This window comes from Cyclopterus lumpus, chromosome 21, assembly GCF_009769545.1.
Source record: "Cyclopterus lumpus isolate fCycLum1 chromosome 21, fCycLum1.pri, whole genome shotgun sequence".
NCBI lineage: Eukaryota > Metazoa > Chordata > Actinopteri > Perciformes > Cyclopteridae > Cyclopterus > Cyclopterus lumpus.
This window is the reverse complement of record NC_046986.1, coordinates 8,615,456-8,755,359: the sequence shown is the minus strand read 5'-3', so window position 1 is coordinate 8,755,359 and position 139,904 is coordinate 8,615,456. Positions and strand designations below refer to the sequence as shown.

Genomic DNA, 139,904 nt, shown 5'->3' with positions numbered 1-139,904 from the left:
ATCTATTCAGTCACTCGGGAAAAGAGCAATAAAACAACATTAGTGTGACCTGTTAAATACTTGACACGACGTATCAGTTCAAAAATGGCCTTAAACAGCTTCCTAATACAATAAAAAAAATTTAAAAACCTCATAGTACACATTTGCTTTCACCAGAGATGGTTCTGTCTCCAGCAGCCTGCGTAGAGGACGCACCTTGAGATCAGGCCTTGCATCCGAAATGCATTTTTGCTTGGTGAGAAACGGGGTCACCGCGAGATGAGTGATTAGCTGGCTGACATTGTTCTCTCCAAATGTCACACCGTCAACCGGAAAGCGTTGACAACTGCTGCAGCTTTAAAAAAGTGGCTCATTTACTCAGTTGTATCTGTGGTTTGAAGTTGTTTATGTAATAAATGACATGTTCTTGGGATGCGTCGTGATCGGACACGCAAGACATTCAAGGGAAATGTGAGTTTACTTCACCATTTGTGTGTTTCATTACCCATTTACAAACAACATATAAACTCTTAGTTCAAATATGATATAAATAGTTGGAACTTATGAGACCTGGACTGTGTCCTAGATTAAGTTGCATCGATGTATAATCCCCCGTTTTAGGTTTAGAGCTCAGAACAGATTTTAAATGGCCGCTCACACTGACTTACATCTCGCAGTGTGTAAATTGGCATTTTCCCTTCTACAAACATTTTCCATCCGTTAGCCCAAATACTGGCCTCAAAGAGGGCAGGGAACTCATTCCCTTGGCCTAAGCCTAGCACAGACCCTCCCTCCCTTCCTCCCTCCCTAGCTTCTTTCCTGGAAGTGGAAAAAAATGGCCAGAACAGAGCAGGGGTGGGAGAGAGGGGAGGGGAAGGTGACAAAAGTGGATGGAGAGAAAAAGAGAGCAAAAGGAGAGGGGAAATGAGTAACACGGAAGAGAACCGACAAACAAACACGACCGGCGCTTGAGGAAAAAAGAGATGACGCGAGAGAAAGGTTGATGTTTAGAGGTTTTAACGGTGCAAGGTGGGATAGTTAAGGGTCAGGTGACAGAAAACAAAAGGGAACATGTTTTGTCCCAGCAGTGTGACGACAGGGTGCACAGGGGAGGGGAGGCTGGGGGGGGGGGGGGGGCGTCTTCATAGCACGTTATGTTCTCCGCATGACGTTTTAACTGCGAGCAGATGTGGCTCTGCCCAGAACTTGACTTATTTCCTGTCTTTATTTAGAGTCTCTCTTTCTCTCACATTCTCTGTGTTTTCTGACTCTCTCCTTTTCTTTCCCTGTGTCTTTGTTCCTTTCGTTTCTTCTCGGGTGTTTCTTTCAGGGCGGAGCTGTACATTTCTGCTCTCGAACAACGGGGGCCTCTGGGTGTAAAATAAGAGGCTGCGGACCGGGGTGACATCATCCTGTCCGTTGGTGCATTCCTTTCACCCTGAATAAGAAACAGGGCGAAGACTAACAGGCCAATCAGTGTAAACTGGTCGTTACCAAATGAACCTTTTGTTTCTGCAGGATTTAATCTCAGAGCTGACTAACCGTGTTTGAGACCACCCGTGGAGCTCATACAAAGCTCACATATTGAAATACTAAGTATGCATCTCAGCTCAAAGGATCCATGTAGATGTAGGCTGAATGAGTGTTTTTGTGAGCCTGATCTCAAGAGGCTGTCAAGTCGAGAAGAAATGAGACTCAAACCTGATTTGATATGCATGTGCAAAGATGTAGTTGAATAGACTCAAAAGGACGACATGTTAGAGATTTGAGAATGGAGGCACTTTAATTATTGAGGACAAATGCTCTAACTTCCTGTAATGATTCAAAAGCTGAGCCGGTGGTTGTCTGTTATGTTTCTCCCCTGTGCAATGGATTTAGCCGAAAGCTTGTATACTCTCAAACTGTAGAGCGGTCTCCATTCTTTTTGGACTGTGCCCCACTTCTCTTCTCGCAAAGGCCTGGTCCATGAGAGAGGCGTTCATGTGCAGACGGAGACGAGCTGTTCGGCTCGAGCCCTCCCCGTCCTCTCGTCGCTCTTGGCATGAACCCACATCTCATGGAGCTGAGGAGCGGTGGACGGTCTAAGGCTGGAGAGACAACACAGGGGGAGAGCGAGGAGAGCGAGGAGAGCATGGGGGCACCTCTCTGACCTAGATACTGAGGAGATTTTGGCTCAAGACGAACTATGTGGGACCCCGGCTGAGGACAAACAAAGCCCAGGAATGTGCACCTTCTGATTCCGTCTCTCGTCTGGGTCCTTCAGCTTCCTTCTCCTTTTTTTCCACCTCTGTCATTTCACCTCCTCGTGATAAAAAAAAAAAAAAAAAGGACCTTGCTTATAAACAGTAGGTTGCATTGTAAGGCTGTTATGGAGAGGTCGCCTGGCTGTGCGCGCATTTGTCTGCCCGTCTGTCAGCCCGAGACTTCCTGTTGCGATAATGAAGTACACGATGGAGAGAATGGAGTCATTGTAATCTCGGCTTTCAGTCTCACACTTATTTTATTATTCTGGCAGCATTCTTTCTTCCCAGTAGTAAAATTGCAATTGTTATTGTTTATCCAGATTTTCCGGACAGTTAAAAATATGAAGGAAAATCAGATCTGAGAATAAAAACCCAGAGCCTTTTTTCTCGGATTACTGAAAACCGGATGTCTCATCCATATTCTCGGCACCCATCTGGGATGATTTTTATTTAAATATTTAAAGTTCTCAAATAGCATAATATTTTATTCATATAACACTCACCAGACCTTAAGGGGAAAAGGAACATGTTTTGTCAAATGTTTGTACCTTTTACACTGTAGTAGAAAAAAAATTAAAAATACATCTAGATACATCCAAAAAACCAACAACACAAAAGTCCTGCAATAAATCATATCTTTATGAAGCTTAATATATTCTGTAATTGTTTAAATTATGTCATATACAGAGGCTGATAAAACTCAAGCTTTCACCTTTTGGTTATGCGGTACAATTCAACGGCATCAAAAAGTTCAACCTCCAAAATGAGCATAAAGCGCTGAGTCAACATTCTCGGTCTTGAGAAAAGCTCGATATGAACAGGATTTATTGCTGGGTCTGTTGTATTGGATTGCATTAAATGAAGCTGTATGCCCAATAAACCGATCAAGCTGATTAAACTGATCTTGATCGCAGTAAAAAGTCGGATTGTTCTATAATTCATTAACAAAAAGGTTAAATTTAGTATTCAATGCATTTCATTGTTTAAGTTTGTTTCCATTATGCTCTTTGTCATTGTAGGCATATTAATGGCAGGGTGTTTACAATCCGTATGTCAATGTTTTCTATGTTAATCAGGGGCAGGGTGCATTGTGGGAATGGATTCACAGTGGCTCTAAAGTGACACCCAAGGAGAGAGGCATTGATTAATCCATGGTGCATCACCGAGATACGCACGCACACACACACACACACACACACACACACACACACACACACACGTATACACACACACGCACGCACACACACACGCACACACACGCGCGCGCGCACACACACACACACATACAGACACGTGGACAAAACACACAGTTATGGGCGGATGGGCTCCATTACTCATACTTTTGTGTATACGGGGAGATGCAGAAAAACATCCAGATAGATGTTCTAATGTGTTTCTCATGTGTCAGTGGGTGCAGATAGAGCCTTGCTGCTGGTGTACTGCCTTAGCCCTTGTCAGCAGTGGAAAAGGAAAAAAAGGAGTATTATTTTTTTAACTGCAGCAAGAATACGTTGTCCTTTAGCACGGAGCCATTCAACACGTAGCAGATTGACTTCAGAGCTCGCTCAACCGCCGCCTCACTTCTTGTCTCTTCCCCCATCTACCTCCTCCTTAATAGTCAGACTTTTCTGCACATCTTCCTCCGTCGGCTCACCTGTTCTCCTCCTCTGACTTTCATCTCGCTCTGCGAAGCGAGTCTCGGATCACTGGCAAACCTCTTGCAGCCGTAGAAGGGCATGGCACTGAGAATAAGACGACAAGACAGAGAGAAATTACAGCGGAGGAGAAATAAAAGTACACTCGACTTTGAATTGAAAGGCACCGTGCAGAGATAAGATGATATAATTACGCATTTAGTGTTTTGAGTATCACTTAAATCTTTGAATCTTATTAAAACCTCTAAGGAGCAGGAGTCGAGGAAAATGAGCTGTGAAATGTGTATAGATGCAATCCGTGTTATGCTTGAGGCCTCTTTCTGTATGAACGCCTGCGCTTAATCTGTTACGATTCACCAGACACTTATCGGAGCTCCGGCTCCTGTGATCGCTTTTAAATGGGAGGGAAAGAAAACGTGGCGGCGTTTGTTGGCCGTCGTGAAAAAATGTATGTCATTTAAGTAGGACACCCACAGCGGGTTGGTTTGTTTTGTTTGTACTTTTTTTCCTGTATAATATCTGCTCTGATGGTGATTGGGATTAATGAGTGTGTTTACAATGCACTCCCGCATCAGTCACAGTGGGGTTTCTGTAAAGTCCTGGTTATGTCTTTGCTTGTAAACATCATCAAATTGACCCATATCTTGGTTTTGAGACGCCTGAATATGCTCAATGTCACTGTGATAGAACTATCAATTCTTAAACTGGCATTCTTAAAGGAAGACAATGCACTTTCTTCCCGAGAGTTGGATGAAAAGACTGATACCACTCATGACTGTATACTAAATATGAAGCACACCAACAGCCGGGTTAGCTTTGTGTAGCTTAGCATAAAGACTAACGACGCAACTTAAATCACTGCGTCTGAAATCCCTCACGATACGTAGTTCACTATATGGCTACATAATAACCGCCAATGTATCATCTTGGCCAATTTCTTAATCTAGCTCAGGAATGAGTGTCAAGAATCTGACTATGAGTGCAAATCATGTGTACGGGGAGATACATTTTCTTTATGGTTCAATTTTACCTGCATGACACGAATAATGATCAAAAACGGGTTAAGTCTCAAAAAGCAGGATACGATGTATATGTAACTGTTCTCAATGATGAAGCATGTCTGCACACTCACTGCTTATGGCCACAATGAAAGCCCCATGCAAGGATGATTTATGACCACATAAGGCGGTGTGTCCCTTCCCTGGTCTGTTGAAGGTTGGTTGAATGGCATTAGCGTCACTTTGGCCGCTGTTTTGTACAGTGTGTGTCAACCATGAATTCTGAACAACATGCTCTGCCGTGATCTCATTATGAGGCTCGGTTCCATTTGCGTCTTTTGATTGACACCTCTGTGATCGTGCCACAGCCGGAGCCTGTACATGCTCTCACCATAGCAACAATCTACTTGAATCAGCAGGAAAAAAAAGAGCCTTGTGCCCCTCTGTTCATCAGCTAAATGTCAGGGATCCTCTTCTGTTTCTACTCGGAGAGAGATGGACTGACAGAGCTCTACATTTATACCACATTCATCTCGGCATATCATCCATTATTCATGTTCTCATCTGAGGTTTCTGCAGGTTTCAACAGGCTTCGAGCACATCTGTCTCTAACAAACTGAATTGTCCAACATGCTCAAAGCCACAGGGATTGCTTTGAAGATTTTTCTGTGACCTCAACCTTGGACTGCCAGTGTGTGTGTGTGTGTGTGTGTGTGTGTGTGTGTGTCTTTTAAAGGATGCACAAAAAATGAACCAAAACCCCACAATCCCTCTCCTCTCACCACTTCGGGGGTTGAAGCGGCTACGCTGCGATGCTTGCATGTGACTAGCTCCCCGCTCACTGCATCCATCTTGTTACATTCTATCATTAGTGAGATTAGGAGAGTTCGGGCTCAAGAATCCAGCCTTAGTTTAACCCACATACCAGACTTTGAACTCGAAAACACACGCGGCGGCTTGGAAGCCCGCTCACGTGCACTGACGCACAGAGGGCCAACTTTTCTTGTCTCGCTCTTACAGGAAACAGCAGCTTAAGGAGGAGGAGGGGAGTCTAGAGAAACAGGGAGGAGGGGCGATTCTAAAGAGCACGGGAAGGGGCCCGGAGGGAAAAGTCAGCTCAGACTCCAGATGTGGAAACACGCAAACACGAACCCACGCGCACACACACAAATAGGGAAAAGGAGGCCGTATTAAGAGTCATAAAGCAGCTCTCGGAGCTACGCTTGGCGTGTTGTAATTGGTCGATTCGTAGCACCAGTGAACTTTGGCAAGTTAGAGTTGTAAGTCCTCAGGCGATATTCTTCAACAAACAAAACAAAGACAAACAAACAAAGGCACATGTCCACAAGAGAAAATGAGACTGACTAAATGTTCTGGAAAATAAGAAAACATTAGATGTCTTTTGTTTGTTTGTTTTGAGCCAACAGGTTGGTTGTGGTTCTGTTTGCCTGTACGCTTCACACAGTACTGTACTGCCTTCAGCCTTTGTTTGCCTACCTCTCACACAGAAGACTGTTGTCAACAGCCCAGCTGTTTTAATTAGCAGCATTGCGTGGTGTTATCTCAATAAAGACATCCGCTTTTCTAAGTACGGTCACCGTTTGGCCATCGTTGACATGGCAACTACTGGCAAACATAACTGGGTATTGAGAGACCAAATTGGACTAAAAGGGACACTGACACATGAACAGGGATAAGGCAGTTACCAGGAAGTATAAAATGTGTTCACTTAGCAACAGAAATGTTTGGATTTTTAAATCTTCATCCAGATCGTAATCAAAATACACAATAACAGGTCATTTTAATTTTAATTTATAATTTACGGTAGCATCACAAAGAGAGGAAATGATATCAAACTTTGTATGGTGGCTCAGAGTTAATATGTGCAAGCATTTTTTACATTTGTATATTGAGGGAGAATATCTTTTGATAGATATTTGTTCGACAATTGTTTTTTAAATGTCATTTCTTTGAAGTTTGGAGAGTCATTTTTGAGATATATATTTGAAAAACAAATAAAAGGAAACTCTTACTTTTGGATGTCATCAGGGGAGAGATGCTGTACTGTCTCCCAGCAACTTTGAATACACATGGTTTAATATGAAAGTATAATATTCAGGATTTGAATTCAATTGCAAATGTGTGTTTGGTTTGTGTTTTAAAATATGATCAGCACCTTCTCAATACCGTAAAATGGGTATGTTACAGTAACAGGGCAACAGTGCCTCCCTGTGGGTGAAACCTGTAGAACATTTTATTTCTAAAGCGCAAACAATGTGTTTCTTTTCCTTCAGGAGCTGCAGAGCAAGAGCAAAGTGTGTGCCAATGTGTTCTGTGGGGCCGGCAGAGAGTGTACCGTTACAGAGAAAGGGGAGCCCAGCTGTCTGTGTATAGAGGTGAGTGTTGGGTCACGTGGCTCTGCAGATACCAATGTAGAGCATTAGAAAAAGACTGAATTGACTGAGACGACTGCCCCTCTTTGTGCCCCTCTCTGTCTAGAGCTGTAAGCCCCACAAGAGGTCAGTGTGTGGCAGCAATAGTAAGACTTACAGGAATCACTGTGAGCTCCACAGGGATGCTTGTCTGACTGGCTTGAAGATCCAGGTGGCCCATGACGGACACTGCCACGGTACGAGCAGCAGCAGCACAAGGCGCATGTTGTAGATGTTAAAAAAGTCCTTCTTCTTTTTTTAGCACTGTAACAACTTAGATTGAAAGCTCCTTCTTAGCCTTTGTAATAGTACGGTCAACAATTCCAGTAAATTACATCCCCAAAGGGTGGTTAAGACCATAATCATATAATAGAACTAATGTCAAGAGACATAATTAAAAACTGAGATATAGTGTTCTTATAATCAGGAATATCTTTTCTAAAGGAGGAGCCAACTCTGGATAAAAGACGAGAGGGGCCCTCGTGGAAACCATATTCCTAGAATTTTACATATATATTTTAAACATGGTTTACACTTTACCATTGACGAGGTAGTGGTTAAAAATCTCCCGGACCCTTTTTTAGTGCCGCCGCAGCAACACTTTATTAGTTAGCATTTATGAGTGTTGCTGAGTAGTGATGTAATTGCCAAACACTGCACTGCATATAACTCAATGAACTACCCTTTTCTGTAAAATGATGAGACCAGGATCTGTGACACTATAAACTAAGGTGGTGGCCTGCCATGACATGGGATGGAATTTGGCTCAGCTATCAGATACTGCACATGCTGATAATACCGACTATATTTTGTTTATAGAACTAATAAGTGAACTAGACCATATTCATGGGACTGATATGAGAGGTGAGCAGGTTGATAGTCAAACATGTAAGGTCCCCCACACGTCACTGCACATTCCTGGCCTTGACTTATCTAGTATTGCATCTAATATTAGCATCTTATCTTGAGTGAACTTTCACTGCTCGCGCTTGGCGATGGCGCACTGGGTCTGCGTCACATTGATCAGCGCTGTGGCTAATAGGGTATTAGGGGAAAGAAGTTATGTCACACTCTCCTCTTTGCAGACCTTTGGCCTCGTGCTCAGTGACAAATTTATCTCCAATCATATACAAATGAATGCTGTTCAATTGCTTTTTGATTTTTTTTTTGTTGCTTTAAATGGGCCATTCTTTCTCTCCTGTTTAATAACCTTTAGAGAAGAAAACAGAACAGGCAGCTGAAAGCCCAGGTGAGTTTGTGTGTGTGTGTGTGTGTGATATGTGACTGTATTTGATGTTGTTGTTAAAGGACATAGACATACTAGCATATGCACAAAAGGACAGGAATCAATTGTGATATTGCTTACAAGATCATTTTACCCGTTGGATTATTTATGAATGCTGTTGACCTATAGACATGTTCTGACCCCTGCAGTGGTTTGCTATGCTGCTGACCGCAATGAGCTGAGGGGTCGTGTGATCCAGTGGCTGCAGACGGAGGTCGTCCCAGACGGCTGGTTTGTCAAGGGATCCAACTTCTCTGACATCCTGCTCAAATACTTTAAGGTTAGCTTCTTTTCTCGCGTCTCCATTAGTGCACACACTTGCTGGTAGTCATTTTTTTTTACAGAGTATCCCACTATAGTCTTTTTTAATTTGCCCGGAGATTTAAAAACAATGCGCATTGATCAACATTCAAACACATGTAAATGTATCCCGAGTAAGCTCACACGCTAGTTTTTATCTGCAGTATAATACAAACGTTACAATATGTAAAGCAGTTAAAAGCATACTGTGTTGTGGTGTGAATGGTTGTCTGTCTATACGTGTCCAGGGTGTACCTCTCGCCCAATGTGAGTTGGAATTGGCCCCAGCCACCGGTAACCCAAAGGACGAGTGGTGACAGATAATGGAGGCTTGAATGAAGACGCATGCCAAAAATGACTATATGAATATAATATGTCACGCTCCTAAAACCCTATGTGTTCTTGGTATATTGTGTGGCAGCGATGAGAAATTTACTGGTAGCCTCGACTGACCTGTCTATCAGAAACACCATTTAAGGATTTATTTTTGTAGACATTAAAGAGTGACCCCATAATATATAAAGTGTGCATCTTGTACTCTTACTGTTCATGAGAGTTAACTGTACCTCCTCCATTTCTCTATGATTCTGCAGTCGCACGACAATGGGGATTCTCAGCTGGACTCCTCAGAGCTGCTCAAGTTCATCCAGCAAAACGATTCGGTTGTGGAGTTGCAGTCCTACGCCGACCAGGAGAGCAACAAGCTGCTCAGGTCAGCGTGTTTGTCAGTTGGCACGCTTACATGAGAAAAAAAAATAGCCACTTCCAACTCTGGATATGTTCTTCTGTGGTAATGCTTGCACACACAGATTGATATCTGTGTGCTGCTGTGCTATTTTGAGCTGAACTAGATAAAGCCAGTGCAAACTTGACTCAAGGCCTCTTATGGGATTCTGCACTGGCAACAACACCTGTGCTCTGTGGGACAAAACACATCACCAATTATCATTTCTTCTGTTTGCTTATTTCCTCTGCAATGTTCTGTTGATACTGTATGGGACGATACTGTTTATTAAGTGTTTGCATGTTTATCTGTGCTTCCCAGGAGCCTGTGTGTCGATGCCCTCATTGAGCTCTCCGATGAGAACGCTGACTGGAAGCTGAGCTTTGATGAGTTCCTCAACTGCCTGAAGCCTGGCTTCAATCCACCAGAGAAGAGTGAGCATAAAGCGGCAGTTTGTCTGCTTTGACGTAATGTTCAAATAAAGTTACACAGGCAGCCACCGAGACCCAGCAAACTGTGGAAATGAGCCTCAAATGTTATTTCTGAATAGTTTGAGCTACAGTCAGAGTTGGCAGATAGTCACGGCAGTCTGCCCAATCATGTGAGGCCAATGTATCTGGGATAAAGTTCACTGGAAGCAGGGTGCCAGAAATAAGAAAAACAAACATTCGCAACAAAGGCACTGAACTCTGGGGCTTCACCAGACTCAGGGACATGTGTGGTTGACTTTGTGTGTTTGTATTTAGAAATTCCAGATACAAGGCTCTTGGATTGTTGACAGTGTGATGTTCAAGCCATGAAAGAAAAGGATACACATTTTGAATGTTTTGGAAATGTCTTGAATTTTTTTATTTGAAAAAAAAAAAAAAAAAAAAAAAAAAAGATCTCTGACACATGCTTATGGCTGTGTGTAAAACCAGCATATTTTCCAGTTGTGCCTTCAGTGTCTTTTTAACAAAACTCTGATTCATTTTGAGTGGCCCCTCCGAGCACTTGCCAGCACTTTTCTGGCAGAAAACTTTACAACTCTACAACTCTAATCTGCTGAAGTTGCAGATTAGCTGACTTTTGATTAGTACTCTAAAACTTGCCAAAGGTGTGTCAAGGGAAGCTACTGGATGAATGATGTGGCTTTTTGAAATGCTGACAAGCCTTGCTCATGGAAATTGATGTCGGTGTAATGGCGTTTCTCCTATCGTTCTTCTACAGTCTCTTATCTGCGGTTTGGCTGAATAGTCTTCCCTGTGTCTTTCTGCAGAATGTGCCTTGGAGGACGAGACATATGAGGATGGAGCGGAGACACAGGTCGAGTGTAACCGCTGTGTTTGTGCATGCGGCAACTGGGTCTGCACTGCGATGACCTGCACTGGTGAGTTGGAAAAACTAGACATTATCTTTGTGATGTTAATTTATTCTCTTCACTCACTGAGACGTTAAGACGAATGCCCCGACGGACATTTTTTGACTGTTTTGTTATCTGTCCAGACAAAACGGCAGCTCTGGATGAGACAGCAGATGCCGGGGCAGAGATGAGTGAGGAGGAGTGGAACCTACGTGTGGCCGAGCTCAACAAGCACCAGGTCTGTCTTTGCAACCTGAAAACACAAGCAAAACATGTAATGTATTTATAGTAATGGCAACATAGAGCATTAGCAGAAATACATGCCAGAAATGCAATACGGAAAAGGACAACAATGGCCACCATTCAAAGTGTATTGAAAGCTCCTGCTCACTGCGCTCTGTTTGTAGAGCTACAACTGGTTATGAGGTCCCTGAAATAACAATGAGGTGAGCCAAGTGTCGGCTTTTAGATTCCTCCAGGATGTAACCGTCATTACTTGCAATGTGTTTTTGGACAAACTGCTCAACCAGCACAACACAATACACAGAGGAAGTGGTATATGTGTACCATGTTATGTGACTGTGTACCAACCTAACATATCTCAGTGATCCGGGGCATGAACAGCCTTAAGACTCCTGGCTTTAAAAAGGGAAACAGTAAATCAAAGACATGTTTTCTTAATTAGGTCGATAAAACTATGAAATGGCCGTGGATATGAAATAGCAGGCACATGGCAGGAAACAAGTATCAGCAACCATTTTCCTTTTTTTATTATAGATTGGAGAAAGGTTTGTGTGGATGATTCAGAATCGTCAAGTTATGCGGTCGTTTATTCCTAAAAGTGAATTATATATTTCTGTAATTAGGAAAACACACAATAAAGTCTCTGTACAGGTCTTGCAGAGTAACTTACGACTGAATATGTGAGAAAAAGTTGTATGACGCCTGAGAAATCTGAACAAGATCTCTAAAGACTACAAGTTTGAAAATGAAACAAGTCTGGGGGTGCAGAGTTAGAAATAAGTGAGTCTACCAGACCTCTGGCCCGCTCCTCATTTCTGCTTGTGGCCAGCAACCCGAGGCGAGGTTACCACACCTGACGCTCAGACTGAACTGACGCTGGTCGAGATGAGTTGAATCGTGGGTAATGTAGGCAGCAGGTTTTTACAAGTAAGAATATGGAATACAAAAGACGTGAGTCCTGCATATTATTTGAGTGCAATGCTAAATGTGTGATGTACAAAATAATGAACTGCATTCTGAGGAAGGACAATGATAGAAACACTTGGCTCCAGAAATGCCTAAAAATGAACTTGGTATTAGTACACAATGGAATAATGTTGTCAGTGTTAAGGAAACAACAAAAAACAAGTTCTGGACCCCCCCCCCCCCCCCCCCAGTTAATAAATAAAGATGGTGGCCATTCTAGTCCCTCTCTACAAAGAACAGTAATCTAGAACCTCTCCAGGCCAAGAGTGAAGCTCTAGAACCGAGTTCTAAAACCTGTCCTGATAAGCTTCACCTTTCTGGAAGTTCTACATTCAGAATATTTTGTGTGTAATGTCTACTCTTGTGTGTGTATGTGCTTGCTTCCATGTGCGAATGAGAGCATGAGGCTCACAAGGTATAGGACAAGGGCTCTGGCTTGAGGCCATGGCTGATTCAGCAAGGTCATGTCCTCTGTGACCTCCAGAAGGGCGGCTTATAATGCCATTGTAAACTAAATGTGGCTCTGCGGGTCCAGGTTTGGTGCAACGCTAAAATCCGTCATTAGGATCTTGCTTCCATTAGTCTATGAAGTACTCAAGGGATATGCAAGCTATGCAATTAGATTGTTAATCAACAAAAACAAAATAAAAGGCTTAGAGATATATGCACTCACATTATTATATATTCAGTAGTAAACTATACTCACTTTTCTGTCTACTTTTTTAATTGTTTGAAATACAGGAAACCGTCGAGAAGATGAAGAGCAGCACCAAGGAGGCCTAAATAAGGACGCGATAAACGAGAGGACGCACGTCATCACCCTTCCTCCATACTTGATTTACCTTGCGGCCATGTGTTGTTATTCAACTGTCTTTTTTTTAATGTTTCTCTGCTCTGTTAATTATTATACATTTTCTACCATGTTTCAGTGTTTGTGTTGATGTTTGTTAGATTCAGGGGCTATCAAAGATTATCAAAGGATCCCCTTGTGTTCAGTATTGTCATACTTCATCGTATTACTCCGCCTCTACACTAGCCCCAGGGCTATTTTTACTACAATCTTTATATATTTTTTACAGTTATTAAGAAACTAAACCTGTCAAGTTGTCACTGTGTTGGAATATGGAAGTTGTTGTTGTTTGAAAAGGTAAGGAGCTAGGAGAATCCACCTGTTGAAATGAGGTCTCCACACCCTCAAATGTGCCTTAAAGGCACAGTAGCTTGGTTAAAGAAGCTGGGACACGAGGGTAAAGCTACCAGTGATGTTGATGTTGATGCCATTTAGAACTGCCACAGTAGGCCACTACTTGACCAATGCACTTCTCGTTTTCTCTCTCTATAGTTTCTTAGGCATTAGTTTAGCACAAGCCTGAATTTTGTTTGTATCTTAGTAATAATTTTGCTCCAAAGTAGTTTGCTTCTATGTAAAGTATGTAATCGGCTTGCGTTGGAACTCACCTTGTTCCCATGTCTCTCTTGTGATTTTCGGTTAAACATGTGTGTAACATTTTGAGACAAAGACGTAGTGGTCCAGCTTTGGAGGAGCACAACCGCATCCAGGAGAGACCTGGTCTTTGAATATAGCATGATGAAAAAAAAAACTGAAACCAAAGTCTTAAAGTTTTTGAATAATGAACAAAATTCTCCAGGTAAAACATTACTCTGGACCCAGCAACAACACGATACCTGTGCTTTCAAAATCACTCTTAATAACAGAAGGACTAGCCTCACTGTCAGCTGAAGTAGTGTAGACGCATCAATAACTGGGTGCATATAAGTTATGTGTGCTTGTGCGCGATTGTGTGTGTGTGTGGTGTTAACGTGTGATGCTGAGAGTAGTTTGGTTTGTCGAATGTGTTGAATTGTTTAAATCCTCCATCTTATTTAGGAGGATTGACAATGAAAATCAGTGCCTTAGACCTGCAAAAAGTATAGGTCTCTACCTTTGCCTGCACGTGGGCTTTAATGCCACGTAGCATTGAAAGAGTGAGTGTGCTTGGCTGAAGTTTAGCAGTAAACTATAGTGCTTTGTTTATGTCTGCGTGAAAGCTGCATTACAAAGTTCAAGCTAAATCTTTATATTCCACTTAAAGTGCAGTGACTGTAAGGAATATGTATGTACGCCAATAAAGCCCATACACCACAACACGGCTTTGTCACTTTGTGTGTGTGTGTGTGTGTGTGTGTGTGCTTGTATCTGCCAAATTGTTGTCTGTCTTTGCCTTCATAGCCTTTGAACTGAAAATAAGTGTTCCTCACTAATACATCATTCAAGTTAATGCTTTTTAAAAACTGATGTTTGAGCTCTTTTGCTGCTTTTTGGATATTTCTTAATTTGACATGGTGTTAAATCCTTTGCATAGTGAATCCTTAAGACATTTTGTTTAGAAAAGCGCAAAATAAGATATAGTTATACATACTTAATTACATTGTAAGAGTATAATATGAAGTCCATTGGCATAATGCAGTTCTCTGTATACATGGAAACAGTGTTTAAGCTGGTCTAGGTGGCAGATCACACTTTTCCACACACTGTTTAGTCGTTTTAACAATCATAATAACTCAAATCTAAGTCTTCACATTAGCCTTGCTAGCAACTACAGCAGTTGGAACCAGTTCCTCAAAACTACACACACCAATTCTCCCCATGAAGTATCACGATTAGAGTAGAGCCGTGACGGTCATGTGGATATATCTGCATACAGTGGGAGGAACATAATGACCCTGTAGGTTTGTTATCATTCTATGCACATCAGCAGGGCATTGCATAATGTAACAGAGGAGGGGTGTTGCGTAATGGCAGACCGCACTGGACAGCTGGCATGATGCGTGCACAGACTTAATTATTTCCTTGTTACAAGACAAACAAAACAGTTACACGCAACAACCTGGTAATAGAATGCACCTATAATAAAAGGAAGAAAGAAGAAGAAGAAAAAACCGGCAATAATCCTGTTACAAATCACCTCCATGGACGCAATCTGACAGATGGGGAGACTGACCAATCGACGATTGCGTGGGCGGGGTCAGTCAAGAATCAGCCAATCTAAACATCGTAAACATCGAAGCGAATACACCCGTCAAAGAACAGCTATATTGTAGGAGAGCGATGTCGCATTCAATGTTGCTTCGTGTAACGATCGCCGCAGCAGCTCGTCCTCAGTATTGACTCGGTGACCCACATTTTTCACCAGAGATGTGGTTACGTGTTGCGAGCGCGTGTACAGCGATACCTCCTTTCTTTACGTCAAAAACAGACGAGTCCTGGAGCTAACTCGCGGTTCACGGGGACGTTGAGCCTATAGCAAAAACTTCTGCGAGGACTTTTTTTTTTTCCTGAGTTTTTAAAATCCCACGCAACAACGGCAAAAAGAAAGAAGAAAACGCCATAATGGAGATTCCCGAAGAAGCAGCGACGGCAGGCGACAGCGTGGTCGACTTCTCCCATCTGAGCCTGAGCACGTTCAGCGTTGACAGTATCAGCGACGAGAGGAAGCGAGACACCAGGCAGCTCTACTTGAACTACAACCGACTCGGCTCGCTGCCCTCGTCGGTCAGCCTTTTCTGCAACCTCGAGTTTTTGGACATCAGCAACAACGGACTGTCGGCCATCTGCGAGGGCGTGACGCGGCTGGCCAGGCTGAAAACACTCATCGCCAAGAACAACCGCCTGGACGAGTTTTCGCTGCCCAAAGACTTCGGCTCTCTGCAGCTGGAGGTGTTGAACTTCAGTGGGAACCGATTTCTGGAGATCCCGCTGCAGTGCATGAAGCTGCTCCGCCTGCAGTCGCTCTCCCTCGGTGGGAACAGACTGACGAGCATACCCGCAGAGATCGAGAACCTAACCAGGTAGGTTGCAGGGGGGGAGGGGGGGTACAACCCAGTCCGAGGCCAGGGGTCGCCCAGCAAAGGGCCACACTGCCAATCAACCTGTAACGTTTCTCACACTGCCTCCTTTTGTAGCTTGCTGGCCAGAGATGAAGAAGACACTTTCCTGCCGAGGATATTATTTTTTCCATATTATATATATATATATTTATTTATTCCATATACAGTTTATTCCCATGTCAATTAAGCTTTCAGGCAACCAGGTTATTTCTATTCGGATTTAGCCGGTGTTAACCTGAGCTGGTGACGTCACGCGCGGTATATTTCAGGTTACAGGTGTTGCGTCTCGACTGGTTTCTCAGACTGTCTCGTTGTTGTTTACCTGACAGCAGCGGTCGTGTCACACGTTGGTCAGATTCGTCACACATTCACAAACGCGATTTTTTTTTTTTTTCAAGCTGCATCTCGTATCATCCATCCATCCATCCATCCATTATCACCCGCTTATCCGGGGTCGGGTCGCGGTGGCACCAGATTCAGCAGGCCGACCCAGGCTTCCCTCTCACCCGCAGCACTTTCCAGCTCATTCTGGGGGATCCCGAGGCGTTCCAAGGCCAGCCGGGAGATATAATCCCTCCAGCGTGTCCTCGGTCTTCCCCGGGGCCTCCTACCAGTTGGACGTGCCCGGAAAACCTCTAATGGGAGGCGTCCAGGAGGCATCCTAACTAGATGCCCGAACCACCTCAGCTGACTCCTTTCGACACGAAGGAGCAGCGACTCGACTCCAAGCTCCCCCCTGATGTCCGAGCTCCTTACCCTATCTCTAAGGCTGAGCCCGGCCACCCTACGGAGGAAGCTCATTTCGGCCGCTTGTATCCGAGATCTCATTCTTTCGGTCACGACCCAGAGTTCGTGACCATAGGTGAGGGTTGGAACGTAGACCGACCAGTAATTGGAGAGCTTTGCCTTCCGGCTCAGCTCCCTCTTCACTAAGACGGACCGGTACAGCGCCTGTTTTACTGCTGCAGCCGCACCGATCCGCCTATCGATCTCCCGCTCCACCTTACCCTCACTCGTGAACAAGACCCCGAGATACTTGAACTCCTTCGCTTGGGGTAGGCAGTTTGCCCCCACCTGGAGGGAGCAATCCGCCGGTTTCCGGCAGAGCACCATGGCCTCAGATTTGGAGGTGCTAACTCTCATCCCTGCCGCTTCGCACTCGGCTGCAAAACGCCCCAGTGAATGCTGGAGGTCACGGTCCGAGGAGGCAAACAGGACCACATCATCCGCAAACAGCAGAGAGGCGATCCCGAGACTCCCGAACCGGATCCTCTCCGCCCCCTGGCTGCGCCTAGATATCCTGTCCATGAAGGTCACGAACAGGACCGGTGATAAAGGGCAGCCCTGGCGGAGGCCAACACCCACCGGGAACGTGTCTGACTTACTACCGAGGAGACAAACACAGCTCCTACTGCAGGCGTACAGAGACCGGATGGCCCGTGCCAACGGGTCCGGCCCCCCATACTCCCGCAGCACCCCCCACAAAAAAACCCGAGGGACCCGGTCGAAAGCCTTCTCCAGGTCTACAAAGCACATGTAAACTGGTTGGGCAAACTCCCAGGACCCCTCCAGTAATCTTGCGAGGGTAAAGAGCTGGTCCACTGTTCCACGACCGGGACGGAATCCGCACTGTTCGTCCTGAATCTGAGGTTCGACAAGCGGTCGGAGCCTCCTCTCCAGCACCCTGGCATAAGCTTTTCCCGGGAGGCTGAGCAGTGTGATTCCACGATAGTTCGAGCACACTCTCCGGTCCCCCTTCTTGAAGATGGGAACCACCACCCCGGTCTGCCAGTCCATGGGCACTGTTCCCGACCCCCATGCGACACTGAAAAGGCGTGTCAACCAAGACAGCCCAACAATGTCCAGCACTTTCAGCATCTCATGGCGGATCTCATCCACCCCTGGCGCCTTGCCACCAAGGAGCTTTTTGACTACCTTAGCGACCTCTGCCAGGGATATGGGTGAATCCACCCCAAAGTCTTCTGGCGCTGCCCCCTCTCCGGGGGACATGTTGGCCGGGTTTAGGAGTTCCTCAAAGTGCTCTTTCCACCGCCCGACGATGTCCCCAGTCCGGGTCAGCAGTTCCCCCCCCCCTGCTGAGAACAGCCTGAGGTAGACCCTGCTTTCCCTTCCTGAGCCGTCGGATGGTTTGCCAGAACTTCCTTGAGGCCAACCGAAAGTCCTTCTCCATGGCCTCCCCGAACTCCTCCCATGCCCGAGTTTTAGCCTCCGCGACCATCGTCGCTGCAGCCCTTTTGGCCCGCCGGTACCCGTCAGCTGCTTCAGGAGACCCCTGGGCCAGCCAGGCCCGAAAGGCCTCCTTCTTCAGTTTGACGGCTACCCTCACCCCCGGTGTCCACCACCGGGTTCTAGGGTTGCCGCCACGACAGGCACCGATGACCTTCCGGCCACAGCCCCGAGCAGCCGCGTCCACAATAGAGGCTTTGAACAAGGTCCACTCGGATTCCATGTCCCCAGCCTCCCTCGGGATTTGTGAGAAGTTCTTCCGGAGGTGGGAGTTGAAGACCTCCCGGACAGGATCCTCTGCCAGACGTTCCCAGTTCACCCTCACTACACGTTTGGGCTTGCCAGGTCTCTCTAGCCGAGTCCCCCGCCATCTGATCCAACTCACCACCAGGTGGTGATCAGTTGACAGCTCTGCTCCTCTCTTCACCCGAGTGTCCAAGACATACGGCCGCAGATCAGATGATACGATTACAAAGTCGATCATTGATCTCCGGCCTAAGGTGTTCTGGTACCAGGTACACTTATGAGCCACCTTATGTTCGAACATGGTGTTTGTTATGGACAAACTGTGGCTAGCACAGAAGTCCAACAACAAAACACCATTCGGGTTCAGATCGGGCAAGCCGTTCCTCCCAATCACGCCCCGCCAGGTTTCTCTGTCATTGCCCACGTGAGCGTGACAGAGCGTTGAAGTCTCCCAGGAGAACTATGGAGTCGGCAGGCGGCGCCCTTTCCAGGACCCCTCCCACCGACTGCTGTTCGGTGCATAAGCACAAACAACAGTCAGAGCCTTACTCCCCGCAACCCGTAGGCGCAGGGAGGCGACCCTCTCGTTCCCCGGGGAAAACTCCAACACAGCGGCGCTCAGCCGGGGGCTCGTGAGTATCCCCACTCCCGCCCGGCGCCTCTCACCCTGGGCAACTCCAGAAAAGGACAAAGTCCAACCCTTCTCCAGGAGCTTGGTTCCAGAGCCCATGCTGTGCGTGGAGGTGAGCCCAACTATATCTAGCTGGTACCGCTCCACCTCCTGCACCAGCTCCGGCTCTTTCCCCGCTAGTGAGGTGACGTTCCACATCCCTAGAGCTAGTCTATGCCGCCGGCGATCGACCCGCCCAGGTCTCCCGCCTGGCCCGCCGCCCGGTCTACATAGCACCCGACCCATCTCGTATCAACTGCGGCTAATGTCAAAAATGCACTAAACGATGCCCAACGCTGAATTTAATTTAAGTAATGATTCACCCGCAGCATAGTAACGTTACTGAAGCCATGTGTGCTACTACTACTACTACTACTAATAATAATAATAATAATAATACACTTTTCTCAAATGTCTTCTTTCGTATATGGCTGTGATGAAATAAGTCGAATACACGATGAAGCAGATCAGCAAAAAGTTAATGTTGACAATCATTTATCATTTTTTTTTTATGAACTTAAAAAAGAAAAAGGAAGAATACATTTAGACGAGATCCGTTTATTGGTCTTCAGGAAATTGTGATTGACATGTTTCACACATATCAGATGGTTAATAGACTAAATGATTAAGAAATTAATCGCTAGATTACAACCCCTATTAAGATGATCCGTATGTGTCATGATCATTTCCAGGCAGCTTACCTTGTAAACTTCAAGATTTATTGTTGGTGCAGGAAGTTCATTTGCACTGTTCCAGTAATTTCCCGAGCTAGTTCTGGAGATATACAGACGGTAGTTACCAATGACAGGAAAACGACATTCATTATTATCGTGGAAATGGATTCGAAGCAATTCAACAAAAACGGACAGAAACAACTATACATGGCCGAACAGGAGAGAAACACGTTTAGTACCAATTCTGTAAAGAAAATGTAAGATGTGGAGAAAGATGAAAGATGTGGCTTATGAAATAAATAAAAATATAGGACACTCATTTCAAAACGACAGTCAAAGTGTGAGCAACAGTCAGTTTAAAGCTTTCAGAAGATGCGTATTTGCTGTTTTCTTGTGAGAGTAGAAGGCATTGACAGGCCAGCCATGAGATCATTTTTATCTTATCATTTCCAGAGTTTAACAGTAGCGAGTCTCGGTGACCCAGTCAGGGCAAAGATCAAACATGCAAGGCTCTTCACTTTATCAAACACACACACACAAACACACTCGTGTGACAAATTCAGTAATGAATTGAGTAAGATGCAAAAAATGAAAAGGGCCACGCCATGTGTAATCGCACGTAGCTAGCCCTATTTAATTTGGCAATATCTTGATTATTTACATACCCTTCCCGACTGGCTACTGGCTTTTTGGTGTTGTTAAAATCTTGTGTAGTTTTATTTACATTAAACAGTTGATTCTCTTTCTGTCACAATGTCAAACTATGTATTAAAATAATCTGCAGAGTCCTGCAGAAATGAATCATATTAACTTAAATGAGTTAGTATTGTTGCTTTTTTTTCAAAAAATCATAACAAGTGGTGTTACCTTGCCGAACAGGCATCATAGCATCATAAACTTGTGTTTGCCACAGCTTTTCTTCTGCAATAATCCAAAATCCAATGGAAAGGTTCGATCGGCTTTGGATGCTAATTTCCGGGGTCGGTCTACATAAAGACACCACCCCTGCACCACTCCATTTGGAGGCACACATGTTGACTGGAATAATGTGTAATTATAATCTCCCCAGCTTTATCCTTGTTTACTTACTTTTCCAATTTGGCGAGTCAAAATATCTGTAAACAAGGTCTATTCGTATGTACATGGAATCAATTTTTAGAGATTGTTTTCACTTTCCCTCCGTCACTAAATCCCTACAGCATACATACAGCCTTAGCATGTGTTAATACTATATAACTGTATAACATCTACCTGATTTGAATATGTCTTGATGGGTTTGTAAGAAGAAACATAGAACCAGTGTTTCTGGGGTGGAATGGCCGAGAAAAGGCTTACATTTTGCGTAATTGTGAAAAATGTGTGCGTGTGTGTGTGTGAGGGCAGTGAGCAGACCCTGAGCGTCTCAGTACCCGTCACAGAGAGGGCTTGCTCAGTGCTCAGCCACCAAGGACAGTATAATGGCTTCCTGTCTCGCCGGTGCTGTGTCATCAGTTCCAGCAGGCAGACGGCCCAACGGCTTGCTTTTGCTGACCAGCTCTCCATTTCTCTCCCCCTGTCTCTCTGTTTCACCCCCAGAGACCCGCCTCCGTATCTCCATTAACCTACCAGGGTCCTTTGATGTCTCCATACGGAAATGATGTACATATTCATTTGGCTGTCTACTGAATTTGAACGCTGTGGTTTTCTTATCACATCATGTATTAATTGAGTCCACACAGATGTAAATGTATTCCGTGTTTTTAGACGCACAAACAGAAGCCGGTGCCCACACACTCTTTGGCATGTAGCCGTTCATCTTTAGCGCCCCCTTGTGGTATTTATTAGTTTTGACTTGGGCTCACTCAGTTCACCAGAGAAATTCCCTTTGACAACATGTTAACCTCATGCATGAATATGGCTTCCCTGCCTTTGACAGCAACTTTCATTACAAACTAGAAATATTGAAACTGAAGTAAAAAAAAAAAAAATTTAAAAAAAGGCTCATTTGTGGTATGGGACCATTGGCCTTCACGCTGGTTTTGGCTATGAAATGCACTTTGTGTTTGTAATGATCTGATAACACAAAACAAAGGTGTTTAAATATGTGTTACTGGACTGTGTCATGTTATTAAGTACTTTGGTTAAACATCAAACTCAAAATTCACTCTTGTCCCATTTTTTTCTGTTAGTCTGGAGCTGTTGTATCTGGGTGGGAACTTCATTACAGCCATTCCTCCAGAGGTGGCTAACCTGCCCTGGCTCAGCTACCTGGTCCTATGTGACAACCGCATCCAAAGTGTCCCCCTGCAGCTCACCAGGTAACTACACACACACACACCGCCAGTATTTTATCAGTGTAATCTGAAGTAAACAATATCCAGATTACATAAACGTCAGATATGTGCAATTGCCCCGCTTGTATCTGATTACTATGTATTCCTGTGGTCATGTTTTGTGGGTGAAAACGTTCCTCCGTGTCACTCCAGGCTCCACTCGCTGCGATCTTTAAGTCTCCACAACAACTTGCTCACTTACCTGCCGAGAGAGATCCTCGGCCTGGTGCACCTGCAAGAGCTCAGTCTCCGCGGCAACCCACTGGTGGTGCGCTTTGTCAAGGAGATGACCTACGACCCTCCGTCACTGCTGGAGTTGGCAGGACGTACCGTCAAGAGCCGAAATATACCCTACTACCCCAGCGAGCTGCCTTCAAACCTGCTGCACTACTTGGACTTGGCCTGCAAGTGCCCCAATGCCAAGTGTGCCGGTAAGATGCTTTATCATAAGAAAATGCACAGATGAAAGTAGTATTTATTTTTATTTTTCATATGCAGCTCTCATTGGTTCTCAACCTTTTGTGGCTTGTGACCCCATAACATGTGGACTTTACCACAGTGCATCCGGAAAGTATTCACAGCGCTTCACTTTCTCCACATTTAATTATTTTACAGTCTTATTCCAAAATGGATTAAGTCATTCTTTTTCTTACTAATTCTACACACAATACTCCATAATGACAAAGTTAAAAAAAGGTTTGTTTTGTGTGTATGTGTGCGTGTGTGTGCGTACCTTTCCAAATCATGTCCAATCATCAGTGAAAACAGGATGCACCTGAGTGTCATGGCAAAAGGCTGTGAATACTTATGTGATTTTTTTCGTTTTTTATTTTTCATAGAGTTGCCAAAACTTCCCGAAAGCTTTATTCATTATGGGGTATTGTGTGTAGAATTTTGAGGAAAAAATGAATTTAATCACTTTTGGCTGTAACATAACAAAATGTGGAAAAAGTGAAGCGCTTATTTAAATACATTTGAGAAACTTAAAGATAAGCAATTTAGCAGAAAAAAAGGCAGAAAATCTGACAAAAATGATCACAAGTTTGTCTTGCATGAATATGTTTTTTAGGGAACCCCTTAGTTTTGTCCCAATCCTCACGTTGAGAACCACTTTGATATCATATCCTGTGTTGACTGTTTCTTGCGTTGTCGTACAGTTTAGTTCAAATCTGAGTTCATGACAATGACGCATGCATACCATTTTTTTTTCCTGTCCCTCTCTGCTTTATCCAGGCGTCTACTTTGATTCATGTGTGCGCCAGATCAAATTTGTGGACTTCTGTGGAAAGTACCGACTGCCCCTCATGCACTACCTGTGCTCCCCAGAGTGCACCTCTCCCTGCAGCTCCAACCCCCAGAGCGACGCGGAGTCGGAGGACGAGAGCAGCGTGCCCGCCTACCGCCTGCAGAGGGTGCTTCTGGGATAGTGCACCACGGAGGAGGAGCCTCTGACCCCCTGGATAGGCCCCGCCCTCTCAGTCTATCACTGTGCTCGACATTTATACAGAGAGGAACTTTGCTGTCGGACTTGACTTGACATAAACGCGCGTACTCGCATCCAAACACAAGCGGTAACGCTGTGTCACTGTTTGCCTGCGGAGCTGTGTGTAGACATGTAGCCGTGTAAACCCACAGTCTGTCAGTCAGGACTCCATCGATGTGCCGGTCTCATGGTCGAGCATAAGACCGGCCGGTTCTTTTCCATTCAGGGCAGCATTCTTCATTTTTCCATACAACACTTGGTGCTTTTTAGTAGAAACCGCACGTTATTCTGCATTTTCTGCAAGTTTGGATAGGAACACTTTATTTTTTGTCCGGCTACTGGTGCCAGCTGTCATTTAAATTTCTTCTCACTGGGTGAGCACCAAAGCTGGGATTTAAAAAAAAAGTATATCCACGTCAACTTTGACATTAGTTTAACACGACAGTATTCTAAATTGTTTGAGTACGATGTGTGAGATGGCCTTATTTACACTGTGGGCAACACACACAATAATAAAAGATCCAGGTGTATCTGTTTTTTTTTTTTTTGTCAGCGCCATCGTCCTGGTCATTCAGATGTGAAAACTAAACCAATCTAGAATATGGGTTATGTGAGTATGTGGAAGAAGGCTTGTCCAAGCCTGCTCACAGGAAGTGGATGTGGGTTGGACCAGGGAAAACCCTTCACTGTGTTAGCGCAGAAACAATAGCTATTCAGCAAAGCACAGGGGCGGCCTTCATGTTTACGTTCAGGGCTGTTAGTGTTCTCTGAAATATAGATGTGTGTGTGTGTGTGTGTGTGAGTGAGAGAGAGAATGGAGACAAAAGCCTGATTTTTCTTTTCTTCTTTTTATGGGAATTAATCCTTTTTTGAGACAGAAACCAATATTTCTGGCTGGAAGTGGCTGTTTCTGCTCCTGGTTACATCTCGTCTTCCTACTTGTATGGAAAGCTGGGAGATGTTCTTGCCTCCCAGACGGGTTGTGTCCTCAAGTGAGGAAGAAAGAAAACTCCCCCCCCGGCTTCATAGTAGACCCTGATGTTTAGAAAACAGAAGAATGCTCCTCTATGTTACAGTAACACTTATACTAGAACTTTAAAGTGCCTTACTAATAGTGACTTCTACCACAGTGAAATGTGATATAGGTCTACGCACCCTGAAATGTGACAAGATTAAACATTATGATGATTTTTTTTTTGAGTGAGTTTTATACTCAACCTCTTAACAACATTTCAAGCTACTTTTGTTTTTTATAACAATACGAAATACTTTTATATAAATCCTTTTCTCAAACGTTAAAACACTACATATTTAAATGACCAGCAGAATAGATGGCACTTGAAGAGAATATATAATAAGATGTATAAATTGTATTTACTTGTACCCCATTCGGATAATGTAAGTACAGACTGTACGGTATATAATGCCAATAATAAAGACTGATTGTAATAACTTTAAACTGTTTTGTGAGTGTTTAAGGAGAATGTAGAAAGAGTATTCACCTTTTTTTTTCAAATTAAATGTTTTTAAGGCCTGTTGCTGAAAGGTAAGATTTATACAACAATTTGTGTGTGTGTGTGTGTGTGTGTGTGTTTACATGAACCATTCAAACCATTTTGTAGATTGAGTGTGTGCAGGATAATTTGCATATGAAGGTGAGTTAATTCTCGAGGCTGAAAACCGGGAGATCTTTTTATGTAACGGAACCAAGAAGGAGTGCAATCTGCTAATCCTCAAACATCACCTGCCAAGAGCCGTTGACGACTTTGTTTCCTCTCGTCCCGTCTCTTTTCACACACTCTGTTCCCGTCTCAGCATCTCATTAAATTTCTTTTCACCTCGGCTGTTTCTTTCAGTCCGGCTGGCAAGAACGATGCTTTTGAGTTTCACATATTTGGTTTTGTTTTGAATGGCCTCTGACCAAAGGCACAGCTTGGTTCCTGTGTTTCTTCCTTCTTTTTTTCCACAAGCTTTCAAACACGTGTCTACCGACCAGCGTAGGAAAACACTCTTGCGCATTGTGTGGAGTTGTGTTACACCTCAGGCTTGTGTGCACGTGCGCTTGTGTGTTCGGCTTGGAGGGTGCTGTCACAAATGCAACCCGGAGTACAACACGGATCCAACCATGACAACCTGGAAGCGATGAGTTGTGACTGGCAGCTGAAGGAAGATGCCGTCTCCGTCTGAGGCCTGTGCAACTCTGCCACGGTCATATGTCACACACATCTAAATTGTGTTTTTTGGTTGCTGAATGTTATTGGGCTACCTCGCTTTTTACCTTCAAAATGGCGGTGAGCGTTACATTCAGTATTGCAGGTGGTCAAAGAGCAAAGTGTTTTGATACTCTAAGCCTCTTATCGCCCTCAGTGAGAGGCACACCAGCTCATATCGGCTCACAGTATTGCCAGTGTGCATTAACATGCATGCCAGAACTCACACATGACAGGGTTTCAAAATGTACACACACACACACACACACACACACACACACACACACACACACACTGCCCCCTCTCAACAATCAGATGCTGTCTTCAGAGTTCTACATCTAATCCTTCAAGGAGAAAGTCTGGTTGGAGCCCGGAGTGGTGGAGATGGTTACAGGAGGAAAAGAAATGAAGTGTGGGGGGGGGGGGGGGGGCGGATAATCATCTACTGCTGATCTACTGCTGGGTTAACAATGTGCGATTGTCCCGGTGAATCACTTCAAACATGAAAAATGTATCCTGCCACGGTCACTCAACATCATTTTCTTTGAGGCTTCAGGTCAATTTTCCTCAGCTTTTCCTGGAAATTTAATTGCATCTTTTTGCTCATCACGGCGATTACACAAATAACTCAAGAGAGCTGAAACATGTGGTTGAAAGCTGTGGACAAACTAAGTGGACCTTGATTTGAGATGATTTCTTTGTCAGAGAACCGTTTATCGAGCACTTTTAAATGCACCCACTCCCACATTATTATTACAACTTTAATTGAAATACTTCAAAGCTGCTTTGATTGATATTCTCAATTTTTAGATGGATCAAATCATCAAAAACATCCACTGCAAACTAGCTGCCCAACATCAAACTAGATAATAAACATGTGAAGCATTTAGCGGTTTAATATTTCCCTCAAATGTTGGTGTATGAAAACAGAGCTAAAATGAGAGTGAATAGTTGTGGACACTATCGTCAGATAAATCCTAATGTTGCTCTTTATAAAATGAAAGGTGAAAAATGACTTAAATATACATTTTAAAAATGCATAAATAATTGTCTGAATGAATAATGGTATATTTAAATACATTTTTAAATACAGAAATAAAAAATAATTAAATACAGAAATAAATAAATGCTGAAAAAACTGAATAAAAGTGTAAATAAATACTGGAATAAATATGAAAATACATGAATGTTTAGATAACTAAATAAAAGTTGACAATCAAAGGAGACAAAGAAATACATATCATACATTTGTTTCTACATTTCTGTTCACCTTCATGTGTTTATTTATTTATTTCTGTGTATGCTAATGAGGTGGGAGGTCCTAACCTCTGTCTAAAGCAGGATTGGTTACAGGAAGGTGATAGGTTCGGGTCATTCCTTCTGTCTTGCTAACAGTTTCGTGTACAGTAACGTCGAGGTTGGCTAGCCCGCCCAGCTAACCGTTAGCTAAAGTTGTCGAAGTTGTTGACATTTGTTTTAACACTGGTTTATTGACGTCATTGATTTTACAAACGATTTCAAATCAATTACGATCATTAGAGAAAGATTCAGATAGCAATGTCCAAAAAAATACCTCAAAAGCAAATAAATAATGCAGATTCAAGCATATCATTATTATATGTTATAATTTGCTAAATTGCTTATGCATTTCTACATCAACGGCTGGAGTCATTCACAGTTGCCAGCTATCATCATATCTAGTTATTAATTACTGCATCGTCAGTTGCTGCTTTTTCACAACTTAAACTCTAAAAGTGACTAGACTTGATGCTTCCCACTACATCTATCGAACTCTTCGTGGAGAAACACAAGGACTGGAGCCTGCTGGGGAGCCTTGATCCGGCGGTGCTAATCCAGATCCATAGCAACACTGCAGGAGGAACCGCAACCTTTAGAGGGATTTGTCTTTGCGTATGTTAGTGGGCAAACCTGGGCATGTCCCAGGGGAGCGTCCAGGCTCTGGCAAGGACAGTTTAGGGCCTCAGGGGGTTGGTGTGGCCTCACTCACACACTGAACAATGTGTTTACACCCACACAGTCTCAAACACAGAAAGGTGGGATTAGCTTGACACTGTGGTCAGATGTAGAATCGCAGCTGCAGACGCTTCCACGACAGGAAACGGCGGGTGCTGCCTGTCAGGAACGGTTCGACAGGAAATGGTGTGTCACTGGCTTCAAAGCTGTGCTTGTTATTTATTTTTGGTCGGTGGATTTCCAGCTGATACATGTGCACAGTGTGGGAGTCCAGAAGACACATGCATGTATTAATTAAAGCATCTTCGTGTTAGAATCGATCCCCCGGTAACATCAGTAGCAAGACATGTGTCCTGTTTCATCCTTTTTTGTGTGTCCTGCCTGCTCTATAGCTGCTACCTCTTTGACTTCTGCTTTTTGAGCAACAGCCGTGTCCCCAGATGAAATATTCAGGGAACCTGGTAATCTGAGAACCGGTGCCGCTGCTGCAGTCCATCGTGAACCTGATCTTGAGGGAAACCTGAGAGTGATTGCCACGCTTTGGGTGTAACAGAGCTGGCAACTGTGTTTAAGTCCCTGTGTGTGTGTGTGTGTGTGTGTGTGTGTGTGTGTGAGAGAGGGGGGATGTTGAGTTTAGAGGCCTTTGACTCATTTTCTGTTTCTGTGCCACAGGGTTTTTGTTATTTATGTTATTACAGTCATATAACATGACTGTAGAAGCATGTTATCGGAGGACCCCACAGTTACAGTACCAGCATTAGTTAACACTTTACACTGAATATTAGAGTGTTGCCTATTTGATTGACTGCAATGGGTAACCTAATGGCATAATCTGCCTAATGGTGACATTGTTTTGAGCTCTTTAGATTTATTAAACTAAAAAAAGTATTTGTATCATGTACAATCATGCATAAAGCTATATACTTAATCAGCTTCAGTTTTGAGAAACTTCTTCTGCATTCTGCTGGACTTTGTCACTGAGCTTTATGAGTTAGACATTCGGACACATAGATAAATCTTCTTTAGCTCACAGGATTGTGAGGGTATTTAGCCCTCCGGATGAAAAGAGCATCAAAAAACCTGCTTGTATTGCCAAGAATTGAAATATGTGCTCAGATCTATCCCGATAGAGATCATTATTGGTGACTCTTCATAAGTGATCCTTGTGGCTATAATATAAAATGATTTATTGTCGTGCTTAAATGCCTGAAGGATTTTGGGGTTTACATTTCCAACACTGGAAAGATGGTGTGGTCGATGGCATACATGATCTCTTTACATTTGCCTGTGTTTCTGCGTCCCACTAACAGCTGCTGTCAGTGGTGGTGACACTCCCTCATCAGGAATGACCCTGTGTGTGAATGCTCACACTATAAATCTCCATGACATCTTAATAACACCTCATCGCCTCTTATGGCTGGCGGAACGAATGCACAAATATTTCTGCTGCGCTCACTGATCTCTGACAGAAGCTCTCTTTAGTTTTTGGATGTGTTTTACCATCAAAAGCGTTATTTTGACAATCTGTCTGACATCTCTCATGGAGGCCTGCTTTTGGAAAAACAAAATAGAGATGGTGTGTGTTTGTCTTTCCATTAAAACAAGAGATGTTATTCAGTATATTTTGTCCCGTATGCCACCCAGTCCCTCGAGGCTCCACACTGTCACAGCCCTCCTGCACCACATGGGTCACATCACACCCTGAAACCCCTTTGGTGGGTTGGAGCTGGAACCCTCACACAAGAGAGAGAGAGAGAGAGAGAGAGAGAGAGAGAGAGAGAGAGAGAGAGAGAGAGAGAGAGAGAGAGAGAGATTACGCATACATGCTTCCTGTCCCTGACACACACACTCTCTCACACACACACACGCACGCGCACACACATACACACTCCTCCCTCCCTCAAAGCTCAAATGAAAACTCCGGCAGTCCGGTGAACTTTTTCTGACTGACAGGATCTTCTCGGGCTGGAGGACGTATTGTGTCGTCGGATTCATTGCAAGTCTGCAGCAATGAGACCTTTGTAGCTATGTTTGATCACATATCATGCTGTCATTTATTTCCGATTATTAATAAGTTTCTTAGCCTTGCGCGATGGAGCCTGACGCGGGACGAGACGATGGGATCCTCCGTGCGCTCTGGACACCAAGGTTTGCTTTTGTTTAGATCTTTCCTCTTTGGTTTATTTTCTTTCCTCCTTCTCTGGTCTTAATAACCAGTCTTCACGTCTTCATTTCCTCTCAAGCGATATGATTGACAGGTTTGATAGTGTAACGCCGCCGTCTCGATGCAGCAAGTGAACACATGTTTACGCGTCTCTTTCTCACCAAATAAGATCGCTTAAATAAACAGTTAATGAACAGTTTATTTAACAGTTATGTATCCACTGATGGAGATCACACATTTATAGAGGCCTAGATGATGCATTAGTGCAATTTAATGTTCCATGACGTTATCATTAGTAATATAAATGAATGCTTCATAACATAGCGATTGCTTTTCTTATTCTTCTTATAATTGCAACACTTATAACTATTTAGTTTCCCATAGAACTTATTTAATGTACACCAAAAGTTCCATCCCATGCTGTGACGCATTTCCTCAGGTGTTGCGATTGAAATGGTCACGTGGTTTTCATGCAGCACCGGTGCAGACTTCCCAAGTTCACATCAAAAATGACTTCTGATGGGAATTTGGACACATTTTGCTGACTGATACAGAGCCCAGAAATGACGTGTGCCTGGCCCGAGGGTGGATTTCTGTGGGGCTGTAATTGCATTCTAACTCGGCTTAAAGAATAAACTTATAAACGGATTACTTACTGAGGAGGAATGTTTCAAAATTGGCCCCTGAACCGGGCTTTGCCTCTGCCAGGTTACGATCTTAAGAGAGAAACGGTGAGACTGACGGGACGATGAATGGGCTTCACATGCGGTGTATTAAAATGTGATAAAAGCCATTTAAAGCTCAATTCTGTTTCTCTTAGCGCAGAAGTGTGTCAGAAATGGGTGAAATATTTCAGATAGTTCGATAAATTAAAGGAAAAAATCACGTAAAGAGAGATCAAGGGGCAGTCAGCTTGTGATCATAAACACAAAGAGGGCTGTGACTAAAGTTTGTTTTCATTATTTATTATTCTGAAGATTCTTTTATTTAATATTCAGTAATAACTTGATATATGAATTGTCAGGAAATACTGAAAAATACTTCTATTTTTTCTCCAGTGGATGTCTTCATATTATTCCAACCAAAAGATATTCAGTTTACCATCATCGAAAAATGAGAAAAATCAGCAAATATGCATTTGAGAAGCTGTAGTCGATGAGCTTTTGGCATTTTTGCTTTCAAACAACAGTTGTAATTTAATTATTATCAAAATTCTTTATGAATATTATTCGAAAAAGATAAAGCTATTAGGCCCGCCCAACATTTCTGCAAGGAATACAGAGATAGCTGAGGTGCAACTTGTGGTTTAGCCTTTAGGACTTCAAAAGACACTGCAGGGTGGCGGTTTTCTCCCAAACTGAAAGCTACAGAGGCAGGATTTCTTTTAAACAGCGGAAATGCCTCTCTCTGCCGTCGTTCCCTGCGGAAAGCAGCAGAACTGTGATCTATACTTGGAAAGTGACGACAGGACATGAACAGGAACTCCAGACGTTTCCCAGATATGCTGCCCAGTGGGCTTCATTGTTCTGTTGACACCATTCATTTAGAGAAAAAGGTGGGCTTCACTAACGTACACCAAGGGAATCTGTCAAATAGAACATCTTCATCTCCTGTTGGGGTGGATTAACAGTTTATATCCAATATGTCAACCATTTCCCACACTGCTCTGTTTTGATTGAATCCCATCCAACTGTCCCAGAGCGCTTTGTATCGTAGTCATTCTCCAGACAATGACGAGCTGTGTGATGCCTAATAACACACACACACACACACACACACACACACACACACGCACACACACACACACACACACACTTGTATCGATAGTGGTCTTATACATGGTCTCGACAAAATGCAGCTGAGTCACTGCAGCGTACACATCAGACTCTTAGTCGGTGTTATAGCTCAGAGTATCGTGCGATACCATGCCTCATAATTAAATCTGCAACATGTCTGTGCAGCACTCGGTAGCCTCATAAAAATGCCTGCAGCAAGAGTGACAAACAGTTGTTTGGCGATGCTCTTCAAAGTTTGTCTTCAGGTCTCAGATGCCTTCAATAATGACGTAGTGCGAGTGGAAAGCGAGGATAAGCAGAATCCCACAGGCTTCCTGTCACACAGGCCGAGTCCTGGCTCCTCGGTTTGTTCTGCAGTGTTAAATAATTGACACCTTTTGGGCATTTACACTCTAGCCTAAATTTGACCCTAATCTTAATGTCTGTTGAGGTTTGTTTGTGTTTATAATCTCATGCTTTTCCCTTGGTGGAAGATCAATGAGGTCACTTCCATGCTGGCATACATCATCCTCTCAGATGTTTCCGTCACAGCACCACACTGTGGTGGCTAAAGGTCTTACAACTCGTTTGTGAGACCTTGAAATAGAAGCAGGACTTCACATAACATGTGTTTCTCTGGGCTCCAGTGCCCAATGCTTTATTTTTACGATATTTAAAGGGGCAGTGAAAATGTTTTGAATCAACCAGATACAAAGAATCTATCAGATTCTTTGTATCTCAGATTTACAAAGAGCAACTTTAATTGTTGTTCCTCAGGATGTGTGTGTGAAAGTGGACGGACTGGGGTCAGTCATGGAGCCTGAGCTGAACTGTAGCTCCCAGTGTGATTCCCCACTCTGCTTCATCCACTCAGGAGTCAACAGGCAGGAAGGTCTCCACATTCTGCAGAGACTATGCAGTCTCAGTACGGTAATCACACACACACACACACACACACACACACACACACACACACACACACACACACACACACACAGCCCCGTACACACATGCACACACACACACACGCATGCACACACACGTAGCAGACATAGCTTTCTTAAATCCAGCATGGCTGATCAACAGAATATTGTTGGCCCTCCAAAAGGTTAAAGGTTTAAAACATATGTACATATACATACATGTGTCATCTATTATTTTGACAATGCTGGTAAGAAATCAATAACATTATTCAGATACTGAATAATGTTATTGATAAACATACATTTTGAACTTACATTTAGTAATCAGTTTTTGTAAAAACATCCACTGCTGTTGATACACATGGACCTATGATATTAAATGTGGGGAATTTCACTGAAACCACCCACACAGATGAAATACATTAAATATAAACATACGAGAAGAGTGTTATCTACCACTTGGAAAGGTCAGTTCAATAGCAGACATGTAATGCCATTGGACTAGTGGAGCTATGTTTAGTATCATAGCTGCTGGTGCCTTTAAGAGAAGGGCGAGGGGAGACCAGCCACATGAGGCGGGGCCCAAGAACGTCTAATATGACTTTCCAAATAGAAACTAAAGTCGCAGAGCCACTGTGTCAGGGAACACAAGCACTCCTGTATACTCCTTTCCTCTCCGTGCCAAGCCACACACACAGTGAGGTAAGATATATCTTTGATTTCTTTCATTCTTTATGATGTTAATTTATGCATTCAACATGCTTAAAGGGGAAGGAAACCCTGCGCTGCACTGTGTTTGCTTTATGCTGATTATGTAACACGATTGTATTTTAATGTACTGCTTTATCTTATTTTAACAATTCCTTCTTTTTTTTTAGTTCACACTTCACATAAATTGTTCAGCTAGGAAATATCCTGTGATGAAATGTAACACCATGCATGTGTTACTATTTGTGGACGTAGACAGCTCACAAGGGACAACTGTTTCTGAACCTAATAGAATAATGAAAAGAAAATGAATATAAGGACCAGAGAAAACCTTTTCTTTAACACCCTACCTGCTTTTCTTTCCGGGTGTGTTCCCAGATATGGCTGCTGCTGGCAGTGTGCTCACTGAGGAGCAGCTTCTTTGCCCCATCTGTCTGGATTTGTTCAACCAACCAGTTACCACTCCTTGTGGGCACAACTTCTGCAGGGACTGCATACAAGGATATTGGCAGAGCGCTAATCTGTCACAGTGCCCCATGTGCAAGCAGAAGTTCTCCAGGAAGCCTGAGCTCAAAGTTAACACCTTCATATATGAGGTGGCTTCCCAGTTCAAGAATGCATTGGAGAAGAAAGACCAAGAAGAAGCCAGAACCGTGGACCAGTGTTCAACCAATAAAGGAGAAGTCTCATGCGATGTGTGCGTTGGAAAAGGAGTCAAGGCTCTTAAATCCTGCCTGGACTGTTCGGCCTCCTTCTGTGAGACTCACCTGGAGCCCCATCATGTTCTAGGCACCTTCAAGAAGCACCACCTGATCAACCCCATAATGAACATGCAAGACAGAGTGTGTAAGAAGCATGCCAAACTGCTTGACCTGTTCTGTCACACTGACCAGACATATGTGTGCCAGATCTGTATTAAGAGAGACCACAGCGCTCATCACACTGTACCGATAGAGGACGAGAGCAGAGACAGGAGAGCTCAAATCGGAATGATAAATGCAGAAGTGGAAGAAATGATTAATGGCCGACTTGAGAAAATCATCGACATCAATCAAACGGTTCAGCTCAGCAGAGGAAACACCGAGAGGGAGATCGAAGAGAGTATGCAAGTCTTCAACAACTTGCTCCACTTTGTCCAGAGGGGTCAAGCCGAGGTGGTGGAGGTGATAGGTGCAAAGCAGAGGCAAATTGAAGGCAGGGCCAGAGGACTCATCGTGGAGCTGGAGCAGGAGATCAATGAGCTGAGGCAGAGAAACGCTGAGCTGGAGCAGCTCTCACACACCAAAGACGACTTCTTTCTTATGCACAGCTTTCCAGCTTTCTCCACACTGCCAGCCACCAAAGACTGGTCTGCTACCTGCGTAGAGAGTGCTGTGTACGTGGGCACGGTACGGAGAGCCGTCAGGAGAGTAGCGTGTCAGCTGGAGGAGACAGTAAAGGCTGAGGTGAAGAGGCTATGCGAGACCGAATTTCAGAGGGCTCAGCAGTGTGCTGTTAATGTGACTCTGGACCCGGATACAGCTCATCCCAAACTGGTGCTGTCTGAAAACAAGAAGCATGTCTTTCACTGCGATGTAGCGCTGAGCCTCCCGGACAACCCAGAGAGATTTTACCCTGGTGTCAGCGTTTTGGGAAAGGAGGGTTTCTCCTCAGGACGGTTATACTATGAAGTCCAGGTGAAAGGCAAGACAGAGTGGGATGTTGGAGTTGGGCTTCAATCCGTCAACAGAAAAGGAGGGAATATACTTAACCCTGAGACAGGCTACTGGGCCCTGGGGATGAGGAAGGACAAGAGCTACTGGGCCCTCAGCAGCACTCCTATCCGCGTGCCGTTGGTCGGGAAGCCTCAGAGAGTCGGCGTCTATGTGGATGTGGAGTGGGGGCAGGTTTCTTTTTACGACGCGGATTCTGCTTCTCATATCTACTCGTTCACTGGATACTCATTCAATGAAAGACTTTTCGCCTACTTTAACCCTCGGCGTAATCATGGCGGAGTCAACTCTGCTCCTCTAATCCTCTTGCCTGTCTGACATCGGACATTTCATCTCTTCATGTTGCTTGAATACGTAACTGTTTTTTTTAGTTCTTTTAGCATTTCTCATTTTTCAAATGAAAGCTAGCAAAGGTGTGGTGGTCCAGCATGTTAAATGCTGCTCTGTTTGCCCAAATAAAGTGTGTTAATTCATCTGAATCCTGTGTACTTCTTCACTTCTTCTTTTGTTGCTTTTATGTCACATTATTTACAAAATGTAGGATTCAGAACATAGACAATCCGTAATCAAATAATGCACATGTAGATGAGCTACACCTGTGATATTTTGGACTGGATTTTGAAGGGTTTGGTTTGCGTGTGTGTGTGTGTGTGTGTGTGTGTGTGTGTGTGTGTGCAGATGGCAGTGGAGCTCCCAAGGCGGTCTCTGTCCCCAGTATTGAGTGCTGTGTTGTGGACGCTGCTCTCCTGTGGCATCCTGCTGGCTTTCTGCTTCCTGCTCTTCACCCTGCGCTTCAAAAACAACAGGTAGTCTACAAAGCTAAACACATCTTTACACATTAAAAATGTATTTACCGAATTAACTGATCAATTGTGTGTGTGTGTGTGTTTGCACATGTTGTATTATCAGGATAGTGAAGATGTCCAGTCCCAACCTGAATGTCTTGACTCTCTTTGGGAGTGTGCTCACCTACAGCAGCGGCTTCTTGTTTGCCGTTGGGGAACGATCACACTCAGAAGGTGGAGCCTCCACAGCTGTGCTACAAGTAAGGCCTGCAGTCCCCCTCAATCCTTCATTATATTATTGGATAGGTCATTGTTGGATATTTATGCAGTGCTCTCTCCTCCAGGCCCGGATGTGGACTCTTTGTGTCGGAAGTACCCTGGTGTTTGGCCCGATTTTGGGGAAGACGTGGAGACTGTACCGAGTGTTCACCCAGCGAGTGCCTGACAAGAGAGTGGTAGGAATGCCCCCCCCCCCCCCCCCCCCCCCCCCCAGGCCTTTGTACTGTCTTTATTTTGTTGTTCAGTCGCTTCAGAGGCTTGTTTTTACTATGGGCATGTCTTGTTCTAAGAAGGGTAATGTTTTAATAAAAGCAGCAGAAGATGATGCATAACAGACATTTCAGTCCAAGGGCTACACTGATCTCTTCTATTTGTATTTACTGCTGATTTTCATAGCTTTAAAGAATAATTTGCCTATGTTTGTGTATGTGTCTTTAATAGTTAATAGGATATCTAGAAATAATGTGATGGGCTCCAGTCCTTTCTTTTTTCCCTTGAAAGTGTTTATTGGGTATTTTAATGCAAAATGGTACTACATAATAATAATTTACAGATTTAGTGGATTGCTATGCCTTCGTAGATGCTCTCTTCTTTTTTCTTAAACTTTCTTTGATATATCGCTTCACAAAAAGTTATTATAGACAGTGTTATAAAAAAGACATAAGATGATTACATTTGTCGTATTGAAGTGATTGGTGACTTTCCTTTCTGCCTCAGATCATCCGAGACATCCAGCTGATGGGCATGGTGGCTCTGTTGATCGTAGTGGACACGCTGGTTCTCACCACCTGGAACCTCACGGACCCGATCGGCTGTTCACGATCCGTCGGAGCTGTTGTCAAGGTAGAATTTAGTTGGGGATTTTCTGTGGGGCTGGAAAGAAAGTAGGAAAATAAGTTAAGATTGTTTTGTTTGATTACAGAATCGTTTTAGGCTCACACATTTTTGGTTTATTGACGTCAAATAACAGTTTAATTTTTAAATGAAATTGAAAGAAAGCTTGACTTTGTGACTGCGAAATCACAAACTTCCTAATCCTCGTGTTGATGATACATTTATTCAGGTTGCAACTCACTCATACTCATACATTTCTTCCTGATATAGGTGGTGGAAAGAGACATTTCCTACTCTTTGTCACAGCTGGACACCTGCTCCTCTGTATACTCTAATCTATGGGTTGTCATTATTGCTGTTCAAAAGGTAAGTAATCTCAATGTTATTGAAATGCAATTATACGTTACATTTGAATAAAATAGAGATTCCTTCACTGTATTGATTTACATTTTCTGTGGCCATTGTCTTTACTTTGTCCCCACATTTCTCCTCAGGGTTGTCTTCTCCTCTATGGGACTTATCTAGCTGGGTTGACCAGCAACGTCAGCCACCCTCCCGTTAACCAGTCTCCCACCATCATGACAGCCGTCACTTTGGTCACCCTCTTTTCGGCTGTGGCTGTCCCTGTGTCCATCTTCCTGCAGGCCTGGCCCAACCTGGTTTATGGCACTGTGGCTGGAGCCATTTTCATCTGCACACTGGCCACCAACTGCATGCTGTTTGTGCCTCAGGTAAGAAAAAACTGCTCCAGATACACACATGAGTGCACAAAACAACAAAAAAAGTTTCTAACGGCAAGCTTTGGAGAATATGCAGGATTTCTTTTTAATCATCTGACAGCTCCTTGTTTCTGGAGATCACTCTGACACTTCTTGATTATCTCTAAAGCAGAAACCATAAGGGAGGGAGATCTAATCATAGGATACTATGTCTGTAAACCAGCAGATGTAGACACATGTATGACAGACTTATGACTTTCTCTCTTTGTCTTGATAAAAGTAGATACATCTATGAATGACTGTAGGGGCCCGAACCTCTATTCTCTATGCGTATACCTTTGCCATGTCTGTCAGTGAAGTGTGACTCACGCAGAACGAGTCAAAACTACGTATGATATTACAAACAGGTTTATGACTCTCTAGGTGTCTGGCAGTGGGTATGCTGTGTGTCACAATAAAGGGATGAATCTTTAGTGGAAAGGAAGGAAATATTTGAAAAGTGAGTAATACGCTCAGACACACCTGGTCAAAAGGTCTCTAGTCAAATGGTCCTGGTGAGATGAATTACTGGTGTGTGTAATAAATACTGTATATAGCTGAAAGTTAGCGTGACACACTGTTTCTCCAACATGCAGCTGACCCAGTGGCGGCAGTTTGAAGAGGACCAGAACAACCCGAGTCAGATGGCCAAGTATTTCAGCAGCCCCAGTAAGAGCCAGCCCTCGGTGTATAGCCAGGATGAGATGTACTACCTGCTGGGGGAGAACACCTCCATGAAAAAGATCCTTAATGAGGTACCATGCCCTTTCTAATTACAAAGATTGGTCTAATAGACCTAGGTCTTGAATTCTCTTATAATGTGATGATAGTTATTTCTTTTAATTTGTGGTAAATTCTTAAATGTTTTCATTGAATGCAAAACAGAACTTTTATGATTTCTTGTTTGTTCTATGTTGGACAACCATGATGGAAATAAGCCTTTTAGGCCTTCTTGTGTTTTAAACTTCAGTTATTGTAACGAATGCTCAGCAGAGTTTTTCAACATGTTGAATAATCAAATAAGTTTGGTCAAAATAAATTCTCCCAGACTTAAGCGACAGAATTCATGAGACATAATGAGTGACGCCATGAATCAAGCTTGTGTCTGTGGTTACGATTTCCAGAAGAACGCTGTGATCGACGGTCTGCAGGAGCAGGTGAACAACGCCAAGGATAAACTCCTGCGACTCCTGTCAGCCAGCCGGCCACCCGAGGACCAGGACCTGGACTCTTCCGACACCAACCTCAACTCCACCTCCACTCAGACCACAGAGCTTCAGTCTGACGGCCCCTCTTCTTCTTCTCTACCTCAGAGGGACGCTAAATCCCAACTCTCGCCGCCACATCGCTACTCTCACCTCACTGCTGCTGCTGTTACTCCGTCCTCGGCTCCAAGCTCCTCCGCCCCCATTCACCCTGATGATATTTGTGATAGGGAAAACCAGAGAGGCGTCTGTAGCGCTGGGCTCACAGGTAGACACACAGCTGGGAAGGGAATAGAGGGTCATCTCAAACAACCCTTTTCCCCTGGTTCTCTCAGGACAGCAGAAGAGACAGTTCACTTTGTCACTTCCCTACAGTCCCGTAGAGGGTTGAACCCCACTCAGTTTGAAACTTTCAACAATCAGAGTGGCCTAACATCCCAGCTGGGAACAAATGCCAGACCAACTGGTTTTGTTAGCAGCGAGCAGTTGCAGGACATCCTCCAGGAGCTGAGTGTGGATGCAGTCATGGAAATTGCGCTGCGATCACCCGTCCAGACGTCCAGAACGCTCTCTCAGCTAAAGTCTACCGAAGCCTCCGCTCTCTCCCCTCGCTCCCCTCTCTCCCCGCTCTCCCTCCGCACGCCGCGCTCCCCTCGTCCACCCGTTCTCTCCAGCTACCCCAGCATCTCCCCCTATGCGATGAGGAAACGTCGGCCACCTTTCCACTCTTCCAGAAAAGGTTTGGCCGCTCCCTGTTTCTATGCAGAGTCGGAGGCTGCTGGTTGTGAAAAGACAAGGGACAACTGTGAACACCAACATCCAGGCAAGCGCCCTGACGGGGTCATTGTGGATGGTGCCCTCCTCCAGGTCCACAACCCTGACCTCGAGCTGAAGGAGGAGGAGGAGGAGGAGGAGGAGGAGGAGGAGGAGGAGGAGGAGGAGGGGAATGAAGCGATAAGGAAAAGTCAGAGGCATATTTCAAGGTCCCACAGACGCTCCGTCTTGCCCTGTGCCGTCAACACAGCTCCACCTGATGTGGAAGCAGGTGGTGATAATGAGCAGCGCCATAGACGCATTCGAGGCTCCTGTGGCTACTGGGACTCCGACTCTAGCAGCTCAACGGACTACGGTTACTACCACCGTCCCTACTGTGACTCCTGCCTGCAGCGAGGCTCTCTCCTGTCATCAGACAGCTCCTCTGACTCCTCTGGCAGCGAGTACGAAGGCTACACCAGCCTGTACCGCTCCCCACGCCCCGTGGTATTCAAAGAAGACATCAAACCCACCTTTGTGTGACCACAGGTTTACTGCACTTTACAGCTTCATCCATCCATTTCCACCACTTGAATTCATGTCCAGCGAAATGTCGTATGAAATTAGCATTTAGCATAAAGCAGGCACAAAGTTCATTTTGCATTAAGCTACTGTGCATCTGTGATGGGAGATCGTCTGACTGTAGCTTTTTATGTGTTTGGCATTCTGTATGAAGAGAGCTTTTTTTTTCTTTCTTGAATCTTGCAGAGTGGTTCATTTATTAGATTCATGAACACTTTTGTATAGCTCACAAGCACACAATGCTGTTTACTTTTTAATATCACTTATGGCATTATGTGTATATTTCTGCTGTCATCCCTTACACTAAAAAAAAGGTCTCAGTCTGACATTTAGGGTAACAAATTAGTTCAAAAATTAATAAATAAAAGGTTTTCACAGGACAGCTGAAATGTGCACTATATTAGCTATTGTGTATATACTGTATTTATTGTTATATTTATAATAAGATGTGTTGGGTGTATTTTCTGTACCCTTTTTACTGTTTTTCATTATCTACACATTCCTTAAAGTGATTGCCGTTTTATTGCATGGTTTGCGTGTTGTTGTTGTTTAGGTTTTGCTTTCTTCTCCTTCGTTGCCTCTACAATGCTCTACATGTTCTGTCGGATGCTTCCAATACAGTGAAGCTGGTTTAGGGGACACCACGCCCACATCGTCAGAGCAGCTGGAGGAAACGGGTCACTGCTATTGCTTTGACACACTTCTTTATCATCTAAGTATTATTGTCCCGACTCATTCGGAGTATTTAATGTGCAAAGGTCACAGTTATCTGGAGTGTGTGTCTCGTGAGTGTGCTAGACAGATTTTTTCAAACCCTGTTTCTTCAAAAGAAACTTCACATCACTTCATTCTGTATCTTCTCCTGTCTAATGCAGCGGAGAACTGTAGGCTCGGATTAACCAGCTGGGGGCCACGTGGCAAACAAATAAGTCCCTATTAGGCCCCCACACTCACATTCCCTCAACCCATTTTGCCCCGAGTCCTACAAACCAATCTGTATTTTTATGCTGTAACACTAGCCGGTATCAGGTTACACCCCCTGTTTTTCATATTTCTCTTCCCTGTCTTGGCCTCCCTCTCTCACTCTCTTCCACTAACTCCTCTCTGTCTCCATGTAGTGTTTCCTTCCGCTAATGGGACAATGTGTGTTTGCCTGAGGAGGTGTTGCTATAGGGAAAACAACGTCATGCCTTTTTTGAGACGCTACTGCTCTCTATTCTGCATGCATATGAACCATTGAAATGCATTCTGGGAGAAATTCCTTTTGACATAGAGCACAACAGAGTATAAATAACCTCACACAAAAGACAGCATCGCTGTGCAGGAGGAAGGACTTTCCAGCCAAGTGACCCGCATTCTGTTCAAGATGATGGATAACTGACGTATTGACGAGCGCCACTATTATTGATGTTGAGGACACCCGATGTAAACCTACCGGGCTCATATCGGAGAAAAATAGTATTTGAATAAAATAGTTGTCAATAACCTTTCTTTCTCAACATAACACGATAGTCCATATCCTCTACCTCCTTGAACATGTATTACATAATGAATAAAATAGAGATTAGTTCACCTTCAAGTCCTTTATAATGGGTTTATAATATGTAACTATTGGCTTTATTGATGGTTAATATATTATTTACTCACGCTCTTTTGTTCAGTTAAACACCATTACATTAATACAAATAAAAGGGTTGCCAGATAGTGGAAATCCCTTTGATTAATTGGTCTACAACCACCTCCTTTGCAAAATGGGTTTTAATGGATCTGGAACAAAGTTGATTTATTAACAACTTCAATATTAATAACACTGTGTTCAGTAGTAATGGCTTACCGACGTCTATCAACATTACACCAAATAGAAACAAGAAACACCATTCAAAGGGAATATTCACAACCTGGCAACACAACATGTATCCTCAATAACAGCTGATCTCAGGGTGAATAAAGGTTCAAGGTTCAGCTTTTTTGTCATTAGGCCAGAAGGAGGGACAGTGTCTTAGCCCCCTCCAAGATGATATATATATGCAACAAATAAGGCAAAGATATTAGTAAAATTACGAAACATTAATTTGGTGATAAAATATAATTTAAAAAAACAGTTATAGTAACACAGAAAGTAAATAAACTGCACTACAGTTATGCATATATAAAAAGTGTAAAATCACTTTAACATTTAGTTCTAAGCTATGGTGAAAAGAGTTGAGGGTAGGCCTAGTAGTGGGAATGAGAGTACAAAGGGAGTGATTTCGTGATGTGATCAATTATTTACCATTAATAAAGCAACTCATAATTTATAAAGGTCAACCTATTAGAAAGAATAGGTTACCGCATAAAAGATAACGATGTAGGGTTAAAAAATAACCTGGATAAAGACATGTAGTGACAAGGCAGCCATGCGCATACACACGCACACACACACACACACACACACACACACACACACACACACACACACACACACACACACACACACATACACACATTATTACAATTACTAAGCATTATGACACCAATTAAATGGATACAAAAAAATTGTGGAGGAAGAGAGATAGTGGATGGTTTTCTGTGACTAACGTAGCAACAGTGCTGCATGACCACCGGTGCCCTGTGACGTGACAGCTGGGTCCAGTTGAACTGACAGTCTGGTTTTGGAGCTCCATTGGCTGAAAAAGTTATCAGTCCTGGGATCAGATCCGCCCATTGTGCCCGTCGCGGCATGGGAAGAAAAAAAATCCTCTGAAGTCGCGAGGGCGGTGCCAAGAAATTACGCCATGTGGTGCTCAAGAGCGGCGTTCTCATTGGACCGCAGAAACACGGTTAACGCCCATAACTGAAGGATCCCCTCTCTGATTGGCCACATCGGCCACCCCAGATTCCCCGTTTGCGCGTGCACAGTTTCTCGATTCTCCGTCGACGTCTACGTCAACGGCGTGAACTTCCTCCCACGACGGCGGAGCAATCCCCGTAACCTTTTACGAAAGCGGCGCAGCTAACGTGCGTAGCGACAAAGACAGCGAGCCCGAAACCTATGGGGAAGGAATAAAAAAAGAAATTCGTTATCGTCGCACTCTGTACCTAAAGACCATCGTTTTCTGAGGAGGTCGCGGCCCCGGAGTCTTGGCGAGGACACCGAAATTTAACGGCAACGAGGGCGGTCTTTGATTCAGCGCAGATACGTTGAATTCGTTGAGGAAAACGGTGACAACTGGCAGATTTTTTTTTTTCCGTTGGACGGTCTGTAGGCTAGGGTATAGCGAGGGAGCCGCCATGGCAGTCGGATCATTGAGCCTCCACATCGGGATATGAAGAGGAACCGCATGTGTCCCGAATCGTCAAGAAAACGCCGCTTTAACCTTTTTATTATCGCCCCGGATCAGCTCTCTTAACACCTGACCCTCCTTCATCTTCGTGAAATTGATTCTGCACCCAGAAAGAAATCGCAATTGGGTTTTAAACGGGGGTGTGTGTGTGGGGGGGTGGGGGGGTCGGCCACAGGGAGAGGCCAGATTCATGACTATTTTAGTCGGAGACGTGTCTTCAAAAGGTCCGCTGAAAGAAAACCGGGACTACAAGGAGGAAATGCCGCTCTGATTGACCGGTGGTGGGCAGGAAAGGGTCGTTTATTAAGGGGATAAGAGTGAAGGAGAACGGGGTCGCTTTCTGCCCGTCTTGTTTTAATCATAGCGCTATTCATATAACCGTCATCCGTTTTTTGGATGAGTAGGTTCGGCGAATCGATCAACCCCGCCGTTTAAAGCAAAGTCACGCTCTCCCCGAGTCGAGAGAGAGAGAGAGAGGAATCAAAAGGGATCGGAACATGTCGGGTCGGCCCAGGACCACATCCTTCGCGGAGAGCTGCAAACCAGTGCCGCAGCCCTCGGCTTTCGGCAGCATGAAAGTCAGCAGTAAGTACACCCCCCCCCCCTGTAATAATTCTCGAGCAGCCTGCCGTTTGCTGCATGCACCATGCCCGACGAGGGTTCACGTCACACGGCCTCGCGAACCGTCTTCACGCGGCACCAGGTGGGGTGGGGGGTAGGGTAGGGGATGTGGGGATGTGTCAAGCGAGCATGACGTTAGCTCCGGTTAGCCTAGCCTAGCCCTGTCATACATATCTGTGTCACTGAGATGGGAACGTTCTGAGTAGCACGCACTCGCATGCACGCCCCGCACGTGCACACACGTACACATGCACGCCTCGGCGCGAGCACACGCCGTTTCCCTCTGACGCGCGACTCCGAGGCCCGGTCAGCCTGACCTGGGTTAGCAGGCCGCGCCGGGCAGGGCCGGGCCAGGAGAAGAAGCTATACCGTTGGCACGAACCCAGGTTAAAAATAAATACAAATCAAGCACTCTCTTTGCACCGCAGATCCGGTGTGACTATTGTCCCCCTCGGATGCAGATTAGACCTCATAGCGGTGTTACTACACAGCACCGACCGTGTGCCTGATCGAGTTAAAGCGATAGGGCCGGTCCATTACGCAACTGTCAAAGCGGAAGGTGCCTCCCATGGTGGACTCGGGTGAAACCGACGTGGTCCCGGAGAGGGCAGGTTCATTGATCTCCGGGCCTGCGTCGACATCAAGACGTCGCGTCGACTGGAGGGAGTGTGACACCCAGTATCCCTGTACATGAAACCCCACAGTGACACCGTGCACGGCGGCTGGTTTTAGACCGGCTGCAGAGATGGAGTTGGTCCACACACGTATCTATTTTGATATCTGCTTTATATCATCTCTGCTACTATTTCAGGGCTTGTGGAACTCACTCACTCCACTGTCCTCTGCACAAACTGGCTTCTTAAAGCGTTTTTTTTTTATCACACTGCATGTGTGTGTCATGGATTGCAGATAGTAGCATTCAAGTCTGCACCATATACCATGGTGTAATAAGACTCTATTTTATCTTAATGCAATAAGGCTTAAATTATTATTACAGTTCTTTGACAAACGAGTTCATGAGTGTTCTGGCTGAGTGATATGAATTATTGTTATCCACATTATTAATGACGGTCCTGGCTGGAGACATTGACTGCACCTACCCTTTCTTATCTTGCATACAGGCACACATTTGGGTGTGTGTGAGAGGGACAATTAGGCTGTTTTAAAGGATGTTGGAGATGCTTCAGGGCTGTGCTGTGATTATGATGTGTGTTATTGGGGGTAAGGCTTCAGGCTGAGGCTCTCCTCCTCCACCCATCCCACATCTTAATGCATATCTTGCCCCGGATACGGGTGTTGAAGCACTGGTGTGTTCCTGTCAGTGTGTAATGTGGACTTAACGTTACTTGAGCTTGACATCGGCGTCTCGTTGTGGTTTTCTCAACCACGAAAAAATGTTTTCCTCCACAAGATTTATCTGGTAAGCCAATAGATCATTGTCAGTCTTTTAAAAGCTGAAGCTAGAGTCACCCAATTAATTGCGTTAATAATTAGATTTCTACTAGCAGGTGGTGTTCGGCCTCCCTAGAGGAAAGAAGTTGATTGCATAGATGTCCCCTGTAATAATCAGTCAATACACAAAGCAGCAATGATCTCTCAAACTGTATTTTAACTGGAAATAATATGATAACTAGGTATTTTAGAGGAGAGTCTGCTAACGTTCAACAGTGGCTTTCAATTTCTACACAAATCGATTGTGATCATAAAGTTGATATGTAGGGCTACTGACATTGGAGGTTTCCATTAGGTGGAGCAATTTGGTCCAATATAAAAGTGCTGGTTAACTAATAAGAATTGGATTGAAGGTACTTGTACTTATGACTGGCACAGGTTTGAGGAACGATCCATTTACAGGACGGGAGCGATTTCATTTGTTGGCTTCAAACTGTAATGTAGAACTAGGTGAGGCGACCCCTTGGATATAACCCACGCCATTTATTAAATATTATCATCCAAGACAATGGAAAGCATCAAATCTTCACTATGAACATAATTTCCGTCAAAACACTTAATTGTTTCAGCTCGACTCAAATGAAGTGTTCATTTTGTAAGAATGTTTTTCCTGAAAACACGAGACTGCAGAAACTCATATAGACTGTTTTAAAAAAAAAAAAAAAATCTGAAATCAGATTAGTCATTCCTAGAAACACAATTTCAGCTGTGTCATGATTGTACTTTGGACTAAATTTATATAACGCCAAGTCACATTGTTATTATCTACCTGGACTTGTTTTCTCTTGCAGCATGTCATCCATCATCACCCTGACCTGCTCCATCCATTGGGAGACATATCACCTCCAGTCATGTGTGTGTGTGAATAACTGAGCTGATTATCTCAAGCAGCTGTAGTCCGTGTGTATGATCCTGGAGAGAACACTCTTACTCCTCCTACGCAGACAGACGCACACACACACACACATCCGTTTGCACACCCACATGAGCTCTCTTTGGTTTTGTTTTTTGGGGTGAGGCAGCTGGCCAAGAACAATGAGCGGCCTGTTTAGCATTTCAAAGCTGCAGCTCTCTCTCCCACTATTCCTCTTTCCCTATTTTAATGCCCCTTTTCTCGCTGTCCATCTTTCTCGTTTTGCAAGCGACGACGGGAACAAAATGAACCAATTATACTCTTTTGATTCCAAATGAAATGGAAAGCAATTTGCGGGCAAGACAAGAACCAGCAGACACCCTCGCGGGTTCTAAAAGACAGCTGAGTTTTGATGGATGGAGATATGAGGAGACGATCTGTTGGGTGTCGTCGGCGTGGTGGAAAGGCTGTGCAGCCACTGTGATATCTCAAATCTATCCACCCACATGATTGTCTGCTCAAACACCACCGATGTCTTGATCCAAGCTTTGCTTAGCCGAATGTCAATCTGTGTCAGTGGTGACATTCCTGCGACTGGATGTTCTAGTGATGTAGGGAATTATCTCATCAGCCTTGCAACAGTGCTGGAAGTGTGTGTGGTGTGTGTGTGTGTGTGTGTGTGTGTGTGTATAAACACTGTCCATAAACACTGTGTGTCCTTTGCTCCTCCGTTTTGTTGTCCAGGAATTTAGCAAATCACTTGATGCATTCCTCACACTTTTTCTGCCTGCCCTGCAGTCCGGTTGGTTCCATTCTGTGCATTTTGTAGTCGTAAAAGCTTTTTAATGTGTTTGGCATGATAACGCGGCCTCAACCCAAGTAAGTTCATTTTGAAATGATTGATAGCGATCTGATGGTAATCAGCCTCTGCGTTTTGAAGTCGCAGTGCGTGTGTGGTATGTGCGATATGATTTACGGCCAAACTGTTAAGGCATGCTGTATAAAGGTTTGTGTGCGTTTGCCAAATTTCCGAGAGGAATGTACACATCATCCGTTTGGCAGGTGCACATTCTGGGACGTTCACTCGTGGTGATTGCGACATTAATGCTGTGAACATTGTCCCTCACCTGATAGTTAGTGTCTTGTAGATTAACAATGCTGCACGTAAAATTCAAGTTTGCACAAAAAGTTTTGTAGCCGGTAGTATGTCAAACGCATTTTGTGACAGGAAAATGCGCCCCCCTTTTTTTTGTTTTTGGCATTGCACGTTTGATCATCTTTTAAATCACAGCGATTTTGAATTCAGCATTTTTGGTCATTTTGGTCAACTTTGAATGGTAACCAGGCCCACACTTGTCCCACAATGGCTCAACGGTGGTGTTTTTCCCGGCCCCCATAGAGTACTCATGTTGTGGGCTAGTCTGGTGACCTGATTTGGATATTGATGCCTCTGGCAGCAGCTGTCTCTCTCCTGCGTCACTTTTGTAGTGATGCAGCGCATTAATGTGAAATCATGCAGTGCGATTTGTCACACCATTTTCTCGTGAAAGCCTAATTGACAAAGTAATTAGGGCAATGCTGCAAGCACATGTTTCAAGGTGTTTGTGCGTTTCTCTTTTAGGCTGTCGGTTATATTTTAGTTTCGGTATATTTGGAGCCCACGCGGTATTTTTTTAAATTATTTTTACAATTCAGCTTCCTGGTGGTTCATTTGGGCATAATTCAGTTTACTTAAAAGGGGCTTCTAGGTAATTACACTTCAAATACAAAAATCTTCATTGACAATTTTCTACCGGTATAAACTGGAGAGAACTCGGTGTGAAAATTGACTGTTTTTTATGTGCTGTATCAGATTAGTTTGAGAGTTTTTGCTTCCAATCGGTGACGTAAAAATGCAAATAAATCAATTGCATTCTGATTGCTTGGTCATTCCTCGTTTACATCAGCGTGAGATCTCACCAAGCTTTATTTGTGTGCATGTCAGCGCAGTATGAGTGTGTACAGACATGTCTCCTGGTCTCTATTTCTGTCGTTACAGAATCCGTCTTCAGTTTCTCTTTCTAGCCTTGATCCTGGAGAGTGACGGCGTGTTCTCAGACCTTTCACCTCTATTCCCCCCCTCCACTCCCTTTCCTTGTTCTTTGATCATAATCACATCTTCAGTGATTGGACTACTCCCATGTAGTGGACCATGGAGGTGTAGTTTTCTTTCTTTTTGTGAGTGAGTGCCCCCTGGAAGTCGGCATTAGACGGGCAGCACCTCCTCACGTGGACCGGACGCCGTGGCCTCCACGTGGAGCTGGTTTGCTACCACAGCACGCGCCGGCGTTTCTATTAAGTAACACCATGATCTGGAACAGTCACGGTTATTAAGCAGTGCTAATCCACCCAGCAACCTTATTTTTGTTTTGTACCCACTGCGTGCTGTTAACAAAGGGCAGTCTTGGCAACAAAAGAAAAATCTCAATTTAGACCCATTTCACAATTTCATTCACAAAAAATATCATTTTAGGCGTGTGGGTGTTTTGGCTCAAATGCAATCTTTCTCTGCTGGTGCGAAAGAGGAATATGCTAATAAGACCGGTGACTCAGAGGGGGTGAGAGGGGGGGGAAAGCAGGTGTTGCGGTAGGATTTGGTCGCTTAGCTTGTGCAAAAGTTTCGGTGGTTAATTTGAGAGCTTGACAGATATAGAAGCAGGTGATGCACTCTCTTGTCTGGTTGTCCTTTAACTGCCAGCTAATGTGAATTTTGCTCCTTGACACTTCTGTGGGGAGGCTAAAGGGGGGGGTGGGGGACCACTTAACCAGGAAAAAGCCTCCACGTCGGGATCTCAGGGGAGCAGAGCTGGCCCTGACTGACATGAGAGGAACGCATAAAGGGGAGGAGGAGCATGTGAAGGCAGCTTCCAGTCCATAGTGCATTAGCATCATATACAGTCTTATTAGCTCATGACTTTTCACTGATAACTATTTCATTGGTCCGTCCGAGGAGCTTTTTGTCTTAAGTGTTAAAATGGCACTCGCATCTGTACGATTTGTTTCCTCCGAGATATTTAGTCTTAAATGTCTTGCCACTCAAAGTACACCGACACAGTGCACACAATTTCATGTTCAAGAGACAAATCTTTTGAGCTTGGGCACTCTGTTGGAGCTCAGCAATGATTCACAGTCAGTCAGCTGGGAGCTGATCAGTACAAGCACAGCTGTTGACCACAAGTAAGTACTGCTGGAACAAATGGGGGGGGGGGCTGTGGCTCAAGAAGGAGGCAGTTTCTTTCAGCCAAGATGTTCAGCAGGAATTCAATCTGCGAGAGCAAATGATGAGTTTGTTTTGTATGTAAATTGATTATCTTCAGGGCATTGAAAATGTCACATTGGACATTGTAATCTGCATTTTTTTTTTTTTCCACTATTGTTTGACATTCGCGTTGAGTCTCGTGTCAGTTTGCTCTCTCCCATACCGTTAACACTACTCCCTAGATGTACAGTGCAGCATTTGTCATTATCACTGCTTGTCGTGAGCATCTGCATTTCATCCCTCTCTCTTTTAGGAGATAAAGATGGCAGCAAGGTAACGACAGTGGTGGCCACCCCGGGCCAAGGCCCCGACCGGCCACAGGAGGTGAGCTACACGGACACCAAGGTCATCGGCAACGGCTCGTTTGGCGTCGTCTACCAGGCTAAACTCTGCGACTCCGGAGAGATGGTGGCCATCAAGAAAGTCCTGCAAGACAAGAGGTTCAAGGTAAAACTTTCTCACACACACACACACACAAAACTCTCTCACTTGTCAAAGAAAAGCAGGACGCTTGAGGACGGGACAAAACTAGCATACTAGCATACTCTCTTTCCTCCGAGTCATCCTTTTTTTTTTTTTTTTTTTTTCTTAACGTGTAATGAATGCGACTAAGAGTAACTGTGAAAGGAGACGAGGATGGAGTGATCCTTCACAAGAACACCGAGATCAGCGGAGCTGTGAACGAAGGGAAGACGAAGGCAAAGCCTTCTAGCGTTTTGCTATTTGACACATCCTTACTTCGATGCGTGTAGTTTCTCGAAGGAAGTTAATGCGCGTGGTCGTGGTAGGAGAGATTTTTTTTTAATGTATTTTTTTTCCCCCACGAACTAGAACCCAATAACACTCATCAGTCATCTCATAACAGTCATCCGTCAAGTTTAGTTCAGTTGCCACCGTGGAAATGTCATATTTCCATCCACGCAGAGCTCTGCTGGATTTCCTTTTGTGCTTTGAATAGATTTGACTGATGGCTTGTTATCCCTCTGCTGGGGCGACATTGTCTGTGCTCCCTTTACTCTTGGCTGGGAGGGAGGGAGGGAGGGGGGGGGGGGCTCAGTGTCCCTCAGTGTCCCTGCTGCTTGCTCCCAGCTCCCAGATAAAAGACCTGAGACCGCCAGGCCTGCAGGCCAGCTGTTGAGATTCTCATTAGGTTTCTTCAGAGCTGAGGGTAGTGGCTGCACAATGCCTGCAACAGTTTATTTTTCTTTCGTTGGTAATAATGCAGAAATGCTCAACACAATGCTCAAAGGTTATATTATGAGAGTGGACAAAAATTGTTTTTTACAATTGGGGTGGACACATTATTAGTAACACATCTCACTGTGTCACACACACACACACACACACTATAAAGCACCACAAACCCTTTCAACAAATACCTACTGTATAAATAACCTTGATAAAGATAAGATGTATTGCTCCGTGCTGTATAAGGCTCTATTCATTTTTAGATGGCCGTACCTACACTGCCAACTCTCTATGGATTCTGTGATATCTCACTTTCTCTGCATTTCTAAAACACTTTTGTGGTAATTTAAAGGATGCAGATTTCCCCTTTTTTGATATTAACAAAAATGTAATTTGCTTGAGGCAACAGTGTGCCAGTCAACATTTGTCCAGGTAGATTTTAAAGGAATCCCCTGCCTAGGAAGAAGGAAAAAAAAAAAGCAAGAACAAAATGTTTGTGGATGTTATGTCCTGGGTCACGTTGATCCCTTTTATACACGCAACACTTTGGTTTGTTGCGTCTACATCCCACATTCCCTGGCTTTCACAGACCCAGGCACAGCATATAAAGCCAAAGTATACACAGTTAAGATGATGCAATACAATGTGTGACTATAATGTTTTCCATATGTGCGCTGTAAAACCTGCACGCTCTGGCTTTTGGGTCATTTAAACCTCTTGTAATTAGACATTGGCAAGAGGCACATTTCATCTAAAGGATGCGTTTGATAGTTTGGAAAATAGGGTTTTGTCACTTTTTTGCTGAGTTGCATGAGGGGATCGATGCCGTGCGTGTGCGTGTGCGTGTGTGGTATCTATCTATGAAGCTGCAGCCACTAGCTTAGCTTAGCACAAAGAGATGTAAGCGGAGGGGAAAAGCCATCTCGGTGACAAAATTCACCTACCAGCAACTATTTCCCTGTCTTTGTGTGAGAGGACAATACAAGTGGAGGCAGGACAAGCTTAGATGTCCCCGGTTGCCTCCGGGACTGCCGACCTCCGGCTCCATGTCCCGCGACTTTAGTCAAAATTAAGCCAGATGTGTTTGCACTTTAGCGTCTTTCACCGCGGGACTTTTTAAGTTGAGCCGACCGGTTCAGCTAAATGCTCCAGAAGCTGAGTGCCCAAGGTTTAACCTTTTTTTTTTTTTCCGGAGGATCAGCGCAGTTCTTCGGCAGGGGCTAGTCCTTCGCTATCCCAAACCAGACGAGATAAATGATGTCCCTTCATGGTGTCCACCAGCTGTCACAAAACCCACGTGTTCGGGACACAAACTGTGACTCTGCATGCTGGCCATGATCAAGTGGTACCCTGCTGGTCCTGTTAACCTGTGGTTAGCAGATTGCATCTTGACACGATATTCAGCTGAAGATCCGGCCCGTTGTTTTCTTCTTTTAGTTTAAAATCTCGTCTTCAGAGCAGCGCCTCTACCAACGCCCTCTTTCGCTCCGTCGGTCTCATTGCTTCTACTCGCCACCCGCTCCTCACATGACTACCAGCGTGCGTGTGTGTGTGTGTGTGTGTGTGTGTGCGTGTGTGTGTGCGTGTGTGTGTGCGTGTGTGCGTGTGTGCGTGTGCGTGTGTGCGTGTGTGTGTGTGTGTGTGTGTGTGTGTGTGTGTGTGTGTGTGTGTGTGTGTGTGTGTGTGTGTGTGTGTGTGTGTGTGTGTGTGTGTGTGTGTGTGTGTGTGTGTGGTGTGTGTGTGTGTGTGTGTGTGTGTGTGTGTGTGTGTGTGTGTGTGTGTGTGTGTGTGTGTGTGTGTGTGTGTGTGTGTGTGTGTGTGTGTGTGTGTGTGTGTGTGTGTGTGTGTGTGTGTGCGTGCGCACACAGTCAGAGCATGTCTGGTGGTAATGGCACGTACAGATCATTGTGAAAGGATAAATCTTTTCTTTTCATTGTATTTGCGACCTAACAAGTATTGTTTTGGCATTCAAAGCCCGCTATAGCTTATCCCTCCGCGCCTTATTGTTGTCCAAAAACTAAACGCATCATTGAGCCACATTGTTTCAGGGGGTGACATGTTTACGATGGAGATGGACACTGTCCCACATACACCACCCTGCTACTGTGATTATTCCCACTAAATGCACAATTTACATTTGTTTTAACTTTGGTCTAAATTAGGTATTTGTGATCTTTTTAAAGAGTGAGGAGATCTACCACAGACAGGTGCTTAGAGACGGATTTAAGGGTCTGGTTGACAGGACTAATTAACTACTTTTATAAGCTGTGTCTCTGCCTTCAGTTTAATTTAACCGTAACTGTCATTAGTACGAACTGCTCATACAATAGTTCAGCAAATATCTCAGATTGTGGAGTGACAAGGACTCTAAACTCTATTTGTGTTTCTGGGATTCGTCAGCCCCAAGAAAAATATAGAATAATGCTGACCTTATCTTTTTAGGTGTCTGGGTTAAATATCATCCATAAACTGTTAGCAGTAACACTGTGTGTCTTAATCTTTTTAGAAAATGAATGTGGTTTTGTCTGACAGTAAACATCAGCACCACCTCTACTTTTAAATTGAGGCATTCTCTCTCCGTCTGTTTCTGTCTGCTCGCTGGTGCTGCTGCCACACTGGAGGATGACAGGTCAGCAGGAATGACTGCAGTAATGCTGGAGTTGGGCAGGGCTGCTCAACAGCCTGTCTGCTCCTCCTTCATATGGTACCATCTTTCTCACATACAACACACACACACACACACACACACACACACAGGCACGCCCTTAAACCTTCCCACTCAGCCACTGCAAGAAGATGAGGGCGTTGCCTGCAGCGCACGATGCCTTCGATGGCTGGTCTGTGACCCACGCTATGATGTCACTTTATGATGTCACTTTTGTGTGCGTGTGTGGTGTCTGTGTGTGTGTGTGTGTGTGTTTTTATAGTAAGGGGAAGGGACTGGGGGAACCATTTGTTTCTGCCTTTAAGTGAATTAGACAGTGGTGATTGCCCATATGATGAGATGATGAGGTCTCGCTTTAGTGGACAGACGACTCACTCTGTTAAAAAAAATAAATGAGAGGATTAAATCCTCATAAAGTGGCATAAAAGTGTTGAAGGACAGCTGCGTATCGCCCTGCGCCAGTCGGCATGGCCCTGAGCCGCGTAACAGGGGATCTCATTAGTCACCCAGTCAGTCAGCTAGCACAGCTTTTTACTATGTTTTTGTCATTATTCAGACAATCAGCAAGCCGGCTCATTAGGCAGCTTCTTAATCCACTGCGTGTCTCAAAGCTGTAGAGCAGAAACATTTAGCCAGTTTATGATATTATTTATAATTGCTCAAATGTGGATATTTCCTTTCTTTGGTTACGACTCTTTAGTGCCCAAGCTTTGCAGTCTAAAAACCCCATTTTAAGACACCGCCTTGGACTCTGGTAACTCGTGATGACGTTTCCTTGATATTTCTATTCATTATTTTTAGGTATTTTAAAGTCTTCAGCCCATAATAAAACTATAAAATAAGACCTAAAAAACAAATCTTCACTAGAGGCTGGGGCTAGGCCTGGAAAATGACTGAAACAATGAGCAGATGATCAAAAGAGACAATCAGTTCAAAATTATGAATCAATAGATACAATAATCGGTACTGATTGGAGAAATGTTTTGCACTTTGACCCAAAGCTACAATGTGTTACTGATAGCGACGGACTAGCACCTGCTTATCCTCCAAAAAGGTTAAACCTGGGGCTCTGAGCTTCTGAAGTATTTAGCTGAACCTCAATATCTGAACAAATAAGTGTTTATAATTTCAGTATTTATTAATGTACAAGTAGAATAAATCAACAGAAATGAAAGCACAAGGAATTGTTCCTATTTTCTTTTATTTAACTTTTTTTTCCGGTCAGTCATTTCAGTGGCTTCTCATTCAGTTACGGGTTTTCAGTCAAGGCAGCTCACGAGCTGGTCTCTTTTTACACCAAAATCCCACCACATGTTCACCAGGACGGGTCCGACCTGTGTGCTATTCTTTTACACCAAACCTGAAGCCTGTGTTTACACCAAGAGAAGATCAGACGGCGTATTGGGTCACCGCCTGCTCTGGGGTCAGCTCGTTAATCGCACAGTCGACTCTTTTCCACCCAGAAACCCGCACACTGTCCCAGGTGGAGTTGATGGTTTGAGGAGGCAACACAGTCGGTCAGTAAGATTATTACTCGGCTGTTTAATGAAGAAGTTACCTTTTTTTTTTTGTTGCATTATTTTGTCAGCCTTGGAATTCTGTTCCATTGAGTACCTAATAATATAATAATCTAAAATACCAAATATGAAAAACCTGGAAATGATGATTTCATATTCTAGGGATTTAACATTTATGCAAATAAGAGGAACAAGCCAGGATTAATTTATGTAAATCCCACATTCTGACATCCTTATGTTGTCATCTCATATTTAGAATACTGGTATGCAAGTCATTGCAGTTGGTGTGGGCGCTTCATGCAGTTATAGTACAACAATCAATAGTACAAAACCCCCTCCTTCTACTATTCGAGCTGCTCGTGACGACAAAAGCCAAACTGTTATGTAGTAACTGCATTACTCTGACACAATCTGATTCTGACAAGTGTCCATTCACTGCAGTGGAGTCCAAATGTTACACAAGCATCAAGTCAACACAAAGCTCTGTGATAGGGGGGTCTGAACTATAATGAAGCTGTTCTAGCTTTACGTAATGTTTGAATTCCTGCCCTCCCTTGACGTTAAAGGCCATATGCACAAGCATTTTCTGCATGGACACACTGTATATGAATGCAGATGGAGTGCTCGACGGGGGTTCAATGCTTCCATCTTGTTCTTGTGGCCCCTGTGAGGGCCCGTGGTGAAACAGTTGCCGTGGGGCCCGTGGTGTGACGACGAGTTCCAGGCCCCCTGTGAGGGCCTGGTACTCGTGACGGCAACTGTTTCTTTTAACATATTTATTTTTCCCCAAACGTGTCCTGCTTTAGGTCTGTGGGGCGAACTTGTTTTGCTTTCGAGGGGCTTTGTCTCTTTAATTGTTGCTTTCCATACCACACAGTACATAATTGTGTCATGTTTTTGCCCGTGGGATCCCTTGAAGGGATGAATGTCATTTAAAATAAATGGATTGATCAGCTTTTCTTTTTTTCTTTTAAAATCTTGCTTCCTGATAAGGTGGCACATTGAGTTTGTGACAGTGACGTATCTGACAACGAGGTGATTGTTTAAAAAGCACTAATCTGTATGGCCATCCATTACCATGTTAGTGACATGTAATGTCTAACTTCTATTTGGGGTACATTACACTTTGAACTGTCCCTCAATGAACTGTGGGTCCAGTAGAAAGTGTTCAGGGCCTCCAAAAGTCCCACAGACTCACTTCTTGAACCATGAACCTGAATCTTGCATGCAATATGAAAAATGTAACGTGTCGTTGATGTTTTTTTTTTTTTTTTTGTGCAGAACCGGGAGCTGCAGATCATGAGGAAGTTGGACCACTGCAACATCGTGCGCTTGCGCTACTTCTTCTACTCCAGTGGAGACAAGGTCAGTTGTCTGAGTGTGTCTGAGGTTTGTCTCTGGACCGCATTACTAATTATGTTTAATACCACTCTGCACTTTAAGCCTCAATAAATAGAATATTTCATTTAAGTACACATTTTCAAGAGCACCTGTTTAAATGACTAAGCACTTGACTTCAATTAGAGTTATGTTATGAAGTAATTAAGCGGTATGCCACAGCTGTTATGCCTCTTAGACTTTTTAAAACAAAATTATTTCTAATTTTTCTGTGTTGGCTTTTGAACTCTCTTCCTGTCAGCTGCGCCATGTTATGTCTTCCTCCTCGCCTCAATAGGGGAGTCCCTCCCTCTCTCTCTCTGTCGGCCATTGGAGGTCTCCTGGAGACTTCAAGGCTGGACGATGTCATTCAATCAGCTGAAAAACAGGCAGAGGTCCATGTGTTAAATATAGACACAAACCTGGCAGACAAGCTGTTGGGAATATACCCATGACTCTGCAGTTAGAAATGCTTCCATGTTGCACACCTACCGAGGCCAAGGAAAGCTGTGGGGGATTATAGACGGGAGGTGATGAGTGAGAGATGAGAAGGGAGCATCTATTTGCCAGACCAGAGGGTGTCGGTTTATTATAGACTCACCCTCCCCTCCCATGCATGGTCTAAGCTCCATCCAGTTCTCACCTCGTGCCATGCGGTCACTGACCTCTTGGAAGCTCGGCTAATTTCTTGGTATAATGACAGCTATGACTTGTCTAAGAAATGACCCTGCAGTTTCCCAACATGACTTTCGCAATTGCCGGAATTATTATTTTTATAATCCACAACTTTCAGTTTACTTTAATTTTTTTAATTTTTGTATTACTTTCACCTTTTACACCTTTTTAAATCCCCCGCACCCCTCCTGTGTGTCCTCCACTCTTGTGTATCCATTCCACCCCCCCCCCCCCCATATTGCTCCAGGCTAATTATGGAGACTGGCACTGTGTTGTTGGTATGGGGATTTACCACCCATAGAGCCTCTACTTAGAAAAGGGGGGGGGCAGAAGTAGGCGAAAGGTAAATCACCTGCATAGGGAGCTTAACGGACAGATGTTGGCAGAGGGTGAGGCTGAGATAAGATGTGACCAGGTTTGTGCCCTGATGGGACAGGTCATGCTCTGTGACTGCTGCTACTGTAGCTGCACAGGTAGTCTTATGTAACATGTGGCGTGCTTGACACACACACACACGGTGTGCTTTTTGCTTTTACCCTTTACCCACTTGTATAATACTGTTCAAACAGAAGGCCACGGGTCCAACCAGCATAGGCGCGTAGGCAAATAGCGGATTGACTTCAAAATAAGCGTCCGCAGAGATAGTGCACGTAAGACTCTGAGCCGACACAGTCTCGCCCTCTGCTGTGGTCACTTCTCAGAATACCACCTGTGTACACGCATAAAAAGGCACAATCGCTTTGAATAACTTTACTTGAGTTCCAGGCTTCAACTGAAGCAACTACAAACTGAAGCTCCAGGCTTCAGTTGTATCGGCTGGAAAAAAAAAAAGATTCAGTTCATTGCATTCGCTACATTGACATAAATTGCTAAAATGAATTCAAAAATTCACAAACCATTGGGTTATGGCAAGATTAACCAACTAGGCCTTGGGTTCAAACAATCACACTCATTGCTCGTATGGAAATTAAACTGATTGTGAACATTTTTAGATACAACACACATTCTAGGAACACAGAAATAGACACGTGTGCGTGCGTGCGTGCATGCATGCGTGCGTGCGTGCGTGTGTGTGTAGCTATTTGATTTAAATACCCTTTTTTTTACTTTTTATTTACAACGCAAAACACAATATAATTAATAGCTCTATAAAATAGATGTTGACATGGGGCCACAGGATTGGATAAAAATGTCTATACTGTTGCAGATTTCTATAAATATTCATCAGAGTACAGTATGTGCTATACATTGACACTGGGGGCTTGTGGGCCCCCTGTAGATCTGGGGCTCTGAGGCAGTTGCATGCTTTGTGTCGTTGGTAGTCCAACCCTGAGCAGCTTTCTGTGTTTGCCAGCTTTGAGCCGCACGTCTTTGTATTTCCATGTTTGATCCACGCAGCTCTCATCTTTAAACTGTGTGACGATGGTTTTGTATTAATTTGTCTCAAAATATGTGTTCAAACTTTGTTTAAAATCCTTAGTTTATTTTGTTTATTACATGCAGCATACTTCTATATGAATGTGTATATAAACTCAAAGTACCTGACATCATATCATGCAGAATAATAAGAGGGGGAGAAATGGTTAGGTGGACCCACAGCTCAGTCTTCACCCTGGGGCCCCCTAGCAGGTTAATTTGACCCTCACCATCCCAACGTTGCTCTCTAGTTGCCAGGTATTTTAATATTACTGACTAACAATATATAAATATACCCCGAATGCACCAAATGGTACAAAGTTATTCATTTCGCGGTGCATGTGTTGCTGCTATGTATTCAGTAGTTGCCACTGATGGCAACCAAAAACCAAGTATTGCTTCCCAATTTCTCCAAATGTCTACCAATGGCTACCCGGCAACTGTTACTGTCCAGCCTTGCTGTAGTGTAATTAAATTCAATCGTATGGATGTCAAACTCATTTATGTTTTGTGTTTCTCATGGCAAACACACTCTAAGCCCACGTGCTAATATGAGCTGCACTTTTGTGAACCGACACATACATTGTGTATTATGACACAGCTTCCATCAATTCCCTTCTCTTGCACGACGTAGCATGGTAGTGATTGTTGTCACCTGTCGCTGAGACAGTTGTTTAGGTGCAAGCTGTTTTTCTCAGCAAATTGGAGGCCCGGGAGTGAACAAGGAGCCAATCGGATCTTCTCCTGGCTAACCATCTGGGAACAAGCCAAGGAAGTGGCTTTGTAGTGAGGCAGGAAGTGAGTCATCGCTGTTGCTAGGTTAAATATAGCTTTGATGTTGCTAGCAGGAGGTGGAGGGGCCTTGTAGACGTCACGAATGTTATCAATGGGAATTTGTTTTTTAGTGGGTGCAATGCACACACACACATATGCACATGGCATTGAGAGAGAGAGACACACACACACACACATGCACACATGCACACATGCAGAGAGTTCGGGGGAAGGGTGATGCCAGGGACAGATGAGTGTGTAAACGAAGCTACTGAGTGCTGTTTGGGAAATGCTGCTCATCATCTCTGATATCTGCAACCGTCTCCTTGTCCTCGTGACCTGGTGTTTCATTCAATCACCATATATATGTGTCGGAGTGAGAGAGGGAGTGAGAGGGGGAGAGAGCAGTCAGTACAAAGTAGGCCATTGAGCTGGCAGAAGTGTACCACACAGTCTGTCTGGGAGCTCTTCACGGGACCAAGCTCGCCCATCGGACTGTGCAGACCTGCAGGGAGCCGGCTCCGTCCTCCAAGAGGACAGCTCCAGACCAAAATAAGAGGGAGAACATTATTTAATTAATTCAAGTTGGACGCCTTGTCATATGACCGTGTGGTCAGAAAGGTCAGACAAAATTGAGGACCATTGTTGTTTTTGGTATTTAAATGGGATCATAATGCCAGACTTATCCGTGAAGGAAACGTAGAAAGGCACTTATTCTAGTGATTTTAAATCAGCCCAAATAGGTTGCGGTCCATCGATTCAGCCCGTTGCTGCTAGCATGTGTATTTGTCCCATCACCAAACCCTCAATCGGGCCAAAGTGTGTCACTTTAAGGCTCGACTGTTCCCCCCCTAACAAACCACCAGGGAGGCTGTGAACGAGTGTCTATTCCTGTGTTCCTAGAATGTGTGTTGTATCTAAAAATGTTCACAATCAGTTTAATTTCCATACGAGCAATGAGTGTGATTTGACTTTTTAGATCTCAAACAATGGACTCACAAGAAACTCCAGATGACTCGTTGCTGGCAAACTCTAGTCGGAATCCAAGGTGAAGGAAAGTGTTAGTAATTGGGTGGAGAAACTTCAGATGCAGCATTGTTTCAGGGTCAGTGGGCTCCAAAGTTTAACGATGCACAGAACCGCCCTCCAACACAGGCCTCCTCCAACCAGGAAATGAGGAAATGATATCATTGTCTGCGGCCACTGTTGGAGTTATGACGCATGGTTGTGCGTTTCCTGCCCTCGAAGGACGAGTCCTATACAATGGATCCCCAGTTAGACTGTTAAAAAGCAAGGAAACACACTGCAGACACAGAGGGGAAGAAAACAGTCACCAAAATGAATTGACATAATTGGCAGCTGACATGGATGTGCGCATTTATGAATGCTATTTTCTATTTATTTGCATTGTTTGGAGTCATACTCAATGTAAAATCAACTGTTTTGCTTGACATTGCAAACTATAATATAGATTAGTATAATATAATATATTATATACATATATATATATATATATATATATATATATATATATAATATATTATATATATATATATATATATATATATTATATATTATATATTATATTATACTAATATAGTGTATATATATATATATATATATATATATATATATATTTATTTATTTATTTACTTACTTACTTACTTACTTACTGTGTGTGTATATATAAATATATCTGTGTGCATGTCTTTTCTCCAACAGAAAGATGAAGTGTATCTGAATCTGGTTCTGGATTACGTTCCTGAGACGGTCTACCGAGTGGCCAGACACTACAGCCGAGCCAAGCAGACTCTGCCCATGGTTTATGTCAAGGTACACGAGATGTGTTCAATATCTTATCGCATACTTTCTGTCTCAGAGTACAGTATGTTATATCCAATAATAAGTAATAAACCAATAAGTAATAAACCATAGGTGCGTCATTGTGAAAGATATGTGATGAAACTTTCATTTGACTTTATTTAGACCTGAACCTTAGGCTTCCATAAACCTGCGACACATTCATACTATTTGTTTTCTAAATTAATATCTGCCCCACACCCTCAAATCTACTGACGTCCCACTGAGACACGCTGTCAACAAGCTAAATGTACTATTTATGAGTGAGAATTTCAGATTAACGCGTAAGAGACTAAATTAGTTATAAGCGACACGATCTGTGATTAAATGTTTCTCACTGACACTATTTAGCTAAAGAAGTGTGAAAATGAAATGTCACTATATCATCATTGGTACAACACAATATACAGAAAGTAACTGTATATTACCATTCTCTGCCTCCTATATGATGCGTCTGTCCCACACTGTAAAACTTGTCTGTATAGTTTGCCCAAAGGTCAGTTGTCACTTTTTGAATATTTCTGATTGTGACATGCGAGGAAAATATGCAAATAATTTGCATATTTTCAAAAAAAGTCATTGCACATTTGCCTGTCTCTTCAGTCTGAATAATTTTCAGTTTATTTTAATTCCAAGGAGCAGAGGAAGCACTCGCAGTTAACTTTTTAACGACACGCACCAATATTAATATTAATCATAACAGGAAATGTGCGTTGAGAAGAGCTTGCGCATACAGTATTGGTTCACCGTATTACCGCAAGGAAGCATTATTTATTCACCTCGCAAGGAAATAATGCCCTTCATTTAGACATTCAGAATAAGTGAATTATATAACGACGCCACCTTCTGTTCTTTTTGTTGGTTTGAAGAGGTAATCGAGAGCTTAACATGTTTTGCGTAGAGGACGTAAGACTTTGTTTCGTATACATATATCCCCAATAGACAAAATCACATGCTGTGTTTTACCTCCACAAGGCCGCGTCGACACGGTTCAGGAGTTTGAAGAGGCAATGAGAGACGTGTTTAAACATGATCAAATGTTACGTGCTGGGCTGAAGTTGCTTCTGGTGTGGTTATGTCCAGACTTTAACCCCGTTATGAAAACTGAGCTTGCTGTCTGTGTAGGCGTAACCTGTGTGTGTGTGTGTGTGTGTGTGTGTGTGTGTGTGTGTGTGTGTGTGTGTGTGTGTGTGTGTGTGTGTGTGTGTGTGTGTGTGTGTGTGTGTGTGTGTGTGTGTGTGTGTGTGTGTGTGTGTGTGTGTGTGTGTGTGTGTGTGTGTGTGTGTGTGTGTGTGTGTGTGTGTGTGTGTGTGTGTGTGTGTGTGTGTGTGTGTGTGTGTGTGTGTGTGTGTGTGTGTGTGTGTGTGTGTGTGTGTGTGTGTAGTTGTACATGTACCAGCTGTTCAGGAGTCTGGCCTACATCCATTCTTTTGGGATCTGTCATCGGGACATCAAGCCCCAGAATCTGCTGCTGGATCCAGAGACCGCTGTGCTCAAGCTCTGCGACTTCGGCAGGTGAGACTCAGTAACTCGATAAATGTTGTGTTGAGTCAAAAGTGGTCCGATTTTTCTTTCCTGTAGTTTAAAGAAATAGTTCTGAGAAAGGCCCTTATTCGCAAAATCAGATCGGCCCCGAGCACTTCTGAAGCGCACGTTGATTTCTTGTTGCTTCCTGGAGTCTCCGCTCGTTGCCTAGCAACCTCACAGTAACGACAAGACCCCAGGAAGTCACTTCACCCAGACAAAAAGCCTCCAACACTGCTACATGTTGTTGCTTTAGACGGTTACACATACAAGACTCTGTGTGATAATTTGTGAGCTTGAGAGGTGAATGTCTTTACCTTTTTTGAAAAGAGCCATGCTAGCTGTTTCCCTCTGTTTCCATTCTTGATGCTAAGCTAAGCTAATCACCTGAGGGCAGTTGCTCATCGAACTCTCAGTACGAAAGAGAACATGTCAAAGTAATCTGGTCTTATGCTGAGCTACAGGATTGCTGTTCACTGAAGAGTTTGAATGTGGCAAAATGTTCCTTCACTTTTACTTTTAAGCCGTCGACTGAAAATGTCACCCAGGAAAGTTTATAAGTAGGCAGCATTCATTTTCTGTGTAAATCCTAATCACAAGGCTGTGCTTTAGGTTCATATTTGCAGCCAAATATGGTGATGATGATTATGTGCTTTGATTTTTCTGTGTGCAGTGCGAAGCAGCTGGTCCGTGGGGAGCCCAATGTGTCCTACATCTGCTCTCGCTACTATCGAGCCCCTGAGCTCATCTTCGGTGCCACTGACTACACTTCCAGCATAGGTAGCTCGACTCCAGCTGTCACAGTCAACCCGTTAACCCTTAAACCACTTCATGAGCTTTTCGTCGGCACGTGAATGATATTTCATCTTTTTTTTTTTTTTTTTAGACGTGTGGTCAGCAGGCTGCGTTCTGGCAGAGCTGTTGCTAGGACAACCAATCTTCCCTGGCGACAGTGGAGTGGATCAATTGGTTGAAATCATCAAGGTAACGACTGGTGGGGACCCACAGGGTGTCGAAGTCTTCACGCACGGCGCAAAAAAATTTTTTTTCAAGTTCTAAAACGTAACGCTCTTGTTCCTGTTCTTGTCTGCCGTGTTTTTTTTTTCTCTCCAGGTTCTCGGGACCCCAACCCGAGAGCAGATTCGTGAGATGAACCCCAACTACACCGAGTTCAAATTCCCCCAGATTAAGGCACATCCTTGGACTAAGGTGAGTCAACAGGTACAGGAGCCCTTTTACTTCTCTTAAGATCCACCGCTGCTTCATCGCTTGTCTCCATGCTTGTGTTTCCAACGTACCCGCATGTTGCTCCGCAGGCATCCAACTTCATCACATCCATCTATCTATCAGATCCAAACAGCCCCCCATGCAGAGTGACCGATAAAACCCAGGCTCGAGACTTAAGTCAGCTGTCATAACTCCTTATAGTACAATATTGTATTCTTGTTTTGCTCCTTTTGGAGTAGCCTTTAGAAAGGTAGCACCTGTCACATGTACATGGTTGCTTCAGGACAATGTCACCGCCGGCTTCGGATTAATTAAACTCTACAGTTTTTTTTAAAAATCAAGTTGAAAAATATATTTCTTCTTTAATTCTTGACACATTTTCACCCCTCAAAATTAGCATCTCAGAATTAGTCTAAAGCCATCTTTGGGTAAATACATTACATTACTTAACGTTTATTTTTTGGCTGATGCTTCTTATTGGCTGAACCTCTGTTGCAGTGTGTTTTAAACCAGCAAGAGTCCACCCTGTCAGTCCTTGCTCTGCTTTATCTGTCAGTTTATTATCAGATACAATCGGACACATCATGCTCTCATCTCGGTGCATTACGAGTCATGGTGAAAAGAGACATTCTCTCTTCCTGGCTTTCCCTCAGCAGTCCCAACCACAGATCTTCCATTGGATAGCAGCCATCCAATAAGCAGGCAGCAGGTCTTCCTGTTGCCCTCTCAGGGGCCCTGCAGTGGTCGCTCTCTGCAACTGCGTCTGTACTGCAGTTCACTGCAGCAAAGCCCCTAAAAACAAATAATTACAGTACATTAGGCTTCCTAAAACTCACTGGAGATATCTCTTTTTCATTTTCACGTTCATTCTGTGTGTGCGTTTGTGTTGACAACATTGGAATTTCTTCTTTATTTTGCCAGCCCTTGACTAGACTTCATGTGGTCCCTGCTGACATCCGTATTTGTGTCTAACTGTCGTTCAGGTGTTCCGGCCACGTACACCTCCGGAGGCCATCGCCCTGTGCTCTCGCCTGCTGGAGTACACGCCCACGGCCCGCCTCACCCCTCTAGAGGCCTGCGCGCACTCTTTCTTTGACGAGCTACGCGACCCTAACGTCAAACTGCCCAACGGGAGAGAGAAGCCCTCCCTCTTCAATTTCACCACCCAGGGTGGGCACACCAAAAATATATATATTATATTAGTGTCGAGGACTGAAGTGAACCAGCAAATATTAACATTTTGAACTAAAACTGAAGCTGTTGCATGAATACTTTTTGGAGAAAAAAAAGTCAATTAATGGACTATAAAAATGGTTGCTGAGTTAACCGTTTAATAGACTAATTGTTTCAGCTCTAAATCAGTCAAAACTTACATGTTTGCTGTTTCTCTTTCAGAGTTATCCAGTAATCCCTCTTTGGCCTCCATACTCCTCCCGGCCCACGCCCGCAACCAGGCAGCCGCCTCTACCCCAACCAACACCTCTGCCACCACAGGTTCGACCCACGCTTCCTCCAAAAGGCCCTTTTTCTATTCCGCCTGGAGCTCTATTGATCTGTAATTCTAACGTGAACAAGATTGTTCAGCTCTAGTGGTCAATATATATCATTTTAACTTGATAAAGGTGGTGCATAAAAAAGCACTGTGGCCGTTTAACTCTGCTATGCAAGTTGCAAAGACCAGAGAGTTGACGGCTTACCTTTTTTTTTACAACATTGCAAAAATGCATCCTTCCACACATTTCTACCTGAAAGTGCCCAAAAAGAATTTTAACTGTTGGTCACTGGGCAGTCAACTATGTGGGTGCTGTAAAGGGAGACCCATCACTCCTTTTTGTCTCTCTCTCACTCTTGCTTTCCCTTACTCGCCAATCTCCTCACAAACTTCACATAAGTAATTGTTTGACTCATTTCCTCTTCCTGACCACAGATGGCAGCAGCACAGAGCGAGGTCCCAGCACCACCACCGCCTCTGCCTCGGCCTCCAACTCCACCTCCTGAGCCCACAGATGACCCGCCCCGCCCCGGTCTCAGCCCCAGCCCACGGCCTCTCCATTGCCTTGGCCAGGGGGGTGAGCTCCGCTCAGCTCCGCTCCGCTCTCCTCCCTGACAGCAGCGGAGTGACACTGACGCTGTCCGGGTTCAACAGCTAGCCAACAGCCCCACGCCACGACCACAAACGAAGCATCCCTAACCCGCTTCTTTTATCCCTGACTGGCCCTTCATCCAGCTGTTTGAACTCTACTCCATCCTCCGTCAGACGTCGCTCCATACCCTTTCAACAGGGAAGGGAAGCGCAGGGCCAGAGCTGTTGTCGACTGTACTATTGAGTACACTGTACATGTATACACAATGCTAGCCTGCTAATGTTTGTAAGAGGACAATCTGTAGAAAAAGTCCTAAGCTGTTCCCTATCTGGCCTTCCCCCTTTGTCCTCCTCCACATTGTCCCATTTTTTTCTGCATCCTTTGACCTCTGACCTCACGTGTCCCCTGGCCGATCCCACCTATGGTTCCTCCTGTAGTGCATGGCCTGAGTATGGTTAGGATCACCCGGGGATCATCCGCCCTTTCACTTCTCACCCCCACTTCCACAGACAAGGCATGAGGCTCACGCACGGGTATACACACATACACATTCATAAACACACGCACACACACACATACACTCACATGGGTGCATGATGATCCTGATGTATGTGGAAAGAAGCAGTAGTCTTGGGGTAAAGTTTGGACTTTTTTTTTTTTTTTTTTTTTTTTTGCCTGAGGTTGTTTTTAAATGGTCAGAAAAGCTGTTTTACTCGACCTTGTTTTTAATTTTAGTTTTGTACTCCTGGGCAGATGTTTTTGGATTGCCACGTGCAATGGATGTGACGAGTATCTGGTCCTGTGTGCTTGTATAATATATACATACAATACAAAAAAACAAACATGCATACATACAACAGTTTATATATTACTTTTCCTTATGTATAAAAAGTATATATAGATATATGTATATTAACTACAATGGTTCAGAAATCATTTATGGTGAGCCCATATCTGGCAGAGCAGTGGCAATATTTGCCGCTGCTTAAGGACAATAGATTTAGATATGGTGGTGTTTTTGTTTTCTTTGCTGGAGTGTGGTTAGATTCCAGCAGTCTCTTTCTCATTCTCCTGTGTTGTCTCTATTCGGGCTGTAGATGGATTTAGGGCATCGCTCTATTCCCCGCCTTTTGTACCGACTGTCTGTAACAGTGTTGTCCCCCCCCCCCCCTCCCCTCCCCTCCCCCCTGTCTCGCTCCTCCTCTTTCTCGCCGTCTCCCTGAAGAAGTCGAGATGTTTCCTGACACTGTTTCTTTCCTCGGCACCTTGAGGAGTCCGGCCGCCGGTCCCTCGGCTCGTCTCCGGCTGTCTCGCGTGTCGTGACCACTGACTGAAGTGTTAGCCTAGCCTTCTTTCTCCTCCACCCGCCGCACATAGAGCCACTCGGTACAGTCTGTCCACGCGTCTTATTTACAGAGAATACTCTCTACATAACAACAACAACAAAAAAAGAAGAAAAGAAAAAAAGAAGAATTTGTAAATACAGTATAAATGCTCCTCACCAAAATTCTGACATGTATGACTTGTATGTTTTTTTTTTTATTATTATTTTTTTTTTTTAATGTTATGTGGATTTAGTTTTTCCCATGTTGTGTTAAAGGTATGTATATATGCAGACCCATGTACTGTTTATGAGCAAAAACAAAGATGACAAAGGGTATGGAAAGACATGAAAAAAAAACAGATTAAAAAAAAAAAAACAGATTAAAAAAAAACAATCAGGTCAAAACTGATGTTTGTGGATATTGTAGATTATGACGATGATCAGCTTTATCCAGCCATATGTTCAATCTTACCTGTACAGTACAGTAGATGACAGCTGTATTATTGTAACAAGAACTAGTCATGTATAGTGTAACTATAGTTTGGAGTGCCTTTGCTTTCATACACCTTCGCTTGTCCCCCCCCCCTTACCCAGCCCCCGGCATCGCCCTCTCACCCCGATTGTGACTCTCCCTTTGGTGCTGTTGAATGTCCTGCTATCCCGCCACACACACACACACACACACACACACACACACACACACACACACACACACACACATATATACACACACACACTGTCACACTTGATTTTCAGGCCCTTCCGCTCGCACCGCTTCCCCTTTTTTTTTTTCATCGCACACGTATTGTAATATACAGACATTGTTAATTCTAAGGACTTTTTTTCTTCTTTTTTTTCCCCCTTAAATGAAGAAGCAATTAGATCAGTGTTTGTTTTAATAGTAATTTTTAATTTTTTTACTTTTTTTTTTATCTTGGACACACATGCACGCACAAACATGTATACCATAGTTCTGGCATGGGCTCCGGGGCATGAAGTGAAGGGAGGGGGTCCTCATACACACACACAGTGTGTACAGTACAGTGTGTTAATCACAGTGTTGGTTCCGTTACCAAAGCCAAACTAAGATGTCGTTGTGATGAGCCATCCTCGGAGGCAGTAATGTGTTCGGTCTCTCTGGATATTTTGCTGTTCAGCTGTCCTCTTGCTTGTTCTCCTTCCTGTCGGCATACTTGGAGGGCGGGAGGGATTCAGTAGCACCTAAAGGTCGAGTCTTGTAGCCTCTCTCCTGTCTCCTGCTTGCTGTAATTTCGCATTCATGGACGTGTTGCTAACCACCACACAAAAGTTTGACCACCTCACCCTACCCCTGACTCCAGTTCAGTAAAAACACCACATAGGTTTCCAAAATAGACAAGCAAGCGCACATGCTCGTATATTATATTATATTATATTATATTATATTATTCAAGCATGTACACTATGCCAACTGAGGTTAAAGAAAATTAAAAAAATCATAGAAAATACAAAAACATCCTGTATAACAGTACTACTACTTGAATGCCTCTGTTTGTGACAGAAACGTTTTATTTCTTTTCTCTTTTTTTTTTTTTTTTTTCTTTTGTTCTGTGAAGGTAAGCTAAATGTGCACCTCTGTAAATATTCCCTCTGCGTGCTCTGAGGAATAGTTCCCTGGTACTGTAATTTGCATTAAATAAAGAGTAGGATAGCCTGGAAATGATCACGCCTTTTGTCTATTCCGTCTTCTTTTAGTGAGCCTGCTAATTGGACGTCACAGATGGTATGTATAATGTTCAGGGCATCGTGGTTCTTGTACATCAATATTTTCAGAAAGGTGTGATGCATAAATGTGCCATAGAGTTAGCACTTTGGTCTCAGATATTTAACATTCTTTGGAAAATTGTGATTAAGTTGATAAACATTTACTTCAACATAATCAAATGTATAGAAGAGACGGTGAGCTCGATCCTCTGGGTAACAAACACAATGTCCAAGGTATAAAAAGTGAAATAATACCTGTGTACATTTTGCTGTGAAATATCAGAACTCCGTGGACTGATTCTAAAATTATTAACTTGTTAGGATACTTTGTATGGAAATGTTTAATTTTTAGGTTGTGATCTACTTGGCGATGTTATCCTTTTTAATTAGTTTGTCCACAGTGGGGCAGCGTTTGTCTTATTATGCTAATGACCAGATGCACCGTCACACACTATACCGTCTGGAGAGCAGTTTTATTTACAGTGTTTCACACGATGGCATCAAAACACTAAATAACAATCTGACGTGACGAGTATAAAACGCAGAGATTGTCTTTGCATTCTATGAGGAAATACATATTTCATGTTGTGACATTTCTGTGTTTTAGAAAACCATTAAACCTCATAACGCAACGTCAACATTAATTGGCGGACACAATGTGTACTTTAGTGTAAGCAAAAGAAATAAAACACGTCAAATCCCGCATAATCCCCCAGTGCTGTAACCGCTTAACAAAACCAAACTTAGTCAAACTTAATGCTGCTTTACTCTTTGACGTGTGGGTGACAGATGATGGCTCACAGCATCGTCATCGTCTCCGGATTTTTTTTGGTACAGTTTTTCGACTATTACTATTTTTGAACAAAAAACCTAATGCACACTGTTTCTAGGGTCTAAAATATGTCAGTAAGGACTAATTAAGCGCTGCTACCTGGAGAAAACAGGGACAGGGCTTGCATGAGAACATACTCTTCGTCCCGCAGGCCCAGTTTGCGCAGTGTGTGGTGAAACCTGAGCAGAGGCTCCAGCAGGAGCGGCTGGAAACCCGCTGCAACACGATATGACAGAGACGAGTGAAAACATGCAAATTAACTCATAAAAAGGATTACAATGTTTGCAGTGGAACTAAAACACGGTGCCCCTTGACGCTAGTCACCCACCGACGGGGGTCAGTATGAATGAGGAGAGGAGCTCACTGTCAGTGGATCACTAACATCCTGACAGACAGGACGCAGCAGGTGAGGCTGGGAAAAAGAATCACATCCAGTACCCCGACTATAAGCAATGGCGCCCCCCCAGGGATGTGTGCTCTCCCCACTGCTCTTCTCCCTCTACACCAACGACTGCACTTCAGGGGACCCGTCTGTTAAACTACTGGAGGTTGAACAGCTGAACAGCTGGTCCTCTGGTGTGGTCAGAACAACCTGGAGATGACAGTGGACTTTAGGAGTTTCACAGACATGGCACTAAACCAACTTCTAATGCGGAATGGTGTTGAACGAGAATATTCTCAAAGCAAATATTGCTATAATTGTGTTCATTGCCTATATGGCATTGTCTCCTTTGCCTCATGTATTTTCTGTTTACTTGTATTGATGTTATGTTTTTACCTTGCTTCTATGTAGAGCACTTTGTAAACCCTGTTTTTAAAGGTGCTATATAAATAATTGTTTTATTATTATTATTATTATTATTATTATTATTATATAAAATACTGATGCCATATCAATGTGCACATCTAATGACATATGACTACGAGCTAAACATTGAACAAAATCACGACTGTTTGCTGTGCTGGCTCCTCATTGGTGGGACGAGCTCCCCACTGACATCAGGACAGCAGAAAGTCTCTACATCTTCCGTCGCAAACTAAAAACACATATTTTTAGACTATACCTTGAATAAGGGAAGGTAGCGCTGTGGTAACACTTAAATGTCTCTTACTGATAGCACTTTGTAGTTTAACTTTATTGAAGAAATTGTACTTGCTTGATTCTTGTTGTTCTGAGTTTGGACTCATGGTTTAATGCACTTATTGTAAGTCGCTTTGGATAAAAGCGTCAGCTAAATGACATGTAATGTAACTAGCAATCAAACGATGAACTCCTCACATCGGCTACGTCCTGCTGTCTTGTTGTGAATGTCCTCACACATCACATGTTGTACCCGGGTGTGACTTCGTGGCTTCAAGCATTCCAGTCTGCAGCTCCTCCTTTTTCTCCTCCTCATCCAGTTTGATTTTGTTATAACCGGTAAAACAGCAATACAATGTCAATAATTGTCTTTATTCTGGTTCTATGATTTCATAAATACAACAAACTATAGTTTTTTGTATAAACAATATAATACTTTTTAAGCTGTGATATCAAATAGCTTTTGTGGACACATTTTATTTGGTGGAAAATAGGGCAAAATGTCTCTTTGGATAGGAAAGGTTGCTGACCCCCGTCCTAGACTTCAGTGAAATGACTTCTGGTTACCGAATAGCTCCATTGTGACATCAGTTACTCCAGACTTTGATGTAGGCAGTACTCAGGCCATATGGGGGATAATATGTTACGCATTCTGTGTTGGCCATTTTTAAGCCTTGACAATCCAGCTGTGTGCCTGTCTCATGCTGCATTTATGACAACAGCAAAAGGTAATTGGTTTAGATTGAGAGCTAAATTGCTGTCAGTCATCAGAAGGCAGTTTATGGCACAATAGGATCGGAATTCACCGCCATTTCCAACACGGCTCTTTCTATAACTTCCTATATATCAATTTAAAGCACGTTCATTTCTATAAAGAAAGTCACAGCATGAATCAATCACGCTCTCTATAAAACGTGTCCCTGAAACAATCTCAGACATCTATTAAGTCACTTTCTGTCAAATTAAAATGAGAAGTGCTTCAGTGTGGTCGAGGAAATTAATCAACCGATTGAGGTGGAAAGCAGGTGCACCAATACGAACTGGCACCAGCCTTAGACTTAACACACATCTATAGTATAATACATCAGGGACTCCCCTCACACAGGGGACACAAGGTCAAAAAAGGTGGGAATATACTGATCAAAAGGCTATAATCAACCCATAAACCCACAATGATGAACATGACACTTTATTAATATGATTGAGCCACACATTTAGCCTTCAGACTGCATTTCAACACACTATACTCGTAGTCCCCTCTGTGGACCTAACAGGCTTCTACTCAGTTTTCTTCCCCTTCTCCTGCTCCACTTGGCCGATCATCTCCTCGAGGACGCGGTCGGAGGCTCTTTCAGAGGGACAGGTCAACTGCAACGTCCTGGGAATACTAGGAAGGATCCCACAATGCTCAGCACCTCCTTTAATGATGCTCCGAGCTGCCTGCGAGTGGCTACGCTGCTTCTGATGCACTGGGGGAGAGAAATCATCTGTCATTTAACTTTATCATTCAACTGTCATTTATTGTTTGTTTCTATCGAGGGGAAAGGGTCTTAAAGCAAGGTGCCTTTTCATGCGTTTCTTCTCATAATTTTGACATTGTTTTCTATGATAACAATTTTGTGAATACAGAGGAAACAGAAACATCTCCCTAACCTCTTTCCTTGACATTTATCTTCTTGACTTCTCGGAGCAGGAAACTGTAGATCATCTCCGACACGATCTCCTCCGACTGAAGACTGTTTCTGCTACTCACAAACACAAATGATCTTTCTTCGTCACCTTTCTGCTTGGAAATGTCTGAATATGGAGCATTAGCAGACGTGCTGAGTTATCCCTTACCTTTCCTCCATGGCATACGCGATGTCGTTGACCTCCTTTGCCCTCCTGTGGATCTCCTCTCTGGCCTGCTGGTCAGCTGTCTGCTCCAAGGCCCCGAGGACGATGTCCTCCAAATACAAATCTACAGTTTCCTGGTGCACCTGAACCACCTGTTACACAGTGTTAAGGACACACACACACACACACGTATTATTATTATTACCATTACGATATCCTTTGCACACTCCTAGTTAACAAAATGACACGTGTACACACCTGTCTGAAGATCTCATCTTCTTCTCTGCGTCTGCGCTCCTCCATCTGTCTCCTCCCACTCTCCTCAGCCTCTCGTAGGCGACGGTCTCTCTCAGCCAGCAGTGTAAAGGCATGGATCCTACGCTCTTCCTGGAGATGAATCAGCTCCTTGGACAAGGTGTCAAATAGGTGTTCAAGCTCGGCACCTACCACTCCGGCCTGAGAAGCCTCCGCTTGAGAGGTCTGGGAGGGGAGAGCGAAGGCGCGATGAGATTGTTTGGAGTCGGTAAACATTGTGGATGTGGATATGACTATGTTTTCACCTCATGTCTGTGTTTGTCCATCCGTTTTTGAAGGGTCACCACAAGCCTTTTGTCATCTTTGCGTAGCTCTTGCTCCTCCCTCTGCAGCGCGTGGACAGTCCTCAGTTCCCTAATGAGCTCCAGACGGTTCTCCTTGCCCTTAAACATCTGCATTACAACACAGAGAGAAGTGAATAGAGAATAAAACAGAGTCCTTACAAAAACATGCAAACATTTTCCAAAGGCACTCAAGCCATAAAAGAAAGTAACGGACATGCAGATGCACATGCAGACATGTTTTCCGACCTTGTATTGAATACTTCTTCCTCTCAGGAGTTTCTGCAAGTGGATGACTGCAAGCTCTATCTCCTTATCCCCCTATGGAGGGACACGCACATGAGTTAGCATTCACATGAAGCATGTAGGATGAGCAAGGACAGGGTCATTTAGAGACATTTGCTGACCTCTAGCGGCTCCTCCACTCTGGGAGTGACGGGACGAGTAACAGGCTTCTCCTTCTTGACAAGAAACCGCAACGCCTTCTGAGCCGCTCGCTCTTTGTCCTCCTCTTTCAGGGCCTGTGGAGCAACAATCCGTAATACATGTGTATGTAGTACATAAGTGCCTGATGAACTTGTTTTCTTTCTTTCTGCTTTACCTTGTATTTATTCATCCTTTCTACTTCTGTGCTCACAGGTGGACGGAGCACATTCTCGATGACTTTGGGTTCATGTCTTTTCCCACTTGGCTTGGGGACTGAGGCAGAGAGTCCTGCCTCCATCTCCAGCAAACCTTTGATTGACAACCAGTTTAAAGTTACCTTGAAAATAAATGGATAATGTTATCTGTGAGATGCAAGTATGGATATGATCCACACTTCTATTTGTCCAAAAAAGATGAAGATTCAGACCTTTGTATGTGTTCAAGTAGTGGCTTTTTAACTCATTGTTGCAGGTGTTCCTGTTGGAGAATGTGTCCCTCCAGCTCCGAGGGGCGCATGTCTGAATATCTGGATAGTTTCTGACAATGCTGAGGCGCTCTAGCTTCCCCTCCACACTTCTCCCCTTAGCGTCCAGTTTTCTCAGTGCTACACGCAGAAATAACCATGAAAAAAAGAAGAGAGAGATGAGAAGAGAAGGAATTTAAGAAAACCTTGAATAGTACATTCATGATCGAGATATGATGTTAGACCGGCGGTTGTCTTACACCTGATGTAGTCATTGTGAATCTTCTGTAGCTTGGTCTCTTTGTCTTGTTGGCGCTTAGAATATATCTGGATGAGTCTCTCGCTTGTGACTTCTTTCTGGGCCTCATCTCTTTGCCTCAAGAGGTCCTTCAGCACAGTAAGACGAGCCTCTTGCAACCTGGTCGCCACGACAGAAAAACAAAGAGCATGGAAGAAGGGCCATTTCCAGAGTGAAGGCTATCACAGAGATTACTTTATTATTCTTGGTTAGTACAAGTACGCTTGTGATGGCAGAAGGCTTAAGATATAATCCTACTTAGCCAACAGGTACATGCTAACAGGTGGCTCGATCGGTTTCAGGTGAGTAGTGGTTTGCATACTTTTCCTGTCGGAAATAAAAACGTTAAATAACTGTGGTTGAGGTGCGGCGCCACTCACTTCTGGATTTCTCCGTCTCTGAAAGCCCACTCTTTGACCTCCATCACCTCCATCATACGTCTCCTTTTTTCCAGCTGACTCAGGTCAGCCAATGGAGGAAGGGTGGCCTCCCAAGCTCGCTTGGCACGCGCCCGCTCGATCATTTCTACTTCTGCCAGGCCTGCAGGCAGGCCGCGACCTGAGGGGAATTGTCATAAGGGAGGGTTTAATGAGATGTATTGATACGCTTAATACGAGACCCTAAAAGTACAGATTAATAACTGTGTAGGTACCGGTAGACTTCAGCTGACCACCATTGGGAGAGCAAAATATGTATGGTTTTAACAAAGTCATTATACATTATAGTCTAAAACTGTGTACCCCAAGTCAAAGCTGCCAGTTGCAGGAGTTCTGAGGGAGTTGTCCCGGGTTGCACCACATACTCCGGGCTGTACGGCTCCGTCTGTGTTTCACTCTCCCTGTAGTCTGTCTGGACCCCGACCGTGACGTGGGTGGGCTGTTTAGTATGCTTAGCATTCTTTCCACCAGAAGATATAAAGTCTTTTCTGTGTGAGACATCAATGAGAGGACGCACCCTCAAACAGCTGAATGGCACAACAGATTTTGGCTGGAAAATAAATAAAGGAGCACGATGAACCATCGGCGTACTTACTTAGGCAACGCGAAAATTACATTCGGGGGAACCTGCCGTGCAAAGGGAATCAGAGGGCTGAGGGAAACAGAATGGGACACCTCGTCAGGGACACGGTCCATATCTAAAGTGGAAACTGTGGCAGCGGGACGGTTATCTTTCGTAAACTGTCATGATATCAGTTTGAGGAAAATGCTGCACAATTAAGTTAGTGTGGTTGTATTCCACCATATTCACAGTTGTGAATGAGTGAGTGTTGACAGGCTAATCAAACCGTTTGAAGTATTTCCAGCGATCAGGTCCGGTCACATGGCACTCCTCCCTTTTCAGCCACGGCTGAGCATTTGGAATAACCCTGTCAAGAAGATAATGCTAAATGACCCATATTTGTAATAAATAACCTTGAATTAATACTCGGTATCTGCTGCAGCTCATTAAAATGGTGTCTGTTAGTGTTACCCAGCCAGCTGCTGCAAGGCCTCTCTCCGCTGCTCCACGTGGCCTCGCCAGCGACGATCAATGGAGGCCGGTACTGGGTCTGCTGGTTGCAGCTGAACGGTGTACCGTGGGTGGTGGGACAGCTCACTGAACATGGACCCAAACTCAGTCACTCTCCTCTGATGAAGGCAGAAAGAAATACAGTCAGCGAGTGCATTTGACATGCCGTCTGTAGCAAATAAGAAAAGATTGAAGAGCGGAGCCCAGTTGAAGAGCTCCGTGTTCATAGTGTGTTATACCCAGTACATTATTACATTGTATGCTCATAACTACCGGTAATACATGTATTTGTCAGCTTAAAACAAACAATGTTCTGACAATAAATTGGTGATGTTTTAGATGGGTTTATTTGATGAGTATTTGTAAACAACACATGTGTAAAGGAGAATTTTTTATGAGTGAATCTGTGATAAACAGAACTTCACCAACATAAAACCTCTGGTAATGAGTTTAACAACGTAGTTTGAATCAACATATGTCTATTGTTTAAGAGTTAAATGAGCGTTGCCTTTAACTTAGTACTTGGGCAAAAATAATAAGAGCAATGAATACAGCATAACAATAAATCTCTTTCTAGAAAAATTCATAATACTCGTAAAATATTTGTATAATGTGTGATTTATATACACTGAATCCTCATGGTATATGCAGATGGATATCCAGTACAGTGTTTTATTGATATTCTTCTTTTTGTTGTGTATTGGTTAGCTTGATATGAATAAGAAAACATGTGTTTTCAGTGCAATATTAAGGCAATATTCCCTTTTTTCAGTGTTTTCTTGAGTGGATATATGGTAGCCATTAACACAGGGAATATCACTATAAAAACGCTTTTTGGTGTGACCTCGACCTGATTGTTGTTAAATATGAAGATGCCAGCTGTTGGCAAACAACACCAACATGTTGCTGGAGGACACACGTCGATGCAACTCACTATTCTGTCCTTGGAGGCGAAGACCTTGAGACTGGACCTGGCGTGGTCGACCTCCGAGGACACCGTGTAAACGGGATCTGCGGGGCAAACAGTTGAGCAACCTTTACGTCATCCGCACGATGACGTCAGCCGGCCGTACACACCTGAGTCTACTCACCGTACAGGTGGTCGTACACCCGCTGCCGCCGCACAACGCCAGGGCCCCCATTTGTCTTCGGGTGTGTCTGAGTGATAGTTAAACTCATTTTAGCATCTCTATTAAAAACCACGCTTCTCTCTTCCGGCCGCCGATGTCCTCTGTGGCTGGGTTACCATGGAGACGGTCAACTGAAAGGTTTTAAAGTGGGAGGAGCTATTTGTTTAATTTTATGCACAAAACATGGCGTCGTGGAAAGAGCATCCGCGAATGACGTGCTAGTGCATTTAGAGTACACGCGTTTTTAATTAAAATGTCAAAGGTTTAAACAAAGCACGGGGAGAGCTTCAGGTGAACAGATAACAGCGTTGCACTACGTGACTCTATAAGCCCATTTATGACTCTGATGAACAACTAAAGATCCGGAAACTTTTTTATAATGAGAAACTCTCAAAATAATGACTTATTTTCTCATAAATATGACATAATCTCATAATTATGATTTAGTATCTCATAATTATGAGATGGATAGCTCATAATTCACCCCAGTGATGTAAAAAAAAAAGTACTTAAGTAATTATAACTATTATATAATTATTGCAGCTAGACCGGGGGCAATGTGAACTACTTTTTTTTAATTTTTATTGAGTTATCCTTCCGGGGTTATTTGATTTACTTTCACAATAGTTCACCCGTCACTTCTTACTTGAGAAAGGCGTGCCCCATGTACAAATCAGTAACTGCTTTTGAGTATTATTAATTTTCAGAAGACATATTCATTGATTCACTTCATACATCTCTCTTTTTTCTTTTACCTCTCATAGCATATTTTTGGTTCACCAAAAAACGGCTGATTTTGACATCAACAGGAAGTCTGTGTTATCAAAGGAAACAGACACAGCTACACAGACACACACACACACACACACACACACACACACGCACACACGCACACACGCACGTACACACACATTTCTCTCTTCCTTAAAGTTTTGTTATGGATTTGAGGAACACAGCTGACCAAAGCAACATTTATCCGCCGCTGGAAGGTTTTGTAACTAGTTTTAGTGCCAGCTCACCGTCAGCTGAACGTCTGTTATTTTTGTCGAATAAACACTGTCTAATATTAGCTCTTAGAAAAAGAAGAACAACTTTGTGCCTTTGGTAAATGCTTGGATTACTGCAATTATCGCTTCAACCTCACATTATTGCCAACATTATTTTTGAATCAGCTGTAGATTGTATGAGGATGTGTAAATAAGTGCTATAGCCGAGCTGTGGCTTGATTTACTGTTTAACCAGAAGGTTTTATGCCTTTTTCAGAAATTGCATATCTGCATTGAATGTTATGAGCAGAGTGATGACACACTCAACAGAAGGAAATGCCAAGTTTTTATTATTCATCCACCTCAATCTGATCTTATATGGGGCATCTGATATCAAGATGTCTCAATGCACGATGTACTCATGAACCACAAACTCTGCATTGAGTTTGTGGTTCATAACCGCATACACACGCCATACCTATACCGAATGCGTTGTTATCAGTTAATCTCTAATCTGCAAACTGAGGATGGAGTCAGCGCCTCTGCGCTGTGTAACCGTTAAAGAGTAGGATGTTCCTACACCAGCAGATTTGAAACCACAACCTAATTACGCTTACTCAGCACAAACAATTTATTCTCTATCATAAATCTACATTCAGTGATGTAAAACATAACTGAAACTGAACAACCTTCCAATGAATCACACCTTCATGAAGGATGTAATGTTGATTCGACTGTATGGTAACTTTGGAGGCTTTATAGATGGTGTTGCTGTTGCATTTTATTTGTGTTGTATAATAAGTTGTTAGTTGTTTCTGATATTTTGTCTACACTGTTTTTAAATCAATGAGGATAGACTACACCTCTCGGTATAATGCAAGAGTTCAACAACACGCTGCTCCAAAAGGCAACCAACACAGATGGCAAAGTTAGAATAAGATCTGAACATATTACAATTGTTTATTGTATTCCACTGTATTAGATGTTTGGGCATTCATATAGTAATGCAGTCCGAGCCATGTTGAATTGGTCAAATATAAATATAAACTGTGACTAATATCTCTGCTTTCCATCTCAGAGTGCTCAAACTTCTTCAGAAGAGTGTGACTGTGTGACTCGCAAGAAAGGAAACGGGTGTCTTTGTCAGACGCCATCCTGTGTGAGAATAAAAAAGGCAGATGTTTGGTGTGGAAAGCGGTTCGGAGAGGGAGGACGAGAAAGATGAAGGGAGGGATCAGTGAGTCACATGTCAGTTATTATTTCTTCATCATCAGGAGTGTCAAGGATGTTCAGTTTGGGGGTGGGGTGAGCTCATTGGGCATAAGTAGAGAAAGAGAGAGAGAGAGAGAGAGAAATTGATAAACAGGGTAAATGCAGTCCGGGCAAAAACCAGGCAACTCAGTTTGATGTCATTGTAGACGGAGTTAAGGACCGAGGGTTTCGGGTAAAGACTTGATGTGTTTCTTACTGGTTCCCAGTTTTCAGAGGAACCTGAAGACAGCTGGCGATGAGGGACGTGACGTGGATTTATGCGGTGGTTATCTTCCTGTCGTCTGAAGCACGGAGCGGGGTTACAGGTTTGAACACAATCTATTTTTACTCACAAGTGGTTTTAACACTTCAGGATATTGTAAGATTCGTGTTCAAAGCTCCGGGTCCCGTGGCCGCAGGAAATTCAGGATTCGAGTTAAAGTTTAACAATATTTAATGGCAAAGATAATACTCATGTAGCGTTCACGATCGTGGGGCCAGAAAGGAGGAACTCTCCACAGACGGACTGCAGCTCCCAGGGAACCACAGACCGGGGCTGTCTCGAGTCTCCAGACCAGTAGAACCATGTCCCCAGAACAAATGCTCGGCTATTAGTATGGTCATGCAAATGAATTCACACCTAAAGGTTAGTTCCATTGGTCAGTTCAAAGGATGCAGCAGTTCTGTTCGCTACGCCAATTAGTAAACAGGCGAGGTCAAAGCTCACTCTTCCGGTCAAGGACAGGAAGTTCCCCTTCACAATAAAACCCTATTATCCTGCCTTCCGAATAAAAGCAACACATTAGGTTTCAATCGGCATGCATTTTAACTATTGTCTAAACAATAAAACATTCATTCATTCTCATGCATCATACAGTTAATCATTACATTTGTCATTAAAACAGAATAATAAAACAGTGACCCTCTCTTATGTTTCATAATACATTCCTCCAGAATATTCCTCATAATATCCCAAATTAATTATCATATCTTTCTTTATGTATTAATTTAAAACATAAACTTCTCTTATCTACATGTGCAAATATATATAAAATCCACTACAACCTAACAATATTTAGCCTTACAACAACGCTTTTAGATACAGAAACCACCACAAAGATGGCCTCATAAGGAGTTGTCTCTGATCATTAGCAACATTGTTTATGTTATTAAAACTACAGATTCATATGTTTCATGCTGTTCGATTGTGTCATTTGTGCTACTTTATAGGCTACTTACTATATGTATGTTGTGTGAATGTAACTCAAATGTTATACAGCCATAATAGTTCATTACTTTACATTCTGTGACATGTTAGTAATTACGGGGGTGAGGCTGAAACTGGCAAGGGAGGAATATCTTCCATAACACATACGGAGCTGATAAAGTTGCCCTCTATTCTGAATGAATGGCATGCTGCCACTATAGCTTCTTCCGTGGAAATGCTGATTCAGATCAGGGCCAACAGCGTGATGGAAATCTCTTCCACAGTGCGGTCTCTGAGAGGTGGAAGAGACGCTTCTGTTTGAAATCTGCGGTGTTGCCATCCCACTTCATGTGTGCCAGCTGGCGTATACCTGTCAGATGTAAACAGATCTCAGATCTGTTTACAGAATCCAATGGCTTCACACCCTCACTAACTACTTACTGAATAACAGACAAGCCCGTTGATGGTTCCTCTGATAGAACCTTCCAGAACAAATCACTAACGGCTGCTTTCCGACTGACACGTGTGTTTTTACTAACCTTTCCCTTCACGCCCACCTCCATCTCTCTCAGGAACTAATCAAAGCACCACTGTGAACTCCAGCACAGTTTATGGTAAACTCATTTCCCCTTTTCGCTACAGCTTTTTTTCATATTATACATTTTGAATATTAAATAAGACTAATGGCACAGGTAGATGATACTCCATCCGTTCCCAATCATTATTTCAAACATTGAGTGCTTCTTTTAGTTGAAATACATAATGAAATGCTTTGACAGGTGTTGAAGAAAGCTGGGTTTAGTCATCCTTTTTATTTTACTTTTTAATGCACTTATGAAATATTAGGAGGCTATACCAAATGTTTGCCATTCAAACAGTTTTTTTCATTCAGTTGCTCGTAGAATACATGTTTATATTTATTAAGTCCTGCAACGTACAAACATTATTTTTGAAGGAATGCGTATGTGCTTGATTGCAATTCAAATGACATTTTATTATCATTTTTTTGTTTAATAGTCATCAAATGTTTAATCCAATTCCTCAAAACTTATTTAGTTTGAGATATGTTATTGTCAGTAATATAAATACATACTACAAATGTGAAAATTATATAAATGTTACATGCTATTTATGATTTGTTTTTTTGTTGGTTTGTTTTTGCAGTTCTACGTCATGTGTAGAATTGAAACTTGTTTTTATTTGTTTGCATGTTTTCTGTGTGTATACTAGGACATGCACACTGTGTAGAGAAGAAACCCAAACCATTTATTCAGCACAGTCATTGTACCACTATGAGCATATATACTTTATATAATGCAACTATCTTTTTCTCTTTTCAGTTGTCAGACATGTAGCTTTCATCCGGGGGAGTGAAGTTAACCTGACATGCAGCAATAAGACGTGGAATGACATGATCTTTGTGATCTGGAATATAACATTGCAAACCAAAAAAAACTGTCAAATAGGTTACAGCAATGGCAAAAGCGTTGATTTCTGCAAAGATGGCAAATCCCTCCGAAACACATCCAGCGCCTTGTCCTACCTTCACATCTCAAAATTCTCAGATTCCGACGAGGGGCTATATAAGTGTCATTCGGTTTACAAAGGAGGAATCGACCATTATGCCATCCATGTGGCTATAATAGGTAGGACCTTTATCCTTAAATAGATTGATGATTTCAACATGTAATCAATAAGGTTAACTTCTCAGAGGGTCACTTCACCCAAATCACTGTGACAAGAATTAACAAAACATCTACTTATGTATATTTCTTTGTGATTTGGTTGAACTGCAGCGAGCTGAAAGCGGGTCCATTCGGTGAGTCTCATCTCTCCTGTGTTGTCTTCCCAGTTCCTCCCAGTACATCAGCCTGGTTGGACCGTAAAGACAACAAGATGGTGGCAGTGTGCAGGGCTGAACGAGGAAAACCTGCCGCCAGCATCACCTGGAGTCTCACGGGGAACATATCCTCTAAGGAAACGAGCTCAAACGGATTCTTTACAGTAGAAAGTCGCCTGGAGCTCCTCGAGGGAATGGACACAGAAAACCTGAGCTGTGTCATCAGGCACCAAAACTCCACTGAGAAAATTATGTCTTTTGCACTGAAACACGAAAAAGGTCAGGCTTTTGCAATAAGGTTACATATTTAAAGTTGTTATATGAATATGTTTTGGTAAACATTGACTGTATTTTGCATTCTAGTGGTTAATATATGTTATGTGCTGTACTGATCTACTGCATATTATTAACATAACTTTAATGTTCACTCTCTCTCTCTGAAGGTTATCCCCCTTGGCTGTACGTCCTTATCGTCGGGGTAATCATAGTGCTTTTAGCAGGATTTGTATTTTTTGCACAAAAGAAAATAATAACCTTGAGGTAAGAATTTTAATTGAATGAAAAATGACTTACAATGACGACTTGTGCGCTTTTTAAAAAAATGTCAAATCACGGAGCTGCTTTGGGTATCCACCTTTTGCAGGCGATGCCGGCAGTCCGACACCTCAGCATCCAAATGGCCACCGGTGGGTAATCCTCGGCGTCCGCCGCTCATCGTTCCGTGTGTTTCTCTGAGCTCTCTGAGTGACACCTTTCTGCTTATTGCAGGCCGAGGATGTGGAGGAAGTGGAGCCCTACGCCAGCTACGTTCAACGCGAGAACTCGATCTATAATTCATCTGCAGATTTGACCACATAAAAACCCTGCTTCATGCATCACGCGCATACACTTACATGCACATTTCTTTTTGAGAAACCGAAGGCTGTGAAACTGAGAAATGGTGAAATAGTGATGAAAGAGGAGAGTGAGACTAAAGACTGAGAGAGGGGAGTCTGAGTTAAACTCAACTTTTCTGTTGACGGATGGAACGGGGTTTGTACCTGATGTCACACACTGATGCAGGCCACGACTCTCTCTATCTCTCTGTGTGTGTGTGTGTGTGTGTGTGTGTGTGTGTGTGTGTGTGTGTGTGTGTGTGTGTCAGGGAGAACATTAATAATAACGGAAGTTACAGATGAATAATGGAAGTTACAAATGCAATCGATTGCTGAATTGGAAAGAATACCGCCTTCAGCTCAGTATGCCAAGACTACAGAAATATATGGTTGGGAATTATTATTATTATTATCATTATTATTATTATTATTATTATTATTATTATTAACACATATTTATAGATAAACTGTCACCTTTTAGCTTTGGTCAACCAAATAAGATCCCAATTAGAGAACACGGGTGTAAAGAAAATGTGGACAATATTTTGTGAGGCATTCATGTAATGTATAATTACGTAATTGTGTGTATTGAACACACGTCCGGATATACTGGTTCCATTGAAGCTGAGCTCTAGAAAATTATAAAGAACACACAAAAGTACAGGATGTATGTTTTGGCTTTTTTTTTCTTTTCCACACTGTGGTTAATATTTAAAAAGGTTAAATGTCAAGATCACTTTTAGATCCGAGCCTTCACCTTGTGTCACCCGTTTGATGAATATCAACACCAGACCATCCAAGTAAATGGTGAGTTTTGATAATTTGGGGCGAAGATTCTCATGGTGAGTATAAACCCATATCTCAAAAAAATGTATTTAGCGTAAATGGAAAATGTTCAAAGGAATATTTTGCCATCTAGTGGTGGAGATCAGAACATAGTCCATCATCATCATGTATCACGGTCCATGTTAAACAACTATGATCTATGTAAAGATATAGTGGAGTAATATCTAACCGAGAGGGCAGTCGCTCTCCCTCTGCATGTGTGAATATTCAAGCTTCTCCTTGTCTTGTGGGGCCTGTTGGCCTCTATTAGTTCATCACAGGTCACTCTGCACTGCTCCTGTATGGTTACAGGTGCTCACTGTTAGCTCACTCAGCACTTTGGTCAATGTTACTAATCTTACTGCTGTTAGCTGGGAGCCAATGAGAGGCCATCCAAATGCTCCTGTTCCCGTATCTTGCATCTTATAGAGAAATCTGAATAATACTAATATGTACCACATGGTTATGCTTGATGCAACAATTCTGCATGTCTCAACTTTCTGTTTGCATTCTTGCTATTAAATTGCATGCTGCAGCAGCTGTAATGTGTCTCAACCTCACACTGATTATTTAGTTGAACAGAAAAGAGGAAACTGTCAAATGCATTTTTTCCCATGAAACATGACACACTTGGTCTCGCTTACTTTAAAAAAAAATTTTTTTCAGGGGAACACATTCACCTGATTTGCTCTCCGAAATGTAGCAAAAGAACCGTATCGCAGCTTCGAACTTAATCGAGATTATCGTCATGATTTCTCGCAGATGTTTTCAGTGATTCGGTTGATGAATACAACTGAATAATGAACTAAAGTGGTAAACTGGGGTTTTAATCGCTGCAAAAAATATCAATAAAACCACAAAGACACACATGCAACTTGCAGTAAATTACACTACTTTACATTTTCATATGGATCCTCTCAAACATGTAGTCCTGTGGAAAGATACAGGCATATTCAAAATGCTCGTAGAAAATAACAACATTAATTCTAAAGCCTTAAATATCTATTTTTATTCTATCCGGTGGTTCTTAGCAGCAACGTTACAAGATATGCACAAACTCTGGAAAGCAGTTCAATATGTTTATATAAACATTACATTCTTCCATCGTGGATTGGATAAAGTGGCAAAGGCCACAACTGAACACCCCATTCTGCCATTTCTTTATACACACATTTGAGCTACATTGTAGTCATACACACACGTTGTGAGTGAAGGCTGGTTGAGGCATCCTGACGTATAGGGTTATGTTTCTGTTTGCCTCCATGGATACAGATCCAACTTTGATTTGCAATAGAAAATAATAGATTAGATGTGCCGTTACTAACTAGGAAGTCCTGACTAGGAAGTCACGGTGCTTATGTGTTCACTCTCTGGGTTTCATAGCTGCATTATCCTCCTTTCAAGGTGGAAAAACAGCTCTAAAAAACTATTCAAAAGAATTTCCAAATTTCAACACAAAAGCATTAAGATTAGATTAGATTAGATATACTTTATTCATCCCCAGGGGGAAATTCATTTGTAGCAGCAGCAAGCATGTTTACAGTATATACAATACAATGAAATAAAATAGCAGGCCGTATTACATTTAAGAATTTAAATAATAAAGAAAATGAAAATTAAAGAAATGAAAATTAAAGAAATGAAAATTAAATAAAAATGCAAAGTGTATTATGATTAAGATGCTCAGTCATTCAAGTTATATTGTAACTAACAGCTACAGGGCATGTCGTTTTGGAGATGTTCATAATACATACTGTATAACCTCTTGAGCCCCCCCCCCCCTCCTTTCTACCTCTTCCTGTTTCATGGATCGTGGTCCATGCCTACTACTAATTATTCATACATTTCTGTCATATTCATTGAATGTGTTGTAACTCTGTAACGCTGTTCATTCTGTACACATGACATCTATTGTTTCTGTCCATCCGGGGAGAGGGATCCTCCTCTGTTGCTCTCAGGAAGGTTTCTTCCCTTTTTTCCTGTGAAAGAGTATTCTTTCTATTTTTTGGGGGGAGTTTATCCTGATCCGATGTGAGGTCAAAGGTCAGGGAATGTCGTATGTGTACAGATTGTAAAGCCCTCTTGAGGTAAATTCGTAATTTGTGATTTTGGGCTATACAAAATAAACTGAATTGAATTGATGAGTGTCAAACAATGCCCAAAGACCAACGCTTATGTCCACGATTAATACGACATATAGTAGTAGTGCACACAGTGACTAAACCAATTTTGATGACAAATGTTTCTGCAAAAGTGTTTGCAATCTGAAATATTTAAGCGATGCTATAATATAAAAGTTTGACGCGACGTTAGGGATCGGGGTGCTTCTGCAAACCACCTGCTGTCACAGTTTCTTCATTGAAGATCAAGACTTGATTAACAGGGCACTTCATCCTGTTTGCGGTATCTACGAGTCCTGCATCTCGCAATAGTCCGAATGAGCTTCCTCTTGTTTCTATTCACCCCATGAGCACGTAATCGTCTGCGCCTTCGTCTTTAGACGAGCACTCTGACACAAGTTCGGGTTGCAGTGCTGCTGGGACGTGAACTGTTGCGTAGTCACAGTCGTCGTCAGTGGGGGTGGCGGTTCTTCTTGATACTTTGGCAGTGACGTGGTTAATGGAGGCGTACAACACATCCTCGGGAGGCTGCCATGAGAAAACACAAATGGGTGAGATGTCATTTCTGAACATGATGTTACGCATCTATATTTATACCTTTTTATTTTTGCACACAGCACTGCTGCAACCAGTACGTTTTTTTTCTTCTTCAAATGTGTGTGGTGGTTATGACTTCCTGGAACGGACATGAACAGCCCCGCAGAGGCCTCGCATTAATGTTCACCCAGTATGCAAATGTAACGAAGCAGCACCTCGGACATGGCCGGTCATAAAAGCACAGGGACACCTCTATGTCAAATCTCGAGCTCATAACTATGATGATACTCAACAAAAATAGACTGGACATGGATGTGGGCATGTCTACCTTGTTTTCTGTGCTGCTGTTTCCATCTTCTGCACAATCACCTGGAAGAGAAAATGTAAAATGTACAACATTTAGCTAAACTGTCAGGTCTTGGCATGCATCAGGTCTGCATGCCAAATATCATAAATACTATTATGAATGTTTTTTTTTATTGTTTTATTTTTTTTACCTTTCCTGCTCTTCTTTATCCTGCCAGTAGAACACATGATGAAAACCACAATGAAGACACAATCATCCGGAGAATTAAACAGAACAATAAGACCCATAAGTGTGGGATAAATCAAATTGCTGGAAATGTTAGTTTAACTTCCACTGAGCTGGCAATGATGTATTTTACACCATAACAAATCATATCAAACATCAGAACATTTATACAACAGCTTTTTAGAGGCGTAGGTTTGAACCCACAGCAGTGTTTCCTTGATAACGTGCGCTGCAACAGGAAACACGTAGGATATGCAAACCACATCTGGCTATGACCAACTGTCTATAAAAAGCGGCTTACAAAACTTTCCGTGCTTATAGATCAACATCAACATTTTATAACCATACGAACAGCGCTGTTATGTGCCGTCTATTCTTAAAGCTTGACAGTCTGTCCTTATCAGCACTGTTTCCTCTTTGAAGTAAATGTACAAGCTGCTCGACATGGGAGCCAAAAATACAACAATATTTCAATAAACACGTGCTTCCAGCTCTTTTACATCACAGTTTCTTTTAATCCTTATCAGTTTTGTTTAAGGTTGTCACAGGAAAATATTCATATCCTAATCGCCACCTGCTGAACAATTGCATGTGAGAGTGCCTTCATGTAAGGACGACCACCTACCTTGAAGTGCAGTTCCCCATGTCGTGCCCACAGAGTCTGGATGTGTGTCAAAAGGTGGCAGGTTCAAAGTGCTCCGCCTGACACCGTTATGGACACTGACATCTCACTGATCGCTCTGCTGCACACGGGCTGGAGAGAGAGAGAGAGGGAGGGGGGGAGAGAGAGAGAGAGAGAGAGAGAGAGAGAGAGAGAGGGTAGAGGCCACACAACAGCCTTTTGTGTTCCAAAAACACACACACACACACGCACACACACACAGACACACACACACACGCCCGCGTCATCACTTTCACGTCTCAAAACATCTGCAGGTAAAATCAAAACTCTCTGCATAACTCGATGCACATCTATGCGTAACACGACGTCGCCGTCGACCCTTTTGCACGATTGTGCAAATGTTATTGTTGAGGAATATAAGGAAGTCACTGACATTTCTCTCACCTTCAGTGGAAACTCAGTGCAGCTATACTTCACAACTTTGGTTAGAGTGACAGACGTGTATGGGAGTAATGGTGATAATAATGCAAATATGCAGCGTGCAGTGAAGGGAGTTTTTGAAAGTCTTTAAAAAAAGCAGCTCGGAATGATGAATATCACGACTTAATGTTTTGATCATTCCATCCGTCAAATATTTAAGAGGAGGTCGATTTTTAAGAAAACGTACACTCACTAATTCCATGTATTCAAATGCACTAGATGGTACCACGTTGTACACTAGAGGGCGCTGTCAGAGCAGTGATTCTCAAACCACTGAGAAGGAACATGGCAAGTAGTCCACTATCGAAAGGTAAAATGTTATCTGGTCTGTGATTAAAACAAATAACTTTCATGGATATTTCATTTTTTTATTTTATTCAAGGCTCCAGAGTCACTTTAGGAAAACGTAGGAGTGTCGCTGGTTCAGATGATGAATCCGTGGACATCGTACAGAAAGGTGATCTCCAGTTCCCTGATGAGAACGTGTCAAGACCACTCAATAACTTTGATGACTCTGTGTCCCACTGACTTACATCTGTGCAAATAAGTAACCGTGTTTTTGCAGAATCAAATTGCAAAGATAATAGCAACATATTAAAAAATACACATATGCAGGGTGGTCTTAAACGAATATGTGGGAGGACAGGAAGTGGTAAAGGTTCTCACAAGTGAACTGAGCCCATGCAGTAGCTTGAGTTTTAGATTATCTGTGAGGTGTCAGGTCATGAAGATGTCACGACTCGTGGCAGACGCCAGTCTGCTGACATTATGCTGTTTTACGCTGGTCTGCGTCTATGGAAAGGGTCAAGGTAAGCCTTAATACTCTCTCATGTTGCGATGAGTCACATTTTGAATAGATTGGATTCATTAAGTGAGAAGACAGTTACGCTTTAGAGCCCATAAATTACAGTGTAATTATTTAATAAATACCATTATCGGGTAACTACCTGTATGTGAGTAAAAGGGAAGAAGACGGCAGGTTGGTGAATGAGAGGGTCAATACTTTGTGTTTCAGAGGGACAACAGGGTTGCAATTAAAATAATACTGTAATAATTAAACAAATACTCACATCAGTTGCTTATGGTTGCTTACATCTTATGGTGTACATGTATTGCACAAGAGAACAGATCAAACATACTGTACGTTTTTTGTCAGAATTTACTGTATGAGAAACTTTTCTGTTCATGATGATGATGAGCAGCTTTGAGACAAAACAAAGATGTTTGATCTAATGTTAATGATTGAAGACACTAGCAATGAGTTTTGGGTGAAATGTGATTTTTTCCCCTTTCTTTTCTTTTTAGACTTAGTTCCATGTGAAGTTGATGTGATGGTCTGGAGAGGCACGACGTGGAAAACTGTCCCACAACAACCTCTGACAGTCAGGTGCCCCGTGAAACACTGTGGAGAATCACTAAATGTCACCTGGTGTAAACAGCTCGACGAGAACAATTGTAAACCAATTAGTTACACAGAAAACGTAGAAATCAGACAGACGGACGAACGCACTCAGGATGAACTGATCTCATATTTGACTTTCACGCGAATTTCCATTGGTGACAACGGCCTGTACAAGTGTACTTTGAAAGGACACAAGTATCAGTTGATCAGTCACATCATTAACATCTCGGTTTCAGGTAGGCAGGTTTTGCTCCCTCAGTGCCAAAATATAGATTCATTTAAACGTCTAAATTTAGGTACAAATTGTAGATATTTTCTATTATTTTACAGATTCAAACCAAGGGGTAAAAATCCCCGATTATAATGAAGGTAAGAAGCTTTATTTTTGATACTATATACATTTGAACAGTTAAAGACGGGAACTACTGATGTGGTGGTTCTTCTGGTTCTTCTTCTTCTTCTTCTGTAGATGAGCTACCAAGCGCTGCTGGAGATAAAGAGGTGCCCTGGCTATCCTACTCTTTCCTCTATGTTGGCGTAGCTCTTCTGGTTATCACACTGACAGCGGCCGCCATCCTGAGTTGTTATGGCTGTAAACGTAAGAACAAAAAATACGTGCTCGCCGTCAATTAATGCAACATTTAGAGCATATGTTTTATGTCTCCTGCACAGGACAACTGAACCCCACACAGGGACAGGAGGTAGGGCAGGTAACTATTTAGATGAGAAGATTGACGCATCTCTCTTTCTGCACGCTAAAATGAAGCTACAGCCAGTAGCCAGTTGGCTTATAGCATCTCTACATCACACTAATTAACACCTTATACATGTTGTTTTGTTGTTGAATGGATTAAACCAAAAATACATAGTCTAACCCCTCATTTAGCAACTCAGGACTATATAACACTTTCTAAGCTGGTAGGCGATATGTCACCTTTGGACACAGCAAGGCTCCCACTTTCCATTTTTTGTGCTAAACTAAGCAAACCGGCGTTTGGATCTGAGTGTCATTTAGCCGGCAAACAGGAGAGTGGTATCGCTCTTTATCTGACACTCGGCAAGAAAGGCGAACCTTACAACATGTCACTCTACCACTATTACCATGACTTTGGGTGAAGCATTATCCATTCAAGAATTGTGTTAAATACTCTTAAACAAAGGTCCAGAGGGACAGACGTATTAGTATGATCAATAGATTGTGATGCTGAGCGAGAGCATGTGTGCGGGATCTCCTTCCAGATGTTTAAGAGTCATAACAGTGTCAAGTAAGAGTATTTCATTCAGCTCCTTCTCTTTTCCTGTAATACTCTCCAAGTACTGCAGAAAGCCCAGCATCACAACCTCCCCTGACGACCGACGGGAACAAGCCTGCTGTGGCAAACTCAGCAGAGGGGAAGTCAGGTGTCCGGCCGTGTGGTGAATGCTGCCGTGAACCAACCGACAGACTGGGACACCTGTCAGAGGATAGCATGCTGCCACCAAACTAAATAAAAACGCAGGATAGGCCTTTAGCATTTCATTTGACACATGCAGTTGCAAACACGGACGGAACAAGTATACGTGGTTGTGTCATGGTAACATGGTGCCGATACGTTAAGGCTTGTGGTCACGCAGATGCACAAGACGTTCATCAGCTGCACCAGAAGCAGCTTTGGGTTTATTCTCTCACCCTCAGGTTTTATCAGTACTTTCACGTTATTTTTGTATTTTATTTTTTTATTCTGCAATAATTTCATTTACATGACTTCAACATTTCCTTGTTTAACTTTGTTGGCTAAAGCTTTGGTGGGTCGATTTCTCATGTGGAGACTCACTGAATTATCTTTGTGCATTCGTCTGTTTTGATTTGGTTTGAAGATGAATGTTTTTGGCGGCGTCTATTTCTTGTTGAATAAATTCCAGTGTTCAAAATAATTCTTGGCTAATCTGTGACTTTAGAAATACTTTTTTTTCTTTGAAAGGTCAGGAATCTGGTTTCCTTGACATTTATTTTTTTTTGCATTCCTCTAAGTTGAGATGACTATTTGAATATGTTAAAGAAAGAATCAATGGCCAGCTCATCCTCTTGTTTCATCTGGAAGAATATTACTATAATACTCTCAGAGACTGACAGATGACATTATGAGTAAACTTACTTATACTTCATGAATCCCGTATTTTACGTCAAGCTTCATTTATAACAAATAAGTTGTTTTCTTCCATGAATTACCAAAGTCAGCTGTGAAATCTTGCTGAAATGTGTGTGTATGACTGGAAAACAAAGCTGTACATTTACATTTTGAGTAATTGATTAGATTCTAACTTATAAATCAGAAATACCATAATACTTATTTCCAATCTGGTGTAATCAATTTAACTATACACACCAATAAATAATGGTTCTTTAAAAAGTTGTGTAATGCCTTTATTAAAGGTTACATATTCACAAAAACCTTTTTACAGAAATCGGTTACTCAAAGAACCATTTTTTTTAAAGATTCTTCGAGGCACCTTTGTGGGCTCTTTAAATAACTGTTTAAGGACATTGTTATTTAAAGAACCCTGGTCTGAATCACTCTGAAGAACCTTTGTATTTTTCTGTGTATGCTAAAAGAAGCTCATTTGACTAGCATGTGGAACATGTCGTGAAATGCTTCTGAATAATGTGACCTGGCTTTTATATTTCTTACACTCACTGGAACTCGTACTCAGGAGAGAAAGGTGAAGAGTTGAATGCGGTCTACATTCTGTACGTGAGTCTTGAACACCACGTGAAATGACTCAGTGAACTCCTTTTCATCTCAGCAACAATGTCTGGTGGTTACAGCCCACGCACACGTTCTGCTAGGCCTTCTCTCTTTCTCACACACACACATTCACAATCACTCCCTCTCACACATTAGTAATTGTGTTTTTTTCTTTTCTGTGGCGGACAAAGCCTCGGTTCAGGCAGCAGAGAGATGGAGAGAGTGGAGGCTTGTGCGACGGCAAGCGTTTGAGACGAGCCTGATTAGATCGAGCCTGAGGTCACTCAGAGAGAGTAGTGTGGACTCAAATCATCTCATAAAGGGTGGAGTAAGGGTGGAGCAGGAGAGCTGAATGCTTGTGAATCTATCCCAAAGTCTCTCCGAAAATATCCATTTTCCTGTGAGAAATAAAAATGTGATGAGAAGCTCTCAAACATCTTTTAAGTATTTTATTGAACAGACACTTAGAATAAATAAGCTAAATGGTCAGAGCTCGTTCCCCACGGATGATGTCAAAGTTTTAACTGTTTGTTCCAGCGGGCACATTATCTCACGAGGAGTTTAAAGAGGACTTGAGGTGAATGAGCCATCCGGAGCTGTGTTGTTTGGAATGAAAGTAAAATGAACATAACTCATCTTTCGGCGAACAACATGTCTAGGGCCATCCTGTTCAGCCATCTGGGTCGTAGCATGCTGCTTACCCCAGGGCCTGCAGAGCGTCATGGTGGAGTTCACAAATCACTGTTTTAAAAAAAAAAGATATCATTCATCCAATCTACATTCTTTTTTTGTTTGTTATCATGTAGGAAAAAAAAGACTAAAACCCAGCTGCTATAATATTTTGGGTTTTGAATTTTAGCAGGCACACCCCTGGGGACTCCTCTGGCGTCTATACACACTCTGGGGTACTCGGTGAATTACCTCCATTTTGTTCTCCCCCTTGTTACGTCAGCAGTTGGTACAATCACTGCCGGTTGGATTAGTCTAACCATGGCACACAGGCCTCTCCTACCAGGCGGCAGGATTGGGTGGAGAACACCTCCATCCATCTACCGTGGACATACCAGGGAAGTGTAGGGGCTTGGTGGACGGTGGGCAAAGGAACCTGAATGAAAAGGATGCCCTCTATTGTGACGTGGACTGTGGCGTAATAATGTTCATTCATCCCCGACAATAGCGCAGCGTTAATGATCGTGTTCCATTCACGCATGCGGTTTAATTTGCCTACGTTGCGCCCGGTGCCTTGTGATGCAAAGCAGTCTGTGCAAGTGAGATTCTTTGGAAGGTGAAAGTCTGTCGGAGGGATGACGTTCGGTGTTCGCCTGACAAAATATACCTGCGGTCCTTTAATTTATAAGCACGTCACGCATGAGTAGTCGGTGCGCTGCCGGGCTGTGAACTTAGAATATTCATACCAAATGTTATTCACTGTGTGGCTGAATGGTTTTACAAATTGTTTCTTTAGTCCAATATGATAGGAAACACTTATTATTACTGCAGAGAAGAACAGAAAACACTTTGATCCTCTGAGGCCGGGTCCCCGGTGTAGGAAATACATGTGGCAAGTACATCGTCTGCAGAAATGGTGGGGAAATCCAATGAGCAGCCACTGCTGTGCAGAGAGGTGAGATGTTGTCTGTGGAATGTGTGAAACTGCATGAGGAACCACGAGTGTGAGCTCACCGTAACCCACAATGTGGCCTGATTCCACTCCTGCCTTCTTCTCTGCAGCAGCTGCTGCAACAGGGTCTCGTTTACAGGTCGTTGGTTTCCCCCATGTTGCTGAGTCAAAACTGAAGTCATGTATCCGTCCCTTTGGTCGACGTACTGTGTGCACGGAGCTGACTGTAATGCGCTCTTTATTTCATTAAAGACAGAAGTCGACGAGTCAGTCCAGGTTAGTTTGTCAAGATGATTATCATTCCTAAGAAGCTCATCATTTGTTTCTTAGTTTGTGGTTTAGGCACAGTTTGAATTGCCTGGACTCTCTTGGGGGAGAGGGTTTTGCCTTCTGCTGTGATCACATGTCCCAGATATAAAACTTTAGGAAGAGCAATTTGGAAAGGCTAGCCTTGTGACCATTTGCCGCCAAACATGTAAGTAGGACAACTATATCTAATTTGCATGCTTCTTTTTTGGGACTGCAAATCCTGATATCATTAACATATTGTAACAAGGCAGAACCATTTGGTCAGTGTACATCAGCCAGGTTGTCTCTCAGGGCACTGTGAAATACACCAGGGCTTTTAGAATAACTGGGTCCAGCTTCAGCCTCTTCCTTTAAATGCGAATCAAAATTGACTGTCTTTGTGCACAGGGTGGAGAAAAATGCATTGGCCGAGTCGACGACGGAAAAATGTGTTGTGTCTGGAGGGATGGTGTGTGGATTGGAAACTTGAGGGTCCCGCGGGTGCACCGAAGCATTAACTGCTTGTAAATCTTGGACAAATCGCCTCTCAGTTGGGTTCCTCTCGGGTCTCAAAAATCCTGGCGCACACCCGGCAAATCATCACACTTGATGATTACACCAGCCTTCAACAACGACTCAAAAACGGGTGAAATACCATCAATAGCCTCTCGTTTGAGTGGATATTGCTTTATGAAGGAACGGAAATCAGATTTTGGGTGTCGCACCCCTCATCAATCCTACGGCATATTTGTGCGCAGACCATAGAGAGAAGGGCACCTCGAACACCTCAGCCATGTCGACAGATGGAACATTTGAAACCACGGTGTGTGTGTGTGTGTGTGTGTGTGTGTGGATTAGATATAAGTTGAGTAACTCGTTATACTCTTGATATTGAAGTCTTATTTGGTAAACGTCGTCTTTCTTAATGTACAGTTTACCTGGATCCCCTGTGGGCCTGAAGTCCCTTCTCTTAACCATACTTCCTTTCAACTGCTCTGCGTGACATGTGTGCTGTGCGGTGAATCAGCCGGCATGTGACATTCTGAATGTGGTGAATGCATGTGAGGCAAAAATTCAGGTGCGATGCTGTTGACGTACAGACCACTTGTAGATGTACAACAGATGTGTTGGGTCATATTTCACCATTTGTTTGTATTATTGAGGATTATTCCAAATACACACATCCAATCTCTACCTAATTCATGTCTAGGGCAGTGATCAGACGACAGGAATGTGTGTTATCTAATGTACAGGACGAGGGCTCTGTGCACGGTTCACTAATCGGTATGCCTCCTGAGCCAACGCCCCTGCAATCCCTGCCACCCTCCTTGAGAGGGACTTGAATAGTTAATGTGACTTGTGGAAGCTTTCTAAAAACCTTCATCCCTGTTCGCTTACATCTGGTATGTGGAGTGGTGTTTGTCTAGTTCCTAATGTGTTCATGGCATGTACAAGTTTAAATTTAACCCACCATCTGTGTGATGTGTGTGTGTGTGTGTCGGTTGGTCCATCTCTGGTGTCCTCCCCGTCAACCCGCCGCCTGCTCCTCCCCTCGGTCTGATGGCTGATGTCCCACCAGCCCTGTCTTTGATCCATGGAGATGTTGAACAGCCTCTTCTCCAATGTCCGGATTGGCCACATGGATGGCACATGGAGCCTTCGGGTGGGGTGCGTGAGCCAAAGTCTCCACCCCTCAATTTTCTTCTTTCGCCCCTGCTGCCTCTCTCCTCCACGCCCTGCCGCGTCTTCTCCACCTGTCGTGGCCTGAAACCTCGTCAGCTGTGCCATCCTCGAGTTTGCGAGCTGACGAGACTTAACCTTTGCTTTTTCCCTGTTGTTGAACTTGTCCTCGGGCGTATTGAGCATGTTGCAATATGGTTTCGATGTCTGCAGTCTTCCATGTCATACAACTCTCTTTGGTACGGTGTTTACCAGACTCAGGGATGGAGGAACAAAAGCTGTCCTTCAGGGTTCCATCAGGGCTGTCACTGCATGGTGATACGGCTCTTTGTAAGCACCCTGGTCATATGACACACTGCAGGTTGATTACGGCCGGTGTGAATGCCGCAGGTATTTTGTGATAATCGCATTTTAGCATTTTACTCATCAGGCGTCATGTTTCATTTCATGTTCTGTACTCACGGACACAGTAGGTGAAAGTGCTCTGGACTTCTGTGATGTTGCTCTTTGAACTAAACGTTGAACTTTTGTTGAACTTCCTTTTGTTTTTAATCAATTTGATCTGTCTTATTGTTCCATGTTTCTGAATCTTCATTTCTTAATCCCTTACTTGAGCTTCTTCTCTCCGCACACTATATACTTTACACTTTTTATTATTGGAGGTAAGCCTGGCTGCTCAGGCTTGGACTTACTTTGACTAGTTATTAATTGTTTACGGTATCTTCAAAACAATCTGGTCCAATTAAAAAAAACTTCTTAAATACTACAAGTTAACCACAAATCTGTCCGACACCCTAATGTGAGAGAATACCGGTTTTAAAGGTACTCAAAGGCACTTTACATAATAATAATAATAATGCATTGAATTTATATAGCGCTTTTCATGATACTCAAAGACACTTTACATGGTTAAAAACAGGAATAATAAATGCAATAACAATATAAACAAAGCTGATAAATGACTTTATAACAGCAAGAAACAAAACAAAACATACATAACTAACATCATAGGGACATATATAAATAGATAAAACCTTATAAGCAGCAGTGCTGAATAAATGTGGTGTTGTTCCAAACTAATAACCATCTAAATTATATTGGCGATTGAGTTTTTAAATCCTGTTTTGTCCCGTGTTGAGTGAACAGATCTAATAAATACTATATATCATCCTAAAGTGTATTTACTAATAGGTCGTAGAACTGGCATGTGCCGCAGGCTCAGTGAGTGATTATGTGTGCTCAACACGTGTGCGTTGTTTTGTTTTAAGAGGTCCATCATAATCCATTTGGCTCGGGATGAAAAAGGCCACGAAATATGTGCATCTGGCAGCAAGGTTCGGCCCATCAGAAAGGAATTTCATGTTCAAAGTTGAAGGAGTACAAAGCCATACGAGTGGCAATGAAAGATTCTAATTTGATAAAGCTTTAAAAAAAAGTATAATTCTTTTAGATATTTTATTTTTCAATTTGTTGCAGTCATTACATACACTTTAAGTTGTCGGACAAAATACATAATTTCATATTTTCTTCTTTTACATGGCTGTAGTTGCTCTGCTAGAGGGCCAGATAACAAATGTTCTGAAACCACGTTTCATAATTATTCTAATGTAAGCTGTGATCTTATAATCAGTGTATTGCATATAGTGAAACTATACTGACAGAGTCTTGTTAATGGAGAGGAATGTGCTGATCCCAACTGAAATCTGATAACCTTTATAATTCGGTTCATAACTGACAGTCGTATGCTTTGATATACAAGAATACTTCAGCATAAAGCTTACATTGTACTGTACAGATGTAAACATGATATAACCTAAAAGCTTCATGATATTTTAGGCATTTAAGTGCCACTTCGATCCAGAGTAATGAGCATTTCGGCATTTAATCATTATCTATCCCATAAGCCAATTGCCCACGCCCCGACCTGCATCACTCACATCTTCACACACACACACATGAGCTGTAGCGAGGCATGCATTCCTTCCAGGGGCACCAAAAAGGTTTCAGTCTCGCTTCCTCAAGGAATTGATTCAAGCAACCTGACCGTGGAATTTAACCCTGAACACACGCACACACACACACACACACACGCACACACACACACACGCGCACACACAGAGAGAGAGATACCTTGAAACATGTAGAAAAGTTTGCAATAGATATTACACAAACAAGACATAAGTATGCAGCCCTCTTCGTTGACCAAGGGAAGACCTCACCCAGAGTAGTTTAAGGAGTGAAACCTTAAAGGTGAGCTCATAGTTTCAATTAGAGTGTATTTAAAGGATAAGGCTCATCATATTCTTGAGTTTTATTATTGAAAAACAAATCCCATAAAATACATACATCGTCCTCAACAATAATAGTTTGGCTGGGGAACTATACTTTAACTAAATATTAATTCCCTAAAACAGCTGGGCACTGTAGTTTTGAACGATTATTACTGAAACTAGAGTACACAGGACATGTGTTGGGTGCCCATGTTCTAGTCACCGGTGCATCACGTAGCTCATGATGAGTTGTTGTTGTTTTTGGATAACAATGCAGGGCCAGGCTAAATCAGATTGGGGCTGTACGGACTATGTGTTTTACTTGAATCAGTTCATGGTTGGTTTTAGTCTTTTCATAGGATTTGTTGAATGAGAGAAACCTAATATCACCAGACTCATCCTTTCAGGACCATGTTGGTAAAAGATGGAGACAAACAGAGGGAAGTATTTAAAAGGACAATATTGGACTTTAATTTGCCATACAGGGACTGTGGGACTGTGTGGCCATCGACTCAATCAGTTACAGAGCCAGAGGAAATGTTTCCTTCTTGACTTGATGTGATGATTATGTAAGAGTCGGGGGCAGAAGAGATGAATATCGTTGCACAGTTGGCATTCATAAATAGGATTGTTTTTGTCATCCTATAGATGTGTGTCAGAACATCTTCCCAATGTACCAAGATGATGATGATGATGATGATGATGATGATGATGATGATGATGATGATGATGATGATGCATGGAAACAATTCTGCAAGGTTGGCTCGGAGGAACCCTGCCTCCCTTCTTCCCAGCCTCTGGCCTCATCTGAGAGATTAATCAGCTGAAAAATAAATACATGGAGAGTAATTAGACAAATGGAAGAATGCATTATACATACATATATATATATATATATATATATATATATATATATATATATATATATATATATATATATTTGTTTCTACTATTGTGTCTCAGCTGAAAGATTATATAGAGCAACAATTATATTGTGATAGTGACATTTTCTGAGCTAATACAATAGATGAACTGGAGTGATGAGATCTGGATGAAACAGTAAAAGTAGTTAAAGCCTTTTAGCAAATGACGTTTTAACATAAAGCCTTCAGGGAGTAAGAGGAGGCAGTGTGAGAGCTCTGTAGAGCTGAACCCACTATAGAAAACATTGATTATTGCAGCTATAAAGTTTAATTCATGCTAATATTACTGCAAGTTTCCAAATGTCTCCTTTAACACATCAGCAAATATTAGTGTTGTGAGAGTCACATTGACATGTGTCACTACTCTAATAACAGAAAATACAGGAACAGGTGACATAGCCTCTTTAAACATGATATGTCATGTAGCTTAATACGTTTAGATAAGGAGGCTCGTTTTGAAAAACAATCTAACATTGTTAATTCAATATCTATGTTTTTTTGGTGGGCTTCAACAAACGCAGTTTCCCAGAAGCCCTCAGCGAAAAAGAGGTCCATTGTGGAGGAGGTCAATGCAGCTCACAAAGGTTTCTAAACATCTGAGTTTATTGACCTTCAAATGACTTCTGAAGAGAATGACGTAAGCAAATCTGTAGATATTTCCCCAAATAAGCCTGGTTGAGCAAGGCCAGCTTCAGGAAAGGTACAGCGCTACACAAAAAAGTGCCGCAAAATCCTTAAAGAATTCTTGTTTTTCATTCCCAGCCTAATCAAAACCTCTGGCCGCTGTCAGTTAGCATAACCTTGTGTTATAATCCCGTGGCCCTCGTGTTCATTATTCACTTATCTCCTGTTGTATGGCAAATACATGTACACAGACGTTGAGTATTTCTACGACATCATGTCCATCCATCATGTAAAACTGAGACTGGCCATTAGCAACTGGTTGTTTGTTGGTAACAAACTGATCGCTGGTGTTTTTTTTTTGTTTAGATGTAATCTATTAATCTCCACTGTCCTCTGCACATCTCTATCTAAATGGCCCAAAGGGTGTGCAGACACCAGATGTAACACGTGGCATGATCTCACCTTCTTTGCGCAAGAAACACTTCCAAAGGCAGAAGCAGAGGGACATGACCAACAGGGCCGCCACCGTCGTGACGGAGATCAGGATGGTGAGAGCCGTCCCAACTAGGAGGGAGAGAAACAGGGAAAGGATGAGCAGTTTTAATATCTTCCATATTTCTAGAGACTGCAGTGTGTGAATCCTTGCAGAAGCCAAATACTTTGTTTTAGTTAAACAAACGAGACATAAGATTAGTAGAACTAGCCTTTCCTTATAGTGTGAAAGCTAATATATTAATTTAATTCAACAAAGCAACATTTGGATCAAACGGAGATCTTCGTCAGCTGTCAAATGAATATCACAACACATATACGTGAGAAAGCATGCCTCTATGGAAAGGGCCGAATTAGAAAAACTAAAACTAAGTAAAGATTCAGTACGATGTATTACATTACACGTTAACTTTGTCTAATTTGTATTGTATTGTGTGTTATATTATAGTCAATCATTACATACAATAAGTAAAGCCACAATCTAATATACACAAAATAAATTACTCAAAAGGTATAGGAAGAAGCATAATAAAATGTGCACATATTCCTATTCTAGATTCTTATCAATTAAATCAGATGATTAATTAGAGAATGTACGGTGCTGTGTTGACTTGAATTTACTCAGCGCTATCAGTACAATGTGCAGATCTTTTCTCTGACTTTGGATTTTCAGATTTTTTTTAATTTTTTATCCAGCATCTGCCCAGGTTTTTTTTCGGGGGGGATACACACTCTTTGTGTCCTTTACAGTCTCCAATAATCTCTGCTTTCTTTCATATTCTTTCTTCTTTCATATTCTTACTAGGCTTTTTCTCAAGTGATGATGGCATGAAGAATGTAGAGTATGCCACGAAAAACCTAGAAACAATGCGTTATTGAGGTCAAGTATCATATTTAAATAAAAGTTCACTGAGACCAACTCACTTTTAGTGTTCATGGATACAGCAATCGGGGACTCGAGCCCTTTGTGGTGCACCAAGCATTTGATGGACACATCTTTCAGCAGCCCTGATTGGACCGTGAGCGTACTGATGACCAGGGTGGTGCCGTCGCCCTGTGGGAGCAGTGTCGTCACAGGGGGGCCTTTGGTGCGGTTATCCCTCTCCACATTCCACACTATCTCCGCTGGGGGCCGCGACACCGAGGTGCAGTTGGCTTCGATCACACCGGGAGAGGTGGTCTTGTAGCTCACCTGAGGTTTGGGCAGCACTGGGAGAAACATACAGAGAAAAGAAAGGAAAAAAAACTATCACAACACACGCTTACACAAAGCAAGCTCATACTGTTGACGTATGTGGCGGCATACAAAAAGCACTGTGCCAATAATGCATTCTTATATTATATCTTGTGCTGTGTGTGAAATACACAAAAGAAGACTGGCATATAAACATATCAAAATTCAGATTGACGTTTAGTTTGTTCAGCGTCCTTTATATGCTGGGTTGATACCCGAGAGAAAAACCTTGAAGCCTTTCAAGGTTTTTGTGCAGGAATGTGAATTCCTCTCGTCTGAAGTGCCATAAGTAAATCTCTTGCTGTTTTCAATTCTCTGTTCTCCCTCTGAGGCGGAGCGAGGAATGTAATGCACTGGAACCGACAACATTTGCGTTGGCAAGAACACATTCGGCCACAGATATTGAGCCCTCATAGTTTCAGCGTCTAGTTGGTGAGCTTCCTCCACCGTCGGTCTTGATTGTATCAGATTTACACACCAGGAACAAATATGTATACAAACCTGTGGACAAAGCGGGTGTGAAAGTTGGCTGTTTAAATGTCCTCTATTTCTCACTACGAAGCTCCGGAGAGCTGAGGGTATAGCCGCATATTCAGGTGATCCTTTCCTGTAAGTTCATCACTATTTTCATTTTGTAGACTCACGTTTTTGTTTTGTTTTTGTGTGACTTAATCCATGTTGTGAGATCATGTGTCTTCGTATATGTGTTTTATCTATCGCTGTTTGCGGACAGCACGTGTGAGAGTGGGAGAAAAGGAGGGGGGGGGGGGATCACATCATCCAGGGTGGGGTGAGGGTTGAAGACCGTACACAGCAAGAAGAAGAAAAGAAAAAAACAATCCGTTAATGCTAATCGGGCTTCACTACTGGAATCACCTACTGTACTGTACAGTTCAATTTCAAACAAAAGCACATCTGTGTTGAGATGACTGAGAGAGAAAAGGAGCAGGAGGAAAATGAGCAAAGCGAGAGACAAAGCACAGAGGGAATCTCTGTCTGCTGCAAACACTGATAACAGTCACGCATCCGGACCTCACTCCCTGCCTCCATCATTCCTTCGAAATGCTCCATTCTTCACGTGGACACACTGTTCTGTGTTTGTGCGTTACACAAATCAGCCGACAGCTCATCCTCGCTATATCATGAAAACATTCAGCAGCTGCAATCAGGAAGAAAGAAAATAACATTCCTGTCTAAATCCCAAAGGGTACCTGTCTTTTGCTGTAGACACAAAGTCCACGGTGGGTCTTCTGCATTCACACACATGTCTGACTCCATCATTTCCCCCACAAGATCCTGTCTTCCCACATCGTAGTCACTCACTGTGCATCTGAACAACTCCTACATGTCTTTAAAAAAAGAACATTTGTGCCTGTGAGGTTACCATAAAAGTGACATTTCTGTGAAAGAAAGCAGCACAAGGCAAATGACTGTCATAACAACAAAAGCATTGGCAACAAATGCATCTGCCCTGAATTTCAGATTTTACCAGCATGTGCTTTAAAGATGGAAATGTAGGTCAGCCCGTTGGTCCACCGCTTAAGTCCAGAATCAAATATGTCAATTTGATGGCTTGTCATGACATTTGGTGTGAAATGTGGAACAGACATTCAGTAAGACTTCTAATCTAACGCTGCTGGTCACTGGACAATTCATTCAGCACCACCAACAGGTCAACGTGTTCAATTAAAAGAAAAACACCTAAATTAACTCCCTTCAGCCTGATATGTATTTAGTGAGTAAAGGATGGATTCTGTTTTACTCCCAAAATGAAAACGTCATTTCATAAACGTATCCTTTATTCCAGCACAATAAAGACAAATGTCACTTGTCATAACACAAGCATTGACTCACACTATATTGTTCAACAACCTGCTCTTCCCTCAAGTTTCCCTCAACCTATTCTGTTTCTGGTGTGGGCCATACTTTTATGAAATTTGATATAAGATAATGACCAACAATGGGAGCTGGGTAAAAAGACGTTTACCATAGGTGACGAGGCAAACCCTGGAAGACTTGGGCCCGTCGGCATGTGTGTTGTACAGGCAGGTGTAGCAGCCCTCGTCCTGGATAGCGACAGGCTGGATGGTGAGCTGGCTGTCTGACAGGGAGGCACTCAGCCAGACTCTTCCCTGGAACGACGGCTCTATCATGGGGTCGCTTCGCTTTGCGAAGGACGCCACCTCCGTGGAGTCTCCTCGTGCGGATGTGTGTTTCCACACGATCTGCTGAACCTTCTCAGGCAAACCGTAGGAGCACGAGAGGGAGACCATCTTGCCACTCACTGCTGTCTTGTTGCTTTCAACGGTGATTTGAGCTGGGAGTAAAAAAAATGTTTTTTTACGAGAGCCCGGTGAAGGAATGATGGATGAGGAGAAAAGACAAAACAAAAACAAAAAAAGGGGGACAGAGAAGGGAAAAACAGGACAATATTCATAAATGTGAGGAGGCCAAACATAAACCAGTCACTGGAATCTGCAACAGCTGTTTCTGCTTAGAGAAATGAGCCCTCCTTCTCCCACTGCTGCACCACTCTTTATTAATATGACTGACTGAGCCTCTCAGGGGTTACGCGGTGGTTACATATTTCTCAGTAAATCCCCAACGCAGATTGATTTTGAGATTGTAGGGTGGAGTAACTGTCTCTGGAGTCCTCCGGACTATTGGTTTTGTTTCATTTTAAAAGGGCAGGGGGCAAAAGAGCAGGCTTCAAATATCAGCTATGCCACGTTCACGTAATATTGTTTAAAATTGAATTAGGAGCAGCAGAGCGGGAAAAAACTGCTTGCGACAGCCTCCAAATTGCCCACGCTGACCGTAACTTTCATAGAGCTGGCAAAGTGGCTGCAAATCTATAACACGTAACCACTAATACAACAGATGCAGATTATTTAAAGGAAATCTGATTCCACAAACTCATAAACAGGTGGATTTGAATGATACTGACGCCTGTATCAAACAGAGGACAGATCTCATTCAGGTAAGAGTGCCTATATTGAGAGTAATAATCATTGTAACCATGATCATTACTCAACCTGGCCTCATGTGGATGCTTCACCTGGTCCAAGACCTTCAGAACTGTGTCACAATAGCAGAGATTCTGGAATTTATCATGGGCTAAAATAATACTTCATGTTTCATCCAAACCTCTCCTGTCAGGGCTGAATATATGTCACCCGCATGTTGTTTTTGCTTCACTCCTGCATTCCTAGCTCTGTAACAGGCCAGCGTGTCGTATGGTTTTAAACCTTGGCACTGAAGAACATATCTACTGATACTCTTTTCAAATTGCTCTCAATGTAGGCAGCATCTAGATAACGAAAAATGCATATTGTCCAAACTGTAACTAATTGCTGTTCTTCTGTCTGTAAAAACTGTGTCCTTGTTCACAAAATCAAAGTCGCAGTCATGACAGGACTTACTCACAGGTAACAGTGAGGCACGTCAGTCCCTGCCTTGAACCGGAAGGATGCATGTCGAAGATGCAGGTGTAGCAGCCTTCGTCACGGAAACCCACCCTGCGGATGGTGATAGCTGAGGTGTCTTTCGGGGAGGAGGCGAGCTCCACGTGCTGCTGTCCGCTCACACTGTCTGTGTTGCCGGGTTGGTAGCTGAGCAGGGTCTGGTTTTGGACATCCAGCCAACGCACCTGCCTCAGAGACTCACCTCGTTCCCTCGAGACACTGCACGTGAGAGTGAATGGCTTCTCCACTGGAGCTTCCAGACGCTCTGGTGCCGTTACCTTGCCTGAAACACCCACCAATATATACAATTTAAAAAACACATCATAATATGTATATAGTTTGTTGTGACATGCCTTTTTTTCCGATTTGTTCGATGTCTTTCTAGCATGGCAGACTCACCCTGCAGTCTTCCCACCATCAGGAGGAGTAAACACACCTGCAGACCTTTCCTACAGGAGGCCTGGATCATCATCTTCTTCATCACTCATTTAACAGGGAGGAGAAAGACTACTGAGAATTTCACAAGTAGCAGTCAGCCGAACATGAACTCAAACTCTACATACAATCATATAACTAATACATATGCTATGGTGGTGCCACAGCAATACAGGAATATGTTTGAAGAGTCTAATTTCCTCTGACTCTGAGAGAGAATTCATGTGTTCACTATAGATGTTGCCCAACACATTTAAGTGCATAAAAACATCCAGAAAACTAATGAGTGGGATGCAAAAAAAGTGCTATAACAATATATATTCAACATTCAACATATGAAGCTATCCATATGAGAAATATATCAGACATAAATTCAAACTAATAGTTATCAGAGGTCTTTAAAATGTAAAGAGATTGTTATTTCTGCCACATCACATCACTTAAGTTAAACTTGAAATGCACATAAAAGCATTTTAGTCAAATAACACAACGCATATACAGCAATTACACAAAGTGACCACCATTTTTGATTCGGGCTATATTTTGTATTCCCTGTATCATGGAAAATGATGACATATGACACTCACCTCTACTTGTCCTAATGCAAAAGGTAAAAGACAACAGTTGAAGATGTTCTACCTCTGCAACATCTTGGACATCCTCAAAACCCGGCAGTCTTTCGAAACATCACTCCAGACGAAGCGAGGAACTATTTTTACTCCTCCGTGTGTTTTCTATTGTGCACCCCTTCAGCACAATGAACACCAGCCGGCGGCAGCTCCACACTTCATTCCTCTGGATGCAGTGGCGTTTGTGAGTGCGCGCAAAGCCACGGCGCAGTTTGGATTTACAGCGACCTCTAGTGTCACTTTGTATATTGCTTCGTGATACACCATTAAATGTGTCTACATTTTAAGAAGTTCACGTTGAGTAATTACTCTATTTATTAGGATGTCCTTATGGCCCATATTGCAGTGTGTGATAAAAGATATAACACACGGGAGAAAAAAGTTAATTCGCTCTGCAACTTTAATTTCCAACTCATCTCGATGTACATGAACAAAGATCATTAATACCAATTATAAAGTTTAGTTTACATGCATCCAGAATGTCGATCAAATTCAATTGTTGAAGCATGTATGTAAAACTATCAGAGTAAAGGTATAGTTGTAGTAGTCCAGTTTATAGTTTATCGATTATCAAATTGTCCTCACTGTGACGTGTGCACTGTGTCACGTGAACGGATAGAGCAATGATTACAGAAACAATTTTCACGTAAACAAACAATGATTTACTATCGATAAAATAAAATAAAGTGCTTTAAAAAACGTTTAAAAGTTTATAAATCATCCTACAGTCAGGCTTTTTCTTTTTTGATACGTCACAGTTCTGCGACGGAAGTGTCTCTGCCGGACTCATTTTGATGACGTGACAACATGGCTACCGTCGTAATTTGACAGCGGAACAACAAATGCTCTTACAATGAGCTCATTAGTGACATAAACATTTTAAGCCCGACTTGTTTTTTGTTCATGAGTTGAAACCGTCCTCTACCCTGCGACACCCGAACGGCCCGTTTGTTTCGCGGACTAAACGGCTCTTGGACAGACGCCGCCATGTCGTTCCTGGTGGACTCGGTCATCATGTTCACCTCACAGGTAACGTGCACGCGACTTGGGGAAAGTCGACGCCTTGTAGCGTGTGTTAATTGGGTTACATCCTAACGTGGAATTAAACGCTATCTACGTAACGTCAGCTGTGACTGAGACCATCTTGAACTAAAGTTCACACCCACCCTGAACTTAAAGATGGGTGTGTCTCTTCTCTAAAGTCAGACGGTTAAAGATGTCTTAAAAAACGCTTCAAAATGTTACAGTTTTCTTAGCAGATTACACCCTTCACTTAATACTGAGATAAACACATTCACACGTCAGCATAACAGTTTATGTGGTTTCAACTGTGAATAACGTGTTGTCTTTACACGTTTCTTTTCTTACTCAAACAATGCATTATACATCAGCAACACTCTGCATGACTATTATTCATCTTTGTGCATTTTGGAAATAAATATGAGCAAAACACCGTTGCGCATGTTGCAGCATTTCTTCATTGAAAAAAAAAACGAGACAATGTAATCTGAATAATTCCCATTTATTCCAACACAGGTGCTGTTCTTCGGATTTGGCTGGTTATTCTTTATGCGGCAGCTGTTTAAAGATTATGAGGTACAGTGTTATTGCAAAGCTATTTATTTACAATGAGAAATCTGAGCCTGGTCATCACCAATAGATCAATCACTGGAAGTCCTCTCTGCTAACCATCTTGACTGTTCTTGTGTTTGTTGACAGGTGCGACAGTATATCGTCCAGGTGGTTTTCTCTATCACTTTTGCTTTTTCATGTACCATGTTTGAGCTCATCATCTTTGAGATCCTGGGTGCCTTAAGTAGCAAGTGAGTACATTTTCTGTGAACTATATAAGTCTGTTTCTATTGCTGCTTCTTTCAGATAAATCATTAAAAAAAAATGTCATGTCTTTGCACACAGCTCTAGGTATTTCCACTGGAAGCTGAATCTGTATGTGATTCTGCTGGTCTTAATCTTTGTGGTGCCTTTCTACATCGGATACTTTGTTGTCAGCAACATACGCCTGCGTAAGTAGAGCTGTTTAGCTGGGTATTGAAAAATAAAATAGTGGGTGTCGCTTTATGACGGTTGTAATTTCACACATTATGTCACAGAAAGCTGTTTTCTTTGTGTCTGTGTGAAGTGCAGAGACAGAAGCTTCTGTTTGCTTGTATGGTGTGGTTCACCTTCATGTATTTCTTCTGGAAGTTGGGAGACCCATTCCCCATCCTGAGTCCAAAACATGGTAAGTGCGCGTCCTTCACCTCTCTGGGGAACCTTTATGCCTCGATTCTCCCTTTTTCTTTCTCATGCTGTGAGAGTCCTATATCTGCATATCTTGGTGGCGAAGGGAAACAAACACATATTTTTCGACTATACCTTGAATAGGGAAGGTAGAGCCGTAGTAGCACTCTAGTAGCACTTAAATGTCCCTTACCGATAGCACTTTGTTGTTTAGCACTTTAGTAGCACTTAAATGGCACGTACGGATAGTACTCTGTAGTTATTGAAGAAATTGTACTTGCTTGATTCTTGTTGTTCTGAGTTTGGACTCATGGTTTAATGCACTTATTGTAAGTCGCTTTGGATAAAAGCGTCAGCTAAATAACATGTAATGTAATGAAACACTGTTAACGGTCTGTTGTTGTCTTTTGCCCAGGCATCCTGTCCATTGAGCAGCTCATCAGTCGTGTTGGTGTGATCGGAGTCACCCTCATGGCTTTGTTGTCTGGGTTTGGTGCGGTCAACTGTCCCTACACCTACATGTCCTATTTCCTCAGGTAAGCTTAGCTGTGGGTTTTCTCTCTGGTTACTCCAGCAGCCGCATCGCACAGCTTGTTCATCTTAGTCTGTTTATGCTTCGGACATTATTATCGGGAATGACATCCCTGTTTTCGTGACGCATGCTGCCATTGCTTTGATGCTCCCTGCCTGGTTATTTTCAAAGGAATGTCACAGACAGTGACATCCTTGCTCTGGAGAGGCGGCTGCTCCAGACTATGGACATGATTGTCAGCAAGAAGAAACGGTGAGTAAAAAAACCAATATATATATTATTTATTTTTGTTGCTAGAATGAATGAAACAAATTTTGCATTTATTAATTTGTTCTGTGTACGTGTAGAATTGCCATGACACGGAGGCAGATGTACCAGCGTGGGGAAGACCAGAACAAACAGACGGGATTCTGGGGCATGATCAAGAGTGTCACCTCTCCACAAACAGGCAGTGAAAGTATCCTTTATACTTGTATTGACTAAGATGGCAAAAAGTCTTCATTCAAGCTGTTATCGGATAACTATGTACTAATTGTTTATAGTATTTGTAGTAGATATGAGCCTTGACTTATTCCCTCTAGACCTATCTCTGATCCAGCAGGAGGTTGATGCTCTGGAGGAGCTGAGTCGGCAGCTCTTTCTTGAGACTGTGGATCTGCAAGCCACGAAGGTAACGCACTTGCACTTACACACACACACACACACACACACACACACACACACACACACACACACACACACACACACAGGGCCGTGCAGGCACACTGCTCCACTTAACTGAAGAAAGAGAGTGTATTAAAATACAGAAGAACATGCAGGCTATAATCTTGAATAAAGTTATGTAGATGGAAATAAAAAATCTAAAACCTGACTTACAAGTTACGGTTGGAACAAGTAAACTTTCCTAGCATGTAGCATGGAACGTCCGGCACTTTAAAGTAATGATTGATTGGCAGGTTTGCCTTATGGAGCTGTAGGGAGTTTCGGCCCATTGTCTAGCTGTCCGGCCTGCAACTTCTTTACTGTTTTGGTTAAAAAACAATGCACAATACCTGCTCAGCACCAAACGGCAGACAGACACGATTAGCGTCTTGCTGGTGAACATTATGAAGCATATTCATTCAATATTCAGACATTTCCACGAGGAGTTTGTGAGTTAAATAGGGCTTTTGTTCGTCAGCTCGACACAAACAGGACTCCAAATGAAGGATAATGTTGCTCCATAACGGCTGGATCTGTAAATAAGTAACTCTTTACTAACACGTTTACCAACAGGTTTAATTCAACATTGTCTGGTCCCAGCTCTCAAGTGATCAAAACACAGGTTTAAGCATTCTTTAATTGTCTTGACTTGCACAGTTTGTAGCTCTGACTATTTGATGACTAAACTAAAGGCTCAGTTTAAGGATAATCTGTGTACAGGTGTCAATGCTTGTTTGTGTTTGCCTTCAATTGATATGCACTTCCCCTCTCACCCCAGTTAATTATTAAGGTAGTGGGGTCAGCTGAGGGAGCCGTGGGCCAGTCAAAGATTACACAGCGAGTTAAAAGCATACAAGAAGAGTAAAAAATACACTTAAGTCCTTTCTTCCTTAAGTTATTTCTACATATCCTTAACCCGACCTTACATCTGCCATTATATACACCTACTTATGAAGTTGTTATGGTTAAGTTGTTAGCTTACAAGTGAGTTCTATCACACCCATAACGCACGCATCTATAGAAAAGTCTCATTGGAGTAGTAGTTCTGTGCACTAGTGGCTAGGACTCAATCATACAGTAAAAGTGATATAAAATAATTCACTAAATTGAACTCTCATTAATTCTAGTACTGTGAGGGACCCCTGTACACAGTCATTTGATTCAATGGTAATATCGGCAATATTGATTCATGCTGATTCAACCACACTAAAGCTAAACTTTGGGATCTCTTCAACATCAAAGGAACTTTAGTTAAGCATCTGTCACATAAATATAAATCTGGTTATCTCCAAGATGTCAGGTGTATTACAACTATATATCATCACATGCAGTATAACATCACAGGACTGTATAAAAATAATCTAAAATAAAAGATGAACCTTTGATAGTATACTGCCAGGTCTTGACTTGTCACATGGTTTATTCAGATCAGATTAAAAAGTATTCTGCAGCTGCCCACATTTGAACTGAGATTTAGACTGGAACCTGCTGACATTACATAAACAACCTTTTATCTATACACACTACGCCCTTTTTGATGATCTCCTTTGCCTACATCCCATAAATGATTACCTTGTTCTTTACCAACACCTTTCCTTATCTTTAGGAGCGAATTGAGTACTCAACGACATTCCAGGGGAAATACTTCAATTTCCTTGGCTACTTCTTTTCCATCTATTGTGTTTGGAAAATCTTCATGGTGAGAACATTCACAGTTGTATTCTGGCATTGTATCTTTCCCTCATCTCACACATAGATTCTGTGAGTACGATGGCCCAATCACATTTTGTTGGCTCATTTTTTTATTGTTTGAGAAGTACATTCATTCATTTATTGATTTATTAAAAAAGCCTCTTCATTCCACCACAGGCCACAATAAACATTGTGTTTGATCGAGTTGGAAAGACGGATCCAGTGACGAGGGGTATTGAAATTACAGTGAACTACTTGGGCATCCAGTTTGATGTAAGACACACACACACACACACACACACACACACCTCCTGTAAAGATAATTGTCAGCTCATTATCATCTCTGCCTGCTTTCTCCCCCTGCAAACCTGCTCATGATCGCATTCAATCTTTTCTCACTTAGCCAATTATTTGATTGCGTTATATATCTCACACTCTCAGAATATAGCTGTATGTTTACATTTAAATAAATAAATGATGAGTACAGATTGACAGTTATCGTCTTCTGTCTCTACTTCTGATTATATATTTTTTGCTTTGTTTTTCATGCTCTTTTATTCTCCTCTCAGGTGAAGTTTTGGTCCCAACATATCTCTTTCATCTTGGTGGGGATAATCATCGTTACATCCATCCGGGGCTTACTCATCACCCTCACAAAGGTAAAACTATCACATGATGCATGTTGAAATCCCTACAGACCTTGTAATTATATATGTGATGTATTTTTTTTTTTAATTACGCTGTTTAACCAAAGATGTAACGCTCCTTATCTTTTAGTTCTTCTACGCAATATCAAGCAGCAAGTCCTCTAATGTCATCGTGCTTGTCCTCGCTCAGATCATGGTGAGTGTGTCCGCTTTATAAATATCTTGTAGCACAGAGCGCAGCCTCCGAAGAACAGATAAACCAACACTTTCTCCGTCTGTCTCAATCCACCAGGGGATGTATTTTGTATCATCCGTATTACTGATGCGTATGAGCATGCCGCTGGAGTACCGCACCATCGTGACGGAGGTTCTGGGAGAGCTGCAGTTCAACTTCTACCACCGTTGGTTTGACGTCATCTTCCTGGTCAGCGCCTTGTCCAGCATCCTCTTTCTTTATCTCGCCCACAAGCAGGCACCAGAGAAACAAATGGCCCTCTAATCTCCTACATATCCCCCCCCCCCCCTCACACCTGGATTTGACTACTGACCCATGGGTGACTTTGAATCTGGAATTTAGAGATATCCATAAATCAGTTTTTTTATATTTTTATTTTTGGGAGACGATTATCTCGAATGCTTCTTCCTGAATCAGGAATGGCTGATTGTTTGATGCAAGCGATGGGGAACTGTTGGAGCACAACAACAAAACTTGGAAAGTGGACTTTCTAGAATTAAAATATTTGCAGAACAGACATTGCTATTAGTAAATACATTTGACCTGCTTATGTAAACTCATTGTTTTGGCCAAAACAATCTTTTCATTTCTTTTGTCTGAACACACTGGAGCTGTAATGTTCACAGCAAATCTGTGCTTCACTCCTACTGAAGACGATATGAGGAAAACGTAGATGTCATTCATGATCTCCACTATGAAGAAACATATGTCAGTTAATTGTGAATAAAAAAACAAAAACTCAGTATGTTTTCATTTATGGTGTTTGTGAAAATTGTAATTCATTTGTTTTTCTTTCAGAACTGGGAAAACCAAGTTGAAACATTAAATATAGGAAGCCGAGAGAGACAAATAAATACATGAACGGCAGTGTTGTAATGGATCAGTACGGACTACCCCTCGCCCTTCGACGAGCAGGTGAACCGCGGATTAATTACACAGTTTAACCATCAGTGAGAGATAAAGTGTTACTGACAATCATCCACCAATAATCAGTAAAATATATGATCAGGACATAGGCATTTATGCTTTTCTGGTCGCATATTTCTGCTAACGTTACATTGTGAACAATCAATCTGTTTAAATCGACACGAGAGCTAAAGTGGCTCGTGGACAACAGAGGAAGGTTCGTTCAGTTACATTATGATGCGTTCAGGCTCTGTTACAGGAAGGTAAATTATAACGTTATCATGTTCACATGTAATCTCATAAAATGTGGTGTTGGTGAGAAACTTGAATAAACACAAATTAGACATATGAGAGAGGAGTTATGAGATGTTTACACTAGCTCACAGCTAGTCAATCAAACTACTGTTATTTTTATTGTTATTATTATTAAATACTATCTTTTATTCCCGTATCATTTGAATTGTGTGGGGTTTTTTTTATGAGGGAAAACACTCTACGTAAAGTAAAAGGATAACTTTTTTGGGAGCCTTGTCGACCAGCTGCTATAATCAAACAACAATATGGATCATCAATGATCATCAATCATTATCGGCAGCCAAAGAAAACACGATCAGGAATCTCTAAACGTTATATTTGCTCCCTTTTTTTCTAATGAAAGGCCACAGTATTGACTGGAAACTATAATAGTGTTATATGCTTATAAGCCGTGGTAGATATTTTATATTAGTCAGATCCATGTTCTACAAGCAGATACTATTTTCATCAGAGGAAGACAAAATTATTCCCGAAAAGGTGTTATCAGTCCTTTAATTGTGCAAATATCCTGCCAAAGTTTTCTTTCATAAGTCTTGACTGTCCTTCTTTCTGCATTTCTTGTCTGTTGATTGCACGTGTGAAGCCTTGAGAGCTGATTGTTTAGAAAATGGTGGATCAACAATATTGACAAAGGCCAAATCGGAGAGCCGGTGCTTTCAGTGATTTTTCAGAAACTCTCATCGAAACTGTCAGAAGATGAAGATATGGTCTAGAAGAGAGAGGGAAAACACAATCACAATTATTTTAGACATTGAAAACATTTTTCTCTGTGATGACTCATCGGAGTCTCATGTTTTGCAGATATTTGGTCATAAACCGAAGTACTGAAACGATTCAAAGTATGACCTGAAGATGGCGCTAAAGAGATATCTAGGAATCACCAAAGTTGATGTAATTTCACTCAAAACCACAAACGATCACCTCATGGTGCTGAAAAAAGTTAGTAGGATCCATTGTTTGGGGAACATGAATGTCTGTACACAATATCATGGCAATCCATCCAATAGTAGTTGAGATATTTTAGTCTGGACCACGGAGGTATCCCTATAACTACACGGCTGGTGAAACATGTTCCCTGCCAGGCTTTCAATAGCACCACTCACCCGCTCTCTTGCTGGTTCAGCTGGGGTTTCAGGTCTGGCCTCGCGTCTCTCCTCTTCCTCCCGAGTGTCTGCAGTGTGCACCTGAGCATAAGATGTCCCCCCGAGGAGCAGGCGCGTGATGGTCACTCCTTGAGCTCTGAGCTGGTCATAGACGCTTTGGTTAGCCACCAGCATCTCCAGAGAGCCGCCGCCGCTGCGGATCATCTCCACCACCTCCTCGTGGCTGCTCTGCTCCGCATTCACCCCGTTGACCTCCACCACGATGTCGTCCTCCTCCAGACCCGCCCTGTCAGCCGCTCCACTTTTCACCACCTGAAACGAAGTGTTTGTCACCAGTTTGATGTGAAAATGATGACGTGCTGGAGATTGCTGTACTTCCATATACCTCCTTGATGTAATGCCCGGACACCCCCATGATGCCATTTAGGTGAAAGCCATAGCCAGTTGAGGCCTTTTCCATCTTACACAGTTTGGGCTTGAGCTCCTCCTTTCTACTCTGAACAGGTGTGGATGGTTGGACACGAGCAGGTAAATTGAGGGCCTCTCTGTAACTGGGCGGTGAGTTGGAGTCATCCAAGTTCATCCCTTCCAAGAAGACCATAGGAGACACGTTGCCCTGTGGGGGACACAGCAATGACATTTAGATTGTCTGCAGTTTATTTGTGAAGTTTGGCGGTAGCGCCCTGACTCACCTGCTTATACATTTGGTCCGTGTCTTTGTCCACCACTAGGAGGCGGCATTGGTTCCCACTCTGCTTGATCTTGTCCACCACCTGCTCATGGCTGAAGCTGTCCACCTCCTTCCCGTCCACGGCTACGAGTCTGTCCATTTCCTTCAGACCGGCTCTTTCTGCTGGGCTGCCTCTGTCTATGTCCTTGGTGATGTGGCCTGCGTGGAGTCAACAAGCACACTGTTAAAACACGGCCCTTCCTTCCGCATTAAACTACCAGTTGTTTGTAATATTGACACGCGGCCTTGCCTATTTGGGTCATCTCCTTGAGGAGGAAGCCATAGCCATCGGGTCCTTTGGTCATGTCGATGACGCGTGGCTTGTGTGGGAGATACTTGGCAGTGGCTAACCTCGCTCCTATCTTCGTATGTTTGTTCTGGTAGTGCCGGTCTGTTTCCTCGTCAACCAGCAGGAACATGATGCTGCCGCCCGCCAGTTTGATGGTGTCCACTACCTGATCGTGTGTGGAGCCTTCTACGTTCTCCCCGTTGATCTCCAGCAGGCGGTCGTTGACACTGACCCCTGCCCTGTCAGCCACTCCTCCTGGGACCACCTCTGTCATGAACAGACCCTGCTCACCTGGAAGTGGTGTTATAGAAGATTATATGAGAGAGCTATAATGTGCAAATATTAAACAGACGGTTTGTCTTCAGTCGTTCTCTTTCGTGGTGACCTACTTTATAGGTTAGTTATAATCCATTAATATATACGGTTGAGTTGCACAGGATTTAGGCTCCAGGTCAACAATTGGGCGAGTATTGCCCTCAGTGTTGTCTGACAGAAACCCCTTTGGTTTACTAGCCAATAGAACGAAAAATGCTTCGATCAATCGGGTGCTGTTTTGACTTTCCCCACAAGTCCTGGATCAGACCAACCATCCAGAGCTTGCATCATTCATAAGTATTTTAATTATGCACGTTAAACGTATCAATCAACTACAAAATACGTATTGCCAAGGAAGAAGAATGAGTGGAATAAATAAACTATTAACTAATAACTATTTTTGCTTCAAGCCGTGTTTCAAGCCTCTGGACATGCAACCGTCATTCTGAAACTAAACTATCCAATTTCCAATTTCACTATCTGGCAAACCCTAAAGTCTTATTGCTTATAAATTACTGTAATAAATTAGAACATCATTTTTTGAATCATTAATAAAGTCATTATTTAGTGCTTTTTCATTTTCATTCATTTAAAAAAAAAAATCATATATGCCCTAAATTGTGATTCCATAAACACGTCTCCTCATCTCACCTATGACTGAGCGAATGGAAAACCCGTAGCCTGAGCTGAGCTTAACCAGGTAGCACAGTTTGGGGTAGAGAGCCTGTTCGGGCCCTCCGTTGGCCACCGGTGCGCTCTGAGGGTCGGACAGGTTCACCCCCTTTGCTTTGGCTTGTGCGTAGGGAGCTTCTTCCAGGGTGTGAAATGTGACTGATACTCCACTGTTTTTGACCATGTCCACCACCTGTACGGGGAACACACACACAGCAGACGTGGTTATTAAAAAGATGCCTGCAACAGTACAATGCCATCATCCTACGGAGCCTCCAAACGGACAAAATGCAGTCAAAGGTTATCGCACAAGTCAAACATATAACAGAATGCACAATACACATAATACGTTTAATGAGTGAAATGAGGTGTAAGCAGAAATATAAAGCGTTTTACTATTTATATGACCTAAAATAAGTTGGTTAAAAAAAGCAACAAAGCTTAATTTCTTTCCTTAACCAACAGTTAATTAAATAAATTGATTAAGACATCTCTTCTATCTATATTTCACTGGCTTGTTAATGTTTTGACTCCTTACTTCCTATTTTATTTTGGGTTTTGACACACGTTTAAATGTTTATGTATTCTATATCCTCTGCAACATTTACGATATTCCTCACCACTCTGCACAGTAACTAAAATATCTTAGCTGCAGCAATCTAATGCTAACACTATATATATATATATATATATATATATATATATATATATATATATATATTTCTATTGTAATATATATACAGTACCGATATATAAGCTAAAATGGGTGTTCCAATCTGTCGCAGCAGGGAATTAGAAATCGTCAATTAATCAAACTTTATTTCTATAGCCTTTTAATACAGGTTGGTGCATTTCAAAGTGCTTCTCAGATGACTCAAGAAAGTGTTCAATTTCTTATGACACTCCATTTAATTAATAAGCTTCTACTACATTTTGTCATCTCCGGGGCTCCATATGTTTCTCAGAGTTCTTATTGATGTATCTCCACACCCTACTGACCTCTGAATGGGGCAGTCCATCAACAAATGTCCCATTGACCCGCAGGATGCGGTCTCCATCTTTCATGCCAGCCAGTTCAGCTGGACCTCCCATTTCCAGGCAGCGGATCAGGTGACCGTCCACACCACGCTCCACCCTCAAGTAGAAGCCGAAGGAATCGCCCGGCCTCTTGGTTAGAGAAATCACCCTGGGCTTGTACCCGGCCATGTCCTAACACGGAGGAGAGGGTTAATATTATACACGCACGCAATCAAAAAAGGATATCTGGCAATGCCCTTTATGACACTGATGTCTCTCCTCACTCCAGTTATAAATATTACAACAACATCAATTGCAAAATCAAAGTGGTGGTAAAGGAAATGCTATATATATTGTATATAAAATGATAAACAAGGGACACTCGAACACACAGTTCAAGTTATTATCTCACCCTTTAGAAAAAGATGCTCTGCAATTATTTGATTTATTTGTAACCTTTAAAATCACTGCTGTCCCCTGTTAAACAGACATTTAATAGCATATAACGCTGGACCTGAAGAAGCTATAGAAGTGTTGATAACTTGAGATGAAAAGTTGATCTTCCATGTCAGCACTGGCAGTTAATTGTTAACAGCAGACACAGCTGACTGTGGTGAAGACTCTCCTTTATAAAGACAGCCTGGACTTTGAATGCACAGTGAGGAATGCCAATGCACCCATTTTATAAGACTCATTTCTAATATGGAAAGGTTGTAAAGGGTGTGTGTGTGTGTGTGTGTGTGTGTGTGTGTGTGTGTGTGTGTGTGTGTGTGTGTCTACTAGTTATTGTAGGAAACTGTATGTTAGTCACACAGCTTCTCCTGTGTTGTAATCGCCGCGGAGAGGTCAAACCGACCGAGCAAATATTAGATTCAAACAATTTGTGGTTTTGAGTCAGTGTTCAGTTGTGAGTTTTTATAATTTATACTGTTTTCCACTTCCATGTGAGCATTATGACATGTTCATGCTATTCTATCAAACCGTGAAGCCGAAAATCCCAGATTTCCCCATTAATCTTTTTTGTTTACTTGAAACAAACAAGATGTCCCTACGATACAGGAACAGTGTAACACATATACAGTTTAGAAATATAATATAATACAGATTGCCCTTAAATTCAGCCATGTTGACTGTCTTTGAACACTTTGGAATATCCACTACAATTTGAGTTTTGTGTGCTTTTCATCAATGTTTGGCTGCATAATACTAATGTGTTAAGAATGCCCTCAAAATGGAACTATGTAGATTATAAGGTTAATAGATGCAGTATCAGAATTACACTAAAAAAATAAAACAAGCAGACCTCAAATCAATCAACTATATTGCCTTCACGTGTTTTTGGTTTCAAATCTTTTTGGCTTGTGCGACCCCTTAAAACGCAGCACTGTTGACCTTCGACCCCTTAGAACTCAATCACTTATTTTCACATATTGTTTGTGGCCTAAAGTGGTAAAAAGGATTCACTAAATTACCCAAAAATAGTACGTCCAAGGGTTTCTTTTGCAAAAACATTTTTTTTTTAAAGTTGTTCTCCTTGTTCCGCCATAACTCTTTAAATTTCTATTAAGATCTGGAATTGGCCTTTAAATACATTCTGCGCTACGTGTTTTCAGGTATAAAGTGTGGTAGAGTGCTCACCAGCTCGTCTCTGCTCAGTGTCCCAGTCCTAAGGAGGCGCTCACCTGTCACCGCTTGGCTGTTATCTAGTGTGTCTTCAACCTGTCGTCCACCCCCCCCCCCCCCCCCCCCCCCTCCTGCAGGGACTTTGACGTGCCAAAGGTGAGCCTAAAGGGTGAGTTATTTAACAGTGTCTCGTGTCAGGAATGTCTCCGGAGGCGATGGCCCCGTGCAAGCTGTGCTCACAAATTAAGATGGAACCACAAAGCCAACTATTATGGTATGTATACTTTACAGTCAGCACTGAGTTAAGAGCAATGCATCATGGGTAACCATTTGCATCGCTCTTATTTCTGTTAATGTGATTGTTTTTTATTTGTGGAAGAAAAAACATCCGTTCAAATATACGGCATCTCTTGGCAGTATTGCATTACTCTAAGCTATAAGCTAAAACAATATAAGTTCGGGTTTAACAACAAATGTACTTTCTTAGCGCAAATATCTAAAAGTAAAAGTGGAAATATGATTTATAAAGAAAAGAGATGCCCTTAAAATATCATCTGTGTCAGGATCTGCTTTCTTTTTACGTCCATGTACCTTGGATAACTCTTTCAGTTCCTTCTATATGTTGTATCTTCACACCTGTACACAGTTGCCAATTTATTAGGTACACCTAGCTAAATGTAAGACTAATTCAACAGTCCTGCAAACACTCTACCTTCACTTAAGAGGCTGTAGTTTGTGGTTCTGTTTCATTAAATTGTTTTATACTGCATGTTATACTGCACCACCATATCATATCACAGGTTAAAGTTTGACCTACTGCCCTCTGGGATCTCTTACAAAATACATTTTCCATGTCAATAGGATTCAACAGTAAGCCACTCGATCCAGACTCTACTGAAAGGGACTAAATGTCCATTTATTTTCAGAATGACACCCACAACATTCACAAAGTTCAGGGTGTAGTTTCTGAAGTGTTATGGTTGCTGTGGTCTGTAACTATGGGAGAGTCCTTTCGTTATCATACTACTATCCTTGGGATGGGACAAAGGTGACAAAAGCTCAAGCACAACCAAAGCCAAGCGAAACAATTCTGCAAACTGTAAAAGTGAATTTATTACTGTGCAAGACTTGTTTGTACCATTGCTTTTTAAAAAAAAAGTGTACTCAATTCAATTCAGATTCTGCTATTATCCAGCCTCTATCTCTATCTAGGCGTTAATTGATTTACACATTGTCAAAATAAAGATGGAGCCTCCGAGGACTGAGAAGAGACAAGAAGACGACGCCCTGTTGGAGTGACGCTCTGGCTGCTTAACATTGCATTTCCATGGGGCGACTGTGGCTCGGTGATGAGCAGGGGTGTCCTTCAATCAGAGGATCGGAGTTTTGATCCCCAGCTCCGCTAGCCGAAGTCGACGGTTCCTTGGCCAAGACACTTAATTAACCCCGAGATTGCTGTGTGTGAATGTTAGTTACTGATGTGCAGGTGGAACCGTAGCCCCTCCCATCAGTGTATGAATGATGTCATGTAGTTAAAGCGCTTTGAGTGGTCGGAAAACTAGAAAAGCTCTCTACAGGTCAATTTACCATTTCTGTCATCTAATGGTGTGTTATTGTGTGTCTGTGCACATTAAGTCTGTGTACAGTGAGGATGTGCTGGACGTTAGTGCTGAGCAGTAGGCAAAGTGCTCAACTCTTTTGTAAAAGTGCAATACTCTACAAAGATGATTACATATTTGAGCTACACGAGCAAAGGCAGTAATGTTACCTCAGTCCCAAATAGGACCATCCTGAACCTTTGTATCTTTCCCTCCTTACTTTCACACAAGTAAAAAAGATCCACGTACTCCACCACGAAGTTCCTTAACATTGTACCTAAACCACCTTGTTTGGTTTCCTGTTACATTTTGCATTTCTCATAAATTCATATTCTGAGTATCTCTGAGAGCAAACAAAAATGTCCTTTCCCATAAAGCACTGGAAAAGCCTTTTAGTCGATGCTTTAAAACCTGCATTAGTTGCACTTTGATGTTATCCTCCTCTTTTTGGCACACTGCTATCTTTCACAGCGAATTACCACCACCAACGGTAATGTATATATACATTACCGTATATCGACAGATATACATTACCTGTTGGTGGAAAGATCACCAGACCATGCCCGTGCTGCGCAGCGCACTGAGAATTGGTGATACAAACAAAACAGTCCACCTTCGAAGCTACAATTCATGATTTTCTTGATCACTCGGGGACAGCGTAAACAAGCCGTGAACATGACGTTGACAGCTGACTGCTGCATCCGGACTCGACACTGTGAGAGCGGTGAAAGGGAACCAGAACAGTAAAGTCGGGGCCCTTACAGCCAGACGATGAATTGAAACTGTGGCTCCGTAAGGCCGAGCAGAGCTTCAGATGCAGGTAATCATTCATTTTTTTGTTTCATCACTCTTCCGCTTAAATAAAAGAGTGAGTAAATGCATTATTCCCCCCCCCCCCCCCCTCTCCCCCTCTAAGTGTTTGTTTTCCCAAAAAGCAGTCAGGTGAAAAAAACATGATGGCGCAGTAGCTTTCCGCCACAAATTGAGAACAACAGCAGGAAATGGCCGAAACTGTGCAGGATTGAGGGCGTCCGCCTCCACGCTGGTACGTAGAGACACTGTGTGTCCTCCAGACACGAGCTCCCCCGGGATAAAACACACACACACACACACACTGTAACCACGCACACACTACCGGCCTGCAGCTGTTTGAACAATCGATCTCACGGGCCCAGGAGCTCCAACCAGAGGAGAGATGAAGTGAGTGGAAGGAGACAGAAATTGCCTTCAGCCCGGCTGAGCACTGATGCATTCACTATCCATTACCTTCAGACATCACCTTGTGTTTGCTGGGGGGAAAAAAAAAAAATCAGAGTGTCATATATTTCCGTGACACCGACTACAAAATCCTCCATTGCTGGAGATGTTTATTGGATGTGAAACTTAATCTTAGTGGTTGTTTACAGTAACGGCAGTAAAGTATGCGCATATAGGCCCCGGAGGATACAGACGAGAGCTGGAACAGTGCCACCCCAGAAGTGATTATCTCCAACCTGTCTTCATCAGCGGTGGAGCCTCAGTAATCAACACACTATGCCAGTTTGTGATTACAGCACTCAACTGGGAGCACTAGTCTCTCTTTTCATCCTGATTGGCATCCTCACATGGCTTGTTTATCTGGGGTAAGTAGCCCTGCACATTACCTGCCAGTCAGCTAATTAGACCAGGAGAAAGATTAGAGGTGGGCCGCTTCAAATGAGGACCCCCAACCCCCCCCCCCCCCCCCCCCCCCCCCTCCCAGCACAGCAATAACATGCATCAGAAAGCAGCAACAGTTCAACCTCCCGAATGCACAGGTTGCCATGCTCATCTCCAGCTGAATGCAGCACAATGCTGCAGCTGGACGAAAACACACATCTTCTTCAAACCTCGATGAAAGGGTCGATGACGATGGCTTTACAAAAGGATTCTTTTTCTTTCTAATCTTATCAATAATGTACACTCGTCAGATCATTTATGAGCGGATTGGTGTTTTTTCATTCGTTCCCAAAACATTAAGAGCACACTGAGATCGATCCCGGCTGCCGAGACTGAAATGACACAAAAGTACGTGGATTTCAAGGAAATGGCTTGCATTTATATTTGATCAATATGATGAAATTGGACAGATGTAAGCGAGAAACAAAAATTCCATTAATGAATCAATGATAGTCAAACCAAAATATGAGAATTATTATTATTGTTCATAGTCAACTCATTGAGCTTCTTCAACACCAAAAGATTTTTTTTTTTAAACCGAGCGAGGATCAGACATTACAATATAATTTCTTACTTCTGAGGGGTTAGTTGGGTATCGATGATGATTGTAATTATGATACACGAGATATAACGAGGAGGACCACCTTATCAGACTGTAACTTCAGAGCACGATGATTCCCATTCTACGTTTAAAGACAGAGACCAGAGTGTTACTGGTGTGTGTACATTCTGCAAAACATCAACCCAGAGCATGCCGATCATTCACCAAAAAAACAGTAAGTGCACTCACACACCACAAGAGGGCGACGGTGCGCGTGTAAAACCACCTCGGTCGTCTCTCCATTGGCTGCACGCGCTTATCTTTGAGGGGCAGTCTACACCGTGGACAGGTCACCAGCTGACACACAGAGACAGACTACTATTCACACGCATGCACACCTACATATGGGCAACTTAGAGGGGCTAATCCATCTAATCGGCGTGCAACATATCCGGTCTGGACACTTTTTCTTTTTTCATTACACAAATGTTATGTCTGAATTCTCCCCAATCTCATTTATTTAAATTGCCCCGCAGTTTTAGAATAAATCTAAGACTTTTCATGACATTTTTATTATTTCTAAAATTGCAGAGATAAATTATGCAAAAGCGTGTACGGCCTGCCAAGATGATATGAGGATGGAGTATGGCAGCAGTGGTGGGGTTGTCAAGGCATTATTATTCATTAACACAGTGTATTGCACTTATAGTGCTTCCAGCTCATTAAACTCCTTCATGATTTTTAGGCTTTTGCATATGCATTAATTAACGCTCCCTGTGGATGATTTAATAACCTTTTAATCAATCATTCCCAGATCTCTTCATTTCTATTGATTTTAATAAGCTTTTTTTTCATGTCGAGAAGAACACTTACACTTCCCCATGAACGTGTTAAATCTCTGCCCATACAGGTGGTTTGTGTTGAAATAATTTGAAATGAATAATTGAATGTGGCCACATTGATGACGAGTGTCCACAAACTGACCAATGTGCAGCACCCCCCCCCCCCCCCCCCCCACACACACACACACACACACACACACACGCGCACACTATATGACAGTCTCCCACTCCCTCCACGCGCTTCACTTGGCAGAAAGGCGCAGCAGAGCGCCGCACTCTCCGTCTCTCCTGGAGCGCGTCCGTCTCCCCGTGATTCACGCGTGTGAGTGGAAGACGCACGAAAGGAAAAAAGGTGGATAAATAAAGAAGTATGTTTTTTTTTTTTTTAGAGTTCGTAAAGCGACAACTTGCCTCCGTCTCAGTGTGAAGGACTAGATGCAGTCTAGTTTAGTTGACCACTTGGAAAAGGCGCAGGCGATCTGATTTGAACTTTGTGTAAACTCGGAGACACAATTGGGTCAGAACATGGATTCGCACGTGCTAAATGAGACATTTGCGTCTCCCGAGTGCCTCGCAGCGCAGACTGGGAACGGGAGCTTGGAGGCATCCAACGTCACCTGCGGCAACGTGTCCACCCTCCTCCTGCCGCAGCTCGTGAGGCGCAAAGGTGAGCGCGCACAAAGAGGACTCGACATTATCACCTGGAGGTCCATCTGTGGCCACATGTTGTCATCATGGTGCTCAAGTGACCTGACCTCCACTCAAATAACTACAGGAACAAAAATGAAGAATTTGTGTGGCTCATATTTATTTAAACTTTATATAGAAATGGTCCATTTAACATTTTAGTCGTCATTCAATCTCAATATACTGTGATATGATTTTCTGATGTTCCGCAATATACTCTTCAATCACCTGCATTGGTGGGTGCTATTTTGCTTTATTTTGAGGGAACATGGTTGTAAATAAGTTAAGATGAGACAAGATGAGCCTTTATTTGTCCCCAGGGTGAACGCTCAGCTGAATACAGTGAAATATTAATCTGAGAGCAGTGAGAGAGAGAGAGAGTGTCACATGAAATCAAATCCTGCTACAGGGATTTATTCATAAAAAAGTCACATGGCCTCCCTATCTAGTGCCTCGTGGTCACGCTGCTGCTTCCTGCTGTTTTTCACATCTAATATATGTTTAAATTTTGCATACAACATTAACATTTCCAGGCACGTTATTCAAATTGACGGTATAAAGATAAGTCTGCATGTCATTATGTTGTCCAGATTGTAAAACTCTCGAAGGCAAATGTGTGATTTAGAACTATATTGGTAAAACTTACTCGTGCGTCATCACTCTCGCAATTTCCTCTCAGTCTCGTCTCCATCTGCTGTTTCTTCAAACATCACTTGCAACCCCCTCCCCCCCCACCCACCCCCCTCTCCCCCTTTTAACAGTTGTTTCTCCACGTTTACGTTTGTTGATGATGTGCGTGTGCGCATGCTCTATACGCTATATGTGTGTAGATGTGTTATGCTGCTGTGGTTGTTCTTGTGAGTGTTGACAGCTCAAGTGAGAGGTTTATATACATTTCCCAACGCAATGATTTCACTCCATTCCCATGTTCACGTCACATCTTCCCCACCTGCCAGGGATGAGTCATTTCTCCCCCCCCCCCCCCCCCCTGAGTGTGACCTATTATAATGACCCATTGTTGTGAGCTAAATCAGTACAATGAAAAATCACACTGAAAACACCTGTGACAGGTACAGATCAACACCGCCGTGTGTGGTGCAGCAGCGCGGTTAATCAACTTGCACTATCATATTACTCCGCCCACACAGATAATCACTTCTCTTCAGTTTGGCTCTTTGCTGCCCTTTGTCTCTCTATTGAGCATTCCAGCAGGACCACCCACCTTTCTTCTAGAGGGGAACAATAAGGCTGTCTGACCCCATAAAAGCTGCCGTGGCCCATCATTCCTCACCCTGTCACCCCAGAGTTTGATTTCTTCTCCACCAATGCTCGGTTATCTCCTCCCAAATCCCCTTCCTCTCCGTCAATCACTCCGACCCTGGAGACCAGGGATGTCACAGCGACGAAGAGTTATTTGCGAAATCTCTTTCGGTAAGAATGACAACCTGCACTCTATTTGTGGGAACACCTTGAGTGGTCCATGGTCGTGTGAAGACTTGCTGAAGCGAAACTACCTCCATGTGTTTGTAACTGCAGGTCTTTAAAACGATGCCTACGAGCATTTTCTGTTCTGACGCCATCATCTATCTAACTGTGCCCTTTTGAAACAAGTCATGGTGCAAAATGCACCCCGTGGGTTATTGATATCTCTGTGAAAAATTTCAATGTCTATATACGTAACTGCGTTGTGAGATGTTCACCATGGTTACCGGCAACCACCCCTGATACGGCCGCCACACGTCCGCAAGCACATCTCAAAGTGAGGAAAATGCTTGCCGGGGAGGACACATGTCGCTCAAATCTCACCTTTCAAAAGATGTTTTCACATTTGATGAAGGTCAGGAGTCACTTTTGATATGAAAAAAAAACCCAACTGGAGACTCCCTAAGCGCTTCATGGCACATGGTTTGACACCCTTGCTGCAATAGTTGTTTTAAAGCAAGCCTGTCACAATGCACAGGTGAATATTCGACTATATGTTTTAGAATCAATCGTCATAAAGGGTGCTGGCTGATTGCAATTAATCCTACAACATCAGGAGGTCATTACTTTAAAAGGTGATGATGACGGCAACAGGTGTGAGGGGGGAGGGGGGTATCAGTCACTGGAATAAACAAACCATTTTCAATTCCTGAACACAAAGCAATCCACCCATCAAAAAAGCAATTTGGACACCAAAAAGTATTAATTTCCCTAATCACTTCTCTCCCCGTTCTTCTTTCTCGATCTCCATCGCTCACCCCGTCTCATCTCATTTGCCTGTTGAGAGCGGAGAGGTGTTTAATACGTGCCGAGCAACCGACGCGTATAGTGTTGCAGTGCGGCTGCAGTGATCGGGCGCTGTGTTGTGGTATGTCAGTCAACAGGAAGTGGTTTTGTTCATGGGGGGGGAGGGGGGGGGGGGGGGGGGGGGGGGGGCGTGGAAAGGCTTTAGATGGCATTTACTCTGCTGGATTAGCTAATATAGCGGTGACATTCACCAGTATCTTGGTTTTACAAGAGCAGAGCCGGCATTTCCCCTGATGGGTACCGTGACTCAAAAGGCCAACTGGAATAGAAAGCGATGCACGCTGCATATGTATTATACGGAATATATAATGTCTGACGAACCGAATGAGAGAAACCTATGAAAACTTAAATATTCAGGGGTGGAATACAAACCCTCCATGAATAATTCATTTACTATTTCACTGCATATCTAACAATAGACTCTGCAGTCAACTTTCCACTAGATATATGTTAATGTTAATGCTAGCAGGAAATCTGTCAGCCAGCACCTCAATTAATGATAAATTAACGGCGATGTGGCATTCAAATTGAGGTTACGCAAGAGGTGGGAAAGCTTTAATGGAGTTTGCGTTTGAGCGAGGGAACTAAACAGTGGAAGGTATCGCGGGCCAATATAGCAGCACAAAATAGAGATGCATTAGAGATATGCAGGTAAAGAGGTAAAGCACTCAATAACAAGATGCATATATATGTCAGGAAAGCAGTGTTCTCCGACATATCCTGATTGTTTCTCACAATTACAAGGAGGAAACAAAGGAACAGTGCTCACAGTGCCGCCGGTCTGTGAACGTGAGAGCAGACCGTGTGCCAGAGCCGATGGTCAGACACGGTGGATGGGCACTTGCACTCACACACTTATGAAACCAGCTCCTCACACCTCGAGCGCTGCAGGCATTCCCTTCTGTCATTCGGCTCTTTAAACTTAAAATAGTTGTCACAACAATTCGTGGAGCAGAGTGCAAACTAGACGGCTTTCGGTAATGTCTTGATTGTTCCCGTAAGGTTGTCGTAGTTTAAGAGGTTCAGTGTTAAGTCTTCAGTGGCTTCCTGTGCATCGCTACAAGCTCTCGAGATGTAACAGGGATCGGTCAGGTGTCTGTCCAAGGTGGTGAAACACTGACAACTGGTTTAATATTCATTATACATATATATATATATATATATATATATATATATATATATATATATATATATATATATATATATATATATATATCAGCACAGGTGTGCAGACACTTAACCTGAAGGAAATGTCTCACTCTTTAGTTGCTCCGCTACGCTACTCACGACATTTGTCTGGCTGCTGTTGAGATAGTGTGGCTCGAGAAATCTTTATCTGAAAACTGCTGCTCGGTGCATATAGAAAAGATGCAAATGTGACTGGAGAGAGAAAAGAGCAATGGTGAGAGCCATAAACCAAAACAATGAGCTGAATGAAGCTAAAGTATCATAATGGATGTGTTAATTATATATTTGTATTATTAGAGGCTATATTATTACTGCTTAAAGGCTATACATATACAGTATATTTATATATATATGATATATTTGTATTATTAGATGCTATATTATTACTGCTTAAAGGCTAGCCTAAAGCCTTAAGTGACCATTCTGCCCATCTGACAGATCATATAATACAGCGGTATAACAAAACAATGGACAGCTGATGCAGATGTTGCCGCACGTCATATTTAATTGACATCACTTGATAAAACCGCTCTGAGGCAACGATGTGACCGAGTGAAAAGGCTTTTAAACCGTTTGTAGTTTAATGTATGAATCTTTCATGTGTGGCTGTAGAACCAAAAACTACATAAAAAGAGTGCTTGACTGCGTAGAGCTAAATATGAATTTGAACGCAGCTTGGTGAGGCGAGGTGATTAACATAAATCCTTCTGCTCTACGAGCAGCTTTTGGAAACGCTGGCCTGAAGGAAATGCTAAATGTGCTGAGGGAGCTATCAGTGTTTCCCGCACAGCCATTCAGCACACAGGAAAACTAATTGGCTTCAATTAGGCCGAGACCGGTGTAACATATTTCATTAGGAAAGAGAGAGCGAGAGAGTAATAAAGGAGTGTTGATTTGTCTTTCTAGCCAATCACCTGTCTGCACATTTTTATTATGCTCATGCAGATGTATGTGCACCAAAAGCATAACATGAACAACTTTGAGTTGCTCCCTTTTAGGAGCCTGTTCAGAAAGCCCGATGTTCTGTAAGCAGTACCCACTACTCACCATATTAGAGGTTTTTCTCCCATAGAAGTGAGTGAGACAGATGGTGATGCCTCAGGTCATTAGACGGGAAGACTGTAAGTGTGTGTTTCTGAGAGAGAGATGAGAGGGCAAGAGAAGACGGACCTTTTTGCTGACCAAGCTGAGCCTGAATCCTTTGCGAAGCCTGCAAGCTAAACACACACATTTCAGAGAGGAAAACACATTAAATCAATGACATGCCATCATCCTACTCGCCAAGCTGTGCACAATTCATACATTTACATTTCAGGTGAGTTATTGTCAGGTTCAGGTTAACTGTAATTAGGTGACAATATGGGTACTATGTTTTGTGATGGTGAGCCAGTGTACTGGCTCTGGTTCTAAAAGAATAACCTTATCAGATAGAAAACGTGGATCAATAACTGATACAAAAGCTGGTCTTGATCATATACAAATCACGTAGCTGCATTTCTTTGAAAGCCTTCTTTTAATTGAGAGCAGAAGGAGAGGGAATGGACCCAGAAATAAAGGAAAGTATAGCAAACCGCAGAAAAACTCCTGAGATGAAAAAAAAGAGTAAAGATCAAGGAGAGGCGCCTGGAATATGACGACGTGCTTTGAAACTATACTCGGAGAAATGGGAGTGCAGTGAGTGAAAAGATAAGATGGAGATAGCAAGAGGTTTGGTTGGTGTTTTGCAGGAAACAGACTCGGTTAAGATGTGTTGCAGATTTTATGAAGTCATTTACCAGTCAGAGCATTTGAGGAACTGTCGGAGGTGTTTTTTTCAGTGGATTAATCAAGGCTTGAGTGTGTTTGTAAATGATTGTGTCAATAAAGTTATGGCTCATTTGTGATTTCTGTCCTACGGATGTGGTGCACATGGGTGCCTCTTATCCCCAGGATACAGTGTCTAATTATGGGGTGAGGTGAAGATAACTGAGAAAGCCGACAACATGGACTTCACTGCCAACGGCAAACAGGCTTTGCGCTGCAGGATACAGTATTTAGTACATATTAATATTGGTAACACAGGGATTTGATACACATCATAGTACTTGGTTGTAATGGGCTGCTCAGTATGCAAAGTGATAATTGAGCTGAATTAATGATCCTTCATGACGATTGGACTGGCTTTGTGTGACCTGGCAGTACTGGTTGGAGCTACTTGGTGAGTTGCCATGCCAGTAGAAATATTCATGCGTCCACCACCATCACAAACAAAACAAGCTAACCAGGCTCATGTTGTCCCGGGCTGGTGGCAGAAATCTAGTGAGACAAAAAAATGAGCAGCAGGTAGAAGAAGCCTGTCGATTATGTAAATGTGGTTATAATTGTCTCTTATTTCGTACGGTCATAATGATAATAATATGTGGCGTTCTCTACCCCATTTCAACCAGATGGTGCAAGTTCAGTATATCTTAAGCCCAGCTGGACTCAACCAACTTATCGGCATGCAACAGTTTGAATATCATATCTTACGAAAAAAAGAAGTTTCTCCAAATTGTTTGTATACTTTTTTTTAAAGTCCAGCAATTAAAATGTCTGTTTTTCGCTTGTTACATGAATGCAATATTTTCTAAATAAATGTCTGTCTTCACAGGAAACAATGTTGTGGTTTGGGTTGAAATAACTATGGAGGCGGCGTTATGCTGCCTTACTGAACTGGTGGTTCAGTAGGGCAGCCATGTTTATCCTGTGACCTCCCCTCCTGTCTCTGTCTGCGCCAGATGATGACCACACACTGCGGATCCTGCTCTACTCGCTCATCTTCTGTCTGAGTGTGTTCGGCAACCTGCTGATCATCGTGGTGCTGACGGTCAATAAGCGCATGCGCACCGTGACCAACACTTTCCTGCTGTCACTCGCCGTCAGTGACCTGATGATGGCCATCTTCTGCATGCCCTTCACCCTCATCCCCAGCATCCTCAAGGACTTCATCTTCGGAGCCGCCATGTGCAAGATAGTGTCCTACTTCATGGGTGAGAGAAGGGGGAGTAGTGAGGCCAACATACAGACTTTTCTATCTGTATGTTTGCCTTCATTCTCTACATTCGCTATAATAACACACCGGTGTCCTAAATCTCATTCTTGTTTACTTTTGTTTTTGACAGACGCTCTGAATTTCACTCCATAGTGAGCAGTAAATTGAGATTTTGGATAACAATCCTTTTAAGCATGATAATCCACTATTACTTCTTGAATTAAACATTTGCATTGATATTCACATTCATATAACACAGTCACATAAGATGGCAGCTCACTGGTAAATATGTTGGTATAAATTATGGCAAGCTACAAGGTAACATTAATTTAAACATCATTGGGTTTTAGCCTATTGGTTGGATATATTAACTATTTGTTCATAACAGTTATGGCTTTTTATTCCCTGCCCCTGTGTAGACTTAAAGATCCACTTACTCAATCAGCCAACAGATCAATTTATAATAAAAAACATTTATCTTAACTTATTGATATGTAGCAACGCTAACAAGCATGGCTTGAAGCAGGCCTTGTGTAAATCGGCAGCCCACCATTTTCTCTAAAAACCTCCATGAATTTGTTCTGAGAAACTCGTCGTTTTAGTTTCTTCGTCATCGTTGGGAACAACCCAGATGTAATCTTCACATTTTTCAAAATCGAATCAAAAAGTCACTTTAAATGTTTATTTGTTTTTACTTTCATGTTTCATGTTCAATACAAAAATCCCAGTAGGCCGATAAAAAAACATGACCTGAAATCTCCTCATCTTCAATTTTGTTGTGGGATCTAAATGGAAAGAAAATGACATTTTAGCCTTTTTTTATCTGGATAATCCCATATTACCTTGACGGACAGCCAATTGAAAATGAGAAGGAGGCGATATGGCGGCCGGTGGGACTTTGCAGCCTATTTTTTTTTACTGCTGGGAAAGAAAGAAAAAACACATTCAGATGCAGCTCCAGTATTGATATATTTTACTTGTGAACTTAAATTGCAACGACCTCGGAAACAAGCAGCACTCGGGAAGTTAACCTGTTCTCCGACCTCCTGTCCACCACTTTAGAAAAAGGTATAGATTCCAGTTGAACACTATCACAGACCATTTGTATTGTCCACGGCATTTGTGGGAGGTTTGAAGGGGAGATTAGGTGAGTAAAGGGTAATTCTCCAATTCATTAAGGGAAATGCCCATGCCTCTAATGAGTAATGAGTTCTCTTCTCTCTCTCACACACACACACACACACACACACACACACACACACACACACACACACACTCTTGACTTTGATACCAAATTTCAACCACCTGGTGGGGATTTTTTTGACTGACGGACGGAAAGAGTGATCTAAGAGCTGCCGGTCATATCTAAAAATAAACTAATTTCCTTTAGTTATAAAGTTATAGAGGTAACAGGATATTTTTCATAGGCTCGGACAATACATTCTACACTCAAGAAACACTGAGAAAGAATAAATAACAGAGAATGGCAACAGAACTATTATGATTACGTGAACATTAGAGACACATACAATTGGCCGAAAAAAAACGAAAGCCATCTGAGAATTTAATGTAGAATTTGGATTAAATAAAGTAAAGCACGTGTGGATGAAGGACGCATCATCTTGATGCACTGAGGAAAACGTGGACCAACCCAGGGGAGAGACTGTTGTCTGATTGTTCTTTGCTTCAGTGGGATCTGCTCTAAAGCTGACCTCATTGGTACAAACACAACATAGTGCACCCCTGGGTCCTGACTCTCACACACACACACACACACACACACACACAGATTCTGCATTTTGAATTTTCTCGTTGAGGACATGGAAAAGAGAGATAAAGAGTAATTTCCCTTCTTGCCGCATCGGGAGGGAGATGGAGGATAACATCGGTGGCCGAGGCCAACATGATTTATTCTACCAAGACTCAGATAACCGTCCCTCCCTCTCTGTACTCCTTCGGAAGCCCATCTCCACAGAGCGCCACGTTTTGTTCTCAGTTCTGATTGCAAATATTACGTGCGAATCAACAAACATGTTTTTATTACTGGCCTATTCTGAGCGTGGAGCGGTAATAACTTTACAGTCAGCAGAAGAAAAGATAGCATGTGTTTACGTTTTTTTTAATCTATTTTGTTTCTCCACAGGACTATCAGTGAGCATATCCACATTTAGCCTGGTTGCCATAGCGATCGAGCGCTACAGCGCCATCTGTAACCCCCTGAAGTCGCGGGCGTGGCAGACCCGTTCCCATGCCTATCGTGTGATTGCTGCTACGTGGGTGTTAGCCTTCATAATCATGATCCCTTACCCAATCATCAGTCACCTGGAGTCTTTTCATCGTCCTGACAACACCACCGCTCACCAGTGTCGCCACATGTGGCCCCTCGCAAGAGCAGAGCAGGCCTGGTGAGTGTTTATGTTGTGGGTCCTTTCAGCATCCCAATTCTTTCACACAGTTTCATGACTTTGTCCACAACGACTGTGTTAACTATGAGCTAGAAACGTTAACTAGCATTAGCTCCAATCAAGTACGGATCATACAACTACCAAATAAGGCTAATTCAATGGTTAAATCATTCATATCAATATGTTTTCAGATGTTACATATTCTCGATTTTTAATTTATTTAATTATCCGTAAGTAAAATATACTATTATATAAAAGATGAAGACAAAGAGATTCATTGAGGAAACACACAAAACACATGAAAATGTTTAATTTGAGGTTTTAAAGGGAAACATGGTTAAATTTAGCAAACGCTACGTTGAATATCACAATCATTGTGATAAAAAACAACACACTGGTCTTACTTCTTACTTCATTTGCTATTGATCCACTGGAAAGACATGAGGCGGTGTGTATGGATAGTCTTACCCCTGGATTAAGGTTTACATTAAAAGGTTATTTAATGTAAACCCGGTAATCTGGCCTCAAGGATTTTTTCGGTTGGTCTCAACAACCACATTTTATTGTTAAAATAGTCACTATATGTAAGTGTGTACAGAATAAGATACAAATAGATTTTTTCTTCTTCTTGCAATTGGTTATGAATTCAAAAAAGTGGAGAAATAATTGAGTTATTAAGTGTAAACTGGAGATATACACCAGCGTCATCAGTTACATTTAACACTTAACACATTTTTGTTTCAAATATCGTTGAGATGACCTGTGTCTGAGATGTGTGTGCAAGTGTGTGTGTACTGTAAAACATCTCATTTACTTCCCTGTTTCTGTCTCTTGGTTGTTTTCTGAAACATTTGGCACAGATGAAGACAACAGATGGATGTTTCAGTTTGTTTTTGTGTTGGACTTAGAACGGAACAGGCTTCGGGGTCATTTCAGTCAACTCTGTATAGAACCGTCTGTATTTGTGCACAGTTGAAAGTTGTGTCTATTTTAATGCTTTTGTGTTTGAATGTATGTCTTTGTCTGAGTGTAGCCTTGAATCTGTGCATGTGCACCAGGTTGTCTAGTGTATTATCGTTTGATTTTAATTCAACACGTTTAACACGTTTCAACACGTTTAATTCAACACGTTTTTTTATCAGAATTGTTTTTTTTAAACAAAAAAGGTCGTTTTTGTACAGCTGTTATTTCGGTATTTCCAGAGTCCCTAAAAATCTGGACGATAGATTGCTTTGATAAAAAAAATTTAAAAAACATTTTGGGTGCATTTTATGCATTTATTATAAGGCAATAGTGGATGAAAACCTATCCAGCACACTGGAAATTACATTTTGTACAACACAATACAAATATGAATATATGGTTTGTTTGACAATCCAAATTATTAAAGTTAAAGTTATTTTCACACAAGTTGAGCGAGGACATTTGCCATTTTGAGTTAGGAAGGAGTCGCCACTTGGGGAATGGTTTAAAAACATCTTCTTTATCGTGAAACGGAGGTCATCAAGAGGCTTTTTAGGATTCTGGAAATATCCTCTTTTTTTGCTTTATGACATTCTGAAAAACAATGCTTAGCTCTGTGACTCAAATGTTAAGGTAAAAGTAATACGTTACATGAGATGTACACACTATGGCTACATGAATGCCTGAATTATTGGGCATTGGGATCTTAACCCTCTCATCTGTCTCTTATAGGTACATTTTGCTGCTGCTTGTGCTGTTTGCAATCCCGGGGTTGGTGATGATTGTGGCCTATGGACTGATCTCCAGGGAACTTTATAGAGGCATCCAGTTTGAGATGGGCCACAAAAAAGACTCAACCGGTGAGGTCATGTAACACTTCATGTGGAACACATGAGGCTCAAAGACAGCAGCCAATTAATAACAACAATAAAAGTACAGTACAGAGTTAAAAATGCAACTTCCGGGAGGTTTCTGCACCGAGACGGACAGACAGACTGGATGGAGGGAGACACTTTAGTTAAAGTTACATTAGTACATTTACATCTCTTGATTCACAATCTTCTGAGGTTTTTGTTTCTCAAACTGGGATTACTAAACCAACATTTTCAACAGATGTAGATGGACCACAGCAGGACCAATTTTCAAAAATAAGTAACTTTACAAATATGTGAGGGTGAATCATGCAGGTACTGTACACATGAATATCAAATAGATTACATTTGATTATTCAATAACTGTATTCATCTCCAGAGGTGTGCTCGGTGGCCAATGCACCGTGACAAATAACAAATGAGACACAAGTCAGCAGGTCACAGATCAGATGAAAGAAACACTTCCATAACAACAGCAGTACCACTAACACATGCTCTAAGATGACATTAATATGTTTCAGAAGCCTGCAGAGCCACTAATTAAAATAAAGAATGTAGTTAATATGACCGATCAATTAACAAAAAAAAGAGGCTGACCATTGGTCTTGCACCTGAAAAGCGGGCCAATAAAAACAGGCACTAAACATGAAATGAAGCCTCAAAAAAAGATTGTAAAAACAATATGAAACCTTTCAAATTATGTCAAAAGCACAACCTATATCACTGGAAAAAAATCAAGTATCACAGTCCTGTCTTTTTTCATTATATACAGTATATGAAAGAAAATAAGGAAAAGCATAATGGTCCCTTTAGTTTTCCAGAGGGAAGTATTCCATCTCTGACTTTAATAGTGGTTTAATTGTAATGTCATTTATTTTTTTGTCTCGAACAGCCTGGTTCAACCAAATCGCTCTTTGTGTCTCATTCTAGATCAAAAGTTAACCTCTGACTTTGTTATGTAACTATAACCCGAACAACTAGTTTAAACTTGCGTACGTGTGTCCGTATGTGACGGTTATTGTTGACTACTTATGTAACTTAATTACGTAACCGTCAACATACAAATTAGCCCAGACTATGATCTTTTTTCTAAAGTTATTAGCCCCCCGTATGTGAGGAGTCAGTGACCTGAGATCACATTGTGTCAAACTGTGTCTCTTCATCACAATATCCTGCCCCTTGCCAACCAGACTCTAATGTTAAGCATTTACATGTATTTGATTCATGTGAATGATGAGGGATTTAAATTTTAATCACAACGATATGATTAGCGCTACAATCATTGTAATGTGTGCAGGTTAAGTGGAGCGTAACCTTTCGTGGGAGTGCGTCTAGTATCATAGCCACATGGAGTGTATTTGCCGGCACTCCATTAGACGATGGAATTTGCCGGCAGCTGCGGGCCTGGACATCCCCATCTGTTTGCTCTCAGAGAGAAAGGTTGTCCAAAAGAATTAAATTAAAAAAAACTAACACAAGAGTCAAAGAGAACTGGTTAAATAAACTGGAATAAAAGGATACAGGACTTCTAAAATAACCTTTTTAGAAAATGTGTTTGATTTAAAAGATCCAGGAGTTGTTTACTACTACTTTACCAGTTCCTGTTTGTATTTGACCAGAAGCTCGTTTTGTACTTTAAATTCAATTAAACTTGATCAATACATTACAACATCCCCTGATGGATGATTGCTTTGGCTCATACCATCAAGGTGAGCTGCTGCTCTTCAAAGAGCATATATGATTCATAAACCAAGACATGGATGCATGTGTTATCACAGAGCTGTGCTGCGTTCTCTTATTTCGCCCATTTGAGATTTTCTAGAAAATGAACTGGCTGTGGGACAACTCATGATTTCCCTTTCCAATGTATTATTAATCCTGTAGCATTGGACGCAATACATTTGTCATACAGTAATACTGTTTTTAACTCTGCTCTCCCACACAGATGTGAAGAATGGACTCACCTCCGCGGTGTCCAGTGGCAGCGAAGATGGCGACGGTTGCTACGTTAATGTCGTCCAGCGGCCACACTCGATGGAGATGTCCGCCATGGCTGCGTCCAGCCGGGCGATCAAGGCAGAAAGGCCACGCAGCAACACATCGGAGGCCAAGCTGGAGGCCAAGAAGAGGGTTATCCGCATGCTGGTGGTCATCGTCTTCCTGTTCTTTCTGTGCTGGATGCCACTGTACTGCGCCAACACCTGGCGGGCTTTCGATGACACGTCTGCCAAAAGCGCCCTCTCGGGTACGCCCATCGCTTTCATCCATTTGCTGTCCTACACCTCTGCCTGCGTCAACCCGATCATTTACTGCTTCATGAACACACGCTTCCGCAAAGCTCTGCTCGCCACGTTCGCGTGCTGCGCCGCGCCTTGCCGCCGCCGCCGTCGTAGCGGGCTACGGGACAACGAGGAGGACGCTATGGCGACGGGGGCGTCCATGTCCAAGTTCAGTTACACCACAGTCAGCACCATGGGAACCTGCTGAGGCGGATGGATGCGGGCGCCAACCCAGGAGAGACACAGCACCCTACACCCGGTGTCTTTAGGCCAGTCCCGTACTCACAGGGACAGTGATGTGGATTGGAAAAAAAGGCCAACTGTTGCCGTAGTATAGTAGCTCCGCTCGTGACTAAATGTTGGGATTATTTAATGAAACCCAGTCTCACAGTGTAAATACCTCCATAGCTATAATTGAAAAAAACAGATTGTACAAATTGTCTGTCGAGATGTTTACGATGTGACATATGTGAGTGTGTCTGTAGAGGTGGGCTGTACGCTATGTGAGGGAGGTAGTTTAAATAACTTTTACAATTTAAAATTAGGAAGACTGTAACTTTAAAAAAAAAAAAGTTTTATATTGTGTGGTCAGTTGTTTATCTGTGTTAATGATAGTAATGTAATTGCCTTGTGGACTAAGTGCCTAGTTTTAAATACTATGTCACGCTTGTCTGCTGTTGGTTTGTCACACTCATCACGGGTACCATGACCACAGGCAAACTGGAGCCCAAAGGAGTTTAAAGACTAAAAAGATCTACTAAACAAACTGAAAATCCTCCTCAGAAGGAAAAGAATTTCATCCTGAATGGACCCGATAAATGAGCAGGTGGTCTACGTGGTAAACAGAAAATCCTTCAGTGGTATGAGCAGCTTCGATGGGCCGTGGGGATGCCTTGTGTTGTGGTTTTATACTCTAGTGCTAGCCACCTTTGGGTTTTTGAGTTTTTAGAGACAGGATTTTTCTGTGTAATGTTTTTATTGCGTCCTTGCAGGTGAACACAGTAGCAAATATGAGAAGGATGACTTGGCACTTGAATTGTGTTTCTGTCTCATGGATAGGACTGTGGGTTATTTAAAAAGACAATTTAACAGTTCCTATATTATTACATTCCTGACCATATTAGAAAAACACCATGAGTACAGCAGAAGGTTCTGTATATATCGCTATAGCTAAAAGATAGAAGCGTAATAAACATCGATGAAGTCACTAGTAATACGCTTTATAGTCGACACAAATATGTTACATTTGTTACCATCTGGCAACATGAAAGGGTGATTTTTGCAAGTTTACTGCAGCCTTATGCTCTAAAGGAGACAAGTTCACTTAGTTCAGTGACTGTTCAGTGACTTGCAGTCGACAGCGATGACAGCCAGGTTCCAGAGGTCTCTGTGGGTCAGGCGCTGTCTGGCGTGCCTGACTCTGGCTCCCCTGTTCTCTCTTCGCACTAATTGTGTTACAACCTCAACCCTGCCAGGCCGAACAGATGAGCATATTTTTCTGAGTGCGCCAAAGCACAATGCTGTCAGCTTCTCAACTACCAGATGTACGGCCTAACTTTGTGAGCATTTCTCTCGACTGAGTTGGAGCTTTTGTGGTTTATTGCATTCAACATATGAATCATACTGAAGCCTTACTATGACATGCAACTACAGTGAAACAGAATTCTCAAGAAACCTCGATCTCCGTTACGGAAATAAATCTTGTCGACACACCTATTTGTCCACTTACATGCTAATTAAGTAATATCTACTGCTCCTTGTTCTCTATATGGAGTTGAACCTCATCTTTTTTTGAGGTATTTAGGCATCCCGGATGGACAAACACTATAACGGTTCCGTCTGTGTTGTTGTTTATGAGTGGCACGCGGAAGGAGTTTTTTCTTTTGTTCACAGTGAGCTGTGAGAGGCTGATTTCTCTGCGGTGTCATAGAGGCCGCTCCACACCTCTTCATCCAGTCGTCACAAACACACACACACACACACTCACACACACACACACACACACGCAG

At 42.7% G+C, this 139,904-nt stretch overlaps 13 protein-coding genes across 30 annotated transcripts in view; 9 read left to right on the top strand and 4 right to left on the bottom strand.

Moving 5' to 3' along the window:
* Positions 1-14,313, top strand: part of fstl1b (follistatin-like 1b) — a 17,656-nt gene extending 3,343 nt beyond the window's left edge. Inside the window, exons 3-11 of one of the 2 annotated variants that reach the window (XM_034561313.1) lie at positions 7,170-7,271; positions 7,375-7,504; positions 8,524-8,556; positions 8,742-8,872; positions 9,486-9,604; positions 9,938-10,050; positions 10,875-10,985; positions 11,102-11,196; positions 12,909-14,313. In XM_034561313.1, the coding sequence (XP_034417204.1) occupies positions 7,170-7,271; positions 7,375-7,504; positions 8,524-8,556; positions 8,742-8,872; positions 9,486-9,604; positions 9,938-10,050; positions 10,875-10,985; positions 11,102-11,196; positions 12,909-12,950 (876 nt within the window). In that variant the 3' untranslated portion in view covers positions 12,951-14,313. The remainder of the gene's footprint in view (positions 1-7,169; positions 7,272-7,374; positions 7,505-8,523; positions 8,557-8,741; positions 8,873-9,485; positions 9,605-9,937; positions 10,051-10,874; positions 10,986-11,101; positions 11,197-12,908) is intronic. The other variant, XM_034561314.1, reaches the window with a different exon arrangement.
* A 678-nt stretch (positions 14,314-14,991) lies between these two features.
* Positions 14,992-25,146, top strand: LOC117750484 (leucine-rich repeat-containing protein 58-like). The gene is made up of 4 exons (XM_034561721.1): positions 14,992-16,016; positions 22,061-22,189; positions 22,358-22,635; positions 23,438-25,146. Exons 1-4 carry the CDS (start codon positions 15,559-15,561, stop codon positions 23,629-23,631), a joined length of 1,059 nt encoding a protein of 352 aa, XP_034417612.1. The 5' UTR covers positions 14,992-15,558; the 3' UTR covers positions 23,632-25,146.
* A 4,651-nt stretch (positions 25,147-29,797) lies between these two features.
* Positions 29,798-40,728, top strand: gpr156 (G protein-coupled receptor 156). Its single transcript, XM_034560803.1, has 10 exons — positions 29,798-30,019; positions 32,588-32,740; positions 35,832-35,959; positions 36,063-36,198; positions 36,283-36,393; positions 36,935-37,060; positions 37,322-37,417; positions 37,546-37,782; positions 38,406-38,564; positions 38,934-40,728. The coding sequence occupies exons 2-10, from the start codon at positions 32,624-32,626 to the stop codon at positions 40,308-40,310; spliced, it is 2,487 nt and encodes an 828-aa protein (XP_034416694.1). The 5' UTR covers positions 29,798-30,019; positions 32,588-32,623; the 3' UTR covers positions 40,311-40,728.
* On the top strand, positions 32,811-35,568 carry LOC117749993 (E3 ubiquitin-protein ligase TRIM11-like). Its single transcript, XM_034560804.1, has 2 exons — positions 32,811-33,435; positions 33,820-35,568. The coding sequence occupies exon 2, from the start codon at positions 33,822-33,824 to the stop codon at positions 35,469-35,471; it is 1,650 nt and encodes a 549-aa protein (XP_034416695.1). The 5' UTR covers positions 32,811-33,435; positions 33,820-33,821; the 3' UTR covers positions 35,472-35,568.
* A 2,569-nt stretch (positions 40,729-43,297) lies between the features above and the next one.
* On the top strand, positions 43,298-69,230 carry gsk3ba (glycogen synthase kinase 3 beta, genome duplicate a). Of its 2 annotated transcripts, none has more exons than XM_034561369.1 (11): positions 43,298-44,257; positions 50,150-50,343; positions 56,548-56,631; positions 61,231-61,341; positions 62,753-62,883; positions 63,566-63,672; positions 63,779-63,876; positions 64,006-64,113; positions 65,103-65,289; positions 65,515-65,613; positions 66,047-69,230. In XM_034561369.1, the coding sequence occupies exons 1-11, from the start codon at positions 44,170-44,172 to the stop codon at positions 66,115-66,117; spliced, it is 1,278 nt and encodes a 425-aa protein (XP_034417260.1). In that variant the 5' UTR covers positions 43,298-44,169; the 3' UTR covers positions 66,118-69,230. The 2 variants fall into 2 exon arrangements, with proteins under 2 accessions (XP_034417260.1, XP_034417261.1); XM_034561370.1 differs by having other exon boundaries at positions 43,300-44,257; positions 64,006-64,101.
* Positions 69,231-72,461: 3,231 nt separating this feature from the next.
* cfap91 (cilia and flagella associated protein 91) lies at positions 72,462-77,509 on the bottom strand. The gene is made up of 17 exons (XM_034561827.1): positions 77,403-77,509; positions 77,246-77,322; positions 76,273-76,430; positions 76,088-76,168; positions 75,835-75,891; positions 75,543-75,727; positions 75,183-75,360; positions 74,765-74,922; positions 74,469-74,645; positions 74,217-74,350; positions 74,023-74,136; positions 73,865-73,936; positions 73,580-73,726; positions 73,278-73,499; positions 73,023-73,171; positions 72,837-72,928; positions 72,462-72,652 (listed from the first exon to the last, which is right to left on the bottom strand). The coding sequence occupies exons 1-17, from the start codon at positions 77,488-77,490 to the stop codon at positions 72,462-72,464; spliced, it is 2,280 nt and encodes a 759-aa protein (XP_034417718.1). The 5' UTR covers positions 77,491-77,509.
* A 2,042-nt stretch (positions 77,510-79,551) lies between these two features.
* si:ch211-214p13.9 (cell surface glycoprotein CD200 receptor 1) lies at positions 79,552-84,970 on the top strand. Of its 7 annotated transcripts, none has more exons than XM_034561338.1 (8): positions 79,552-79,664; positions 79,906-80,004; positions 81,458-81,499; positions 82,226-82,531; positions 82,738-83,004; positions 83,169-83,265; positions 83,369-83,411; positions 83,494-84,970. In XM_034561338.1, exons 2-8 carry the CDS (start codon positions 79,935-79,937, stop codon positions 83,581-83,583), a joined length of 915 nt encoding a protein of 304 aa, XP_034417229.1. In that variant the 5' UTR covers positions 79,552-79,664; positions 79,906-79,934; the 3' UTR covers positions 83,584-84,970. The 7 variants fall into 7 exon arrangements, with proteins under 7 accessions (XP_034417229.1, XP_034417233.1, XP_034417228.1 ...); XM_034561337.1 differs by having other exon boundaries at positions 79,559-79,675; XM_034561336.1 differs by lacking the exon at positions 79,552-79,664 and adding an exon at positions 79,699-79,794.
* Positions 84,971-85,902: 932 nt separating this feature from the next.
* si:ch211-214p13.7 lies at positions 85,903-88,372 on the bottom strand. Its single transcript, XM_034561344.1, has 4 exons — positions 88,240-88,372; positions 87,580-87,599; positions 87,411-87,451; positions 85,903-87,073 (listed from the first exon to the last, which is right to left on the bottom strand). The coding sequence occupies exons 1-4, from the start codon at positions 88,257-88,259 to the stop codon at positions 86,885-86,887; spliced, it is 270 nt and encodes an 89-aa protein (XP_034417235.1). The 5' UTR covers positions 88,260-88,372; the 3' UTR covers positions 85,903-86,884.
* Positions 86,989-92,014, top strand: si:ch211-214p13.8 (B- and T-lymphocyte attenuator). Of its 7 annotated transcripts, XM_034561332.1 has the most exons (8): positions 87,069-88,550; positions 88,936-89,004; positions 89,099-89,173; positions 90,022-90,354; positions 90,449-90,487; positions 90,588-90,716; positions 90,791-90,828; positions 91,434-92,014. In XM_034561332.1, the coding sequence occupies exons 1-8, from the start codon at positions 88,280-88,282 to the stop codon at positions 91,536-91,538; spliced, it is 1,059 nt and encodes a 352-aa protein (XP_034417223.1). In that variant the 5' UTR covers positions 87,069-88,279; the 3' UTR covers positions 91,539-92,014. The 7 variants fall into 7 exon arrangements, 4 of the variants coding, with proteins under 4 accessions (XP_034417226.1, XP_034417225.1, XP_034417223.1 ...); XM_034561334.1 differs by having other exon boundaries at positions 87,045-87,096; positions 90,022-90,462; XM_034561333.1 differs by lacking the exon at positions 90,791-90,828 and having other exon boundaries at positions 90,022-90,462.
* Positions 92,015-97,896: 5,882 nt separating this feature from the next.
* Positions 97,897-106,672, bottom strand: zgc:113337 (uncharacterized protein LOC503741 homolog). 2 transcript variants are annotated; one of them, XM_034561916.1, is made up of 7 exons: positions 106,463-106,672; positions 105,840-105,923; positions 105,403-105,723; positions 103,964-104,293; positions 101,667-101,951; positions 100,713-100,814; positions 97,897-99,526 (listed from the first exon to the last, which is right to left on the bottom strand). In XM_034561916.1, exons 2-7 carry the CDS (start codon positions 105,919-105,921, stop codon positions 99,519-99,521), a joined length of 1,128 nt encoding a protein of 375 aa, XP_034417807.1. In that variant the 5' UTR covers positions 105,922-105,923; positions 106,463-106,672; the 3' UTR covers positions 97,897-99,518. The 2 variants fall into 2 exon arrangements, with proteins under 2 accessions (XP_034417807.1, XP_034417808.1); XM_034561917.1 differs by having other exon boundaries at positions 105,840-105,950; positions 106,463-106,634.
* A 609-nt stretch (positions 106,673-107,281) lies between these two features.
* On the top strand, positions 107,282-113,295 carry si:ch73-390b10.2 (Golgi pH regulator). 2 transcript variants are annotated; one of them, XM_034561750.1, is made up of 14 exons: positions 107,282-107,533; positions 108,041-108,100; positions 108,224-108,327; positions 108,422-108,528; positions 108,645-108,746; positions 109,161-109,281; positions 109,449-109,529; positions 109,625-109,734; positions 109,859-109,947; positions 111,586-111,678; positions 111,849-111,944; positions 112,241-112,330; positions 112,449-112,514; positions 112,611-113,295. In XM_034561750.1, exons 1-14 carry the CDS (start codon positions 107,492-107,494, stop codon positions 112,815-112,817), a joined length of 1,368 nt encoding a protein of 455 aa, XP_034417641.1. In that variant the 5' UTR covers positions 107,282-107,491; the 3' UTR covers positions 112,818-113,295. The 2 variants fall into 2 exon arrangements, with proteins under 2 accessions (XP_034417641.1, XP_034417643.1); XM_034561752.1 differs by lacking the exons at positions 107,282-107,533; positions 108,041-108,100; positions 108,224-108,327 and having other exon boundaries at positions 108,650-108,746.
* An 83-nt stretch (positions 113,296-113,378) lies between these two features.
* On the bottom strand, positions 113,379-121,958 carry pdzk1 (PDZ domain containing 1). Of its 2 annotated transcripts, none has more exons than XM_034561749.1 (8): positions 121,656-121,958; positions 117,883-118,092; positions 116,863-117,076; positions 115,858-116,187; positions 115,570-115,766; positions 115,263-115,493; positions 114,878-115,189; positions 113,379-114,483 (listed from the first exon to the last, which is right to left on the bottom strand). In XM_034561749.1, exons 2-8 carry the CDS (start codon positions 118,087-118,089, stop codon positions 114,442-114,444), a joined length of 1,533 nt encoding a protein of 510 aa, XP_034417640.1. In that variant the 5' UTR covers positions 118,090-118,092; positions 121,656-121,958; the 3' UTR covers positions 113,379-114,441. The 2 variants fall into 2 exon arrangements, with proteins under 2 accessions (XP_034417640.1, XP_034417639.1); XM_034561748.1 differs by lacking the exon at positions 121,656-121,958 and adding an exon at positions 119,539-119,589.
* A 2,769-nt stretch (positions 121,959-124,727) lies between these two features.
* LOC117750506 (cholecystokinin receptor) lies at positions 124,728-139,607 on the top strand. The gene is made up of 5 exons (XM_034561753.1): positions 124,728-124,869; positions 131,123-131,374; positions 133,520-133,781; positions 135,477-135,604; positions 137,562-139,607. Exons 1-5 carry the CDS (start codon positions 124,728-124,730, stop codon positions 138,101-138,103), a joined length of 1,326 nt encoding a protein of 441 aa, XP_034417644.1. The 3' UTR covers positions 138,104-139,607.
* Positions 139,608-139,904: the final 297 nt, after the last annotated feature.

Excerpts from the sequence above, each read along its gene's own strand:
- si:ch211-214p13.8 (XM_034561332.1), top strand. The coding sequence starts at position 88,280 with ATGTGTGTCAAAAGGTGGCAGGTTCAAAGTGCTCCGCCTGACACCGTT. Across the intron at positions 90,717-90,790 it reads GAGTTGTTATGGCTGTAAAC|GACAACTGAACCCCACACAG; the intron begins GTAAGAACAAAA and ends TCTCCTGCACAG. Across the intron at positions 90,829-91,433 it reads AGGGACAGGAGGTAGGGCAG|TACTGCAGAAAGCCCAGCAT; the intron begins GTAACTATTTAG and ends ATACTCTCCAAG.
- LOC117750506 (XM_034561753.1), top strand. The coding sequence starts at position 124,728 with ATGGATTCGCACGTGCTAAATGAGACATTTGCGTCTCCCGAGTGCCTC. Across the intron at positions 124,870-131,122 it reads GCAGCTCGTGAGGCGCAAAG|ATGATGACCACACACTGCGG; the intron begins GTGAGCGCGCAC and ends TGTCTGCGCCAG. Across the intron at positions 131,375-133,519 it reads GATAGTGTCCTACTTCATGG|GACTATCAGTGAGCATATCC; the intron begins GTGAGAGAAGGG and ends GTTTCTCCACAG.
- pdzk1 (XM_034561749.1), bottom strand. The coding sequence starts at position 118,089 with ATGGCCGGGTACAAGCCCAGGGTGATTTCTCTAACCAAGAGGCCGGGC. Across the intron at positions 117,077-117,882 it reads ATGGACTGCCCCATTCAGAG|GTGGTGGACATGGTCAAAAA; the intron begins GTCAGTAGGGTG and ends TTCCCCGTACAG. Across the intron at positions 115,494-115,569 it reads CGGACCAAATGTATAAGCAG|GGCAACGTGTCTCCTATGGT; the intron begins GTGAGTCAGGGC and ends TGTCCCCCACAG.
- LOC117749993 (XM_034560804.1), top strand. The coding sequence starts at position 33,822 with ATGGCTGCTGCTGGCAGTGTGCTCACTGAGGAGCAGCTTCTTTGCCCC.
- gsk3ba (XM_034561369.1), top strand. The coding sequence starts at position 44,170 with ATGTCGGGTCGGCCCAGGACCACATCCTTCGCGGAGAGCTGCAAACCA. Across the intron at positions 44,258-50,149 it reads CGGCAGCATGAAAGTCAGCA|GAGATAAAGATGGCAGCAAG; the intron begins GTAAGTACACCC and ends TCTCTCTTTTAG. Across the intron at positions 56,632-61,230 it reads TCTACTCCAGTGGAGACAAG|AAAGATGAAGTGTATCTGAA; the intron begins GTCAGTTGTCTG and ends TTTCTCCAACAG.
- gpr156 (XM_034560803.1), top strand. The coding sequence starts at position 32,624 with ATGGAGCCTGAGCTGAACTGTAGCTCCCAGTGTGATTCCCCACTCTGC. Across the intron at positions 32,741-35,831 it reads GACTATGCAGTCTCAGTACG|ATGGCAGTGGAGCTCCCAAG; the intron begins GTAATCACACAC and ends GTGTGTGTGCAG. Across the intron at positions 36,199-36,282 it reads CCTCCACAGCTGTGCTACAA|GCCCGGATGTGGACTCTTTG; the intron begins GTAAGGCCTGCA and ends TCTCTCCTCCAG.
- si:ch211-214p13.9 (XM_034561338.1), top strand. The coding sequence starts at position 79,935 with ATGAGGGACGTGACGTGGATTTATGCGGTGGTTATCTTCCTGTCGTCT. Across the intron at positions 80,005-81,457 it reads AGCACGGAGCGGGGTTACAG|GAACTAATCAAAGCACCACT; the intron begins GTTTGAACACAA and ends CATCTCTCTCAG. Across the intron at positions 83,412-83,493 it reads CAGCATCCAAATGGCCACCG|GCCGAGGATGTGGAGGAAGT; the intron begins GTGGGTAATCCT and ends TGCTTATTGCAG.
- si:ch73-390b10.2 (XM_034561750.1), top strand. The coding sequence starts at position 107,492 with ATGTCGTTCCTGGTGGACTCGGTCATCATGTTCACCTCACAG. Across the intron at positions 107,534-108,040 it reads TCATCATGTTCACCTCACAG|GTGCTGTTCTTCGGATTTGG; the intron begins GTAACGTGCACG and ends ATTCCAACACAG. Across the intron at positions 112,515-112,610 it reads TTGTCCTCGCTCAGATCATG|GGGATGTATTTTGTATCATC; the intron begins GTGAGTGTGTCC and ends TCAATCCACCAG.
- cfap91 (XM_034561827.1), bottom strand. The coding sequence starts at position 77,490 with ATGAGTTTAACTATCACTCAGACACACCCGAAGACAAATGGGGGCCCT. Across the intron at positions 76,431-77,245 it reads TCGCCTCCAAGGACAGAATA|AGGAGAGTGACTGAGTTTGG; the intron begins GTGAGTTGCATC and ends TGCCTTCATCAG. Across the intron at positions 73,172-73,277 it reads AAGATGAGATCTTCAGACAG|GTGGTTCAGGTGCACCAGGA; the intron begins GTGTGTACACGT and ends ACTGTGTAACAG.
- si:ch211-214p13.7 (XM_034561344.1), bottom strand. The coding sequence starts at position 88,259 with ATGGGGAACTGCACTTCAAG. Across the intron at positions 87,600-88,239 it reads ATGGGGAACTGCACTTCAAG|GATAAAGAAGAGCAGGAAAG; the intron begins GTAGGTGGTCGT and ends TTCTACTGGCAG. Across the intron at positions 87,074-87,410 it reads ACAGCAGCACAGAAAACAAG|CCTCCCGAGGATGTGTTGTA; the intron begins GTAGACATGCCC and ends TTCTCATGGCAG.
- zgc:113337 (XM_034561916.1), bottom strand. The coding sequence starts at position 105,921 with ATGAAGAAGATGATGATCCAGGCCTCCTGTAGGAAAGGTCTGCAGGTG. Across the intron at positions 105,724-105,839 it reads GATGGTGGGAAGACTGCAGG|GCAAGGTAACGGCACCAGAG; the intron begins GTGAGTCTGCCA and ends TGGGTGTTTCAG. Across the intron at positions 101,952-103,963 it reads GGTTTGCCTCGTCACCTATG|TGCTGCCCAAACCTCAGGTG; the intron begins GTAAACGTCTTT and ends TGTTTCTCCCAG.
- LOC117750484 (XM_034561721.1), top strand. The coding sequence starts at position 15,559 with ATGGAGATTCCCGAAGAAGCAGCGACGGCAGGCGACAGCGTGGTCGAC. Across the intron at positions 16,017-22,060 it reads GAGATCGAGAACCTAACCAG|TCTGGAGCTGTTGTATCTGG; the intron begins GTAGGTTGCAGG and ends TTTTTCTGTTAG. Across the intron at positions 22,190-22,357 it reads GTCCCCCTGCAGCTCACCAG|GCTCCACTCGCTGCGATCTT; the intron begins GTAACTACACAC and ends GTGTCACTCCAG.